This window comes from Chelmon rostratus, chromosome 4 (assembly GCF_017976325.1).
Source record: "Chelmon rostratus isolate fCheRos1 chromosome 4, fCheRos1.pri, whole genome shotgun sequence".
In the NCBI taxonomy this organism is placed as follows: domain Eukaryota; kingdom Metazoa; phylum Chordata; class Actinopteri; order Chaetodontiformes; family Chaetodontidae; genus Chelmon; species Chelmon rostratus.
The window spans coordinates 2,110,944-2,255,122 of NC_055661.1; the positions used below are offsets into that span (position 1 = coordinate 2,110,944).

At 41.4% G+C, this 144,179-nt stretch overlaps 1 protein-coding gene across 1 annotated transcript; it reads right to left on the bottom strand.

Moving 5' to 3' along the window:
• Positions 1 to 9,905: 9,905 nt before the first annotated feature.
• On the bottom strand, positions 9,906 to 96,050 carry LOC121605055 (cadherin-2-like). The gene is made up of 16 exons (XM_041934797.1): positions 95,928 to 96,050; positions 90,941 to 91,079; positions 54,041 to 54,249; positions 48,676 to 48,849; positions 45,455 to 45,610; positions 42,631 to 42,775; positions 42,365 to 42,537; positions 41,077 to 41,214; positions 40,513 to 40,698; positions 37,730 to 37,983; positions 34,773 to 34,915; positions 30,702 to 30,935; positions 28,996 to 29,229; positions 25,862 to 26,001; positions 17,584 to 17,745; positions 9,906 to 13,610 (listed from the first exon to the last, which is right to left on the bottom strand). Exons 1-16 carry the CDS (start codon positions 95,967 to 95,969, stop codon positions 13,404 to 13,406), a joined length of 2,736 nt encoding a protein of 911 aa, XP_041790731.1. The 5' UTR covers positions 95,970 to 96,050; the 3' UTR covers positions 9,906 to 13,403.
• Between the last annotated feature and the right edge of the window lie 48,129 nt (positions 96,051 to 144,179).

Below are 144,179 nucleotides of genomic sequence, written 5' to 3' on the forward strand. Positions count from 1 at the left end.
CCAATCCCTACTTTCATCTTTTGACTCTACCTCTTTATTTTCTATCCCCTACCCGAACCAGGGTTTGTATTCCCACCCCGCTTTTTCTTGGTGCAGTTGGTGAGAGGCAGGGGTAGATGATGGTAGTGTGGCAATCGGCAGCTACATGTGGCATTGTCTGCTGAATGGCTGTGTAAGTGTGTTTCTGCCAGCATATTGGCAACTGTGTCAAAAATTCTACTGTGAATGGATGGATTGCAAAAAAACAAACAAACAAACAACAAAAAAAAACAGTTTCACTTGAAGGAGGTACAGATAAACACAACACCACCATGGGGGAAGGTTGGTGGGGTTAAGTGTTGTGTGATGTGCTCTCAAACAGTAATGAAAGCTTTACACCTTTGTTTCCATTCAGTCCTCAGTCTACCCTTCAGTGCAGAGCATGTTGATGCTCATGCTTGGTACAATTAGGTCTTTAGTTAACATAAGCTGTAATTTTTAGTGGCTAATATTAATGTTTTGTAGCTAATATTAATGCCAACACCAGCTGGTGCCCTGCTGTAACGTGGTGATATGGCATATGTTGATTGTTTCTGATATGTAGGTGAGCATAGCGATATCAGTGTAAATATGAAGTTGTTTGTCACTGCGCTTTATTTCCTGTGACTAGTGTACACATAATATGCAAAACCGTTGCTACCATCTCCAATTCCTCATCTTCCTCCACATCCAACTCTGGTTCTGCTTCTGGCTCAGACCCATCCTCCTCTTCCTCTTCTGAAAATTTTGTCTTGAAAATAACATGCAAGTTGCATGTCTCTAAGAACTTTGCTTTTGCAGTGAAATTATTAAATCACTTTTTGCTTATTCCTTTCAAATAAAACTGTTCCATTTTCTGAATAAAATAATTACATTTTCTTGTGATACGTACCATAAAGTCATCTTTTTAAATTTGGTATGAACTGTGTTGACAACAGATCATTGTCATGATGAATTTGAGTCCAGATGGAAATGTTTCACTCATGTTTCATAGCTGTGTCATTGTATTAAACTTGCAAGGGTTGAATCCACCTTGCCTACAATTCTAACTGGTGTCTTCAGTATATATAATGAATCTTTATGTGTTGTCCCACACCTCCACAACTAAAACACAGTAAAAGTGTGAGAAAAGAGTGCAGCATTTGAGGTGCTCCAATGTTTACTTCAGTTATGGATATTGTGACTTTATCATCCTTTTTTTCAATTCCAAAAATCATATATATCAGGGCCACAGCCATTTCCTAGTTTTTTCCCTGGCCTTTTCTTATGTTTCCCTCTTCCCTGACTCTCCTGTGCTCCTGTCTGTCTGTCTGTCTGTCTGTTGTGTGTCTATGCCGGATGAGACACACCTTCTGAACCTGCCCACATGCTGTCTATCAGCTCATCAGCCTGGCAACGTTTTACCTTCAGCTTTACTCCCACTTGTTGCCAGATCATTGTAGCGACCACAGCGGATCACGTCTCGTCTGCCTCCCTGCCTGCCTGCTATCCCTGCACCTCTCCAGCCAGCCACGCTCCACTTCACCCACAATCCCCAGCACTGGATAATTAACAACTGTACTTCACCATACCTCTGTTTCTGTGTCCGGCATTTGGGTCTACCCTGCAACCACTCTGTAACAGTACATTTGGAATACATACATTTGGCCAAAATGTAACATCTTTAACAAATGAAGCAATTCAACAATTATTGAGTATAAAATGTTTTTACTGGTTACATACTGTACGTATCACACAGATATACATGGAATATATGTGTGTACATGCATGCACATTAACATACTCTTTTATTTACTCTTGCACCTACATGTCATAAGCAGTGCATACAAAACACAGAGACACACAAGAAAAAGGAGGGACAAACTGCAGATCTCCACACTTTCCCTCTCTAAACCCAACCGTTGGAGGCAGATGTCCAGCCAGTGCCAGTTCTGTTAGAAGTTTCCATCTACTAAAAGGACGTGTTTCCTCGCTACTGTTGCCAAGCACTTGCTCATGGGGCAATTGTTGGGTCTCTCTACATTAAAGAGAATGGTCTAGAGCTGCTCTAGAAGGAATGTGTTGTGAGATAATTTTGTTGTGATATTTGGCGCAATAAAAAAAAATGAATTGGACAAATGTGTAATGCTCACAGCTGGATTTGTCTGGTCTGTTTCTGAATCTGTTCTTTTTGTTTGTTGAGGGGTTTTTTTTTTTAAACTAATTTAAAAGCCTAACCAGAGACAGTGGCTGCCAATGGCTTCAGTTTGATGCCCTAAAGGCATTTTGTCTGTTGAGATTGTACCATACCATACCATACCAGCTTCTTCCGCTTCCCGGTCGCGGGGTCAGCAGTCTAAGCAGGGTTGCCCAGACTTCCCTCTCCCCAGACACTTCCTCCAGCTCTTCCGGGGGGGCCCCGGGCGTTCCCATCCTGTGGTCCCCAAACCAGACTCCCTCCGGCCCTTGGCTGCGCCTAGAAATTCTGTCCATAAAAAGAACCGGTGACAAAGGGCAGCCCTGCCAGAGTCCAACATGCACTGGGAACAGGTCTGACTTACTGTTGGCAATGCGAACCAAGCTCCTGCTCCAGTAATACAGAGACCGGACAGCCCGTAGGAGAGGGCCCTGGACTCCATACATCCAAAGCACCTCCCACAGAATGCACGAGGGACACGGTCAAATGCCTTCTCCAAGTCCACAAAACACATGTGGACTGGTTGGGCAAACTCCCATGAGCGCCCTGCGGAGGGTGTAGAGCTGGTCCAGTGTTCCACGACCAGGACGAAAACTGCGTTGTTCCTTTTGAATCTGAGGTTCGACTATTGGCCGAATTCTCCTCTCCAGTACCTTGGAACAGACTTTACCAAGAAGGCTGAGGAGTGTGATCCATGTATAGTTGGAGCACACCCTCTAGTCCCCCTTCTTAAATAGAGGGGCCACCACCCCGGTCTGCCAGTCCAGGGGCACTGTCCCCAACTGCCACGCGATGTTACAGAGGCATGTCAGCCAAGACAGCCCAACAACATCCAGAGACTTGAGGTACTCATGGCGGATCTCATCCACCCCCAGTGCCTTGCCACTAAGGAGCTTCCGAACCACCTTGGTGACTTCAGCCTCAGTAATGGATGAGCCAACCTCTGGGTCCCAAGCCCCTGCTTCCTCTACGGAAGGCGTGACAATGGGAAGTATTCTTTCCACCGCCGACAATATCCCCAGTCAAAGTGAACAGCTCCCCATCTCCACAGTGAACAGTATTGGCAGGGCACTGCCTCCCCCTTCTGAGGCTCAGGACGGTTTGCCAGAATCTCTTTGAGGCCGACCACTGAGCCTCCTCCATGGCCTCTTCGAACCTTTCCCATACCTGAGTTTTTGCCTCCACTTTCTGCAGCACTGTCAGCTGCCTCAGGAGTCCCATGAACCAGCCAAGCTCGATAGGACTCCTTCTTCAGCTTGACGGCATCCCTTATTTCCGGTGTACACCACCGTGTTCCGGGATTGCTGCCACGACAGGCACCAGAGACCTTACGGCCACAGCTCCGAACAACTGCATCAACAATGGAGGTGGAGAACATGGTCCATTCGGACTCAATGTCTCCAACCTCCCTCGGGATCTGGTCAGAGGGGTCCACCAGACGTTCCCAACAGACCCTTGCTATACGTTTGTAAGTCTGTCCAGCTTTCTCCTCCGCCAGTGGATCAAGCTCAGCACCAGGTGGTGATCAGTTGACAGCTCAGCCCCTCTCTTCACCTGCGTGTCCAAGAGATCCAAGATTGTAGTATGACCCGTCATCTAGGACTTGTTTGCCTTGGGAGACCCTAGCAGGGGCAATAAGCCCTGGAAAACATAGCTCCTAGGATCATTCGAGTACTCAAACCCCTTTCAAGGAGTTGTTGAGATTGTATAATAATGTTTATCTGTATTGTCCATGTCAAATTAACTAAGTAATAAACAAAGTAATTCAAGGAGCCAAGCCCAGCTCCTGAAAAACAACCCCACACCATAATCCCCCTATACCAAACTTTACACTTGGTACCGTTGTCCTGGCAACCACCAAACCCAGACTCGTCAATCGATTTGCCAGATCGTGAAGTGCGATTTGTCACTCCAGAGGAAGTGTCTCCACTGCTCTAGAGTCCAGTGGCAACGTGCTTTACACCACTGCAACCGACACTTTGCATTGCACTAGAAGATGTATGGCTTGGATGCAGCTGCTCAGCCATGGAAACCCATTCCATGAAGGTCTCTACTCACTGTTCTGGAGCTAATCTGAAGACCACATGAAGTTTGGAGATTTGTAGCGATTGATTCTGCAAGTTGGCGACCTCTGCGCACTATGTGCACGCTTCCACTTTTGTCATAATACCACTGACAGTTGACTGTGGAATATTTAGGAGCAAGGAAATTTCACGACTGGACTTGTTGCACAGGTGGTATCCTATCACAGTACCACACTGGAATTCACTGAGCTACTGAGAGCAAACCATTCTTTTACAAATGTTTGTAGAAACAGTCTGCATCCCTTTATGCTTGATTTTATACACCTGTGGCCATGGAAGTGACTAGAACACCTGATTTCAAATATTTGGATGGGTGAGTGAATACTTTTGTATTTCGTCTCGCCTGGCAAGACAGTCTTAAAACATAAAGGAAAGCCCTCCGAAGTGCCAGAGCAGCCTATTACTCTTCACTAATTGAGGAAAATAAGAACAATCCCAGGTTTCCCAGGTAAAACACACTTTGTTGTCACTAGGACTGACCTCATGTTGCAAATATACAAACCATGCAAATTAGCATATGCTAATTTCTAAGTGTAGTGGGCAATTTTATTATTATTTGAGCGTTAGTATTGTTTACCAGAATAGATCACTTTGTCGCACTAACCTCAATTTGGAAGTCAATCTAACTGATCACACCATTTCCTTTTCCACAAACTTTACCGTCAATTGATTCATTTAGCTGCACTCAGCTCCCCAGCTGTGGACCCATGCATCTGCAAAAGCCCTATGCACAGGCAGACATGCACAGTGTGCTCTGATGGTTGCACATACACTGGGAAAGCAGTGCAGAAGACAGAATGTGTTTGTCTAATTGTGTGTGATCTCAGGAGAGGAACGAGTTTTTTCCTGTTTTCTCTGCCTTCATCACTGTTGTTGTGCCTGTATGGATGGCTGGCTGCTGGGGCAAGATACTGCTGACGTGCCCTTGGGCCGGGAAACTAGAGACGGTCTGTGTGCTTCATATCGGATTGGGGATAAAAGGCTAGAGGAGAATGAACAGGATTTAAAGCTGCCACAGAGAAGCAAGATGCTTCTGAGGACTAGAGTGGAAAAACAATGCTGGGATCTGTGTCAGTCTTTAGTTTGTTCCACTGTAATCATAAGACCTGCTATTAACCCATTCATAACTTCCAGCACCGATTAGAGTGACTCTGCACTTTGAGAGATGACAGTGGAAGGGGCACTCCACTGATTTTATAAACCAACATCAATTTACTGTTGTGTATTAATGTTGCTAATTTGCAACTGTGACAACAATTCCAACACTCATGTTACACACAATTTTGGTTTTCAAGCTGAATTCATCAGTATTTTATATTAACAATGGACCAAATGTGGCCAGGCCAGGGGTCCCGAACCTTTTCCTGAGGGGACCCCTTTTTATTATCACGTAATCTGTTGACTCCTAACTAAATGACATACTTCAGGTGTATTTCATATTATGTTCAATTAATCGAGAACAACTATTAAACAGTTGAATGAACCCAACTAGTGAAAAGAAGAACTGCAAGTTTGTGTCAGACAAGCAATTTGGATGAATTTTGAGCAGATTATTTCCTGTCAATATTGCATCAGAGATGAGTTTTCCTGCTGTTTTTACGAACTTTTTTATGCAATTATCTGGATGTATGATTTTTTTCTGATTAACAAGATTCAAGATTCAAGATGAAGATTTCTCTCTTGTCATTGAGCATGACATGTCAATGAAATTTGCATTGCAACCCCAATTTTAGAAACAAGATAATAAGAAAGATAAGAAAGATTATAAAATAAAACTAAGATACTAGAATAAAATAAACCAACATGCAGTAAAAATATTCGTGAATGTAATAAAAATATAACAGAAGTGAAAATATAAGACAATAAGAATATACTAAACAATAAACAATAAAATCATACATACTTAATAGGTATCTGTTTCTTCTTCTCCCTGTTGCTTGGCCATTGTTCTATTTGGTCTTCGGTTGTTTCAACTGGATAGTTTTCTAATGTAGGACAAGGCTGTTCAGTAGAGAGTGAAGGCTCTGTGAATATAGCTTGTGTTCAGGTCTTCACTGTTAAGTTTAGCTCTTAAGCAATAATCTAAACTTTAAAAATAACAATTTCATTTAAGTGTCCTTGCAGAAATGAATGCAGCATTGAGATATAGACCTACCGAATATTTTTAGTAAGGGTTGGTCACGCTACATATTAGGGTATGCATATTCATCATTAACTAGTTATTGATTAGCATGCATATTGGTAGCAAATTGGCTTTTTATTAGTTATTATATGGCACTTTTTAATGCCTTATTTTGGGTGTTAAGGGTTAAGAATTAGGTTTTTAGTTTCTAGTTGTAGTTGTAGAATATGGTCACGTGGAATAAGGCATTAATAAGTGCTTTACAATGACTAATAATATGCACGCAACATACATGCTTATGAGCAACAAATTAATAGTGAATATGTGTACCTTAATATAAAGTGTTCAAAAAGGTTTCCTTATACTCCTTGAAATCAAGACAGCTTTACACAGCACATTTGTGTGAGATGTGCTGTGTGAATAATATGACTTAACGTGATGAGTTGGGGCCACCATGCCCAGGTTAGAATCCAATGAATGAGGCAACTGTTTTTAATTCAGTCCCATGTCTTTAATTCAGTGCCATGTCTCACTACAACAGGGAACTGCTGTGATAAGTTTAGTACTTCCCAAATTGATCATCTGATTGATAGCGCTACAGGTTCATTGCGTATGACCCTTGACTCTACTTTCCCCCTAAAAAAGACAACACAACAGAAGAGGTTAGCTCCTTGATATATCCCCCAAACCCGCAAATTGAAGCAAACGTCATGACAACTTGAAAGGAAATGGAGGTCCACCTATCTGAAAGTATTTTGTCTCGCCTGGCAAGACAGTCTTAAAACATACAGGAAAGCCCTCAGAACTGCCAGAGCAGCCTATTACTCTTCACTAAGAGTGTAATGTCTCAGCAAATCTGCTGGTCTGTTTTGTTCACTGGTGTCTGGTCTTGTCACTCACTTCCTGTTTTATTGTGAAACCCTAACTCTCCTCTCGTTTCAGACCCTGACTTCCTGATGTGTTTCCCGCCGGTCCGATTGTCCGCCCCGCCCTGATTGTTTCCACCTGTTCATTGTTACTTCATGTATATATAGTCTGTGTCTCCCCTTTGTCCTGTGCCAGATTGTCTTGTGTACCTTGTCTAGTCCAAGTCAAGTCTAGCTCTGAGAGAAAGCCCTGTCTACCTGTGAGTGTTTGTCTAATCAAGGTTCAAGTTTGTACATTTTTGGAATCCTTGCGCCTTTAGTTTCTCGCCTATTTTAGTCAAGTCTTTTGTTTGTACTTTGAATTACCGAGCGCCTTTTGTTTGTTACTTTGTGAACTACAGTCCTGTTTTTGCCAGATCCTTGTTATCTGTGTTTTTTGTTAATAAATATTGCCTCATGTTTCGAGCCTTTCCTGGGTGATCTGTGTTACTGCATTTGAGTCCTGAAAACCCACGAGCCCAATGGGCCCTGATAAATAGAGGAAAATAAAAACAATCCCAGGTTTCTCTTCAGCACTGTAGCCTGGCTGACAGACAGTCATAATTCCATTGAACCACGTATTCCCTTAAGCCTCAGTAATAACAACTTCATGAGCTTCCTCAATGAAAAAAATCTCACTATTACAGACAGAATTCAGCAACTACAAACTTCAGTGGGTAATGATTTATCTTCAAATACAGAAACCATAGCAGTAGTTGTTAAACCCGTCATATTTTTAGACAGCTTTTCTCCTGTCGAGCTTCAAGAACTAATCTCAACAGTTTCCTCATCAAAATCATCAACCTGTATCTTAGATCCCATCCCAACCAAGCTGTTTAGAGATGTTTTACTCTCAGTTGGCTCTTCTTTATTAGACATGATCAGCCTGTCTCTGTCAACAGGCTATGTACCACAGTTCTTTAAAGTAGCTCTAATAAAACCTCTCCTCAAAAATCCTACTCTTGATCCAGGGGTTTTAGCCAACTACAGACCTATATCTAACCTACCCTTTCTCTCTAAAATTCTTGAAAAAAGCAGTTGCTAGTCAGCTGTGCGACGTTCTACATAAAAATAGTCTATTTGAGGATTTCCAGTCAGCATTTAGAGTGCACCATAGCACAGACACAGCATTGGTCAAAGTCACAAATGACCTTCTAATTGCACCAGACAAAGGACTTGTCTCCGTACTAGTCTTACTATATCTTAGTGCTGCATTTGACACCACTGACCATGGTATCCCATTACAGAGATTGGAGCACTCCATTGGCCTTGAGGGAACTGCATTAAGATGGTTTAAATCCTAATTTTCAGAACGATTTCAGTTTAAATTAATGATGAATCGTTTGTGCACACTAAAGCCAGTCATGGAGTTCCACGGGGTCCTGTGCTTGGACTGATCCTATTCACTGTATATATGCTTCCTTTAGGCAACATTATCAGAAAACGTTTCATGCATTGTCATTGTTATGCAGATGATACCCAGCTATACTTAGCAATGAAGCCAGAAGAAACCATCAGTTGAATAAACTCCAAGCGTGTCTTAAGGAAATAAAGACCTGGATGACTAGAAACTCACTATCTGTTGATATAGCAACTATGGATGGCATTGCACTGGCCTCCACCACCACAGTAAGGAATTTGGGAGTCATCTTTGATCAGGATATGTCATTTAACTCCCATGTAAAACAAATTTCAAGTACTGCCATTTTCCGCCTACGCAACATTGTAAAAATCAGGCACTTCCTGTCTCAAAATAATGCAGAAAAGCTAGTCCATGCATTTGTTACTTCCAAGCTGGATTATTGCAATTTCTTACTATCAGGCTGCCCCAATTTGCTGCTAAATGCTCTCCAGGTAATCCAAAATGCTGACAAAAATAAGGAAAAGAGATCATATTTCTCTGATATTAGCTGCTCTGCACTGGCTCCCTGTAAAATCCAGAAAAAATCCTTCTACTAACCTACAAAGTATTAAATGGTCAGGCACCATCTTATCTTAAAGAGCACATAGCACCCAATTACCCCAGTAGAACAATGCGATCCCAGAATGCAGGCCTACTGGTGGTTCCTAAAGTCTCTAAAACCAGAATGGGAGCCAGGGTCTTAAGTTATCAAGCTCTCTCCTGTGGAACCATCTGTATGCGTTCCTGTCGTTCCTGTCCTGTCTGGTTCTGCTCGAGGTTTTTGCCTCCCTTTCGTCACCACTGTCTCCAAGTGCTTGCTCATGAGGGAATTGTTGGGTCTCTGTAGATAAGGAGTTTGGTCAGTACCTGCTCTATATGTAAAGTGTCCTGAGACAACTTCAGTTATGAATTGAAAATTGGAAATTAATGGAATTGTTTTGGTAATGTGTTAGCCATAACAACTTTATAATGTATAATATTAATATGTCAGTGTTGAGTTTGAAGCTTGTTCTGCCACCCTCAAGTTGCCAAAAATCAATTGCTTTAAAATTTCTGCTTCTACTGAGCCTGCTGAGTGTTTGTGTGTGTGTGATTGGTGTTGAAAGTATTTGCGAAAGATTCGAAAAATACTTTTGTTCCATAATGAAAAGATAAAAACATGCAAAAACGTTTTAATTTGTAATCCAAATTACACATATACAAGGATTCAAGATATTAGCATGTCATTTTCAGAGACCACAGCCAAAAGAACAACAAGAGAAAAAAATACAATCTGTACATATTTCAGTTTACAGTGAGTAGCCAGTTGGAGAGTACCAGAGAACACTAAGGCAAATCATCAGCAGACAGAAGAAACATTGCCTTTTTTGTATTTAATCCACCACAGCAGAGTATCAAGAAGTACTTTTGCTACAAAACAAGGACTGATGTCTCCCTTTATTAGCAATCAGCTGCATAAGTTACATTGTGATAAAAGCAAAACAAAAAACAGAAGGTATCTATCTAGAGTCTAGCATTACTGTACATGTCTTCTCACTAGCTTTGGAACACCACACTGGCAAAAATATGCAGCTCTTTTGTACAGCTCTGGGTTTGACCAGCATCTGCCTCCCACCAACAGAAACTCTGCACAGCAACACTGTGAAAGGCTGTGACTCAACAGGAGAAAGTGCTATTCATACAGTCTAACCACCCGGCCCTGAAAATGATGCAGGGATTTTTAACTCAAAAGGTCAAAAGACCCTTGAAGAACATGAAGCTGCTCTAAAACTTCACTGCAATTTGCCCATTTGATTTTAAAGGTACAGGAAACTCAAACCCGTGAATCAGTCACTCTGCCAAGGATAAGCACTGTCACAGAGCTCAAAGACTGTCTGCAGCATGTTTACTGTCAAGGAAAATCATTGTGCCTGCCAGCAGAAGTATTAACTGCACGTGAAAACATACTTCAACACAGGGGGTTTTGATTTCACTATTAACTCTTACAAAGGACAGAACAAGACGAAAGGGTGAACTTTCCTGACAGTTTGATAAAGTGTTTCTTCTAAAGAGTTTTTCCAAAAACAGTTGTTCTCGTTTAATTAATTGCCCCTCTCCCAAATACAAACTGGAATACAGAGCTTGTATTGGCGACATTTTTTGGTGTATATGACACATTAGCTGGTTTATTGCTCAGGAATATTGACTCTATCAGAGTTCAACACAAACTTTCCATCTGTTTCTGTTTTGTTGGGTTGAGCGTGGTTCAGCTGCTCTGTAGTATTTTCAGTTCTAAACTCACCTGGCTCAAACATAGTTTATGGCTGTGAGATTCCTGTTACCTTAAACTGTGCCATGTTTAGAATTTGTCATGGCAACCTACAATTAGTTTCTTGTCTTGATTTCATTTTCGTGTAGAAACAGTGATGCAGCTGGAGTCTAGACTTGGAAGAAGAGTCAGGATAAACAATAATAGATTGAATTAACAGATTTTTAGCTGATGTTTGACATTTTGTAGATGAATAGTACATGCATACCCAGATATATATAAGAGATGTTATTCTATATTTGCTGTAGATTTAATATTTGTTTTGTGCAAGTGGAACCTTTCATCTTCACATTTGACTTTGGGCGACCGTGGATATCCATGTAAAATGTGATGAAAATCTGTCCAGAATTTGTCAGAGTAACATAACCCTACACCAAACTATTTCCTGCTAACACATCAAAATATCTCCAGATGGCTCAAAAGAAGCAACACCACTGTTCCAGTGCAATAAGCAAAATTAGCGAAGTGACATCAACTTCATTCCTGAAATTCATGTTTGTCACGCCTAATTGTCAGAAATATGTATTTGCAGACGCAGAGATAGCAGTTTGTTTAATGGCTTTTCTGCCTCTTTTTCACATTCTGCTCTTCTACCTTCGCACCATTCTGCTGCAGATCCACACATTACACTGGAAAGGTGTTGGATTGGTCATTTTAAGCTGCAGACCTGTATATTAGTCATACAGCAATCACTTTATATTCTGTTCACAACCTGTTCATCAAACATACTATACATATTCATCTGTAAATATAAACTCCTACCAGACTGTGACTGCTGGACCTACACACACACATTCACTCCTGCTCTCGATGTCATATTCATTGCATATTTCATTACTCAATGAATTTCCTTCATGATGGGAATTTTAATATATGTGTTATTTCATAGATCTCACTGTTGCTCTGCAACCAAACGTGCTTCAAATGTTTTCAGATTCACTTTCTTTGCTCCTGGCCTTGATTCTTTGTTGTTGTTTATGCTTTCTTTTTTCATTCATCTGCACAAACACATAAATGGAAGTTATATTTTATCACTGTGTTTTTCACCACTTTGCTTCTGTATTTTTGTCATCCTGCAAATAAGCTAAACTACATCCCATTTAAAGTTTCCATTTGTGAAGGCGCAGCAAGGACATAACCACACCATTTAAACTGCACTGCAAATAACATTCTCTACTTGTAAAAACCTCCTGGATTCAGAAAGGAAGTTCTTTTAATTCATTGTGGTACTAAATGTCCTCGACTATCTAACAGCGTTGTCAGGAGAGGCAGACATTCTTTTAGAGCAATTCAATCAAAGCTTTGACACAATGTGATGTTGAATGATCAGAGTTAACAGAGGAAAATCATTGAAGGAGAGCAGAAAGGAAATTGAAACTTCTGATCTCAGCTTGCATCGTCAGCACGGGCATCAGTCACATTAATACCAGAGCAATGTCGTGAAATGAGCCTGCCGTTTATGAACACAGATATGCGCCTCAAAAAGCCATGGAGACATGTAAGAAATGTAACAAATATATGTGCTGTATCACAAAGAAAGTTGTTGTAATGACAACAGTTGTGAATGAGCTTCTGGTCAGAGGAGAAAGCCACTTCAGAGATTCTGCTAACTGATTGATTGAGATCTACACATTGTGCTATATGCAAGTGAAACTGTAATTTTCTGACTGAATCAGATAAAAAAAAATCCTTCAATACCCAGAGCCGTACAGTAAAGCCATGTTTTTGCTGGTAGGATCATCCAAGGTGTCTCATAGTAGGCTCTGCCCTTTAGAGTGTCCATCCAGTGTGTCTCTGTGTAAATGACTCACACGCACTCTCACACACACACATACAGGTAATGACGTATAACCTGAACACACACACACACTCATTATCATGGCGAAGTGCTCCTCCAGTTGCTGCTGCAAAACACCGGGAGCTTTAAAGCAACATACAGAATTGAGACCGAACACAATCAAAAGAATGTACAAAAAGGCACATTTGACCCCAGTGCTCCTGTACTGTGAGATTCAAGTGTAAATGAGCGTCTGTAACATGGCTGTCGAAGCTCTTAACCATCACAGAGACAACATCTCTTCTGAGTGCATTGTTCTGGCTGCTCACATTTGTTTGCACAGGGGCTAACGCTCAGATGATAATGTCCATTAGCCTGAATGCTAGCCGGTGCCAGGCCTTGCTTGGCCAGGAGTCAGAATGGTCCCTAGTGTCATCAACCGTCGTCAAGGGGCTGCAAGTCTCTTTACAAGCTGTCCTGTGGTAATACAGAAGTGTCAATCCATACCCCATGTTTACCCCATATCCTCTTTCATCAATCCCACCCACCACCTGAGCCTTGGAGCAAGGGTGGGGTGGAGAGGTGGTTGCTGTTGGTGGGGGTTTAGGGTGCTAATCATCCCCTCCGCCGTACAGGTCAGCCAGCTTGCGGAAGCGCGGCCCCCAGTCGCCGAGGTAGTCGTAGTCCTGGTCTCCGCAGCTTGAGGAGGAGTGCAGGGAGCTGAGGGAGCCAGCGGTGGAGCCACTGCCCTCATAGTCAAACACCAGCAGGGAGTCATAGGGGGGGGCGGTGGGGTCGTTGTCTGCTGCCTTCAGGCCCTGGAACGAAAAATAAACGAGAGAGGAAGCTGAGCAAAGGGAATGGTAATGCAAAATCATAGTAGTAGAGAGTGCATGCTTGTCTAGCACCACAGCGAGAAAAAAAGACAACTTCTCGAGTAACAGAGTGTGGAGGACAGGCACTAAATACTGAATATGGATGAAGATTCTAGATTAAATAAACACTGAGGAGATACGAAGGTAAGTAAAGAGAGGGTTGGAAAATATGGACATGGAAAAGATCCTGCATGAATTTCATACATTATAACTGATTTGACTGTGAGATGCCCAGAAACACAGTCAACTGTCGGTTACTGCTGGTGGCTGCACATCAGCAGTGGATCAGCTGGGGATTCAGTTGCTTCATGTCGCGTTATCGCTGGTTGCTGAGGCAGGGGAGTAATATTACTGATAACACCTCCACACGCAAAGCCTGTGTTTGATGAAGGATAAACATTATGCATATTCATATCAGGCTCATGGCACAGGTTAATCCTTGGAGTTCCATACGCATCGCTTCTAAATCAGAGAATGTTGTATGAAGTATCTGCTAAGCAGAGCTGTCAACTGTCAGTTCATTAAAAATGAACAGTGCCATGTTTGCACCAGAGATTTTCCACATGGCAGTGCAATAACCCACACTCCACAGTATCACTCAGACTGAGCAAAGCAGAATTTATGGTTGAGAGAGCTACAAGACTCTGAGGATATCTAGCGCAGGATTATAGTAATCCTATAATATTTCTATAGTAACTGTACAGTAAACCTAAAAGGGTATTATAGAAACCTGTGTTCATGCTTTCATACCAAAGCAGAGCAGTGTTAGACCCAAAACCACGTCTGATGACCCTTGTTGACCTATGTGCACCATCTGAAAGTTCACTTTCCCAAAGAACTGGGAGTCAAGATGGCAACCTTCCAATCACAAGCCAGCCTCTCTAACCTCTGCCGTACCTCCTCAGCTCAGCCCCTACACAGGCGCGGGACATGGAGGAGATCCCAGTGAGGGAGAACATGAGGGATGGAGTGTTGTACAAAGGCTGTGTTTATTTCTGTATGTGTGTGTGTGTGCGTGCATGTAGAGGGGTTGTGACGGACAGTAGGCAGTGCTGGGGGAGAAGGAGGGAAGGAGGGATTAAGGAGAAGCGCAGAAGAGAGGAGGATTTGGGTCAGGCAGGACAGATGCTGCCTCTATCTCCAAGAGGAGATTCAGCAGATTACCCAGCGTCGTCTGAACTTAAAACCACACACACACACACACACACACACACACACGTTTTAGACACGTACACAATTTTCATCAATTCATTCAAAGCACATTTGGAGAATAAAAGTACCATCTAAAATTAACATTTAAATACATTTGCCCAACCTAACAGTCGGACAATGGATGTTTTTTGCTTCTCACCGCTGTTCAGAATGGTTGAAATGAAAGCAGTAAATCTGATAAGCTGTGGAAATGTTTTGTGGGCCACATCTGTCATCTGACTCAAGACACTCCTGTCACTCTGAAACTCAATGGGAGGAGAGAATTAACGCAGAGGGAGAGAGAGGGAGTGGCAGGGCGAGAAGCATCAGCTTGTCATGTCTGCCAGATTAAGCTGTCTAGATCAGCTTGCCTTGTCTGACAGCTCCCGCTCATTATTCATAGCTCCGCTTGGCAGATGTCTTTATGCAGCCCGACCAAAAGACACGCACACACTTACACAAACAATATGGAAGCAGCTAGCGCACAAAGAGCAACATGCGTCAGGCAATGATGACTCCTCACGCCCAGGATGCCAAACTGTCTGGCCATGCACTCGAGAAGTGATGACAGTTATCAGCCCTATTAAAGGAAGAGTTCAGTCTCCTCAGGAGGCCTATCTAATTAACTCTGAGGCTCATGTTAATCCAATCCTGAGAGAGTGTAACACTTTTAGGAAGGTTTAAAGGTAGAGCACACACAGATGAAAAGCAGTGACAGATATTCCACTACAGCGTGCTCATCTTCTCACTGGGACTGAATCCATATATAGGGCAGTACTGGACTGAAGGGAGAGGCAAGGTGAAGCAGGCTTTTAACTTTTTTCACACCTTTCCCGTGTAGAATTTTGAGCAACACCATGAATTCCTTTGAGGAGAAACTGTTTGCTGTTCTACAAATATTCACTGCATCAAAACCACAAGGACAAACACAATGATTCTTCAGAGGAGATCAGGGAGGCAGTGGGACAGAGCAGGATGCCTGTGGACATCTTAAAGAGTGGTGCGACCACTCGTCTTACGAATTAGTTCGCTTGAAGCATGGTAAGGCCTGAATGCTCCTTTGAGAAGCAAACTGAGGCTGTGTTTGCTTATAAAGCCAAGCAAATGGTGATGAATCCTTTTTTTCACCTCAAGAATCAATCAAACAGTTGAAAGGTCTTCATAATAATGAACCACATTCTGAACAACTCAGTCTCACAGAGCATTTCTGCAACGTTCAGGTAGTTTTTTCTTCACCTGTTATTTATTCAGGGGAGTTTCATTGAGGGCACATTCACACCTGGAAGCTGCTCAGTACAACCACAGTCTGATCTGCCAGCCCCAGAGCAGAGAGCTCCACTGGAGCAGCTGGGGTTAAGGGCCTTGCTCAAGTGTAATGGTGATGAGAGGTGCTTTTCACTTTCCCCACCCAGATTTTATCTTGCTGGCCCGGGGGTTTGAATCAACGTCCTTCTGGCCACAAGCTCACCTCTCTAACCTCTAGGGCACAACTGCCCAAAATGATGATCCAGCAGCAGCAGGCAGCTGCTTTCAGTGAAAAATAAATCCTCTGCACACTACCTGTATCAGTCCAGCACCGACACTATCTGTTGCTGATATGTCTGCTGGATGTGTAAATCTGTTGGTCCAAGCTTTGTATCATTTCCTGTTGGTACAAAATGGAACGCTGTAATTTCCTCTATGCTACTCTATGTGCATCTACAAGAACAGGAAGTACAAAATACTGTATATAGTATGGTAAATATAGCAGAAAATAGAGCACAGTGGCAGAGTTCCCCAATCTCCAAACTGTCCTTTTAAGGAGCTGAGGATGGCCGCAAGCCAGTCTGTGGGATTAACTAAACTCAGTGGATTTACCTCCAATTAGGTAGCCAGGCTGTGGCCACGTCTGAGGCCAGATAATCCTGACCATTAGCAAAGATAATTAAGAATCACAGACACAGTGCTCTGTGTTTCCCTGCCTCTCACTCTCCTGCTACACTATGCTTCTTCAAAAAGCCAGTGTTGGCTGCATCCTCCTGCCAACCACACACCATCACTTATCAGTGATACATCACGGATACTTGTGTATGTATTGTGTATATACCAGAGAAACAGATTGAACTACTGAACCTATAACTAAATGCGTTTAAATCTGCATCATTTGTGTTATAATTTCTGCTTGTACCTCCCTGTTTGACAAAAGGCATTGCGTTTTGTTTTAATTAGCAGTTATCAAAGTCTCTGGATGTTACAGTGGGTTAGTTCCCATACTGGCAGCACTGAATAGCATCTGTTTGAAAAAACTGTTTGAACCTCAATATCCCTAAATCCTGTAAGGTGATGAGGTACACTGCACATACCCCGGCCAGTCTTTGATGCTTTATACCAAAGGATAGAAAAGGGATGAGAGAAGCAAAAATCTAACGTTGGCAAATCCAGCTTTTGCTGGACACAGTGTTTGCTTACTGCTGTCGAATAGACAGCTTGTATTTCACTCAAGTTGTGATTCATCACTTCCTGTGTGCTGAAAAGTGCATGTGACAGACACCAGAATTTAATCTGGGCATACAGACTGAATGTCAGTTAGGGAGGAGGGGACATCCTCCTCTGCTGTGATGTGCTGGTTTAGACTGACAGGAACACTTATATTTTACACAAAGAGGTTACCACAGAGGTTTAAACACCATGAGATTTACACCAGGTGTATGCATCGAGCACAAACAAACCCTGAGTGTTGTCCTACCTCATGGATGAAGTCTCCTATATCACCTGGGTGGGGGGCAGCAGAGCGGAGAGGGTACTGGTGGTCGTGATGGAGGGGCCTCTCATCCAAACGTCGGATCCCCACTTTGACACACTCTGACTCCAGGGCATCAGGCTGCTGCAGCTGACTCAGATCGTAGTCCTAAACACATACAAAACAACACATATGCATGTTGACTTCATGGTAACTCAAGTCAAATTCATTTATAAAGCTCAGTATCACAAATCACAAATCTGCCTCAAGAGGCTTTACGATCTGTACAGCACGCCCTCAATCCTTGGACCCCCAATTAACTGTAAGGACATTCCACTGACTACACATCCACAACACTGTCTTTAACTCCCAGGTTCCCACATCTCAGATTCCATGATGTTTTCTGGAGGGAATAGTCAGCAGGCTTTCATGTATTAAACCTTCCGTCCTTCCTGTTGGTGTTGTTTGTTTGTTTGGTTTCCAGTGCAGCTAAACTGAAAGCACCAACAGTCATGACTGTGGAAAAATAAATGATTTCTGCTTAATATCTGTTAGGTGAAGCGTACTAACAAGATTAAGATTCTGCAGCCACATTAGCAGCTCTGTGAGGCTGCACCACAGTAAAATGTGCTAAATGTCAATGGCAGCACTAACATGCTCACAATAAAAATGTTAGCAAGCTGATGTTACATCATATTGACCATGTTAAAGATATGATAAGATAAGATCAGATGAGATAAGATAAGAAAAGCTAAAACTTTATATTTCCCCAGCCGTGGAAATTTGGGCATTACAGTAGCATGTGATAGCAGTGGGAAGAAAAATAGCAGCAGAGGTGGAGAACATTCTAAAAAAATAAAATAAAATAAAAATAAATCAATAAAAAATAAAAATTACTATCTGTGAGCTAATTTAAAGTATTGGACAAATTAAAATAATGACCTGAGAATGGTGCAAGATGAAAAGTCTGAGACAGTGTCAAAAAGTCTGAACCAAAGTTTCAGGGCATCTGTCCTTAGTTTTTGAGAGATTTTAGTCTGGACCAAAGTGACGGACCAGCCTAACAATGAAGTCATATATGACTACAGTGTGACTAAACATGAATTTTCCTGACTTCATATAGAATCTACAAACTGATTTGCCTTTTAGTGTGTAATACAACCCCTATCACCATCCATCTGCCCTGTGTCAAGTGACAAGCAATAAGAGACAAATGCAGAACTTTTCAGATAAATTTCTCTTAAGATGGTGAACCAAACCATCAAGTGAACCAGTGAACCAGAAGAACCCCTAAAACCTCCTACATTTGACATCTTGAAATGAAGGTATGAATGACTGTCCTCATACCTCTCCGAAGCCTGTTCTATGTGGGTGTGTGCTAGTGAAGCAGTGTTTTACGAAGCTAAGATTGACTGTTCTAGTTTATACTGCTGTGGTATTTTGCTGGTGCAGGGGAATGTCCACGCCATACCATATGCATTGCATAAAAAATTGCAATAGAGCCTGTTGCTGCAATGAACATGTTTTGGTGAAATGCAGATTGCTGCGATTGTTTAAAATGCATAATGGTGTTAAGCAAGATGAGAATAAGAATCCACTTTTATTTCTGAATTGTCTAAATCATTACAAGACTTGTAATTAACCCTCTATAGGGCACTCATTGAAATGCTTTGAAATTCAAAAGAATCAACCTTAGAGTGTTATTGGAGGCCATAACAAAAGTTTATTTCTGTGAATGAAGTTACCATATTTAGTTCCTTGCCCTAAAGTGGTAAAAAAAAATCCAATGAGTGTATGTAAATTATACAACAAAAACACCTTTATGGTCAAAAGGAACATGTATGTTTCACATTAGAACATCACTTTTAGAACATTAGAACATAGGTGCTGATATAGACACCTTTAACACACACAGTATAACATGCACAGTACAACTCTATGTTGCAGCAATAGATGTATGTTAGATATATATTTTTACATACTTTTTTTGTACATATACATATATACAGTCAGCTTTAATTTTGTATTTTGTATTTCTCTCATTCTGTTGTTATTTTTTTTCCCAACTGTCATTACCTGCTGCTTGTAATACCCGAATTTCCCCAGCTGGGGATTAGTAAAGTCTTATCTTTTATATAGAAAGGGTAAAGGACAGTAAGGCATGACGTGAAGGCTGTAATAGACTATTTCACAGTGTGTGTGTGTGTGTGTGTGTGTGTGTGTGTGTATATACATATATATATCTATATTCCACCAATTTCCAGCAAATTATTTGCATTTTCCATTATTCCTAACCATTTTTCACAGCATGTTGTTAAGTTTTGATTATTATGAGTCGGCAATAATGAATGATAATGATGGTAGGAAAATCCATTCAGAAATTTAAACACTATTTCAATTTCCACAGTTGTACTAAAACATGCAAAGCACTACTGTAGCTCAATGACATAAATATATATATATGTATGTATATATGTATATATGTATATATATATGTGTGTGTGTGTGTGTCAAAATATAACAGGATTCAACTTTAACTGCAAACATTACTGTGATTTCACATAAAATTGCATGTTTATGCATGGAGATGTGACCTCTGTATTGTCCTAAAACATAAGTTTAACTTCAAACACTTCTCCTGAAAGAGACATGTGTCCTTGGTAGAATATTTGGGCTGCTGTAAATTCACACTTCAACCTAACTGAGAAAAATGAGTTCTTGGATTTGACTTCATTTCAAACCCCAACAAATCTACCTATAAAATGTATAATAGTACATTCTTCTCAATGCCAGGTGCACTGCATGGCTCTGCAAAAACAACCCTGGTGCTAATAACAAACTTGACTGATTCATGAAAGTAGCAGTGTTCGTCAGGACCTTTAGGTTCTCGCTGCATGAAATAGTTGATGTAGTGAGAATTTCAATGACTCAAACAGGCAGCACAGTTGCTCTGATGCAACGTCTACCATTTCTCCTACATCATCTGTCCTAAGGGAGTGAGTGAACCCGACCATCTAATTAGCATCCACTTAGAGAAACACAGTCTCTCTTTCACCTTCTCTTACAAAACATCGGCACAGTCGGCGGGCAGAAGGGAAATGTGTGTTACAGCCTCTGATCTGTTTATGTTGAATAGTATTGTCTGAGTCACTTCAGCAAGCATCCAGAAACCATTTCGTGCTCTCTTGTCTCCAGGGAAATTGACTAAAGCAGCCTTTTCAGGACAATAACAGCATGCTGTGGACTGACCTTGGGCTTTTTTCACTATAATGGCCGACCGGCAGAATACTTTTCAGTGAAGAGCAGCTGAGAGCCCTCAAATAACCTGGCAGGGAGAGAGGAAATGTGTGCTTCTTCTTGTGTTTCTATACTTACAAGGACCAGATAGTCATCTCAGAAAGGGCATTTTCAGTTCTTCAAGGACTTTATTTAAAGAACTATACCAGTATTTTTCCACCGATTTCCAGCAAATGATGTGTATTTTCCATTATTCCTAACCATTTTTCACAGCATGTTGTTAAGTTTTGATTATTATGAGTCGACAATAATGAATGATAATGATGGTAGGAAAATCCATTCGGAAATGTAAACACTATTTCCATTTTCACAGTTGTACTAAAACATGCAAAGCACTACTGTAGCTCAATGTAAAAGGTTAGTGCTTGTATTTGGAGTTAAAGCACACACATACATTTTTGGCTTTCAAAACTCACATTTTGATCAGCTATAGAGTAAACCTGCTCCTACTGGACTTTCACAACATTCCCACAACTGCAGCACAATTGGTGGCTGTTTGAAAAATGGAAAACAATGCTATGAAAAAGACACAAGATGTGCGTTTATGATCTTGTTCACACATGCAGATTTAGAAACAGCAGGCTGTCGGGCATGTTTAGCATTGAGAATATAGTTTATGTACTGAGCTCCATGTGAGCAGCTGTTTTTTGACATCACCTCAATACTAGCTTCAGATGACACAGTTCACTTTAACATACAGATGAACTCATATCTTTGAAGTAGACTATATTTTCTGTGTAATATATGCTATTGAAACTGTGCACATACATTAGAACAATGGCACAAAGCAGCCAAGATTGAGCTGCTCTCTGTGGCAGCATCAGATATCTAAACTTCCTGTCGACTCCTCCATATCATGCCACTGGACACCTTTGAGCCTCAATTCACGATGACTGCCATCCTATCTCTAGCACACTCGAGTCTGTATGTGAAATATGTGGTTTGGTCCGGTGTAAAACTCATCTGATCATCTGCGATGTGAGCTCACCTGACATAGTGTGACATGATGTAACATGGTCCTGCAAGATCCCTGTTATCACATAATGTATTGTGGCCTTTGGGTAGGATGACCTTTGGACAACCAAAGCACAACCTCTGCCTGCTACTGTGCTTTGAAATGCAGCATTCATTGGTGGCAGGTCCCCAGGAGTATTTAACTATGTTTACCTCTCCACCAATCAGACACTTCTGCTGGTATTTACCAGCCATATTCTGCTCCAGGACAGACATTTATACTCCACTGCATAATGTAACCTTTAATAAGCCTTTAAGGTTCAAAAAGTATTAGTTATAGGAGGAACAGAACTGCTATGAATGAAGGGCTAATAATCTGGGCTAATGATGTGTACTTTGTGTGTGTGTGTGTGTGTGTGTGTGTGTGTGACATACATCTCTTTACACAGAGACCTTCCTTATGGGGACAAAACATAACATAAATCATTAAATTGTAGGGTATTGGGTTAAGGTTAGGGTAAAGGTAGGTTAGGTGATGAAAACATGGTTGTTTGTGTGTGTGTGTGTGTGTGTGTGTGTGTGTGTGTGTGTGTGTGTGTGTGTGTGTGTGTGTGTGTGTGTGTGTGTATTTCTCATGCTTAAAGCCAGAATGTGTTCCTTAGAACTGAGTCTGTTTTTATCCAAATCCTAAATCCAGACAAATAAAGACCCAGGCTCTCTGCAGTAAAAAAACTTAATAAATATCTAATCAAACACTCTCCAAAACCTGCGCAATGTGTTAGTGTAGCAGCAAAAACAGTAGAAGCAAACCTTGATTTCTTTCAGCAACTTTGTGTTTAGTTTATACTGCAGTTGAGAAACGACATGGATGTTAGTTTCTTCAATGTACTGACTCATGGAGAGGAAACTGACACAACCAAAGCCAAACAGCACAACCACTAAGTGAAGCTCTCATTTTATGTATATCGCTTTATTGAAGGTGGTGTGTGTAATGTTTGACTTTTGCCAACAAGTCATTTGTTTCATTTGGGAAAATCTTCACTGCTCATAGAAAATAACAGAATTTAAGGGGAAATGAATGTCTTCTTTTTGAATCCCACATTTTATTTGTTTTAGGAGAAACTACAAAAACTTTGTGGGCTTTTGGGGCCCTTTTTAGTTCCAACTTCTTTGTAAATTCCGGGTTCAGTAAGACTCTTAGCCCCTAACGTAATAATCCCCGTATCACTGGAACATGCTCAGTCGCCAACAACAGAAGCTTAAGTCTGGCACCATCATGGAGGTACAGTGAAGAACTGGCTGTCCTCTAAAAAACGCCTAAATACAAAAAGAGCCAGAGTAGAAAAAGGAAGGTACATGAAAGAGTGTGTTGGTGTGGGTCAGAAACAATATCTGATATTCTGATATGATTAGTCAGATTTAAGGCCATATAGAAAATGTCAGATTGAGTGTGATTATTGTTATTATACATGTCACCTGAGTCATACATGAAGTATAAGAAGACGTCTCAAGCTCTGTGAGGATGTACTGCACAGCAGAGCTTGCAAGCTTGCAACATGCTCACAATGACAGTGCTAACATGCTGATGCTCAGTTGGTGTAGGGATGCACGATAACTGTTTTTTAAAACCGATACCGATAATCGATAACTTTCAGCTCCTAAAGGCCGATATTGATAACCGATAACACACACATATACCTAACATCATGACATCAATACCACAAACAAAACCAAAAACAGCGGCCCACAGTGAGGGGCGGTTGCTAGGCAACGTACGTGTTTATTTTCAGAGCCGCTGCGCAGTGAGAGATGTGACAGGCGAGAGTAGACTCATTTTAAATCAATAAAATGTGTTTTAATCACTATTTTATGTCACATTATTGAATGCTTTAGTAGTAAGCCGTGTTCTAAGCTGGATAACGTATAGTGAGCAGGTTCCTACGGAGAAATAAACCCCACCGCTTCATGTAGGGCTTCTATGTCATTCTGAAGAAAGATACATGATCCCTTACTTAGACTCATCTATGTAAACAAACTGAATAAAGGACAGTCCATAGTAAGGCAAGCGCCATCATGTCCATGATTAAATCTTCAATAACCTTAGCCTGTGGGTCATCTTTGGCAAATTTCTTGGATTTTTCGAAAGCCTCGCCGACGTGTGTCAGTCCCGGTGGCTTCTTTGCGGCTGGCTTGCTAACGTTAGCGTCTTTAGCAGGCTGGCCATCCTCATATGCTTTCCAAACTCTCGTGCAATTTCTCCCTCCTCGGGGAACTCGCTTGGAATATTTGTTACAAATAAACAGCGAACTGTCTCCTTCAGAAACTTTGAAGAAGTCTGAACTCTGTTTTCATAAGCACGCTGTGCTGCATGCTGCATTCAAGGTGTAACGTACATTCCCCTGTTCCCTCCTTTGGTAGTCATTCTTTCGGCCCTTTTAAGTTCATGTTTCTATTCCTAATGTGTAACATGTGTAAAAATGCTGCGAATATTAATTCAAGTCAGCAACTACCAAAATTATGACCGAGTTATCGAGTTGTTTTCTGGCATGAGGAGGTATTCTTGATTTTTCCCAGTGACACCGAGTTTTTCATAATATCCTGTTATCGGGCCGATAACTATCCATAACATATCCATAACTATCGTGCACCCCTACTAACAGGCACTAAAAGTAGTCTCAACCTGACTACAGCTGTGGGTCTTGCCAACCTCTGCAGGCAGCAGGAAAAGTATCCACAGTCTAACTAGCTCTGAGTCTATTGTCTGACTCTGGTACATGAGTGAAGCTGGTTAGCCCCGAAGCCCTCAAGTGGTCTTTTTGGTATTCTTCAGCAAACGGGCTGCCGCTCAGCGTGTACAGGAAGCGTCGGTTGAGTGAATTATTGGGGTTTGTGGGACTGAACAGCTTCAGCAGTGAAGCGTATACAGTGATGGTAAGGCCTGAGGGTAAAACTTGTTATCAGTCAGTCATCACCCGCGTTGCTTAAAGCAAGCTAAACTTTGTCACAGTGACTGAGTTTGTAATACTGCTGAGGTTGTCATGCTTCCATTTTGACCGCGGGCAGTCAGAGTGAAAATGTAATAAAAGCCAGGTGGGCAGGTGAAGGTGTGAGCCTTTGTCAGTGCAAGGCTGGGGCTATATCCTGGAAGCAGCATGTGCCAATGCAGACCTGGCACACACTCGGAAGAACAATCGGTAGAAAACATTTGTTTTCCATTTTATTCCAGCAGGAGTCTGGAAACAGCGAGCAAACAGAAAAATAGTGTGGTGCATTACAGCAGATGAATCTCCCACCTGTACCTGTACAAGACAAACATGTGTGTACAGTATGTTTGTACATACAGTCTGCTGTGTAACCCTCTTCCTTCTACAGCCTCTCTAATGAGCCTCTGCTGCATTAAGTCCTCCATCGAGTCGGCTGGGTAAATTAGGGTTAAACATTTTTCCCAGCAGAAGTGCCGAGCAGCTTACGTACTTGGCACCGGCAGACGAGTTGTGGGGAGGGACACAGGAAATTGTTCTCCAACAGAAAGCAATTAATCCTGTTTCGAGGTCCTCTTTTGTAGTACACTTAATCTTAGCTGGAGGACAGATGATTGAAAACTGTAGAGAAGCAGTGTGTGTCTGTGTGGCAACATTATGTGTCTTTTATGGTTCATTTCTGAGACTATGAGTGTGTGACTGTGTGTTGGTGTGGGTGTGAGTGTGGGTGTGTGAAAGAAATGGGAAACGATGTGTATACCGTATATTTAGTGCCGATAAACCTAAGTATAGCTTGAAGCAAATTCTGTCACAATTATCAGTGGTAAACCCAGAATCAAAACCACCAATCACAGGTAATGTAACAGTATCCTATAGTCAGCTCAGCCAATCAGAAATAACAGGCAAACACAGTAACAATGAAGAGAAAAACCTGAGCTGCATTGGTGCAGACCGCTTCTTGGTGATTTTCACAGACAATGAGAATTATATATATTTTTAAAAGTAATTGTGTGTGTGTGTGCATGTGTGTGTGTGTGTGTGTGTGCGTGTACCTGGTCCTCTTCTCCACCTCCCTCCTCATCATATTTCAGGATGTTGTCTCGGACGTCGTCCTCTGGGTCAATGAGGAGTTGCTTGGCCTGCCGCTCCTTATCCCTCCTCTTCATCCACATCACAAACAGCAGCACCAGCACTGCAAACAGTAAGGACACTACTTAGTATGAGGGACAATTCAGGTTCATGAGAGGATTCCAGAGGAGTCTGTGAACGAACAAAACCAATACTCAACATCTACTCCTCCAAAAAAAGCCCAGAACATTCAGTACACCTCACCAACGTTAAAACAGAGCACCGGACTGACAGTGTTTCTGTTCCTACAGCCTGGTGACTGAAGGAGAAAATACAAAGTATGGCCTCAGGATGGCGCTACAGACCATCCCATGAAACTGTCTTGATTCAAAACAGTTCTTCCTATTGGGAGTCTGAATGTGCTTATCTTGGATATCTTAAACATCTTAAACATCCCAGGATTCAGTCTTTCTTTGGTGCAATACTTGTGTGCTCGTTTGTTGTGAAAGTGACACGAATGAAGCATGGAATCAAAATAAATAGTGCCAGTCCTCTGGGGACCACGACATTTACAAGCTAATTTCATGACAGTCTAGCTATCATTAATCCTATCAGTGGTACTAGAGGCCAAACTATACAGTAATCTGACAATTAGATTTTCAGACAATATAAATGTGGAAGTAGAAAGAAGAAAAATCATCATGAAGTCATGAAGAAAAATCTGAATCATTGCCTGGGTTTGATTACCAACAGCAAATTTCATGGCAACGTGGCCAGTACTCACGAAACACCATCCAATGAGCAGAGAACAATATCCTCAGAGCACAAAGACTTTATCAACATGTATGCCAAAATGATTGAGATATCTATCTATCTACACCCATGCATCGCTTTTTATATATCTAGTTCATTTCTGAGCGGTATTCTTACTTTCAAATCAGAAATCGCACCTGGCCATGATTGTCTTGTAGAAACCACATCTGGTTTGCATTAGCAGTTATTCAATTAATTAATTTATTCATTGCTGATGTACAGTTTCTCAGTAATGGTACTTAGTTACATGGTAAAATTGACTAGTTGCTTTTGTAATGGAGCCTTCTGACTAGTTGGATACTATTTATTTGTTTATTTTACAATTCAGTTAAGTTAACCATAACCAAGCTAAGTCTAAAGACCTTTGCAAGGTCCACTCTTATGCATAACCTCTGTAATTATGTATTTGCAGCTGGCAATGCGACTCAGCGTGCCAGTATGTCCACATTATTGAGTGCCTGGCAAGTCCCAGGACTGATAAGATGGATGGGCAGCTGATTAAAGTGAGAAGAAAGAATAAATAAGCTTTGTTCTCTAACTTTTTCTCTTTTGCTGTTACTGGTTAGTTTTTCCCACTCTCTGCCCTAAAAAGCAAAAATCTGTAAAGGGAAAATCACACATTGATGGAACTGCTCCAAACTCCAGCCTACAATAAATCCATAAACTGACAAGGGATTGTGAGGAGACATTTCTTCATTTTAAGAGGTGACAAGCCAAAAGAGATGGGAAGCGTTGCTCTAAAATACCACTGGACTTAGCAGTTTAGTGTGTGGTGGAAAACACATCTCTGCATTCCTAAACTTCTTAACTTTTGGAAACACATCCACCTCAAAGCCTCTGTTATATCCTCAGCCTACCTTTAGAAAGTCTTAGTTCAATACCAAACTACAACTGAAATCCCCCCACATGGGAACACGTATTCTAAGGATGGCAGAAACACAAAACTCTTATTTTGAGACAGCTGGTAAGTTTTAAAACAAGATGTGAATCATTCTTCTTTTGATCGTATGAATCTGGGTGGATTTATGAGACAGAGGAGCTCAGGGTGTGCATGTGCATGTGTTTGTAAACTTGCACTGCTGTACCTGAAGGGGCCAAAATACATTAGGACACTGAGTGAAATTCTAAGTGAGGACAATTTAAACCCTAGAGGGGCGATTTGAAAAATGGCCTGTCACCATTAGTAACATTTCTCTGTGAAAGCAACAGGGAAGCCTGGCTGCTTGCAGCCTCACAGCCTTTCAACGAGACAACAGACAACAGACAACACATCTAGTCTATTTAAAATAACAAGACCGCTGCTTGTACCTGACTCCAGAATTGGCCTCATTCCATAACGTGGTCACTGGCTAAATACTGAGCTTTAAATGAAATCTTTTGTCTTTAGTTGACCAGGCCCAAGGGCCAGCAGCCTATTACTTCTGCTGTCTCTTTTCTTTCTGCTTGCTCTCCTCTTTACAAATTGCTTTTTCGTAAACTAAAATGCCTAAAATTTTGCACAGCTCCTTGTGGTGGTGCCACAGCAACTGTCAAGATTTAAACCGGAAATTCACAAAGGATCACTCATTGAGGAAATATGTTGCCTTTAAATGCAAATAACACACGGAGAAGAGTAATACATAAAGCAGTCAGCCTGGGAAAAAAAAAATCCTGCTGCCTACTGTGAACCCCGACGCCAAACCCCACTTCCGCAAAATGCACAGAGCACACAAAGACCATGGCTGCTTCACTACAAACCCAGAGACCCAGAAATCTGTCAGTTTGTGTTAATTTGATTGAACAAATTATTATTTAGGAATACGTGAAATATGTAAGAACAATATTAAATAAAATAAGAAAGGTATTTAAAGGGTTATTCCAACTTTAGCTGTAGTTTTATAGCTCGGGTCTTTAGTTCAACCTGCCATGATAACTCACCAAAGTAATCGCTGAGTCTACAGCGATGTACAGCAATGTCGCTAAAAATAGGTCCAATGGGTGTGTGTGTGCATGTGTGTGTGACTAATGTGGTGGTACTTTTTGAATTCATGGTTTGTTGTGTTCTTTATCAGTAGTTTGTACTGTAAACGTAGATGTTATGGCAATTAATGATGGATTTTTGGAAGTTTGTGTCCGAGGGAGAAATTTCTCTTTTGTTTTTTTTTGCTGCAAAAGTTAGGAAATCTTGTCTGAGAGCAATGCCCTGGCATGGCTAGAAAATGTGCTCACACAACTCTGGTAAGTGCAGGCGCTCAAAATTGGAAGAGGGAGGTCTGTAAAGTGTGATTGAATGGGTGAAAAGAGCGGGAAAAAAATGTAGGCTCACCTAATAGTATGATGATACAGATGAGGATTGCGATGATGGCTCCCGTGCCCAGTCCAGCAGCAATGATTCGCTCCATGTCCACACAGTCTCCATGGTGATCACACTGACAGACCTTGACCCTCAGGTAGGACGTGTTGGACATGGGCAAGTTGCCAGAGTCCGTGATCATGATGGGAACCTCGTAGATCCCACTGGCCAGGGAGCCGATCCGCAGTCGAAGCTGGGCATACTCGCCTTGAGAATGACAAGATGAAGATGGAACGACAGAATCACAGAGAAAATGAAAGATGGGCACCACTGGTAATTCCTCACTTACAGACTCCATCCTGTTCCATATTTATGTCAAGTCCACCGGGCTGCCCAGTACTGCTAGAGTCTGGTAATGGTGGCCACTTCCCAAAAAACATTTCAACAATATGGAGTGAACATGTTCCACAACAAACATTTTCCAAAATACCAACAAATATAGAAGTGAAGATCTTACCCAAACCTTACTCCAGGCCTGAACCCACAGAAATCCCACAGTTACTGGGGGATAACTTCCAGAACTACTTAAGTGAAATGGCAAATAATACTTCTACTTCTAAATAGCTCCTGCCACAAAATGCAAGTGAGTCCAACAGGCCCAGATTTACCGTATAATGCAGCCTTAACCTAAGAGGAGAAAGTGGATAATTTCTCTTTCTTGTATTGGAATGGAAACAAATACGCAGGACTGAGAAAAAGAAAGATAGAGAAAACAGTTTGCCGTGTACATTTGGAAGCATACTAGGAACTAAATCAGACTTGGCACGTTCAATAAGGCAAAAAAATTTGCTTTGCAACCAAATTGTGTCACAGAGGCTTCAGTCACAGCAGGCCAGTTGGGGTTCTTGAAGCATCACCTGCAGCTGGTCACCACTGGTCCACAGGCCTCTGGTTGATCATTCCTCTCACCTCTTATTATTTGAAAGGTGAATCAGTATGAGGTTAGTCTAGTCTTAGACCACAGGTCCTCTGTGATTTACAAGTTTCTTGATCTGATTAGTGCCAAACTTAGCTCAGTCAGTGTAGAGCAGCACAACAGACATTTGAATTTGGCAAGCTTTGTTTTCATTATATCATCACTTATCACCTGAGCTATGAAGGCTCACTGATGGCTCTTTTGGCACACTTAAAAGTGAAGTCTCATGCTGCTGAGTATAGAAATTCATTCACTGCTAAATCAACAGGCTGTCACAACACCTAGCATTTGAACATTTTGGTTTCAAAACTGTCTTAAAAAACTGACTTCTTACAGCTACAGACCTGAGCTGAGACCATCTCCTTTCAATGCATAGACCGATTTAATACGTAAGGCATGCTTTATTCCTTCTGTTTTAGTTACTGTTTTTTTCTGGATAAAAATATGACACTTGAATGTTTTTGTTCTCAGGTCTCATGTCAAGTCTTCAGAGAGTCTCAAAAAACTCCAGTCTCCTTGCAGTCACGTTAAAATCAAATTTCAAATGGCTCTTTTTTGTAGTTTAAGTTTGACTCAGCCTAAGCCTGAAGTCTACCTTGTTGGAAGGCTAGGATTGGTGTTGTGTGATCTTCCACTGACATGGAGTGACTGTATACTGTAAACAACTTGATTTTTATCTCTGGGTTTCTTCAATTTGAGCAGGCACAGAAAGTAAGAGAGTGAATAAATGAAGACACATATCAAAATTAACGCTCAGACTGACCATTAAGGCGACTCAGCGTCCAGTTACGTCGGACGTCTGATGGACGACTGGCCAGCTCGAAGGCGAAGGGTCCAGCGTTAGGGGTCAGGTCGGGGTCACTGGCTGTGATGTTGATGGCGTTGGGATCTGGTTTCTCACACATTTCCACCTCAGGGGGGAACACATGAGGTGCATTGTCATTTATGTCCAGCAGGTACATCTGAAGGGTGCCTGTCCCGCTGGCAAGAGGGATACCTGTACACACAGAACGAAAACAGCTTCAGTATTTGAATATCACATTTCACTTTATTCTTTATTTAGCAGCTACAATGCATAATACATTTACTGCACCCAATATAGCTAAAAGCTAACTATAATCTGTGGTCGCTGGGTGGGGGGCAAGAGAAGAACCCAGGGAAAAGCTGCACATTGCACCCAGTAATAAAATCTGTCCTGATGACTGTGGTGGAAAAAGGGGTCTTAGGGCCATTATAACCATTAATAACCACTAGTCACTTGGGTTGATTAATGTAATGGAACAAGCAATTGTCACATGAAGACATAATATGTGCGTGAAATACGTTCATATTTTGGCCTGGGAGGGGCACAATAGCTCTTGCAGTGTCTAAAATGAAAAGGGTTCAACCTTTATTGTTGTTTAAGCTTTCCTGTTTTGTCCTGTTGCCCGTCGTTACGTATGTCCTGAGATACCGCAGTCATTGTGCTTGCTAGCATGTTACACTGATTGTGTGTCGTGCACTGACAGGCTTTGTTTTGTGTTACTTTGCTGCCTCTGTGAAAGCTGCACTTTATCAGTATCAGACCAGCACCGAGGCTGGCAAACCTGAGTTTGCACGCCGGGTTTCTGAGTGATAAAAGAGACTGTGTCTTTCTGCGGTGGTTGAGATCTCTTTTGCTTCCACTGAATGCCTTTCTCTCTCGCTTCCTCTCTCCTTCACTAACAACCCCCCCCCACACACACACGCCTTTACCCACATTCACACACCTTGAGCGCACTGATAGCTCGGTAGCACACTCAGCTTTCTTTGCCACCATCTTGTTGTCAGAGACATGTAAACATGTCCTCCATTGTGCTTCTCATATCTCCTTGTCAGGCTTTGTGGTCTTGATGTCGATTGTCGTTGCATTTGGACAATAGATGTTTACTGATTGAAGGACAACCAATTATTGATCAGTATTGCTGGAGTTAAATAAACACTACTGTTTATTTAAAGAGCAGATGTCTGTGGTTATTTGTGCAAATGTCTTGTGGGAGCAGCTGGTTGTGAGGGTCAGTGCTCGGATTCAACCCTGTTGTGAGACTGTGTCCATTGTTTGGTTATTGGTCCCTGACCTCAGGCTGCTGCCCCATTATTATCAATTCTTATTCCCAATTTTATTTAAATTAATAGAGTTATTGTTATCAATAACTACCCTTAATATAAACCCTTCACTGCCAGAACACACACACACTGTAGTTTATCTTTAACTCAAGCCCACATACATTGTCCTGCTAGGGACAGCCCTGGTGTCAAATGGGGATTAATCCACAACTTTTTGGAAATAAAACAATTTATTTCTGAGCTACTTTTATGAGCTTACAGGTGAGAGGGAGTTGTAACAACTAGAGTGTTGCTTTTAGTCTTTTCATGGGTTTTGTTGACAATAAGAAAAATCTAGAATGTCACCAACCTTATCCTTCAAATGGATGTCTTGTTTCACAATGCCAGAATGTGCAACCCTTTCCAGCAAAACCCTTCCCAGTAGATTTTTGAATGCAGCTTGGATGCAGGATTTCAGCGATCCATACTATTAGTGACAGGGCCACTACAGCAGTTATTTGGATGAACTACAGTATGTAGTTGTGGTACAGTTTGTCCGTGTGTCTGAGTATGGGTTTTAATCAGTGTGCTCCTTGCATTGTGTGTGTGCTCGACAGAGGGGGAGAATGTGCTAAGACAGTCAGTTAGCAGGAAGCTCGGAGCACAGCAGGGTCTCTGTACGAGGAGAGTGCAGGGTAGAGGGGATGGATGGAGCTGCTGCTGAACGACATTCCTCTTGAACAATTTTCATCTTTGAACAGAGAATCCTCTTTTCTGTGGCTATAAAGAACAGTTGTGATCAGAACAAGAGCAAGACTTTAGGAATCAGGCACTAAATAGGCAGACTAACGTCTCCATCAGAAATCAATGGGAGTACTGTGTCCAAAAGACTGTCTATGTAATCCTATAAGCCTCCCTGATCAGGACATGTGATTACAGGAATAAAGAATTGAAATGTAATTAACGGTGGACAGTGCTGTCTGTCTTCTGCAGGGACAGGTCTTCCTCTTCCCAATGTGGGAGCTTAAGTTCAGGCTGGAGTCAGCACATGTAGGTAGCCAAACTGAGCCTAAATTGGCTGTATACTGTAAACTGTGAAGTGCCTCAGCCACAAGACAGGAAAGACCAAAATCTATTCCTCCCGTCAGAGGGTTTGTGAATGACACAGAGCTGTTAGGTAGTTGTGTAGCTGTAGTGTTTGTGTGACATGCCACTGTTCACTGGAGCTAAACTCTGAAGGTTTTGGAAGGCAACACTTCTTGTATTTAAATACAATTTTATTAAATAATCTTAATGACATCATATTTAAGACCAATTCAGAAATCCCATGAAAGAAAGAGAACCAAAAAGTTTCACACTGAACAATGCTGATCTATGAAAAATGGACTTTAAAAACTTTACTGCAATATTGGCATCGGGTGAAAAATAAGACCTCCATTTATTGGATTAAAGTTATTCCTTTTAACAGTCAAAAGTCATGGCAAAGTAATTTTCAAACTTGTACCTTTTTCTTTTTTATTATTAAAGGGACAAGAAAAAAGGTCTTTGGAGATATCAGGAATGCCTCTTCAGTCTCCAAGCTTCCTTGTGGGCGGGCTGGCGTATATTTTTGATTGACAGCTAAGCTGTCAGGGGCACTGCCACACTATCAACAAACTTGCTCTACTAACTGTATCTCACAAACCACAGACATTCTGTTTGAAGTGGTCCTGAAGAGTGAGAACAACATCATACAGTGCAGCATCCAAACTGACTGAGGCTGAGATTAGCAGGAAGGTTTTGAATGTGCTGCTGCTGACCAACTAATCTGCGATCTCACCTCCAACCTGACATTACAGCTCACTTTTCTTTCGTAGACGTTGTTTGTTCAGCAAGAGAAGACAAAGAACAAGATGCGTCTTTGTGGAAATGAAAGCGAGATATTTCCTGTACAGTTCTGTGGACTGTGATCCTAAGTCTAAGCCTCTTTTGGACTGGTGTCTCACGCTGCTGTCTGGCTGTTGGCACTGTCGGCGTCAGATAATCACAGAGTGATGATGGTTACTGCTTGTCATAGTCAGAGAAGCACCAGCATTCTGACTAGTCCATGCAGACGGTGAAATATAACAAATATCATTTTGGATTTTTCTTGATTTGTTTTCTCAAAAGAGATTACAGGATAAGTCATTGACAGAGTGGGTCTGTGAGGTGAAATAGAAAAAAATAAAACAAAAAAACAAATGCACTATTTAATTCCAGATGGATTTTAAAACTTTATAGGATTACGCTGAAATCAACTGTTTCTAGACTTTCAGCATAGCCAGTATTGAAGAATCCTGCAATCAGACTTTAGTTCGAGTAGTTATCTTCAAAATCATGTAATCTTTTTAGCAGTGAGCTATTTTAGCAGATAGCATGACAGAAAACTAAATTATTATATTCTATTTTTTCTTGAAGAACAAGAGGCTAAGAAATCATTTTACAGTATATTTTTCTTGATGTGAAATAACCTCAATGTGTTAAGCTACTTTTTCTGAATTACTTTCAATAACAGTGTGGTGATGCTGCAGCTGAACTACTTTCAGCTTACAGCTTCAGTAGCTACTGTTTCCAAGTAGCTTCCCCAACACTGCAGATACTCTGCAGAAGCTGGACGATGACACTGACTGCACATTAAAACCAGCACCACTGCAATTACCGAAAGAGCACTGAGGCTCAGTGAATGCAGTCCACCTCTGTATGTGGGGGGATGGGGTTACTGCAGGACACCACCGCCGCCCTCTTGTCTCACCGTTATCAGAAGCCATGAAGGTAACGTTGTAGAGGTTGTTCTTGACGTAGGGGGACTCTCGGTCAAGAATGGCGATGGTGGAAATCCGACCGTTAACCGGGTCAATCTCCAGCCAGTTGGCAGGGTCGTACATCTTGGAGTACCTGGATTCAGTCAGAGAGAGACAGCATGAGAAACCACCACAGAGAGGCTTCTTTATCTGCCTCCCTGGCTACCAGCCAAGCAGCTACTGCGGAGCTGATAATATGGAGGCTGCAGCACTCTCATGAAGCAACCACAACTCGTTCATTTCTTCTCACTGCAATTGATTCTACCTTTAACAGACTTGAGAATTATATATATAAAAAAAAATTCATCAGTGGCAATTTGTTTTATGTTACATGTTTTCTAGACTTGGAAAGAACCAATACAAAGAGTGAAGCTTGGCAAATCCCTGTGACCTACTGATGAAATGGATTCATCAAACAGAATTTACTCATATGCTTGCACTGCTGTAACAGCAGCGGTCATGTTTCGAATGGGGCAGGCAGCTGAGAAATAATGGGAACAAACAGGAAAACAGCGCAGCTTTAAACAAAGGAGTGCAGAGCTGCCAAAAAGCCACCATAAACCACCCATGAATAGGGAATATTGTCCATTTGGTATATTTTTAATTGGTCAGAAAACACAGTTATGAATAAATGTAGCAGCACCAACTACAGAACACAGAGCAACAAAAAAGAAAAATCTGAAACCAAAATGCTCTCCCTGGCCTGCTCTATAGTGCACAATACACTCGCTTTATGTGTGTGAGGACGTGTGTGTGTGAGTGCACGCGCATGTTTTTGTGAGCACAGTGTGCGTCCACCATTGGCTGTTGCTAGGCTACAAAGACTTCAGCACTACATTTAGAAACAAATAGTGGGATGTAAAAGAAAGAAGGACGGGGACAAGAGGCAGCAGTCCTGCAGGCTCTCACTGATCTGCTCTGGTTGCTGGCAGTGCTGCAGGTTCTGGAACACACTTTCTCCAAACAAGATGCTTTTAGAAAAAAAAAAATCAATAAAATCCAGCCATGTTATCAGATTTTATCTCAAAATGGGGCTGCAACAGAGAACAGCATGCCACCACCACTAATTGAGGAGTAACGTTCATCCTACTGAGCAAATGAAATTGTGTTGTTGAACATGGTTGATGAGCTGGAATCTCAAATAACAAATAAAAAGACAAATGAAAACTCTTTCTCATTGGCAGAGTGGGAAACTTTAACAGTTTATGTTCATTTTTCCTCCAAAGGAATTGTTATGTTTATCACATAACCATATAATCTACTTATAATCTCATTTTATTCATATGTATCATCAGAAATATATCTACTCATACAGTACAGGGCGGTAATGTGTCTTTCACTATGTTGGCTCTAGCACATCGTAATGAAACAATAACTACGAGGAATAAGTGCTGACTTTCAGCTTTAAAGGTCTTTAAGTAGGCAACATGCTGGATGGACTCAAGGGTCCAGGATTCTCATCACAGCTGCACACTGGGTGGTCGAGCAGCTTCACGCTGGATTTGAGGGTGCTGTATCTGACCATTTCATGTAACTCTCCAAACCTGACAGTCCAACATCCCGCTCGCTTCACCAGCGTCTGGTCAGCTGTGCAGAGGTAAGAAAGTCTGAAAGCAGGGTCTAAGCCTCTCTCTCAGGACTCGTTTTCTACACGGCTAGAAAATTAAACTTGTCATGTGAATAATTGTCGACAGCACGGATGTCCAGGAGTGACGGTGGGAACAGAAAAAAAATGTAACTGGGCAACACGTGAATGTGGGTGTGCCCTCCTCCAGTCCAGTAGGAGGTGGCAGTGCACCTGGTCTCTAACATAAACGTCAGAAGAAGAAGAATAACCTCTGCACTTTAGCAGCTTGGGTACAACAATAACTGCTTAGCTAGCGTTAGCTAGCACCTGGATGATCGATGAATCTTATTTAATTAACTACACATGTCGGAGGTGTATTTTTCTCATTGTATCTCATTATATTATGCAGCTTTAGAGGGTTATTATGGTGTAAAAACATTGTCTTTATCATTGCTGATATTTTATAGAACGACAGATGAGCATGGAGAGGCAATTACTTCAGTCAGCTAACAGTTAGCTCAGACTATCTTTAAGTTCATGATATTTTTTCTGATGTGGAACCTTCTTAAACTATTCACTTAGAAAGAAGTTTCTGTGTTACCTTTAAAAAAATCTAATCTAGTCCCTTTTTTTTGTACAATGCTACTTTGAAACAAGTTAAGAAATTGAGAACATGTTTTAAGTTAATTTAGAGGTTTGTTGTTAGCGGCACTAACTGCTCCTGTAGACCTCAAAGCTAATGTTCCCAGAAGTCCTTTTTCCTCGCGACGTGCTACTTTGAAACATTCTAAAAAATGTTAATGATAACCGGAGATATTCTGTTGGTGGCACCACTAATTGTTCCGTGTTCCCAAACTAGGAAGTCAAGAATTGGCTACGACAAGTCCTGCAGCCACAGAGAGAGGCTTTATGCTAATTATGCCTTTAATCTAATCACAGCATTCCAGCTACAGGAAGATGTGCATTGTATGAACAGATAAAAACATTACTGTGACTGAGTCCAAGGCTGCATTAAGTAATAAATAATACATTTTCTTTCAGTCACACCTCACCTCCAAAGGTTCTTATCAGGTCACAGTAAAAAACACATTCAGCTCTCCACTTAAATCTGCTCAACATTTAAAATGACACGTTTTAATTACACATACGCTTTCATTATTTTAGCACAATATTTCACTGCTGGCTTCCGACTAAAACTCTTTGAACTGTTTATATATACCGGTAATATAAAATGTATATCAAATATATATATATATATATATATATATATATATATATATATATATATATATATATATATATATATATATATATATATATATATTCCAGGGGGTGTCTTACCGGACAGTTTGTCTCATGAAGCGGTCTGGGTCCTGGGCAGTGAAAGTGGTGAGCAGAGACCCGGCAGGTAGCCCCTCCTCCAGTTTGATGGACTTGGGGTTGGGGCTGAACTCTGGACTCTCGTTCATGTCTAGGATTCGCACAGAGACAGTTGCCGTGGACTGACGAGGCAGGTGGATGCCACGGGCCAGTGCCACCTCGTTCTCTGCCTCCACCGTCAGCATGAAGGAACGAGTCAGCTCAAAATCGATAGGCTGGACAGGAGGAGGGAGGGATAACATAGTAGTCACATGATACACTGGATGGCCACAAGATTCAACATGAACAACCTTAAGAGCAATACAAACCATTGTTTTCTTTTTATAAGTTATGAACTTATTCACTATAGCTATAAAATTCCATTCTGAGCTTTCAGAAGCCACTGGGACCCTGGGGAGGTCTGGGGACTATTCATAGCTCTATAAGAGCATATGGAGCTGTGATGAGTGAGAAAAATAAAACAACAAAGCTGGTTCCTTATCTCTCTACTCCATTCTCTTCAATAAAGGCATAAAGTGCTCCAAAATTGTAAGTGCACCACCTCAGTGTCCTTTGTACTGACTTCATGAAATGCTGTTCCTGCAAAGTCATCATAGATTTAACTTTTTTTTCTCATATTAGTTGTGATGACATCGCCAATCGTAGCAATGGTTTCTTTAGTAGCCCTTATGCACTGCTGATGACTCAAATGTTGTTTGAATTGAGGTCAGTCTGTGTGGGGGTCCCATAAGGTTGTCCTTCCAGCCAAAAAATACAGCTCCTGATTGTACAGGACATCCAGCTTTACTTTTGGATTTTCTGGTCAAAGATGTATTCTTGTCAATATTCAAACTGGGCTGTAGCCATTACACATTGCAAAAACGTTCTGCTGGATTACATTTGAATGGAAAAACTTTCTGCTTCCGTTAAAAACATTTCAATATGTATTGATTCCATGTGCCAGCCATTTCTGAACCTGCAGACCTAATTCCATTATATTTAACATTACTGCACTTTCTTGTCTCTTTTGCCTAACCACCAATCATAGTAAACACTCATATATCCCCACGTATAAACACGACTGAACACGCACACATTTATTCATAATAATAATAATTCTCAAAAATGATTAATTTCATTATATTTGCTATTGTCAGGGATTATTGTTGCTCTATATAGTATTTTATATCTATGGATCTGTGTGGGTTTTTGTTTTTTTCTCACAACCTGTCCATTACAGCGCTTTATGATGATGATGATGATTATTATTATTATCATATGGCAAGGCATTTACTTTTTGGTAATGATTAAATAAATACAACACCACAATGACTGACACACAATGGACTAGCTCCCTCGCAAGAGGGTCTGCAGACAGCCCAAAGTGAGAAATGACCTGCGATAGAGCAGCTCTCCTGAAGGTCTGGAGGAGGTCCAAGACAGGGAAACCCATAAGATATCGAGAAGAAATTGAATTACAAGGCAGAGAAAGAGGAAGGGGAAAAAATAGAAAAAAAAGGCTGGACCTCACCAGCCTGCCCAAGTTGCCATTATCATTATTAGTACTGTTATATATGCATGCATGTATAGGCAACGTCTTTTTCATCACTTCTATTGTTATTATTATCATTGTTTTTTTATTTACTCAGCTATTTTTCCTCCCCATCGCACATGTCTGCACTCTTCTACTTACGCAGACACAAACACACAACATACCTAAAAAAACACACTTTCATACTTGCAGTGCTCCCTGTAACCAAACAACTAAAAATCTAATCCAAATGATGAACCCCATGTTGTCTTACTGTTTTGTGTTATTATCTGATATTACATCTGTCCGTCTGTCTAATCAGTCACCTTTTCAACTGTGTCGCACAAACAAAAAAATGAATAAGTCATCACAAAATACATATTCAATCCAAAAAAGCTCTAAACTATTTTTCTATACTATTAGAGTTGGAATGTTTGTTGCACAATATCATTCAATGTTTTTCCATTCAGTAATCACCACTCCATATAGTAGTAGTGTTCACTGTTAGTGGTGGAGTCTGCCACCCACACGTTGGATTCAAATTACCTGCACAAGCAGAGGCGATTCATAGGAAATGATACAGGCAACTATCAATGCTGCAGCTGTGTAATTCACCTCACTGACATCAGTCCCTGTTTACTGTTCACCCTTCAACAGCATCTTACTGCGCTGTGTTGCTGCCGATGTAAACCCAATATTTCCGATTGCCTACTTCAATGTAAACACAACGGCAAGAAGAGAGGGTGGCTGCTACCCTCATGAAGGTGCACAGGTCTTTTCTGCTGCATTGGGAGTTTATGATGGTTCAGCTTTCATGACCTGACCATGGCAACCACAGAAGCAGCAAGGGAGACAATACAGGAGGTGATTTTATTGATCTGAGTTCCCTGAATTTTACACCTTCACCAGTAGAGAACAGACAGCGACAGCTTGCTGTCTGATAGCATGTTAGGGATTAGAACTGTAAGTACAAGAAGTCTGATGATTGACACTTTAGTATATTAAGTAGAAAAATCTATACATTACATAGATGAAATTGTATGGATTGCAGCATGTATAGGATGTGCACATGAAAGAAAGAAAACAGTAAAACCCACAGAATTGAAAGAGAGTAGACTATTAGAAAATGATTTATATCCCAAAGTGGCTTTGCTTTAGGCCTTTACATTTTTCATTTGTGTGTGTGTGTGTGTGTGTGTGTGTGTGTGTGTGTGTGTGTGTGGCCAAATCTCACCTTGACCACAGTGAGCAGGCCCTCGTTGGTGGTGGGGTCAGTGGGGATGGAGAAGCGGCCGGTGGGGTCTCCAGCGATGATGCGGTACACAGCGCTCCAGGCTTGAGTGTGAGGCTGGTCTTTATCCGTCACAGTCAGGTTAGCAACAATCACATTCACCCTGTTCTCATGAACCTCCCCGAAGAACTGACAGAGACGGAGAAAAGACAGGCGTGTTAAGCTCCGCAGAATTTTTAACACCATTTTGTCACTGCAAAAATTAAACAGCAACATTAATATCTTGAATGAGAACAAAGTGGAGATGATGTCTTCTGTCTCACAGCAGAGCAAAGAGCACTTCTCCTACTAACACTGCTCCTTCCTGTCCAACCTGCTCAGCTTTACAGAGGACGATAAACATACTGGAAGTTTCATTGGCTTTTCAATCTTCCACCATCTGCCACAACCAATAAACAGTCAGAGAGCTTCAGTGCCGTTTAGAAGAACAGTGACTCGCCCCCGTCTGCAGTTTCAGAGCCAACAGATTTCCTCTGTGCATGCGTGAGAGAGCGTGTGTGGACCTACTGTGTCTGTGGTGAATTCAGGGGGATTGTCGTTGACATCAGTAATCCTGATGACAGTGGTGGCTGTGTTGGACAGGCCGTAGGTGGGGTTGCCCTCCATGTCCGTAGCCTGGATGATCAGAGTGTACTGGGTGACTTTCTGCAGAGAGACAGAGAACAAAGAGGGTCAACAACAGGAGAGACAAGCCACAGTTCACATATTGCTGCACAGATCATAGATATAAATCTAATTAAAGGCAAAAAGTGGAATGTCTGTCTGTTAAAGCACCATTAGAGCTGATGACTCAATTAGTTCTGCTCAACAAAAGTGTTCAGAGAGCTAATAACTGCTAGATTTAACAAGGTTTCACACACCTCTTGTACAAATCGAATTAGCTTTTTAATAACTCACACAGGAAAACAATATAAGTTTCCAAACAAAAAAAACAAACAAACAAAAGAACAATCTGGATTCCACTCCACCTTTAAAAAGGAGACTGTGAAACTCATTTGGAGTGTCCCAGATCAAGTTTAATGTTTCCTAACAGACTTTGAATCTATTTTTCAGACCTTCATTACAAACAACATATTTTAAACAATCCAGCAGATTACAACAAGCTGACAGTTCGGTCTTGACTTTGGAAAGCTGTTAACAAAAATAAACCACATCCACTCAATTGCTAGTTCTAGAGCTTTTGAGTGTATCACATGGTCTTCATCAGCAGATTGAGTTTGCTCAGTAGTCATGGAATGTTAGATGTTCATACTTTACAGTTATTCTCGTCCTCAAGACTTCTCGTCTATGTGCACTTAAAATGATAAAAAAAAGAACTGCCAAGATCAATGTTTAAACCAACATGGAACAGGAATCCTGAAAACGTCTATGGCTGCATGATGGTTGAGAAAACAGGTGAGTAACTGGACCTGGAGTGGAGATTGTTTTGCCAGTAGCTTCACTTACTTTCATAGTATTTCTTAGTATAATTGTAGTCACCAACCATACGTGCACAAGAAGGAATGACTGGTGGTATTCAGGTGCGTTCACTTTCAGGTGTTTTAGATAATCTGAATGAACTGTTCTCTGATTGTTTGAAGACCTCGGCACATTCTGCAGAATCTACTGACGTAAGAGTATGACGAGACCAGCTACAAGCTGTCTTTACACTGCAGGAAACACTGCAGGCTGGACCGGCATTCACAGGCTGAGAAGCAGCTGCTCCATATGGGTTTTGGGACAAGCCTTACAAAATGCCCAACCAAAGACACACACACACACACACACACACACACAAACACACACACACACACACCTCCCGATCGAGGCCTGCTGCCACAGTGATGATGTCACCAGTCTTGTTGTTAATGGTGAACATGTTGGAGGAGGGGCTCTGGGGATTCTGAGAGAGGATCTTATATCGCAGCATCCCATTGGCAGTTTTTGGATCATCCTTGTCCACTGCTGTCACTGTCATCACAAATGATCCTGCAGAGAAACAAGTAGACAGAGACATGTCAGTGAAGAAGGATAAGGATAATGTATCTGTGTGTGTGTGTGCGTGTGTGTGTGTGTTGGTACCAGGCTTGGATCCCTCCGGTACAGAGCCGTTGAAGATGGTGTGTGTGAACTCTGGTCTGTTGTCGTTCTGGTCAATGACGTTAATGACAATATCGATGGGGTTCTCCACCTGATTCCCATTCAGGTCCACAGCGTGGGCTCGCAACTGTACACACACACACACACACACACACACACACACACACACACACTCACCATCAGGTTAAGGCTATTTTTGGCACGAATGTAGATTACTGAGTATTCCTCCATCACCTGTTCACCTCCAGGTGCTTTAAACTGTTTGGTTAAACAGTATTAGTTCACATAGAAGAGATTTCTTGAACTAAAACAACCACGAGTTCACTCAGGGCTTTCAGATCTCAGGAGATAAAAAACCAGTCAGACTGTTAAGAACAAAGTCGATTAGACGCATGTCTAGAGCCACTGTAGCAGCTCTGTGAGGCTCAGCGGTGCTTTGAGCTGAATGCTAAAAACACCATGTTCACAATGACAATGTCGACCTGTGAATGTTCAGCAGATAATAATTTACTTTTAGCTTGCTAGCATTTGCTAATTAGCATTAAACAGAAAGTACAGCTGAGGCTGATGGGAAAGTCATTGTAGTACTGTAGGGATGGTTCATGGTCATAAACCAAAATATTTTGACCTGCTGGTGGTGCTGGATGAAAAGTCAACTTTTTACTAAAGTTATTCAAATTCATCCTGCAGGAAACATGAACGTTTATAACAAAGTTTGTTCCAATCCATCTAGAGATGTTTCAGTAAGTCAGCAGATCACCAATGTAGGATAATCCATAGGATTCACCCTCTGTAGACAAACAACAAATATTTGTGGATCATGGAAATAGTTTCTATTTTTACAGGTAGCAGGAGCACTTTAAAATGACAGATTTGCAGCGCAGACTTTTTAAAATTAATTTCATTTATCAACATGTCTCCTTCAGAGCATACACACCAGTCTTACATGCTCCTGATTGTTTGAGCAATCTGCGTGTTGTTTGACTGATTGTTATACTTGTTGGCAGCCTGATGCTCATCAGGATGTGTTGTGTAGTAGAGCATGTCCCTGCAGGTTTGAGAACCAAGAGCCTTTTAGAGCCTTAGCTTTTAATGCCAGCTCAGACGTGGAATGTAAAATTGTGAAAAGAACTGAAAGTTCAAAATACACATTTTTGCACAGTAATGAAAACATGTCCAAGAACAAAACATTTCCAGTTTTTATATAACTTCAATGAATATAAAGTCACTTTGAAAATCAAGAAACTATTTTTTTCAAAGCATCTTTGATGTTCTCAATTAAACAGCAGGCCTAAGCGATTTATGTACTTAGAATAAAATGGTCAAAGATGCTGACTATAACTATTGATTGGCCTTGGACCCTCAATAAGCCTTTCCTTTACAGCGTATGAAGCATCTGTATGAGGCTCTCAAAGAGCCAAAGCCTCCCTCATGAATAAACATGCTGGCCAATCCCAGCTCCTAGCTCTGACAACTACATCCAATCACATGAATATTCATCAGACAGCTTAAATGCAAATCACCCTGCTGCGACTCCAGATTTCCTCTCCCCTGTGTGAGCTGTGTGTGTGTGTGTGCATTCCTACAGATCAAAAGGTTAGGCTCTGCTCTCGGAGGTGTGTGTGACTGTATTAGATATACTGTAGCGAGCAAACACCCAGAGTCTTTTTGTAAAGAACTTCTTCATCTCTGTGCATGAGAGAGAATATATCTGGCAGAGAGTGATGGCAAAGATGAAAATAAAAACGGGGGGGTGACATGCAACTACGGTGGCGAGGCAGACAGGGAGCAGATTCACCCATCAAGCCAAGCATGAGCTAGCCTAAATCATTTGAAGTAGTCAGTAAAAAGACTGTATGAGCGCTGGGGTTGGTGCTAAATTGCATCTTATGTGATTTGAACCAAGTTTAGAATTTGCTATCAGACCCATTAAGGTTCAACTTTCAACATTTCAAGTAACTCAACCTGAACATTACTTATATGTAAAGATTCAGCTGAGATCTGCATTCACTTTCTTTTGGCCAAGAAGGCAGAGACACTAAAGCCTGGACTGACGCTAATAAATATTAACAACATGTAGCTTCAGCCTGAAAATGAGACTAGCAGCACAAGACAGAGCAGATGCAGTCTACAGGCTTTTGCACACCATATTTTCCACGAGATACATAACATGACAAACCAAAGAAAAAAAAAGGGAGTGAGAGTCCAGCCACTCACTAATGTCATCTGATCGGCTCAGTGATTTCAGCAGAGGAGACTCACCACTTTGTTGCTGCTGTTACAACTTCAAAAGCACATAGTCCACTCACAGTCAAGATCTTTTGCCAAGTCCAGCAGCCTGCTCGCGGCCTTTTGACTACCAAATTACATTTGTTATCTGTCAACAGTGAAATTTAGCATTTCAACCCCCAGAAGCAATAGTCAGCACTGGTTAAAATAAGAGACATCTGCTGAGTGAATATTTCATTATTTGCTCTTTAGCAATGTAAATAGAAAACCAAGAGATACAAAAGATTGGATATAAGACTGAACCAGGACTGGATTTCATGATTAGACAGAAAATCTTGCAATATGACTTTTTTTTACTACTTTTTTCATGTGTTTGCTACAGTTCGGACTTTCAGCATGTATATTGTCTTGTCCTCTTAACCATAAGACTGTGAGTGTCTTGCTAACATAGCATTTTGGAGTTAAGGTTCAGTAAAAGCAAGAGATGTAATAGGAAGAACATGATGTTGACCTTGACTGAAACATTAAATGTTTGCTTTGCTGTGGACCTTAGCTGTCACAGTGTGGACAGTCTTACATGGAAGTTGGAGATGTGCTCCCTGTCCAGAGGCTTGGTGACGGAGAGCTGGCCTGAGATCGGGTTGATGATGAAGATACCGGTCGGAGGCTGGTCAGCCCCGGGGCCCGTCACACTGTAGCGCAGCATCCGGTTCTTATCCCGGTCCGAGCGGATCTGAAGCACGGACAGACAGGGCGAGAGAAGGAAAGGCAATGACAGAAAAGTTCATTTACAGTTATTGACAGTTAATGATGATATACAGCATCTGAAAAGATTCAGCTGGAAAAACAAGGATAAAAAAAACACATCCTTTGTACAAGTACATGCACATTTTTTTTTCCACTCAATCTACTGCATCTGCTGCTGTCAGTGTATTTTGGGAGATATTTCTCCCCAGTAAGTCTGTTTAAAGGTAAAAATCTAATAATATACAAGTGAAGCTAAACTTTTTGAGTTTGACCTGGATGTGTCTCATATGTCGCGATGACTTTAGGCTTGCACAGGCAAATGCTCAGCAAATGCTTGAGGCTGCTGCTACATAACTAGAGGAAATCTGATTTGATCTGAAGTCAAAATAAACTGTGACGCATGGTGCACCATTAATATCCTGTGCGTTGTCAATATGACCAGAACATAGGAGGAGAAAGGCAGCACTGTAAAGACCCTGTTTACAAAGCAAAAATGAAAGGATGAATATGGACATTAAGCTACAAATTCCAAACAAGCACTATTAACTACAACTAGGTATATGACTGAGTCAAACATTTTATCCACTTACATAAAAAGCAGTGTTATCTGCAGGATAATGGTCAGCGCTGGGTGGGAGAGAATCCTCATCGTATTTCTTTACTCAGAAACACTTAACATTTACAAATGAACTAGAAACCAGAATTACCACCTCGCGAGTCAAGCTGCAGTTTCCATCCATGTCTGTCCAGATTCACGTAATACAGGCAGTAAAGGAATGTAATAAAAGGTATTAAGTGTCTTTTTTAGCGAAATATATAACTCAGAAGTTCAACCCGCAATTTAGAGGTTCAGACGTGGGATGAGGGACCTCTGTTACATCTGTCATAAAGGCTTAAAAGTGTTTGCTCACTAGCTGTAGCATCTCAAGGTTCCATACTTAGATCAGGTGATGACACCTGAGCCAGCTCCATCTGCTGAATGAACTGTACAGCTGAAAGTCAAACGCTAGCTGGTGAAATGATTCAGCTCAGATTATTTTTGCTACATAAACTGCTCACCAAGGTCAAGAATGAAATGTCATTATCAAGTATCACACATGTATGTCTTCTGTAATCTAGCAGTCACAGCTACACAGCCAGCTGTATGCAGAATTATACGCAGAAAGACAAGGCCATGACACCACTCATTAGTTGAAAAGCCTGAGAAGCGGATAGGCCTGTATGGGTCAGTGTACATACTCCTACATCTCTTAAGAACCACATGTCTAAATAGTTAGACAGTATATGTGATGGCCTCCAAAACTAAATTCTTGGTCTGATGCTGTCCAATTTATTAGTATTTCACTTCATCCAAAAACATTAAGTATATATATATACTCTATATAATTATTCAGCTAAGCATTCCTGTCCCATGGAAGCCTGAGCTACATTGTATCATTAGTTCAGTTCATTAAAGACATTGGTTGTTCTGCAATTTAACACTGACAAAACAAAAATTCCTGTTGGTCCCAAGCCTAAGTTACATGATAACATGTTTCCATTGGTCTTCAAGTACTAGGAGGTCAGCAACCTAGGTGTAGTCGCTAATGGTGATCTCACTTTCCAGGCAATGTCAGCAAGTCACAGGCATCTTGCTACAGGAGAATGCAATGTAGGTCATGCTTTTATCTTCACTTGCATTTTTCAATGCTCACAGTTCAATCTACAAAGTCTGGCTACAGTTCATTTTGAATGCTGTCTCCAGAGTTTTGAGAAGCGGAAATTTCATCATGTTACACCAGGTCTCAGATGTCTGCATCATCCTAGAATTCATACTTACATTTTACTTCTCGTTTGAAAAGCCCTGCATGGTCTTGCTCCACAGTACATGTCTAACAAGCATGTCAGATCTCTGAGGTCATCTGGTATGGGCCTTTTGGCTGTTTCGAGGTTTAACCGCAAAGTTGGTGAAGATGCTTTTAGTTTTTTATGCTCCCAGTTGCTGTCAGATTGCATTAGGTCTGCTTCAGTGTTAAGATTTGAAAGCAGACTAAGAACATTCTCTTGTTTCCTGTGCATTTGATTACTGTTATTTTGCTGTAATTGCCTTTTTAAATTGCATTTGATTACAATTGCAGTTGGGGTAATTGGGGTTGGGGCAAGTGTATATGCCTTTAATGTTCTTTATTATTTTTTTAACACACTGTATTTTCCTTGAAATGAATATGCTGGATATCTTTCATTTTGTTTGTCCCCCTCAACTCAAAAATATATATATTTTTTCCTCTTCTTACAGTTGAATGTTTAGCTTCACTGTGAAGAATTATGTGTGTGCAGAGTTTGACACTAGAAGGCTTTTTTCATTCTCACATCTGTTGAAAGCGGAACATTTGTTTGTGCTCAGTGAAAATCCCATTTTAAAGAGATGGGCCTACAAGCATGATTTGTGACACCACAACTAGTTTGGCAGGCAATTCAGGCCCGCTATTCAAAGTGCTATTTGGAAACTTGAAGCACAAATGCTGAGAATGGACTTTTCAGTAAAGTAGGATACACCTCCTCTGAAGTAGTTAACCTTTTGAAATGACACATATTTGCATAATCATTGATTCAGGATTTTTTGGAGAGAAGAGGTAGATGTAGGATTTTAACAAGATAAAACTGTTTTTGAGGAAATAACATATCAGAAACACATTACTAGTCAAAGCACAGTGTTTTATTTGCATCTTAAAACATGTCTGGAGGGGAACATTTGAAAAGCAGACTAAAGACATTCCCTTGTTTCCTGTCATCTGATTAGCTATATTTTGCTATGGTTGTTTTGTTTTTTTTTAATTGTATTTGATTGTTTTGCGCACAGTTCTATGTGTATGTACCTTTAATGTTATCTGTTTTTTGTGAAGCACATTAGAATTCCCATGGAATGAATGTGCTATATAACTGCTATTTAGCTTGTTTCCTTGCTTTAGGGCTAGTAAGAAAAAAAGGTCCTCAGAGCAACAGTAAGGCAGGCTTGCATTTGTGTGTGTGTGTGTGTGTGTGTGTGTGTGTGTGTGTGTGTGTGTTTCTTACTCTGACTAGGTCCTCAGGGAACTGTCCTCGTGAGTTCTCAGGGACGTTGATAGGTGGAATGACCCAGTCCCTCTTCACCCTCCTCAGACTGCCATCACCCCTGACAACCACGCTGCGCCATGGAAACAAGATCTCTGGTACCCGCTGAGTCAGTGTTGCATCACTGGGCTTTACCTGCAGAGACAGCAAACAAGCGTTGTATACTGGACTAGACACACGCACGCGCATGCACACACACACACACAACCGCTGAGTTGCAGAGCCTGCCTGCTGGGAAGGCTTGGTGACTCAGGGTATTTCTGACCTCATTCCAGAGGCTTGGATTAATGCTCTCATTATAGTCTGTCTGATGAATGACCACCACCTGTCACCATTTGTGTGTGTCTGTGTGTGTGTGTGCGTGTGTGTGTGTGTGTGCATGGGTATCCTATACAACCACAGATCTGCATGACTGGTCAGTGAGCAGCCACACTGCAGGATTCACAGAGGATGATGAGGAAAAGGAAACTCTTCTCATGTACTCTGCCCTCCAACAATTCACCTGCTGCTCAAGCCGAGTTCAGCCCCTGACATTGGAAATAGGGATGGGTATTTTTACCAGGCTTTTAAAGTCTTGCATTCATTTAAAATGTAATTCATTTAATACAATAAATTGCATATTGCCCATGATTAATGGGTAGTATAGTATAAATAATTTATAGAATACTTTATATACACGCATACATAAGGAGGGTAATTAAGAGATCTGAGACATTACATATGAGGTAATGAAGTAAATTTCTACAACAAACAAACAAACAAAAAAAATAAGATAAAGCAATCATTTATTAGTCCCATATCAGGGAAATTTACAATGTTAGCAAACGGCAAAGGGGATAGTGTAATATTAAGAAGCATCAGCAAGAAAAAAGCAAGATAAGATACATTAGTAGACGATATGGTACGCACAATAAACAATATATTTTGCACATGTTAATTTGTCAGTGTCGGTGTGTAGATAACTGGGAGCAGTGCTGATTGTGTTGAAATCTGACAGCAGCAGGAAGGGAGGACCTGCAGTATCTCTCCTTCACACACTGTGGGTGAAGCAGCCTGTCACTGAAGGAGCAGCGCTGTCAGAGTAGTGTCATGCTTGGGGTGGAACATGTTCTCCATCAAGGATGATTAGCTTAGCCATCATCATCCTCCTCGATAACTCACTTGGTACAGAGGGCGCCCCATGTACTAAGGCTTTGTCCTCACTGCAGCAGCCCAGGTTTGATTCCAACCCGGAGCCCTCTTCCACCTTTCCTGTCTCTCTCCAACTGCATTTTCAAAAAAAGGCCAAAAAGGCCAAACGCATAGTGCATTTGTATTGTCAGTCCAGTCCAGTTTATTATTCAGCTTACACCCAGGTACTTGTAAGATTGCACCACAACAATTTACACTCCCAGAATGTTCACTGGTGTAGAGGAGGAGAGTGTTAGAACCTGCTGCATGATTTGGATTTCTCAGTTCTCTGTACTCCCTGTTATCCCCCATCAGACAGTGGCAGTTAGCTGAATTATGTGTGATGTCTGCAGTGTACAGGGTGAGGAAGGAAACCAGGACCGTTCCCTGTGCTGCAGACAACATGTCAGACTCACAGTCCTCTATCCTAACATACTGTGTTCGGTTGGCGAGGTAGTCCATGACCTACGCTGTGAGGTGGTGGTCCACCCCTGTCCATCAGAGGCGTGAGCTGTATGGTATTGAAGGGAGGGGAGAAATAAAAAGTCATGATTCTCACAGTGCTCCCAGCCTTTTCCAGGCGAGAGAGCAATCTATGCAGGAGGTCGATGACATCATCATCCATTCCAATGCCATGTTGATAGGTCAACTGAAACGGTCCGTTGATGGGCTCATCATATGGTGGATATAGACAAGGACCAGCCTGTCCAGGGTCTTCTTTAGATGTGATGTCAGTGTCACCACACTCTGGTTGAACATGTGCTCAACTACCCTGCACAACTAGTTTGCACAAGACTTGAGACAATTTGAGCTGATGCCACCTGACTTGCAGCCTTTCTCACTCTAATCTTCCTAAATTAATTGCCCCCTGGTCTGTTGTGAGGGATAGGACTGGGGTGGTGGTGTTGTGCGCTGGAGGTTGTGGGAATTAGGGTATAAGAGGGGGTGAGCCAGTGCACAGGGGCTGCGGATGACAGGGTTTGCAGCAAGGAAGACTGAACAAGGGGAAGGGGAGGGAAAGATGAATGATCAAATTTACTGAAGAAAAGGTTCAGATCATTCACTCACTTTCAGAACTCATGTGGCGGCAGCTGGGTTCTGCGGAGCCAGAGAGGGTTTTAAGGCCCCTCCAGACACCACTGATATTGTTCTGTGGCAACTGCTCCTCTATCTTCCTCCTGTAGCTATTTTTCCCTCTCTGATCCTCCTCCTCACTCACATTACACTCCTCTTTATTTTCTGACCAACAGTCTTTTTCCCTGAGGAGAGCATTTATTTCATGAGTGATGAAGGGTAGATGGATGAAAACACACTGGTCCTGGTTGGTATGGCTTTCTCCACAATGACGTTGATATAGTCCACACGCAATGTGTAAGACTGTCAGTGTCCTCCCCATGAGCATCACACAGTACTTCCCACTCAGTTATATCAAAAGCCTCGGCCTTGTTGGACCACCTTCTCACTGTGGCAACTGGCTGTCTCTATATGAGAAGTTTGTACAGAGGCAGGAGGTGCACCAGGTTGTGATCAGATCTTCCCCGGGATGGGACAGGTGATGAGTTAAATGCCTCCTTGGTGTTGGAATGAAATAAATCCATTTTCAGGTGCGGCATGTAATAATAATATGTGAATCTGAATGTGAGTGGAGGGATGGCAAATGGTCTGCATTTATATAGTTACACAAACATTAATACACTTGTGGCAGAGGCTACAGAAACCCACAAACTGATGCCACAGCATCAGGAGTAAATTGGGATTCAGTATCTTGTCCAGGGAAACTTGTACACGTAGACTGTAGGAGCCAGGGATCAAAATACCAACCTTTTGATTGGTGGGCAACTGCTCTACCTCCTGAGTCACAGCCACCCAGGGAGGTGTGATTACACCACCAGAAGCAATAAGAAGAAGGGTATGCAGGTGTCGTGTCTGCAGTCTGCAATTGAGTGCATGACATCACAGGCCGCATCAGTGTTTGCAGAGGGGGGAAGGTACACCTCTATTGTGAAAACATTGTGTGAATTCCCACTGTAGGTAGTATGGCCTTATGCTAATGGATAACAGCCCAGTGTCCTTACTGCAGAACTGTTCTTTAATCCTGATTTGCCCAGAGTTATATCATCTATCATTAACAAATATTGCTAGCTCTCTTCATTCGTCTTACCATTGCCCTCTGTCCTGTTCATCTCATCTGGAAAGTGTCCAGTGCAGTGAATATCCGCATATTGTTCTGTCATTGATAAGATGATTCTTTCTTCTATTTCTCTGCTATGTCAGTTTGATCCTCAAAAATCCATTCCTATTTTACAAAAATATCTTGTCTAAAAATGACAAACCGGCAGCCAGAAACCTGGATGTAATTTTGACAGTGACCTTTTATGTGAGAAACAAATGAAATTAGCTGACGAGTATCTGAAAAATCCGGTCCTCTCTCTTGCTCATTCATGGGTCATTCATGCTTTTATTTCTTCTTGATGAGTTTACTGTGAATCATTGTACTCAGGGTTAAGCTGAAAAAATATATATACTCAGCTTTTAATAAATACTAGAGGACAAGATCATATCAGTATTAAGTTTTAGAATTGATTTTAAGATTTTACTAATACCTTTAAAACACTTCTTGGTTTAGCTCCCAAGTTGTATTGCTGAATTGCTGCTCCCCTATGGGCCAGAGCTCAGCCTCAGATCTTTTGCAGTCAGTTAAATGTAAAGGCTAGTCTGCAATACACTCCTCTTTTACATAAAGGCCTGGTTCTCTCTTCAGTTGAGGTTCATACATTGGAGAATTAAGTTTAAGAAAAATTAGATAATGAAGGTACATTTTGCATTTTAAAGAATTCGATGACCAGCATCGAGGACAAAGACTCACATACTTCATTGACTGCATATAAGTAAGGTGTTGTTATAAGGTGACCCTGTCTGATCTGTCAACCAAAGACAGATTTTACTGACATTTGGAGCTTGGTGGGCTGTAAATGTGATGCCCATTTGTCTCACTCTTCAGTTTCATTTGATAACATCCCTGGTCCTGCCTCTCAGTTGAAGGGCACAGTGCTGACACTGCTCTCCTGCCAAATGAGTGGCTGTTAACTGCCATGGCTGCTCCTCGTGAGATTTCGTAATGAAGGATTGTTGACAGCTTCTTTCACTCTCTGTGATTCTCCTCCTCACCGACTGCAGCAATCGACGCTGAGAGCAGCTAAAGCATATGGCAGCCAGTTATTTCTAGGCTGTGTTTAGAAGAACAGCCAATCAAGGCCAGTGTCTTGTCTAAATACATGCAGAGGGCCTTATTATCGCTGTTGTACATCAAACAAACTAACAGATGGCTGTTTGACTCGCTTTGTCTCTGCAATCAGCACTTGGCCAACCTCAGACGCCTGCTGGGCTGGAAAAGCTGATTTTATATCTGTACATAGTTCATCCAACATTACTGAAGCCTTGGGGGGAAATAACAGCCCATTATGCTCAGACTGTTTAATGATTCTGCTTGTCAAAAATTACAGCTCTCTCTCAGAAAGGCCTCACACATACTGGCATCCTAAGACTGAGATCTAGGTATGTGTTAATTCTGTCAGGTTCTGTATGTGTTAACGAGCTCATAGTTATTCAACTGCATAATGACTCATCGAAAGTAGATGTCTATGCACCGTATATTCACTTTAAGACAGCGAGGGTGGTGTTCTTACAGTGGATGAGTAACACTAACATTCCCGGTGTCCTTCCTGGAATATGTTACTGTGCATTGTTGACCAGTCATGCCTTTTAACCAACATCTGTTAACCATTTAATCTGCAAAATGTCCAAAAAGTGAAAAATGTCCATCTCAAGCTTCCTGAGCCCAAGGTTACATCTTTAAATTATGTTTAGATTGAAAGTTCAAGGTATTCAATAAAAGTTAACACTGATAAGAATGAACAACTTCTCACATTCATGTTGCATCAATTGATTTAATAACCAAAAGATTCACCCAAAAGGCTACTATTTATGTACCTACATACTATCTTGATAGAACAAACCTGGGCGTGCACATAGTGGTAAAGTTGGGCACAGTAATGATGGAAGACCAACTTTCTGGTTATTCACAGTAAAGAAGCTGGAAAGCTGGAAACTAGAGAGGGTCTACAGGAAAACAGCTCTCTACTTCTGCAAAAGTTACCTGTTGCGATCGTGTGTGGAGGTGGACTCTGGTCTTCCAGACCTGCTTGGACTGTGAGTCTCGAGCGTAGACCACCACCATGGCTTTTCCCTTCCCAGCTAGGCTGAGGTGCCGCAGGGCGTAGACCACACCGTCCTCACTCACTCTGAAATCAGAAGGATCTCCAACCTCGAACCACAGCCTCCCTCCACCGCAGTCCATGAAGCTCACTAAGAGAGGAAGACAGAGACAGACATCAGACTGAGAGAAAAAACCCATCAATCACCTGCATGATGATGGGTCATCATGCTGCTGCATGCACCCAGAGGATTCATGTTCACATACTGTCATTTATTCTATCTAAAGATGTTGTCAACATTTAACACAGACACACACGCATGTCAGGATGGAAAACATTCCAACACCTTCACATAACAGCCAGGTGGACTATCAACCCACAGGTGACCTCAACAAAAGGCCCTGCAGAGGTCAAAGGTGCCCTGTAGAGTTCTCTTGTAAATAAACACAAGTTATATTTACCTTCAATGTTACTCAGCAAAACTTGTTGTATGTATTGAACACAATTCCTTCCTCACAAAACATTTGCAAAGCAGACGTGCAGACAGTGTGAATCCTGAATTATTTACATCTGTGTTTACTAGCTTAAAGCCGTGTTCTTCCCTGCCTTTGTTGGCACATTGCTGTGTATTTACTGCCATGTGTGGATCAATGGAGTAGTGTGAAATCATTGGACTGGACTAAACTAAAAGCTTAACTAAACAAAAGGAACCTGAGATTCCTCACCAGTCAGAGCTAAAGAAGCCTTTTGAATGAGACCTGAAATGTTACAGGAATCTAAAGCAAGTCCAGTTGCACTTGCAGATGTCTTGAGATTTTCACTTGAGCCACACCCACACCATGGGTCTGTCCCTCACTATTTCTCTCTGGGGATCCCAAAGTGTTCCGTGGCCAGATGGGTTGTGTAATCTCCCAGCCTGTTCTGGGTCTTCTCCATGGTCTCCTTCTAGCTGGACGTGCCCGGCATACTGCAACAGCCAGGAGTCAACCAATCATGACCCCTTCCATTCCATTAAAAAAATAAAATAAAAAGTTCACTAAATGATGCTCAAGATACTGACTTTGAATTATTTAACCTTCAAGAAACAAGCAGGTACAAAATATGTATGTATAGCTGTCAAATAGTGCAGAAAAAAAATGTTTTTCTTCCTTTCTTCCTTTCCAAGGGATAAGAAGGCTTTTAAGAGGTTAAAGGGAAAAAAATGAATGGCTGACTAACAGAGTGAAGAAAAAGTCATGTAAAACCTGACTTGCTTTCAGATGAGCATTAGCGCAAAGATCGATGGATCTGGCCAGAGAGAGTTTAGCCTGCCTGTAAATCCCAAAGCTGAAGTGGGATTTGCAGAAGTAAAACCTTAAATGGGCAGAAATGGGACCAGTTTTCAGCAGGAACAGCAGGCTTTTCTCTCGCTGCAACTCTGTCTTCTTTATCTCTTTGCCAAGTATAGCCTACCTTCAGAGAGGAAATAGCTTTTGTGATGCCCTGGGGGGGAGTACGCAGCACTGTGACTGCATTTCTCCGGAAATCATGGCAAGTTTGTCCGCAGTGTGATTTGAGGAGACACAGCACACTCATGCAAAACAAAGCTGTCAAAGGCAAATGTCAGCTCATCACAGTCGGCACATTACCAACAAGTCAGTGCATCCAGAGTGGCTTCTTCCACCTCAGCTGGAGGAGAGAGAGATGAAGGCTGCAGCTTTGATTTCTGTCCAACTACTTCTTTTGACAGGTGATGGAATATCATAATAGAGAAGGAGGCTGGAAATGAGGAATTTGATAAGATTTCCACAGACAGTTTGGTTTAATATTGTCCAACACAGCCTCAGATTAAGTCTTCATTATGACTTCAAGGACTAATTTTAGCATAGAATAATCTATAGAATACAATTTAGCAAGTAATCTATAAAATAAAAGAATATAATGACAAATGCTCTTCACAAGTTTCCAGAGTCCAAGGTGACATCTTTAAATTACTTGATGTTCCAGTATATTCAATTTACAGTATTATAGAATAGCGAAAGTCAGCAAATAATGAAATCTGAGAAGGTGGAACCTGAAGAATATTTGCCACATTTTCTTGATAAATAACACATCAATTATAAATTTATGGCAATTGACAAATTAACTGACTGGTCGTCTCAGCACTACAGTTGGAGTTCAATATCTTAACAAAACAGAATCCTTTCGAATCTCATCCCATTAAGTCTGGGCTTCCCTGCTTAGATTGCTGCCCCCGCAACCCGGCCCCGGATAAGCGGAAGAGAATGGATGGATGGATGGAAGTTCAGCTTTCAACAATTAAAAGTACCTTAAATTCTAAAGCATTGAAGCTCAAAAATGCAGTTTATATCTGTAATATCTGCTTTTGACTAAGAAAGCAGTGATCCTGTACTAATTCACTGTAGTCTATATGAGGTGTAGAAACAGCCTTCGAGCACTGTGACAGTGGTGTTTCTTTTCCTCACAAATGATCTTGAGTACTGACACCAGCTTGCAGAGAGCACATTGGCATCAGAGAAGACTTTCATGTTGACGTGTTACCAAGTTACAACATTAGGGTTAATTAAATACAGCTGATATAATCTGTCAATCATTACATTTCCCATCTCCACTGGTGAAAAAGACAGAGACACTGAAACCTGCTAACATTACCTGTGTGTTCTGTAGGCTACATTCTTAGCTAATAAACAGGACTGTACCTATGCATTGTCTGCAAACCATTCATTCCTGTACAAAACTTCAAGGCAATCCAGTTGTCGTGATGCTTCATCCTCAACAGTAAGTGGTGGACTGACCAAGCAGCAGACACACAGACACATTGCCATCTTAGAAAATCCTGACATTTTTGCAAACCAGCAACCAGATCTCAAATAAAACTGGCTCTCATAAACAAACACTACTCAGCTCGAGTTGTGCTAATTTATTCACTTTTCTTCAGCTGATGGAAACACACCTCATTCACAGTTTATTTTTAGTTGTGTTATAAAAGTTGATTTGAAATGTGCTTGATGGCTGGATGGAAATAGCACGTATGAGACAGAGAAAAGAGGGACAGGAAGAGAGACTGACAGAAAGGAAAAAAGAAAAATGCAAAGTTGAAAGTCAAATGACTGCACTCGTTTTCTGCGTTTCTTAGATATAAGTGCATATTCCTTATTTTTAATGCATCAGACTACCATGTATTCAGCGTGAAATTTCAGTTTAATCACAATAATGTATGTGGAGCTTGTGATCACATGGTTGATCATATGACTATGTGACTTGTGCCCCTAATTGAACCTGATGAGACATATGCAAAAAGCTTTAGTCTCTCTTCCAATTGCAGAAAATGGCTAAATAAATAACAGCTTTGAACTTGGTTCAGATGAACTGAGTATTCTAGTGTGCAGCAAGCCCCCTATTTATGATTCTTTCTTTGACTGTGTTTTAACACTGACAAAATTATATTGTTGTGCAAGGAAAAATCTGATTTTCTTATTTCTTTATCATATTTTCTAGATTTTTTGAGTCACAATTATGTGAAGTTTCAAAAGGAAACCTCAAGTCCCCGTCTTGTTTCTGCAAGATTTTAACTCAGACATGAACAAGGTTCATACTGTAGTGGGTTTAATTCAGTTTCACAGGAACTTTTCAATACCTTTACACTGACCACTATTGAGACAAAGAAATAAGTTGCTCCACAGAAGACACAACACAATATAGATAATAGGAAAGTGAAGGTCTCCACTGAAACCAGCTCTCTTCAGTCTAAGCCCTGAGCCCTCTGTGAAATAATGTAATGAGATAGAAAAACTTATGTCTACTCTATAAATTCACATAATGTCATTTTTTTTCTTGTGAAATATTAAAGAGTTTTCAGCCTCCAGGCCTTTTGTGATGATGAATCAAATCAAACAAGCTGAAAAAAGGCTGAATCATTTCCTGGTTGAGCTGTTCACCATATGCATGCCTTGACAGGGTGGAAGTCACTGTGTTTTAGGGCATCGCAAACCAGAAAAGTTTCAGAACCCCTGACATTCAACAACACAGAGTTGAACAACCAAATGCAAGTTGTAGTCTCTTGATGCTACACAAGAAAAACTATTTTTAAGGTGGAGTGCAGAGGATGAGGTAGAGTGGAGGAGTCTCACAGCCTGAAGATAGAAGCTGCTCTGTAATCTAGTGGTACAGCAGTGGATACTTCTGTATCGCTTGCCAGACAAACTCAGGGTGAACAGGGTGATGCTACTGGAAAGGGAATGGGGTTATTAAAACCAAAAGGGGTTTATTACTTGCATAAATGTGATCAGCACGTTGCATTCTTATCCTCATCCTGATTACATTTTATATATAGAGTAGACAAGTTGATGGTGTTAGCAGGAGAGATTCTAAAATGGAAAGGGAACATGAACGTGCTCAGTAAGTTTTATGATTAACAGTTGGTTGGAAACATTCTTCATGTAGATACAATTAAGACAAGTTGAGGGACATGAAAGAGAATGGTCGAAATCAAAGTGTCTATCTGAGATTTTTTATATCCTGATTTTCTTCTCTCTACTTTGGCTGAATCTCCAAATCACTGAATCCTACATTTCTCTTCAACGCATCTGGAGTATTTCATTAGACCACTACTGCCCAGTAAACATCCCCTTGTTTTAATCTCTCTGCCCCCAGTTTGTAACAAAGGCTTTCTGTTCTCAGAGACAGCTTAGGGCCAAGCTGAGTTAATGACATCCCAATTACATCATCAATGCTACCTGGAAACCATGCTCCAGAGCCACAGAAGAAGAATAAGAAGACACTGTTTTCACTGGCTCAGTATTACTCCACATAAAAAGTAAACTGATCTTCATGTGCAATATATGTGGACTCCCCTCTGAAGGACAAAATCTTTCAAACTTATACCAATAGGACTTTCACACCCTGTCTGCCAATCGATTCGGTTTGGGTTCTGAGCCGATGTTTGAAACACTGGTCTCACCACTGAACACACTGATGGATTGCCATAAAGAAGGAAAAACTTCCTCCAGTGCCCACCCCTCCCTCCAGCTGCAACATCTTCCACTCTCTCTGATGCTCTCTACCAGCTCAGTGTAAATGCTCATATATAATCCATGGTCATGTTCAAAAACACTCATGCTGCTACATGATGTTAGAACTGTCTGGTTTAACACCCCCCCACTGGCGATATAGAGGGAACTGGGGCAGAACTAAGCGCAGGGCTTTCAGATGTTGCTGGGCAGCAGCAGGTGGTTACAAATTCAGCCTCTCATATTCAGACAGCACAACACAAAAACATGCAAGATGAAAAAAACATCCAGGGTTACATGACACGCAACAACATCAACAGCTCAGGGAGCTACAACCTGAAGGGGCTGCAGTGGCAGAACAGTCAGATCACAAAGTTTGACTTTGTCCTATCCGATTGTGCTGCTTAAGCAACACATTCTTTATATCATGATAAGTTTTTTTAAAAATAAATAATAAAAAATATTTTGTTTATACACAAACAATACAAATCGGTTAGTATTTCTTCTCTTTTTACTGTGTTTTCGTTCTGTTTACAGGAAACTCATTCAAAGGCTACACAACAGCTGCTAAGTGGACTTCATGGTGAGATTGTTTTGCAAACTGGAAATTTTGTCTTGATTCTAGAAACAGCAATCTCAACCTTAGAAGTTCTTAAAGTGCTCAAAAAAAAAGGACACAATTGCATGATAACTCATCATGTCAAATATCAAAGCTGCAGAACAGCCACTGAATGGACCTTGTGCTGAGATTGTGTTGTCCACTAGTTTATATTTCTATTATTGGGTCGTTCGATTGCTTTCTACACTTGTATCAAATCAGAACTGAAAGGTAATTTATATGATGTCTTTTCAGCACATGGGCTCAGTTATTGGAAGAGGTATGCTGCAGTTACATTATGAAGGTAGAAACTGTTACAAGATCAGAAATACAAACTGAAAAATAAAATGATATTTGGTCTTTGTAATATTTCATTTATTACCCTTGACAAATGATTGTAGCCCAAAGCCCCAGGTAGTCAGCAATAAATAAACAGCTTCCAGAAATATTTAATGATTTACACTTTTCAGCCATGTTAGAGCCATGGCTCTACGGATGGCAATGTCTGTCTCTCTGTTTGTCTGTCCACCACTTTGGTCCATAGTGAAACATCTCGACAACTATTCTATGGCTTAAAATTTGGTATAGGTTTCATGGTCTCCCGAGGATGAATGCTAATGGCCTGAAGTTTTCACTTATCTACTGGATGGATTGGCACAAACCTTTGCACATACATTTAGTGTTCCTACAGGACGTTTAGTTTACAAAAACATCAACATGCTGGATGTCAATCTGTAACTTTGGAAAGCTACTGACCAATCAGGCTTCACAAAGACACATAAAAATGATTTTCTTTCCGAGATTTTTTGGAGCTGTCTCACCACACTGATGGATTCCCATAAAGAAGGAAAAACTTCCTCCAGTGCCCACCCCTCCCTCCAGCTACAACACCTTCCACTCTCTCTGATGGTCTCTACCAGCTCAGTGTAAATGCTTATATATAATCCATGGTCATGTTCAAAAACACTCATGCTGCTACATGATGTTAGAACTGTCTGGTTTAACACCCCCCACTGGCAATATAGAGGGAACTGGGGCACACACCCCTGATTAATTTTAAGTTTCATTTTAATTCTAATTTCCAGCTGTGAGCAGCTACTCTACTTCCTTAATGTGGACTGGGGACTGGGACATAAGTTAGTCTTGTCTACATGTTTCCATGCGTATTTCCAATGTCTGCAACTTGGTGCCATGTTATAAATTACTCTGATAAACATTTTTCATCATAATTTCATTTCTGGAGGTTGCTTGTGTGTTTTTGTATTTCTAAATGCTGTGTGTCAAATATGATGTGTGTGGCTCATAGATGTCTGTCTCAAATAAAAACCTGATTCTTCCAGCAGCTGAGGCACATAAAGGAAGCTGTACAAATTCTGCTAACACATACACCGATAACAATATGTCTGTGATAACTCGATTACGGTCGATAAACTGACATGCAAAAGCATTGATGAGGCTTCGGTGCTTCATTGTACATTCAGAATGGTTAGTGGTTAATGGTTAGAATTTATAGAGCTATTATCACAAGTTACATTTTGAGACAAAGTACTGGCAGAAAAAGAGCAAGAAGATAAATGAATACATTGAATCCGTAATGAGGAGTGGGGGGGTCTTTCCAAAAAACCCTTCCCAGTCCTGAACGTGCCACACAAGCACAGCTTGAGCAATGCACTACCGGGATCTGATCAATATCTTTGCTGGGAAAAAAGGCTCATAACGGTGGACACACACACACACACACACACACACACACACACACACACACACCTCCATGCTATAAGCCTTACATCATGATAAGGAAGATGGAGACTAAAGGGTTTGGAGAAAAGATGCCGGGACAGAGAACAGGACAGAGCAATAGATAAAATGACCGTTACAAGTGTTTAGGATTTATTTGGACTGAAGCTACCAATATTCCTAAATAATAACCTTTTCAAGCCTCAGAACTGAGAAGAGCACAGTGTCTTCCTCAGATCGTGAGTCATATCAGAATAAAGGCCTTGAAAATGACATTTAGGCCACAGTGGGCCAAAACTCTCCACTGACATGCAGCCTAATGAAACAGTCTGAATGGTTCGCAGAGCCTCAGGGCAGGTGAAGACTCAATCATTACATGTTTAACTCTGGGATGATTTCACTAGTCAAGACATTTGATGGGAAAAACCAGCTGACCAAAAAATCCTGATAAACTCAGAGGTAATAAGCAAAACAAAGCTTCTGGCAAATTCCTCAAAACAAATTTGATTTAGTATTTACAGCTGATTTTATTTGTGCTTGATCTCTCTTGCTGTAAACAAACATGGGAACAATGACTCCGGATGTCTGGCAGCTTGTAGTTTTCTATAAACTCTCAAAAAGCTTGCCAGAGTTTCCTGCTCAACAACAAGACACTGAGAGGACGCTAAACACTTAAAGGTTGATTCTATTTGCCGTCTGTGACAGTTTTCCAAGGGCCCTGTCTCAAGAGTTCCACTTAGTGAAACATAACAGCAAACAGAACATCCAAGTGCTTACCCACTCTGTTAGCTCTGCATTTACTGATCCGAGGTTGTGCACAGATCTTTACACTACAAATCTTTTCCAATCAAAGAGAATTTTGAGCTCAAAATTCGAAGTCAAATATGCTGCATGAAGCCCATGAAACTTTTTTTTACCTCACCCCAAATCAAAATGACGTACAGTACATTTCATTAAAGGCTATGCTACAATCAGTTTACTGGCAGCTGTTTAAGGCTGTAGTTAGGCACAGCGGTGCTCTGTGCTAAATGCTAATATCAACGCTAACATGCTCACAATGACAATGCTTAGATGTTTAGCAGGTATCATGTTTGACATGTTCACCACCTGAGTTTACTGTGTCAGCATGCTAACATTTGCTAATTGGTAGCAAACACAAAACACAGCTGAGGCTGACGGGAATGTCGTTTGTTTTGCAGGTATCTGCTCATAAACTAAAGGACTGGACACATTCAAGTGTTGACCTGATGATGGCGCTAGGGGGCACCGTCCACACCTGAACGTTTCCAGAAGATCCTTACCACCAAAGAGTCAAGGTGCATAACTAACGTAGCCGACTGCATGTTAATGATTAACATCAGTGACCGTGATGTTGTTGGACTGTCCACACAAAGACTGGCAAACATCAACCGAGGTCATGACAGTGAAGCAGTGTGTCCATGATGTGTCTGCAGGGCGCTGTGAGGCCAACATGATGTGATCGAAGTGGGACGGATGCAGACTTTGACCTGAGGGGTTTTATCCCGTCTACTCTGACGAGCGCTGGATCTTTATTTGTACGCATTTTAAACTCAACATTCAGGTATGAAGGTAAAATGTTAAACAGACGGGAGGCTAACAGGCAAAGCCACAATCCTGTGACATGGTGTGGAGCCCCAGCTGGAGATGAGCTGTGATATGCTTAACACACTTGCGGATAAAAGGACACACACATTTACATAAATGAACACACACAAATGAAGGCACATGTGGAACTGCACACACGCACACACCCACGCACACACACACACACGCACACACACACAGACTTGAGAAAGATTAAAAGACAACAAAGAGAACTAAAAAGGATTAAAGCCTCACTAGTGAATCTTCATAAACAATTTTCTGTCTGCTAAATACTCACAAACACTGCTGAACTTTGATGCTCACGGCATTCTCAATGCGTGCGTGTGTGTGTGTGTGTGTGTGTGTGTGTGTGTGTGTGTGTCTCTTAGTGACAGCTGGGTGTTGCTAGATAAACTCTGTCTAGGAGCGAAGCCAGAGGCCAACTTCCTTCTTCTCTCTGTCAACCCAACCCATGCAGACGGAGAATATAGAGAGAATAATATTTCCTGAATTTAAATTAAATGAAGATGCTCCTGCCAGGTCCTGCCGTGTCATTTACAACGACAGCTTATCTAAGACACTAGAAACTGACATTTTGTACATCATGTGCTAGTTTTCTCAGCAGTAGAGCTGGGTGGTTCTTTTAGATCTGACTATGTATCATGACACAAATGTAATTTTAACAAATGTGTTGGCCCTCATCCTGCTTATTATACTTCAGTATTTCTGTTTTACTCCATTGATTTATATTAACTAGCAATGTTTTCCTTCAGGACATCTAATACTGTGCTTAAATCATATGGAAAGGATGTTAGTGATGGGACATATTCTCAAGACTTGAAAGCATCTTTGGGTTTTGGACTGTAAGTCAGAGAGACAATGACAGTGTTCATAATTTTAGTTTATACAATAAACAGTTAATTGAGTCATTCTAAAACAATGGACAGATTGTTTGAGAATATACAAAATGCTAACTGCTCTGACCTACCATTTCTATAAAACACCTCAATAAGACAGCTGAAAGGAAGATTTTCTGTTCACATTTGATGGAGATGGGATGGAGGTAGGAGATGTTTCCCCTTGCTCCATGTCTTTGTGTTACTGTACAGCTCAAACACACATGTCATTGATAACTGAGCTTCAGAATGGAATTGGGAGGCTTTAGAAGAACCTGTGGATACTTTTTTCTTAATTTTTTATTCTGCACCAGTTGTTTTTGTCTTGCTTTTCTTTCCTGGCTCTGGTATTCGAACATCACGATGCAGTTCTTCAGAGAAATGACCTAAAATATGAACTATGTGGTGTTCCCCCACCCTGAATTTAAAACCTCTCTGTGAAAAAAAACAATACTCACTAGTGGAATGCACATGGTTTCTTAGCGCCACCCTGATTTCCCTTGGCTATTGCCCTGCTTTGTCCCAGCAACTGCCCCTGCTCATAAAGCCAGTGTTTTCCTCTGTCCTCAGTGGGCGGAGCTGCACCACTCACCCCCGCCCCTCCTGAGAGAGATAACACTGGGAAGCATGCAAAATCAATCAGCTACAGCCCTGAAAGGCCAATATGCTGTTCAAAAACCCACACAGGCAGAGTGAATGCTGAGTTGGTAGTCAGACTGAAAGAGTCAGAGCTCTGCAGTCCTATACCTGCATTACACACTCTGTCAGGGTATTACCATGTGAAGACAGCACAGGGCTGATGGATGGATCACAGGCAATAGAGCTGAAGAGGCCACGGCTCAACCACTATCATCACCTGTTGTTCACAGCTCCTTCCATTTACTGACCCACCATGCCTTCCTGCTCCACAGCTGGCAGCCTTAATGCTCTTGGATATGTGTCGAAGGGAACGATCTCTCCTTAAACACTCCTGGCTGCTGTCCAGCACACAGGCAGATTTTCAAAGAAACTGGGTTGTTTTCCACATGCTGCTATTCATACATGTTTAATCATCTTAGAGACAGTACAACTGCAATATGACTATGGGGTTTTTTTCTTGTAGCACACATATTCATATTTCCAGCTTTTAGTCACATTTCCCCTGTGATTTTAATAGGTGGAAATCTATATTAAAGTGAAAAGTTTATTAATGTCACAATTCTGAAGAAGGCCATCTACTACTGATATCACCACCCAACCCCTGAAATGTCTGTATCATACAGACTGGTTCCTGTTTGAGGAGCATGCTGGTGTTTCTGGGTGTCTCTTGTACATTCATGCTCACTATTTCATGCATAATGTCTTTTGTGTGGTTTTGTCCGAAAATGCAAAAGACGCCTGTTGCAGTGGTTACTGTAGACTGGCACTAGAGCCAACTGATGGTGTAATAAAGTGACAGCACATATAATTTACCAACTCAAATAAGTGGATTAGCTATTCTTTCCACAAATATTGTTTAGTCTTGTGTCACTTATCATCAGGTTGTATTGCAACATATTTCAGTGCACGGTAATGCCTGTGTTATGCTGCGCCATTACACTGAATTGTGTATCAAATCATAAACCCAAACACACTGTCATTTATGATATCATATATCTAACACACTGAAAAGTTCTGAGTTTTGTACTGGGTAAATCGGTTGTTTTGAGCCAGTGTTATTTGTTAGGTGTATTACTGTTGGGTTACCAGACCAAAAAAAGCCCCTTGTCTTTGGCTTCGGGCCAATTTTGTGTCATTGCTATATTCACCATGCAAGGGCGATTTTCAACCTACTGATTTGCGTGTATGGTTTTATCCTGTATCATGGTAGGATTACAAATGGGCCAAAGCTGGTAACTGCCCTGGCAGTTACTTGAATTAAATAACTTTGGCGCACAGTTATTGGGTCATTTGCACCGTGAAGGGCCCTGAATTATTGACCCCATTCCGCAGCCCTATTTGTAGAGCAGCACAGCGTCTCGAAAAATGATGTTCATATTGGACAATTCTATACCTCGCAGTTTACATCCAATGCCAGTGTCCACGATGCAGGAAGAGGTGCTTCTTTCATGTAGGCTCTACTGAGACTTTCTTGCACTAGATCATTCACATTACAGACTCACAATTAATGTTCACTTTCTGATCTTTCATCTTTCCCCAACCTTAACCAAGTGTTTATTTTCCCGAAGTCGCCGCCCGGCCCCCACAGAGATGGGGAGTCCTGCCATGTGCATTATGTTATGCCTATGATGTCTTTGTTAAATGTTATATCACAGTGCATTGTATCGCATCCTGTTGTTTTGCATCGTACAGTGATTCGTATCATAGCGTATTGTATCTGACTGCATCGTGTTGTGGTGCATCAGCATAAATTAACACAATCACACCGAAGCGCTGACTTGCTCAGAGATATAAATCTGCTTTATGAATGCGATATAAATCTGCTTTACGGTGGATTTTCTATTTAATGCACGCACACGCACACACACACACACACACACACACACACAGTCGTATTTCCATCACTTTAAAGGACATTACATGGACTTACATTCATTTCCTGGAGACTTACTCCAAACATAACCACAGCATGCCTAACCATAACCCGGCTTCACCCTAACATTTAATGAGTTACTGTAAGTCATGGGGACTTGCATTTAGTCCCCACAAGACAATGTGACTGTGTAAATAGATTTATGTCCCTACAACATGAGTAATACACACACACACACACAGACACACAGAGTGAGCTCAGGCAGGCAGAGTGCATATTGAAGTGGTTTAAGGAAAGCCTCATCTTAACCAGAGCTCCCATCTGTTATTCCTACAGTGTTGGACAGACAATCGATATCTGTAGCGCAGATCTGCGACAACTGCTGATTGTCTTGGTGGACTCTCACAGCTAAATGAGATTTACTTCATTATACTGCTTTATCTAATTGTAGCAGCGCCAGTGTGGAACCACAAAATAGCCCCTGGAGAAATCAGGCTGGCCACTGGGCCTGTGGTCACAAAGTATGTTTCCAATTTCATTTTTAATAGAGAGATTCCAGAAACTGTCCATTTATAACAGCACAACAGAAGCTGGATAATTACTCTGAAGGTGAATAACAGCCATAATCTCCTGCCAGTACATTAAATAATTAATACTAATAATAATTTTACTGGCCTAATTGAGTTTCAGGCTTGTTTCAGACGGATATTTGGGCCTTGAGAGCTTTTTCATTTCAAACAAAGACAACAGCTCTTTAGTTAAAGGGTCCTGAACACCTCAGCGATGTTCCTCATTGTGAATCAGAGGGAATGGAAGGCCTTCAGTTTAAACTGCCTGGCTCCTTTCCACTGTATGCAGTCTTAAGACTGAGCTGTCTGAGCAAATAATCCACAACAATCAGCATTCACATCCACACATTATCAATTCTTAATGTTATGTTTGTTAAGGCTCTGATCAATCCCTGCATTGATCTGTCTCTAATCACGCTACACACACACATTAGACATGCAAACAGACTGTCAGATTAGTCGAGTGGCTTAGAGGAGCACACAGCAGCCATGTTGAGGCTGATCCACCCCGCCAGCCTCCCGTCACTGATAAGCTGGAGTGTGGTTGAGGAGGTGACTGGGAACAAACACTGAGGAGTGTCCGGAGATGGCAAAGACATGAAGCTCACACTCAGAAATACTTACCACACTTACTTGAATTAGGTAATATGATGCAATAAACATCATGTAGGGCTGGGTATCACACCACAACAGTGTTTAAGTACTGACAGAAATGTGACTGTAGCAAGAGTTGGTGTCCAACATCAGGTCAGTCTACTTATCTTTTTCATGTACCAAAAGATGACTTTGGTCAGATTCATGGTGTAATTTTGCCATTATTGTGCGGACCGTGTTAAATCAGTGCACTTTCAACTGTACTGCAATGCAACTGGAGTGCAACTAACATTTTCATTCTTAAATTTAATCAGTCTATTAATTTGCCTTAAAAAATCCAAAAAAAACAACAACAACAAAATGTTTCCAGAGTCCAAATCAAATATCTTGTTTTCGGTTTACTGTGATCCAAAACACAGAAAGGAGAAAATCCATACATTTGTGAAGCTGAAAACAGCGACTGTGTGGCAAAAGCACAGTTTTGTCCACATACACACATGCTGTACATACAGTACATACATACACATACATACACAATAAAAAAATGCAAATTGTTAACTGAATCATAAACTAATCATCACATTATTTTAGAGCACATTTTTTGCAGAGAAGCCAGAGAAGTTTTGTGAACTGCCGCATACTGTACACCAGCAAGTGTTCCTCCATTTGTGCATGACCGCGCTTCAAGCCAAATACCAGTTAAAATTCGGCACACAAGTCTGTCTAGTCCCCATTAGAGAGAAAGGGAGGGTTGGACGCAGAACAGCCAAAGAGAGACGGAGAGAAAAACGGCAGAAAAAAGAGAGAAGAGACAAAGACACACACAGACAGCCACGGGGGAATCTTGAGTCTCAAAGCCAATGAGACAGTGAAGATCTCCACTTTTAGATCTGTGCCTGAGCAAACATGAGACTACTACCAATTATCACCTCCTGCACCTGCCAACACACACACACGCGCACACACACACACACACACACGTAGCATGCCTTGTTCCTCCCTAGTCTACCAGTGGGGCTCTCCTTTTAAGAAGGGCTGCTGGGTGTTAATGAACCCATCTCCTCCGTGTTAATGAAGCCATTCACAGGGCTGCTCCCTCCTCCTGCTCCTTTGCTCCCCCTCAAAATCCTCCATTACCACCTCCTGAATTCCTACATGGCCCTGGATAAAGAGCGCCAATCTGCGGACTAAAGGAGTTTCATGTGAAATAAACCTTTTATCCTGCTCAAAGGCATTTAGAGTTGTCACGAGCACACACACACACATCTCCTCTTCCTCTCCATTTTCCTCTGGGCTGGAGCCACACCGCAGCACGCACCAAAGGATCCCTCTGGAAAACGCTTCGGGGAAATCTTTGAGGTGGAAACCTGAGATGTTTAGGCAGTCTGGTATCAGGTTATATGATGCTGAAAGTATAACGGGTGTGTGTTCATGCACTGAGTATGACCCTGGAGGAGTAAATGACATAAGTCTAGTTTCTGGAGGAAATCGATCGCAATGCTGGAAGGGGCTGAGACCCCAGGATTCATCACAGTGATAAACAGAGTGTGGCAGTATCCGAGGCCCTCAGTTCCTTTCGGCAGTCGCTGTTAAAAATGGCCGACAGTAACCTGGGATCCATTTCACGATTAATTGTCACAGTTACCTCAGGAGTAATAGATAAGCAACATCTATTAAATATACTTGTTCACGAGACGCTATGTCCTGACAGTGGATTTCTGAATGTAATTGTACTGAATGATAAACTGAGTTATGGATTATGGCTCTGAGTCACATTTATCTAACATTTTCAGTAGTTCAAGCTGCGATTGATTTTTTCACCACTTGGGGAACAAGCTCCTGAACGCAACACTGACATATAGCAACCTCATAAAAGTGTTAATGGGAATGTTGTGGCACAATATCAGCATTCAAAAAAACCTTTGACTATTCTGCATGTTATGGGCTTTTTTAATTATTCACTTTCAACATCTGTGCTTGGTGCCTACAATGTGCTTAAGGTTGTGGAAAGATCACAGTAATGGCAAACAAACTATGACTGAGGTATGATCAGGTTAAGGCAACTTCAACATTCGGCTAAGGTTAAGGAAAGATGATGGTTATAGTCAATTAAAAAGCACCCATTCTTTCCAGCTCGCTACACGACGGCCACACCAGCTCACGCACTGACACGGCGCGTTAGCTTTGGCCATAAACCTTAAGGTGCAAAATGTCTAACACAGATGCATTTCCAAGAGATACTGGGCTGTTCATTTGGAGTGCTGTCCAGCTGGTGAATGTCTGTCTCACAGTCCGTCAGTCTCTTTCAGAGAGAGCTGTTTGGTGCTGGGCAGGTGGTGTACAGTGGGTGTATCAGAGCTTTTACACTGAAAGCAGCTGCCTGCTGTTGTTGGAAACAAGGTTTATGAGACCAGAATTTGCAGGCTGACAAACCAAAACAATGAGGTCCAAGACATAAAAAGTTGAGTCGAGCTGAGGGGAACAGCAGGGTTGGGGCTAATTGTCTGTGAGTTTGTTACTACAAGGGACGACTCCTTTTCACAACTGCATTAAAATAAGGGGCATTATGCGTCTATTTAGAAACATAATTACAGCATCTGCACTCATCATGTTGTATGATGTGACTGTGTTATAGGTGATGGAACAAATTCCTCAGGTTGTTTTATTTTTATTGCATGTAGTGTAATTGTTCCATTTCTGCACAATCTGCACCCACAGTCCCGACTGGAATTTCCCAACATTTGAGTCATTTCATCTAGACTTACACTACACTCATGGTTAATTAGATGCATTAAAGAGTGTAGATGGAGGACTGCCGACTGGCTTTATCATGAATAGAAAAGGTTGGTTGGTGCTTTGGGTTAGATGTGATTCCTAGTTGTGCCATCAGGTGTGTTGTTGGGGTGGGCTACAAATCACCAAACATACCGACAAAAAAAAAAAAAAGTAGGTGAAAGAGAAACTCTTTTTAGTATATTTTGGCTTATTGGTTTTTGATTTAAATGAAATAAATACTTTATGTGTGCACTCATGTCAAGAATGTTCTATTTGCCATTACTGACTGACTGTAGAGTTGATTGTTAATTAATGGCTGGCAGAGACACAGCTGACAGAACCTGCATGTTGAAGAATTTATCAAAGCCATTTTTACACCACTTCTATTGCTGATATGTCTGATTTGAGACATGATATATCAAAGAACCAGCCCAGCCTTGTCTTCATGTACTGTCAATTATCAGCAGTCTGACACCCAGTGACTGCAAACTGTAACACTGCTGTGGCTGTGGTTTGTCCCAGTCATCAGGATTTCTTTGTCTTCTTGTTTTTTTATATATTACGCAAACCCTTAATTCCCATTTCTGTCCAGTTGTGTCTTGTCCAGGCTTTCAATCACTTGCTTTCTTCATTAATCACCATAAAAACAAGTAGCTGCTGGTGTTATCACACTTATATAGAATGCACTCCAACACTGACCTTGGTCAGGGATGTGATAATCCATCATAATACAAGCTTCAGTTTGGATCCATAATAAATGAAATACATTAATAAATATAAAATAATAAATCAAATGAAATGATTTGCTCCTGCTGTTCACTGTGTACGTATGCGCTTTTAGTACGTTTGTAGTACAGAATACTACAGCAATCTCTTTACTTTTTCATGTAGTTACTGCTCATCTTTGTACAGACTTTTCATCTGATCTGATTTATGGTGTGTAGCTTCTGATGACACGGCTGAAGTCAAAGCGAATAGTCTGGTAAAGCAGATTAATTTCTAAATGTAGGTTACTGTGACACAGTGTCTCCAGTTCACTAATATTTACTCCAAAACTCTTGAGTTGGAGCTCAGTCATCCTCAACAAACTGTTAATGAGCTAACAAGCCAATAATTCATTTAGCAATCAGACAGTACTGCTGCAGGGTTCTAGCGGCTGTGGCTCAGGAGGTAGAGCGGTCATCCACTAATCAGGTCAGCAGTTTCACTCTACAAGTGTCCTTGGGCAAGACTCTGAAACCCAAATTAGTCCTAATGCTGTGCCATCAAGTGTGTGAGTATGTGTGTGTGTGTGTGGCTGGGTACCACTCCGTGTGAGCAGGTGGCACCTTGCATGGTGGCCCCTGCCACCAGGGTATGAATGAGTGAATGTAGAGAGCTTTGAGACTGGAAAAACAGAAAATAAATTTTGGCCTCTGTCATGTTTTTGGTGTGAGACACATGCTTCCAGTCACTGTCTCATGCACTCACACTACCCAAACAACAAAAATCAATATTTATGTGCAGCTATTTATATATTTATATCATACAGAAAATATGAAAATTCAATGTGGGAGGCTTTTATGGATGAACTATTGTGTCATGTTTAATTAGAACTGAGAAACTCTTTTTTTGTACATTGTTGTGATTCACAACCAGGGAGTCATCTCTGAGGGAGGGGGGTCACAAGATAAACATCAGAGGTTGTGAGATGCTACATGCAGGACAGGAAGCTGAAAAAATCTACTTCTGCTCCATAAAACGCTGATGATTCTGCAGAGACTGGGCGGTGACGAGGAGCTGGAGGGGTGCACATAACAGCAGCATGAACGCACAAAGGCAGGGAGAATCATATTGACAAAGACAGCAGCGAGATGATAGATACATGATAGATCGATAGATCTCAATGACAGGCCCAGACAACGACAGCATGGAACTCATGAGTGAGCAGGCGTGAGAGGAGCGAATGCAGGATGGGATGAGAAATACATTTCAGGCCTAAGCATGCAAAAGAGGAGTTTCATTTCCCAAGGGCTCCTCGGTGGAAGAAGCCCAAAAGCGTTCATAACAACAGCGAGTGGGAAGGCTCAGCCCACAAACTTTGGCAATGTTTTGCAAAAAAGTATGGCGTGAACATAGCCTCAGACATAACAGACTCAGCCTCATCTCTAAAGCCATCTAACATCACTAAAACATGCATTTAAGAGCTCTCCACCTCACTGTACTGCTATAGAAACACCCTGTCTTCATGCTTTTACTGGAGGCTGTTTCTATGTTTAGAGCTATAGTTTTGCTTTAATGACAGGTTATGAGTCTCACTTCATGGCTAGACTTGAGACTGTAAGACTGAAGGTTTAGGGTAAACATTTGAATGAGAGCATGTAAGTAATTATGACTGAAATCTGGAAGGCAAGATTAGAGAGTCGGCCTGTTGCTGTGTTTGTCTGCATACGAGGAGCAGACTAAACTCAGAACGGCAGGACATGCACACTATAGACACACACAGCTAATCCTCATAGGACAGCTGTCCCCCCGTCCTGATTGATCTGATACACACACACACACACACACACAAACACACACACAGATACATACACAGACTTCACACAAAATGTGGGTGACGGGCTGTTTCCAGCCATATACCACAGGGCTGGATTATGGATGTAATGAATGCTGGCTTTGAAATTGCATCATCTTAAAATCAACGCGCCGCCGCCACCACCACACACACTCACACACACAATCCCATAATCCTCCCTGAGCCAGACCTTCCCCCAGAGATGCGACCACACCCCTCTACTCTGGACACTGGGACACAATATTTGGGTATTTGATACTTTGCGTAGCACTAAATCCTCCACCAGCAGGAATCACATGCCAAAGCAATGCAGCACATCAAATCATAGCAGTGCGTCAGCTTTGGCTTTTAGGGTGGATTAGATATCTCCATTGTTCTTTTCGGGGTTGGTAGGAGCAGTGGATCTGACACATCTAACTACAGTATGACACTGACAAATGTCGGGTTGCAGCAGGTATTGATTTTACAACATCTAGGGCAGATGCCATGTCGGCCAATATGATGGAGGAGAGAGCTGGATTTTACACTGAGGTGTAGAAGCGAAGCCTGTCTCACTTGTGTTATCGTAGCCAATATTTGTTATTATCTTGTCAATTTGGCCCCATTAAAAGCATGCTGAATGATCTATTTGCAATTGCTGTTTACAGCATACCCAGGAATGTATAGACAACTACCACTGTGCAGTTGTAAAGATCATCTTTTTCATTAGAGAGATTTTGATATCCTCAGAAGGTGTAAGCCACACTGAATCTAAAATGTGTATCATGTCTGCGTGTTTACATTTTTAGAACACCTGCATGCACCCTCCTCTTTCACCTCACTCAGTATCTTCGCCTCACAGTGACCTCCATCCTACATCAAGAGGAAAGTAGGCCAAAGCCAGCAGAGGCCCAGCAGCCAGACAGCTGCTATCACCAGGAGAGCATTGTGTCAATACAAAGTCTAGTCCCGCAGCTACAGGTGAGTTAACCCCCTGGCCGGGGAGACAGAACACACTCATGAGGGACAGACAGGAACATCCTCACATCAAACTTTCAACACACAGGTCCAGGCTCACGGGCTGCAGCCCACTTAGACTGAAGGCAGGTCATATTTTCAGAGCATTCAAAGTCCAAAGTTTCATTCTACTTTCATGTTCATGAAACAAAAAACAGGTGCTTTAACAAACATTTTCTGGAGACCTGCCATGCCTGCGCCTCCAGCAACTGGCATGTTCACTTCCTGCCAACTCTGCAAAAGTCTGCGGCGGATCTGGACACAGATACTGGCTCAAAGCATCAACCACTGGTATCTTTAATTACACGACTGGATCCTTCTGCTCTGTCGTCTTCTGTTTGTCAGGTGGGTCCACTGGGAAAAGGTCTTTCCTCTAATAGTGACCTCCGCGCTGAAAATGCAGAATACTCCCTTGTTTGAGTCAGATTTGTTCATTTGATTGTTAGTAACAAATTAAGTTCGCACACACAGATATTTCTGTCTATCAGACTATGCACCGCTCAAAGTGTAACAGCACGAACCTCTCACGAAAGTTCAGGGAAGGGTTCAAGGAGAACAAGCGTGTGAAACATAATGAGGGGAAAGCCACATGATTGTGTAGTGTGAATCAAACACACAGCCACCCACATACTGACCTGCTCACCCACCCACACACACACACACACACACACAGAAACAGCCTGTCCCTGCTTGGGAGTGTGTTCTGGTGGAGAGCCGGGGGAGGCTGTCGTCCCAGATTAAAGAAAAACCTTGATGAGCCTCAGTTGCAGTTCTGAACTCTGACCCCCCCCACCCCCCAACCCACCCACTCCACCAAAACTGCATGTGTTATGTGAAAATATTGTTAAGCTTCTTGTAACGGTCCAAGTATGACATGGCAATTCCACAGACACATGGCCCATGGCCAAGCAATAACATGGTGAAGTTCGAAGTTCACGCAAAGTTAGGGAGTTAGTTTGGATTCTGGAGAAATGAGGACTTATCAGAAGCCGCCCACAGGATAACTGGAGGTAAACAGAGGATTGCAGAGTATCACAGATGGTTTTGGTAAATATCAAGAACTGCCAAAGATACGGTACGTTGGAAGTCATGTAGAAGCAGCATGTCCATTACACAGTTTGACCACCAGAGAGCACTGCGGAGTTCGCTTACAAAATATTCCTTTCAGCACATTTGGGTATTTAGATCACAAATTGTTCTATATCGTATGTGAAACTACGAATATCAGCTGATCTATCGTTATCAGAACTGGCCTCAAAAATCGAGTGTCAGTCGAACTCAATCGTTTTGCTCAAAGTTTAACGTGACTTCAAGAGATAGAAAATCAAGTAGCAAAAAGCAGAATGATATACAGTATTTTTTTTTTACAGACATGCCTTCACACAGCATGTATTTGTGGAACTGTGGTGTGGACCTTGAGTTTGAGTGACAGAAGGTCAACAATGATCGGCGTCTCAGTGCACTGTGACATTTCTTTGTCTGTGTTTGTCGTCTTTGACATGTATGACAGGAAGTGTCAGTTCTTTAACATTTAGAATAAATGTCCATGTCAACTAATCAAACCACCTTACAGTGTTTGTCCAGCTCACACTCGCTCAAGTTTGATAGATTTAAGTACGATGTGCTATAAAACCATATCCACTGCACAGAGTCTGTGTGTGTGTGTGTGTGTGCACGCGTTTGTTGATGCTCACGTGAAGGCGGGACAATGACTAGGATGACAGCAGCGGAGCCCTAATAGACCGTGACAGGCCCTACTGATTATATTACCCCACTATTAGACAGAAACACACTCGCTTCCACACAGGAGCATGAAGTCAGCAACACACACACAGACAGAGCTCTCTTGGGTTTATGAGGCAGCACACAATGCATACACATACATGGGTGGCAGGCTCTGACGGTCACAGCACAGGAACAGATCTGTCTGACTGGGAACACATCTCGACCTGAATGAAGACGTCAGAGAGGACTGATGGAGTTTGTCTCTTTCTGTTCCCTCTCTGCCTCTAACACCCCACACCACTTAAACTCATACCACTAACTCATCATGATGGTGAGGTGAGTCCACCACTGCCGCCACCTTTACCATGAGCTGCTGAAGTGTGACCTTGCATCTTTGGGGTTGAGACTGTTGGTCTGAGAACAAAAGGAAACTGGGAAACTGTGTCAGACATTTTATTACTAATCTCTGATAGTTTATTGGCTAAGGAAATAACAGATCATCAGATGAATTAAAATACACACCGCTGCTAAACCACATAGCAAATGAACAAATAAACACACAGCAGTAGGCAGTTTTAGTTAACAGGGTGTTGCATTTTAACTCAGTAGTTTGTTCATTCTGGCTGAATGAAGGCAGTCGAAAGGCAGTAGAGCTGCATCTAGAAACTATTTTCATTACTCACTAATCTGTTGCTAAGGTTTTTCAAATACTCTATTAATCAATTCACAGATATATGGAACAGAGAAAAGCAGATAATGCTCATGTTTAAGAAGCTGGAACCAAGTGTTTGGCGTTTTTGTTTGAAACAAACAATCTGTCAATCAGGTTGGTAAATTTCCGTCAATCACCTGATAGATTAATCGAGTAATGGTTTAGCTCTAAAAGCTAGACACAATTAAAATATGGATATCACCTGCTGCCAATAAAGCAAAATAAATAAAAAGATTGGGATTGGGGGCAAAAAAAATAAAAAGTGACATATAGCTAGAAGGCTGAGTATTCATCTTTCCTGGCAGGAGGGTGAGTGATGCACTCAATGTGATGAAACTCTGTGAAGTTTGCTGTCAGAGCAGCGACTGTCTGGAGGGAGAGTGATTCTGACTAACTACCATTTGTTTTGTTCGCTGCAGCCGATTACACATTTCTAAATGTGGCGAAGATCTTTCTCTAGCCAACCTGTTTATAATGTGATGACTGCTGCTGGGCATCACCTGAAATTTCAGGTGTCGAGATGCGACGTTGCAGAACTGCACAACAGTGGGTTGTGACGGGGAGTGTTGGCAGAGGCACTGAGGCATTGAGGACTGTGTGTTTCCTCAATGCCAACGTATTCGACACAGAAGGTTAGTTTCACAAGGAACAACCATGACGTTCCTCACAAACGGACAATAAATACGATCAACAAGGCAGCAAAACACACCAGCTCCTGGCCACGCAGTTGACACAGAGGCACCACACAATCAGCTGTTTCCACTGCACTTCAGTGGTGTTCATGCTATCACTGGTAATCCCCTGCCTGGCAGGTCAGGACACCAGGTACATTAAACTGTAGGTAGCAGTAGAAACATTAGAGATGATCTGTTTGACGCCTTTAGCTGCATTTCACAGGGTGCAGTGAATGATTTTATTTATGCACTTTTAGGAACTCATTTCCAGAGTCAAGAATGAAGTTTGCTTCTTCTATGATTTTCTTTGCTAAGCAGCCATTGTTTGAGTATGATCCTGCAGCCTGAGGTGTCCTGACACAGAAAGTACTGCACTCTGCAGAGTTATGTCACAGTGCAGGTGACTGCAGTAACATTAACATGAAGGTCCGTGAAAGCAACACTTTCCAGAGTTTACCTGCAGACCACAGACTCACCTCTCAGTTTACTGTGGTTAATTTTGGGGGGTGTTTATACTTTTGTGACATAAACTGTTGATTAGATTCTGCAGAAAACTGATCACTGGCTTATCACACTTACCACTAACTTGTTGTGCTTTTGGGCACGATCCAAAAACCTCCTGTACTCCTGCTTGTATAAACAGGTTGATCTGTTTCTCCCTCATTAAGATAAGACGGACTTGACTTCTGTGCATGTTTTTACTCTCACTGCACTGTTCCAGACTGTGTGATCTGTACTGTACCTGATTCCAGCTTCACCCTGCAACGATGCATGTGCATTTTACGATGAACAAGTTGCTACACCGGAAGAGTTTTATCAGGGGATATATTTGAGATCTTTTATGTATGTGAATGGCCATCTCTGTAGGAGGCGAAGAATAAAAGACTCAGAGGGAAACCACAGTAGTCAAAGCTAGGCCTCTGATGGATGGACTCATGGTGGGTATGATCCCTTAATGTGCAACACTGGGTTTCTCATCTATCATCCAGGGAAGCTTCAGTCACCTGAAATGTTTGGTGCTGAGAGATAAAAGGTGAAACGTGTAGTCCTTCGCAGTGTTTAAACAAAAGAAGAAAAAAAAAGAAGAAGAAGAAAAGGGAGGTTTGGGCTGTCCATGATACAATCCTGAGGCAATATAAATATTAACGTCAGCCATCAGAAATGTTGCTACACTCTTTATGCAATGGCTGCTGTCTCTCTAACGTGTCTGGGTGTATTAGACCATTGTTGCAATGTTGCAAACATGAGCATGACTGTTCATTGTGATAATGGACTTTACATGATCAGTGTGATAAAGTAGTTGGTGCTGAATTAAAAGTCATGTGATCACCAAAGTCATTAGGATTCACACTCTGTAGACGTTTCATGATAATATTCTACACCAAAGTGATGGGCTCGATCAATCAGTGGAAACAGCTGATTGTGTGATGATACTATCACCTGTTACCAATCAACCTGTTTACCTGTGGAATGTTCCAAAAAGGGGTGTTTTTGGAGCGTTCCACATCTTTCCTAGTCTTTGTTGCTCCTGTCTCAACCTGTTTGAAACATGTTGCTCCATCAGATTCAGAATAAACAGATATTTACAAAAATCAATGAAGCTGATGAGGTCAAACATTAGATCTATTGTCTTTGTACTGTTTTCAACTGAGTATGTGTCCAAAAGCAAATGATCAGATTCTCACATTCTGTTTTATTTATGTTTTTAACAGTATCCCAACTTTTTGGACTTGGGGTTGTATATTCATTGATGTGTTCATATTAATAACATGTTACATAATTCAGTCATCAGTCAGTAAGACTGTTCTGAAGTTAGAATCACATAATTCCATTTAACATGTGTTTAAGCTGTAGAAAAGTAAATCTATTCTGCAAATATAGAACATCAAATAGCAGATAAACAGACTTTTTCCTTCATACTAAGACAACCCTGAGCTCCAGCACTCATAAATGCAGGCTCTGCACACACACTCATACAGACACACACACACACATTCATTAGTCAGATGTGAGGTCAGGCATGCAGCCATCATTCATTTAACAGAAAATGGCTGAGAGACAGAGATGGAGGGGGAGAAGGGAGGGAAGCAGAGAAAGACAAATGGGAGGACAGGATTTAGTGGAACATGAACAACCACAACTGGAAGAGCACCCGTGGGAGTACACACACACACACACACACACACATTCCAGCCATATCTGTGGAGCTGAGAGTGGCACTGCCTGGGTTTTGTCAGTTCAATATTCAGACGTTATAATGAGAACCAGACCCACGGTTTCCTCCACACACACACAGATACTGTACATAAACACACACAAAGCAAGTTTTGGGGAAAGTGGGTCTCTTTCTGTCTATACTCTGTGGTCAGCCTGTGGTCCGTAACTGTCTCTAGCTGGCTTCTGAGTATTTTTATGTACGTTATGATGAATAGAATTAGAAAAACAGAGCAGGAAGAACTGATCTGGTTTCCTCAACATCAGCAATTAATGAGAGAAACAAGAGAAAAATGCTTTTTATCACTGAGGAAATCTCTTAATGCAGGTCATTTGTCAAGCAGACTATGACATTGCCATGGTTGAGACTCATGGGAAAAACAAGCAGAATGGACTGTGATGTGTCTGGAAAAGATTTGACCAAATGTGCAGGACTCAATGTCTCCACATGTCTCCATGGTGGTTTATAACTAACTGCTGGCATTTTACATTAGCACAGGGTTATTTCTAAGCTTTTATGATGCAGGTATTTATTATGGCCAATACTGACTTACATTAAAGCTGCTTTCTTTGATTTTTTTTAATATGTGCTCATTTACACATTCAGCAGACACAGAGCAACATTAGCATTTATTCTGTAGTCTTTGTTTCCACCTGATGAATGTAAATCCAATATTCTTTCTCCTTTTAGCTCTGGTTTGGTCGACAACATTTCCGAGAAATATCAGGCTTTAAAGCTGCTACATGCTCCACTGTTCGCCAGCTAAGGGCTCATTTTGTCTGGTGATGGGCAGGCAGTGGACAGAGACACAAACACTGAACTTGCAGGAGGCTAAAAAGCAGCGTAGAGCTGATTGGAACAAGTCGCGTGTTAATATATTGGTGCAGTTTTAAATTATGGTCAGAACTTTTGTTTTTGTAGTCCGTGTTCATTCGCCAGTACCACTCGTACAAATGTTAGCTAATAGGAGTAAAGTAGCTAATGATGTATGTACAGACTGAGTGTGTGTGTGTGTGTGTGTGTGTGTGTTTGTGTGTGTGTGTGGAGCACAGCAGGCTAGCCTCAGCCTCAGACTGCTCTCAGGTTATTCCTCTTCCTTAACTTGTCTCCTCGCTTTCATGGAGGTGAACCTCGGGTTGAGTGCAGATTTTTAACTCAACTTACAACGTCTTCAGCTCTCCCCTCACTTTACGCTGCCGTGTGCAGATTTACATCCACTCCTGTTTCTGTGTTAAATTTGTCTTGAATTCCCCCCAATCAGTCTGAACAGACTTTTCCATCACCAGCCGAGCTTTCACAGCTTTTTGTTAAAGGATAACTTTCGTTTTTTACAACCTGGACCTTATTTGTAGCATTAAATACGACCATTTACTCCCCCAGACAACTTTGGTGGCATTTGGAGTCGTTGTGAAGAAATTAGCCCCAGAGGAGCGGCGTGTATATCCGTATAATGCGAGTACTTGGGGCATCCATGCGCAGCCTCTATAAACGCATAATCTGCTGCGAAACTAGTTCATATTCCAATATTTTGTTATGATATGCTGGTGCTATTCCCCTCTGAGCCTCTGAGTTTGGCGGCGTTCGGTAATGACATCATCCACGTCAGAGGTAGTTGTCTAGAGACGCTGGATGTTGATAACATGCCACCACGGGCTCAGAGGGGAATAGCACCAGCATATCACAACAAAATATTGGAATATGAACGAGTTTCGCAGCAGATTATGCGTTTATAGAGGCTGCGCATGGATGCCCCGAGTACTCGCATTATACGGATATACGCACCGCTCCTCTCCAAATGCCACCAAAGTTGTCTGGGTGAGTAAATGGGCGTATTTAATGCTACAAATAAGGTCCAGGTTGTAAAACACGAAAGTTATCCTTTAAGGCAGAAGGTAGGACTAAAAGACGGATGGCAGACTTACATTCAACAGGGTTGTCCTTCTCGAGTGGGCAGAAGGATTGTGGTTCATGAGAAAGGTCAATTTAGACATCTCCACTGTGATCTCATTTGTTTATAGTAACCTCATCATCATTCATTTGACTGTGGTATACTGATGTATGGATATTATACACAGAACAACGACTTTAGAGTTATCTCCATTGCATGGAAACACTGCACACACAAATACACACACACACACACACACACTTATGCACACATACACATCCTGCCTCACTAACCTTGACTGACCTCTCATTCACTCCTCACACTGTAGTTTTTAACGGCCAAGTTCGGCCAGGGAAATCAGCAGGGAGACATTTCACTAGCTTAGACCTGGACTCTGTAGTGTCACCATGCTTTGGCAGCAGTCACAGTGTCCTCTTAAATCTTCACATTTTAGCTGTGATATCAATCTCTCACCGCCGTCACATGCAAATAAATTGAGAAACAGCGAGGAGCATAAACCAACAGAAAAACTGCTTGTGTTTCAGATTGGGATGTCAGTAATTCCTGGCTGCTAGGCTGTAATTACAACCACTGCATTCCGGTGGTCCAGCTCAGATACCACAGGGAAGACACAATCACTTAGGAGAATATTCTAGTCCCCAAGAAAAATACTCTTCCTCATTTACAAGCTTTGATAATGATGTTCGAAGCATTCAGATTTGTGTCACTTCATTTAAATAAGAACAGCTATGCAATGTTATCTTGCAGTTTCAATTTTGTATGATTAGCTAATTAGAACAGGATTTCTGGTACCTGTTATCTCCATTCATATACAGCAAATCTGATTTGTTAAATATATGTTTATTTTTAATTAACAGACTGGTGTGAAGGATCTCAATGGTGAGCTGTGGCACAGATACAGGTAAAGTGAAAGGATCCCTGTGGAGGATTTGACCTCTAGTAGCAGTATGGAGCAGCGTTTTTATGAGTGAGTCCCGTTTTTGTTCATCTAGGACGCACATGCACACACACAGGTGACACTGTACACATTCCTGTCAATGGCTTCACATTATTCTGATGATCAACAGGTGGTGGTAATGCACAAAGCTATGCAGCATAGGTAAACACAGGCCTGCAGGCTGGAAAAAATGAAAATATTCAGAAAATTGGCTTTGCAAATGTTTTGAGGAAAGAAATGCACCCAGCATGTGTGTTACACCTGAAGGATACCCACAATGCCTTCTGCTGCAACCATCAGCTAAAACCTTCTAGCTAGCATCGACTATGCACAGGGTCTTTCTGCCAACCAATAGTAATGTACCACACCAATGTGTGCAGAACTGTACATTATCAAGTAGACCTGACGGCCTGCCAGCTCCAGTCGGTTATGAGAGCAGCAGCAAGAAACAGGAAAAGGCCTTTAAGCCTGAGACCAGTTAGAGATAACAGAAAGGACATGTTGAGAGCTTGAGACCAAGACCAGACTCTTGTACCACAGCTGGTTTCTATTGAAAAAGTCTCCAAACTGTTCAGTGTCAAGTGTCAAAATGTTGAAACTGAATATATGTACAACATATTGTAATAATATTCTCCTGGCAACTAAATGCATGATCAAACTTTTTCATGATTATGTTTAGGCAACTCAAAGCAGTAAGGTAAGATCATTGTTATGCTTTTGTTGAAAAAGTCTACATTTACTCGTTCAATATTGAACCCTAACCACCATCCTTCCACTATGTTATCTAAGTGTTTTAATAGATCAGTGTGTTAGTGTCAAACCCTGTGGACGGCAACATTACTTGAAGAAAATACGATTTGTCCATGACCTTATGTTCAGGCTGTTCCCAGCTACACTACTGTCCTGCTGTTCTTTACTCATCCTCCAGGCACCCATGACATCACACTCACATGCAAATCAGGTGTGGACATGAAGCCGTTGTTTCTTGCTGTTTATTGTTCATATATTACTGGCCACAGACTGAAGATGTTTTGCTTTTTTTTTATTGATGATGATGATGAAGATGGGAGAGGACAGATTGGTTTTAGCCATTGAGGACATGAGCGAGCCCCTGATTGGCTGTGACAGAAGGCGCCCTCTTGCCTCCTCGCTGACCACTGGCGCTGCAATAAATGGCAACTGCTCCTGATTGGTCTTGACAGAAGCCTCCCACTTCCCTGACAGCAGTCCCCTTTATTATGATCACTAATTTCACTGACTCTCTGATGCAAACGCATTTTCAGTGAGAGCACCAGCAGAATAAGCTTTCATCCAAGATCACCTGATATAGAAAAGAATTCCTTGCATAACTTTAAGCAAAGGGTTGGTTAGAACTTCAACAAATAAAGGAATATGGTTTACATTTTACCTGAAAGAAAACATTTCACAGACAGCTCCATAATATAACATAAATCATAAGGACATGTACTGCACTGACTGCTTAGCAATATAGTGAACATCCATAGCAATACAGTGAATGTTCAAAATGTTTAAAATAAGAGCTTTAGACATACATCCAAAGCTCTTTTTCTAACTCAAGCATGCTCTATTTTTAGCCTCATAAATTTGCCTCACGGAGCTATAAATGTGCATGTGCAATAAAGATACAATGAAGGTTTTGATATATATATATATATATATATATATATATATATATATATGAGAGACTGTAAACTATGCATAGCTTGAGTTGCAGAAAAGCCAAATTTATACAACAGTGTGTTATCTGCATAGAAAATGTATAAAATTTACTTACAGGATTACACACACTGGTTTTTGCAAGAAAGGCTGATCTGAGACCATCAGTCATCTGATCTGGTGGCGCTAAAGGAAAGGGTCATTAAAGTCGAATGAGGCTATCATCTGCCAAATAAACTGCCTGTTATCTTTTGAACAAAGTTGACACTTTGTCCTACGCATGATGTTAATAAAAAACTAGAACTGAGAACCAATTCTGCAAACCAGAAATATCTAGATCAGTTTCAAAATCAAGCAGATATCAATTCACTTTATCAGCCAAAAACATCCAGTAAATTTTCTGGTGTATATATATATATATATATATATATGGGCTATACCAACTGAATACAAACTGAATAGCTTCTACAAGAAAATTCAAGTGCCAAACACTACATAACATTCAGAAGTGAAAGCGTATAAGAGCAGTGAACATCCCACTGCTAAGATGTTAACAAGCCCCTAAGAGACAAAACAAGGGCAAAAGCAGGAATCAATTGAAAGGGAAAAAAGAAGACCGGTCCTTCAGGTAGAGAGAGAGGGAAAGAGGGAGAGAGCTCTTGTTCTATTTCTCGGCCACCCTTCCCAAATCGGGCTGCGAGGGGAGACAGTGATATATGAGGCAAGAATAAAGTAGGGCAATCCCCTGCATGACAAGAAAAGAGAAAGAAACAGGAAAAGAAAGGGAGAGATACGGGAAAGGGGAGGGGGGGGGGGGGGGGTGGAGGGACGTATGGGGAAGATGAATGTGCTCAGTGTCTGCTGGCTCACGGGATGGGGGTCTCCACAGCTCTGTATGGCAGCACCGACCAACAGCCGGCTGTACGAGGCCCTATCGCTGACTAACACTCACTGCCTTAATAGGAAGGATGGATGGGAAAATGGGAAGGTCAGAGCAGTCAGCCCTGCCGCACTCCACAGGAAGTACAGGATAGCCACTGACCTCAGCCTGACTCCCACTCACACACACACACACACACACACACACACACACACAGAGAGAGAGAAATGGTACACACAGGCACATCACATAAGCAAGCACTGGAGCTCAAACTTACACACACACACACACACACACACACACACACACACACACACACACACACAGACAAGTAAGCATACTGAGAGACACATACACATATTTGGCACACACACACATTTGTTTTAATATTTTGGATTTAGAATAGATCTGTCTATCTAGCTATAGAAAAAACTAGTACATAGTCCTAGGCTGATGTTAACACATAATGGGAATTGCCATTAACACACTAACATAAATTAGCACAGCGGTCGTGATACTATTATCTTATATCTATTATATTATCTATGACAAACAGGATGTGGACACATACTAACACCTGCATCATGGCTATAGCACAGTAAAACTACCACATCTACATTTCACAGGCAGATTCATTCATTCTAAATACAAACACACAAGAGCACAGAGGGACTGTCCACTGACTAAAACACTGGTCTGAGAGCAGCTGAATCAACTTTCCATTCCCCTTTTTATTTTTGTTTCCTTCCCACAGAAACTTGACTCAGCAATGACTGTTTAATGCTAATCTTAAATCATTCAGTCCAACCAGAACATATTCATTAGAACATTTTTGGAAAGAAAAATATATATCAATGATATATAATATAAATAATAATAATTTTCAAGTTAAGCTTCTCCAATTCTAAATCTCTGTACAAAAACAGGATTTTAAAATGCTGTTTAAAATTGTCATATTTTTCTAAACAGGTCGAGGTTCCATACCCAGCCCTAATTCCTTGATTTTATGTGAATCATCCAAAGTCCCAAGCTGATCCCCAGTATTTGGTCTGGACCAGATCCAGACATGTTTTGATGGATCACAATAGGTCACATATGTAACCTGACCTGTTTCTGTTTGCAGTTGTTTGTTAAGACTGTGATGGATAAAAGGAGGACTTTAATTTTGGATTAACTCCGACAAAACAATCAAAAAGGCTAGAGGCTATTCAAAACAATAGACTGTATCATATAACCTTCACTGCTATTTCCTGTTTCCTCCTACTGTCTGTCTATATCAGCCTCTGCTGCTGCTGCTCTCCACCTCTAACCGCCTTCCCTTCACAACCCATCCCCCAGACACTGTCTGTCTGTCTGTTTATAATTATGTCTCTCCCCTCCATCCTCTCATTAATAATTCAGTCTTCCTCTGCTCCAATTAAATAATTAACAGCGCCCAGAGCCATCAGATTGCAACCCAGCAAAGACACCCTGCACTGGTCCTCAAATGATCTTCAGATGGCCCAGCGAGGCCGTAACATCCTGCTCCAAACAAAGCAAAATGAGATAATTAACAATAATTATGGAGAGAAAAAAAATCCCATTTAATGTTTTGAACACATATCGCCGAAAAAACAAACAAATAAAAGGAAGAAAAAGCTAGTTTTGTGAACTTTGTCGAATAATTAGCTTTATGCTGCAACAGCTGCAGACAGCCATTTCAATAGCCCGACATTTTTCCATCACTTTACACCTAATATCTAACACTAAACCAATGTCCCTGACATATTTCACTCCATGTAGTTCACACAAAACATAATCAAAACTAAAATTAGCTGACTATGCCCACACAATCCCCCATCAGGATGTTTTCTCTTGTGCTACTGGCATTGGCATATGCAGTACAGTGTTATTTTCTGCCACACTAATGTGACAACTAAAGGTCTAACAGGACTACAGAAATAACTATAATGAGGTTAAAGCAAGAACAAAAAGGCTAATGTGTTAAATGTTAAATGTGACTACAACCTACAGACTAACAGAACACTAGAGAGAAAATAAATGTGCCTGTGACTAAACAACTGCTGTGAAAGGTAAATGTGCTTCATAGTGCAGGAGGATGCTTTGGCTCTGCCTCATTCACTCTTATTATATCTGGCTTTATATGGCTGAAGTATTCTTTTCAAAGAGCTCTGGAAGTTTTGATGATGAACAGTATGACATGCAGGAAGTCAGATTGTTGGAGAGACAATGACGGACGACACGCAAATGATGGAGCAATTAGTATTTGTTGCACTGTATAACCAACAGGACCTTGTGATTTGCTTCCTAACCCCTTCGCCCACACACGCTGGCACACACACACACGTCACGAGCATCGCCGCAGACAGACACACTACAACACTCTCTCGCCTTGTTTCTCTAGCCGCTCTGTCAGCTTCAGTCACTGTTGCCTCGTTACACTTCACAGAGCCCATAGAAGCCCACTGAAGCACGCAAACATGTGATCAAACACACACACACATTCTCAGAGTTATTGTTGGGTTTCTGCCTGGTGCTTCGATGTGGTTAGACAAAGCCTGTTTGGCTGGTCAGCTCCGTTTCATACTTTGCCTCAGAATACAGTCACAACCACACAACAAACACGGATTTAATTCCAGCGGGGGGAGTCACTTCCTGACCGTTACTTCTCCAGGGGAAGATCGTCGGAAAAACCCAAGTCATATCAAGGAAGTTTCACATGTTCACATGTGAGAGCTGCCCTGTACAACCACAGGCTTCTCCTGAGGAACATCTCAAGCTGCGTTTCCATCGCCCCTAGAAATGCGCAAATCCTAAATATCGCAATTAAAAAACGGTAATGGAAACACCTAAATTTTGAAAATCCTCAAGCTCTCATGAGGTGGTTTTTCAGACGTGTCGATATTTAGGTGTATCGCAAAAGTGTAATGGAAACACTTTTTTCGCATTTACACGTCTCCGAGGTCAGCGGACATTGTACATTAGAGTATGCGCAATCCTACAAGGCCAGGAGCATGCATGTGCTTTTTAATTATAGGGCTTTGTGCTAAGTTTTACCGACGCACAGCACGCACACACATCTCCATCTCCGTCCGAGAACTTACGAGAATTTCGGCTGGTTCGCAAAACACTGTTCAATGGAAACACCTGCAAGTCGCATTCGAACTTTGCCGAAATTTCAGAAATATCGCTTTTAGTTTGCGAACAACTGTAGTGGAAACGCAGCTTCAGACACACTCTTCCAGTCCAGGGGTTCAAACTCGCAACCCTGCAGGCAAAGCCCTCATCAGAGCCGAATGGAGCTAAACTATCTGTGCTCGGTGATGCAGGGAGTCACTATCACACAACTCCCAGTCACTGATATCAGAAGGCAGAACGCTCACACAGTGACATGCTGATTGAAAGACATCTGACATCAGGGTCTGAGCACTTCCTGTATGGAGAGAATCAGCAGAGGCAAAGATATTTGTGTGGAGATATTGACTATCAACACACATCTCTGCCATTACTGACACGCGACTGCTGTTAAATCAGCGCAGGGAGGTTTCTGAAGCCTGGGAAACTACAAACAACCGATCATTTAAAAAGAAAAAAGTGACAGGGACATTGAAATCCAGAAGTTTGCTTCAAAACAAGCACAGAGGGATCCAAACCAACATCGTCACCAATGAGAAAGACCCCTGTCCCAGCCGTACACTCAGCAGAGCTCTACAACTGTGCACTGCTTATTGATCAGCCTGCTGCTGATATCCTGAGGCCCAGTCAATGAAACCGATCACTCCAAGCTCTCTGACACACACAGCAGAGAAGATCATGCTGACTGAGCCTGGTGCGCTGGCTAAACGACAGCAGGCCTCCTAACCCATATCCACAGACTGCGCTTTGACCTGTGTGGGCTTTGAAGACCTGCACTCATATTTTGGAATTGAAGACTGGATGGGCAGAAGGCTGGATTTTGCAATTCCCTCATTAGCATGATACATTTAACATGTTATTAATAATGTGCTTTACTGTGGCTGTAACGTAGAGGGTCTACTTTATGGATATGCCCTGAAGCACAATGACCGTTGTAGTTTTATAACATACTTTGGATTTTCTGCCAAATAAATGCTGAATCCTGCTGTTTGCCTAACTGAGAATGAATCACATTTTATTTAGAAATGAATCTACATTATGGGGCAGGTCACTCCTTCCAGGTGGATGTAGGCCTATACCTCTTTTTCATTCCTATCTGGAGCCAATAAACACATTCTTTTTTTCATCACTTTTTCTCTATTATGATGTTTCTTTACATTGTTGATAGAGTGAGAACAGGTAGAATCATGTTTTGAGTGAAGTGTCCCGTTTATTTTTGTCATACCATGATATAGATTTTAGGCCACATCACCCACCCCTACGACGATGTAACCTTTAAAAAACAAATAATACACACTTTGATAAGTACATGATTCACAGGCAATAAACACATCAGCTCAATCACCCACTCAATACACACACAGGTTTCGTATGACCAGTGACTAGCTTGCTGACTCTTGAATACATTCAGAGCTTTCTATAAGCGCCAAACAGCCGCTTGATTCAATTCATTTTGATTCTAATAAAACAGTTTTGATTAACAAGCTGTGATTTTTGCGTGGTGTACATTTTATGACCACTGGCCTCCGCTTCAAAACAACGTGAGCAAAACGAGCATGATGCCCATCTGTCTGCATCAGTCCCGCCCCCACATGCTCGATATGAATGTGTGCGAGCGCTCGGCTGAGAGGCTGTGTCTGCCGTCTTCACTGTTTGACAAATGTTAGCAAAAATAATTGATGACAAAACACATGAAGAACTGCATTGATTGCACAGAAGGCGACTTCCTGATTGGACAGGCTGCTTTGGAAAATTTCGGAAAATGTTGGAAAACACCAGTGCAGCACGATAAGCATTACAAAGTCCACTGACAATGTGCACATGAACAGACATTTATATGATGAAATGAATTATCTTCATTTACACTGCACTCTTTAAAATGTCCTAGAACACCTTTGTATTTGTTACATTTGTTAATGTTATGTGTGTTTATGTGTGTGTGTGTGAGAGAGAGTGTGTGTTTTACATCATGTTTCATAGGTTAATTTTTCACCCCCCAACCCTCTGAGCTGGCTATTTTTCCCACTTGTGTAAAACCCATTACAACTTGAGTTTATAGCATTTGGACAGCCTGACCTACAGAAGCCACAGTTCAGCCAGGTGACTTAACTTTAGCTAAACTGGTGGTTTGTTTAAAGTTCCTCTCCTGGCATTTATTAAACCACTAAAAACTCATCTCTCTTTATCAAAATTACGTATTAAGAAGTTTTTCCATGGCTTAGATGTAACTCTACACAGTTGCCTTCATTTAGTATGCAAAGAACTATGAATATGCAAATATTGTGCTCGTCACACACACAAATGTCGCCTCCTTGCAGAAAGCCCTGCAGGAGAGCTTCTCCCACATGCCATATGCACTTAAATTGCCAACCCTTACCTTAAGACGAGCAGCTTGAGGACGACCTTCATATGACACGTTTTCTTTGAACAGCCTCAACGTCGGGGGACATTTTCTGTCATAATTATTCGAAGGCATATAGTCATCATCTACTGCTTTGAGTAGCGTTTAGTGTAACTTTCTTTGTCAACACCCCCAAGCCATGTAAAATATCCTGTCAGCATTTGACATGAATCCTCCTGGAACTCAGCAGGCTAACATTAACATTATCTAACATAATCTAGCACACTGCAGATTTGCTGGACACAGTCAATAAAGAATTTTAAAAAAGAACTACTTGGTAACACATGGGGTCTCACCAATTCTCCGTTCGCATCTTTGCGACTGATAACAGTGCTTGTCTGCCATCTCTTTATTCCCAAAGCAGGAACGATGATGCTTAAACCAGTATCTAATAACCTCGTCTTTTCTTGTGGCGTCTCAACTTCTGTGCACCGCTGACAGGACAAAAAGCTGCGAAGCAGCGCGGAGACCACCAAAACAATCAAAACAAGTTCAATTCTCCATTCAACATTTAAACTGCAGTAATGAGGACAATACACACTGGACCACATTCCTCTCCACACTCAGTCATCACAAAGGTCAGTCCTCTTGAAGCTCCATTATGGTTCAAATATCAGCAGGACTCTTAAACAACCCCCACCCAACAGCAGGGGATTATTACTGGAGCTGTCCCCGCTCCAGGTCTGTGTGTGTGTGTGTGTGTGTGTGTGTGTGTGTGTGCGTACTGACCGTTGAAGACAGCCTGTCCCTTTGCCAACTCTTGGTCCATTTCGATGATGTATTCCTTCTGAGTAAAGCCCCTCGTGCATGGCAACAACCCCTGCTTGCTTGACAACGAAGGCTCGGCCTCTCCGCACAGAACAACAACCTGGCGAGGGAAAGCGCAGAAAGATGAAATGGAATAAAAAAATACTCAGATATTTGACGAGTCTTAGATTCCATCTTGATGCCCTCGCAATCTCTCTTTTTCAAACTGAAGGTTGCCTCTTTCTCCCGTGTGCCTTGAAAATGTTTCATCAGCATCCATAACCTCTTTCAAAGCTCCACTGGTAAGTTGGAAAAATATAAAGCCAATAATAACTTTGCAATTCTTCTTTTTCTAAAGCTGAGGCCTCTGGCTGAAGCCGCATGAACTGACTGACACTGATTTGGTTCTCTGTCATTGTAAAGGCTGAATGTAAACATGGGAAACAGAACAAGGACTGACACAATTAACCACTGATTTAGTTTTCCACTTTTTCTGAATGGGGTTTGGTGTGCAAACTTGCAACAGTGAAGAAAAATGTTGTGCATCAAAGGGAAAACAAAACAGTTCAGCACCAGTCCAAACCAGGAGACCATTATTAATCAGCATGAGGGTCAGCGGACAACCGGGTCAATTAATTTTGATGATAATTAGCGTCTAGACTTTTGTCTCTCCTGTTGTTTGAGCCGCGGCCCGACATGAACCCCCCCTCCCCCAACTCCTGTCCCACATATACACACATGCACAAACACCCGCTCCTCCACTCTGCAGAGCACCATGAAAGCATCTGTTGCACGTTGTTAGTGTGTGTATTAGTGTGTGTGTGTTAGTGTATGGGGGGTGTTCTGTGATTCAAGTAATGTCGCCAAGCGGGGGGCTGCGATTTGCTTCCACTTAACCCAAAAACTTTGAACCCTCACGTCCTCGCTGCCCATCCTGACATGTCTGGAAGAGGTGGGGGAGGGGGGGCTTAGCAGAGCTGGCTTTCATCTCTGCCCCTATTAGCATAAGGAGGAAGGAAGTAAACACACAGCTAGAGCCCGACGAAATCCTTTCCAATTTCTTCCAGATTCCATTTTCTTTTCTTTTCCATTAATTATTTTCTGAATTCTGTTTAACATTTTGAGCACACTTTGTCTTCAGAAGCAGTGTCTGATCATGTGGTGGAGGGAAATTTCAGCGACGAAATGTAACGAATATCGGTGAATTTGATGTCACACAACATTATTCTTAATCAATCGTATGCTTGCTCTCATGCAACACTGCTCCTTGTTTACAAAGCTTGACTGGAAACGCACCAAACTTTTTCATTTCTTCACACAGACATCTGACTCCGCGCATGCAGCCGCAAAGTCTTCCATGAACTTGATTCTTGTATCTGCCGATATGGTTGCACTTCTGAGAGCAAACTGCCTCTCTCTTTATCATTTGCATCTACATTTTGGCAATTCTCACAACATTTTGCATTTTCCAGTTGAGGCTCTGATGCGATGCTGTTTCTGTATAATGCTCCACAGCCTTCAAGGGTAACATTTAGACAGCTGCCAAAGTCCAATCACAGCAGTTAGATAACATAAAATCAACTTTAAAAGGTGAAAGTTCATTGTTGAGCTTGACAGTGGTAGTTAAAAACTCCCAACAAAACGTCCAATTAGCTGCTACTAAGATCTATTTTAAAAGAAATCAGCAACCAGATGTTTTAGCGTACTGATAACAGAGCTTTAACACGCATGTGGGGGACAAACTTGTCTTAAATGGCTTCATGTTTTAATGCACATTGATTTCCTATAATAAAACCCAAATGTTGATCAGAGGTCAAATTAGACTATTTGATTTCTATGATTATCAGAAGCCAGTGAATTACTAATCATTGCTTTTATTTATCTTAGTCACACGCTACCTTTGATAGACATCTGTCCGCTCTTGTTGCCTATATGACACATATTCCAGGAAGAAAACAGCAGCCACAGCAGTGATAACACTAACACAGACCACACACAGGTAGCTCCACAGGTAGTGAGAAATGACCTGTGTGTGTCCGTAAACCATCGGCAGGCAGCACAGGTTAAAAGCACACCCCCCCTTAACACGGGCAACCACAGCTTATATTAAACCCCTGCAGGTTCTGTTTGTAACATTAGCATGTATACAAATCCTTTTCTTGTTGGCCGAAAATATCTATAACATCCACATGCACTAGATATATCTATGTCAGATGTATCATTGCAGTGATTCACATTACATGACTGCAGTGACCTGGCAGCTTCACTCACAGGAAACAGTGTCAGTTCAGGATTTAAATCAGTATTATTGCTCAGCAACACAGGGTCATGAAAACAGACTTGTGTTTGATTTTCTTGCAGAAAAATTATCCAAAACCATCCGTTTGCACAGTCGCACACTGAAGCACACTTTCAAAATGATCAGCATTTGACAAATGTTCACGATGAATTTTCCAGTCTTAAACACGTGTGGGTACTTTGCATCGTGTAAAATCCAGAGCTCTGACTACTTTTCTGTCCGAAGTGCTCAGTCATTGTGGTTTGTTTTCTGCTTTCATGCATGTGTATGCATCTCACTGATGACATCGTCCAGGAACCTGTCAATGCATCTATTGCTTAAAATGTAATCAGACTCCTTTGCCTTAACCACATTTACAGATCCTGCACTCAGAGGAGACGCCGCTCTGAAATAGAATTATTAATCTAGCAACCCCAGCACACTGGCTAATGGAATTAAAAAGTATTGATAAGAGAGTTATCCACGATGCACACAGTAAGTTTAAGACACCTGGGAATCTGTTCCAGCAACTTTTCCAACACCTGAACTCATCTGTGTGTGTGTCTTATCTCTTCTTGCATACATGCAGTATGGTGTATAATGTAATTAATCAGTAGTATGAGTGGTAAGCATAACTTCCTTGGAAAAAGGTCAGCAGTGGGTCATGGTCTGATGGGGGGTAGTACTTAGAGTCACTTTACACTTTGTGGCACAGCAGGTAAAATCAAACTTCAAGTTCCAATATTGAGTTCTTCCTCTTGATGTAACTGCAGGCTCCAGGAAACAAAGGGATTATCATCGCTACGAACTTAAACAACGTTGTGGCCATTGCTCTTCACTGCTTTATCTCCAGGCCTGTAAACCATTCCATGGCGATGTGTAACTAAATCATTAACCATATCATCACACCTGGTGTTCATACAGCCATGTTCATGATGAAGGTATAAAGATAAACGATGATCAAAGCCTTTAGAAAATGCTCAAAACTGTAGCTAAATGTAACAAAAGCGAATGTATGAAAGGTGTTTTCCTGGGTTTAAGGTAAGCCCATCAGAGTGCTGACCCTGCGGTTTTGGAGCGAAGGCTTTGGTGACGGCTTTATTTTAGGACATGACTTCTGACCTGCAGTGTCCCCTCTATTGATTTGTCCACATGCTGTGGATCACCTCTTTTCCTGCCATCATTAAATCCTCATTTAGATGAATTTAGAAGCTCATACGTGAAAATATGCACTAACAGCAGAGTGCAAAAGGTGCTGTTGGTTGTGTTCGCTGGCTTAATACAAACAACACACCCTCCAATGTATCTACTGACCACCTTCCACAGGTTACTATAGTTTGTAAGAGTGTTCTGGAAAGAGAAAAGACAAAACACGAACAGGCAACAAAATAATGAACACAAAACAATTCAGAGAATGATGCGATGTAGCTGTAGTTTGTAAGATTTCTAAATGTTTTATCCTCAGTCTGCGAGTGACTTCCTTTTATTGTACTAAATAGGCTAAATGTTAATGGAATCACAGCTGACATCATTCATAAACCCTCTAAAAAGTAAAAAGTGAAACAAATGGTCACTTTAAAGCTTTTAGTTTCATTTCTGGGGAAGAGCTGAACAGCAGGTGGCCCAAACACCATCATGTATGGACTTGAAGTCCCCTGTGTGTCCTGTTGTCGCTCCTATATACAACCTCGCCAAACTCTATTCAAAAAGGTGCCAATTTGTTTTAGCTTGATGTCAAACAACAGGGAGAGATGATCTGAGGCGTTCTGACAATAGTTTTGTGCTGCAGCGCTTCATCAATCGCACAATGCCCATTTTGACAATAGGTGGATATTCTCAGGGGGCGAGAGAGAAACATCCTGTGGCTGAACGTCAGCCTGGAGCAGCAGAATGATGGACACCGAGGGGCAGGTTTGTTAGAGGGGGGGGTGACGAAATGTGCACATTTAATGTAGAATTGTTGCAGGGCAGTGAGTGAGGAGGCTCAAGACTCCCCTGTCTGACAGGCAGAATGCAAACGCGAGGAAGACACGACTCACACCGTCTTAAACCGTGCTCCACCGCGGTTACAGCAGGACGCATCAAACTGCCATCTTTTAATGAAGACCAGCGTATGCTCACCGCAGGAAAAACCGCTCCGCATCGGGGGCTTGATTCCTGCAGGCTCAACTGGATTACAGCCCAACAGAAGTCAGGCATCTGATGTTCGCAGAGAGCGACATGAATCGTGTCGCGGATGTGATGCTGGAACAGGCGACAGCAGCAGCCTGTCATCCGAGGATGGATGGGCGCTTTCCTTTCCTCCGTGCACACGCATTTCATCTGAAACTCGTGTTTTATGCCACGGAGGAACCGTCGGGCTACTGCTGCGTTGCTGTTGTTTGTTTGATAAATTACTCAGTGTGCAGGACCCGGAGCAGGTCTGGGATCGGCAGCATTTACTGCCAGTGTGTGAATCTGCTTGTGTCGGCCCTCACTTTGTCGAGGATGGCAGAGAATTTAGAATAAATACAGAAAATCAAGCAATCTCAAGCAGATGCGGAGTGGATTTGAGCTGCATTGTCCTCCCTGCCATGCAAAGCGCTCCTCCGTCTATCTTCTCTAAACGAGCATCCGTCTGTTTGCTCTGCTGTGCATCTACAGCTCGAGCCAATCGGAGCTGACTCGATGGAAAATTGGAAAGATTTTTACCTGCAGAGTCGCCATCAGCATCAAAATCCCCCAAAAATGCATTTTGTTGAGTTTTAACTCCTCCTTCCAGAACCGACAGAGTCCGTCGCGCAGCGCTGGACGTCAGATTTTTAATTCCCGGTAAACCCCGGCGGCATGAAGCAGCCTTCCTCCCTCCACCAGCCCTCCTCTGAGTCTGTCTGCCCGGCTCAGCGGCACTCCAGCCTGCCAGCGAATAACTCAACGCCCCCCCTCCGGCCTCGCTGCCGCCCTCTAGCGGACACCAAGAGCACTGCGTCCGGCTACACATAGATAATGCTTCCACTCTGCGGTTAGATGGACACTGATGTTTGTTGAGCCTGAATGACATCAAACACATGAGCAACACTCAGTAAGGTTAAGAGTGGATAATACATATATGTGTCTGTAGTGACCATCCAAGAAGTTCCTCATGTCAAATAGATTTATCCTTATCCACCTTATCCTTCAAAGCACAAGTAAAAAAACAAAGGCTAATGTCCACATGAGCAGAGCTTGATAGCTGAAGGCTCTTGCTCCCATTCTAGTTCTGGAGACTTGAGGAACCACAAACAAGCCTGCACTCTGGGATTCTGCTCTGGGAGCAGTGTTCTAGTGGGGTAATAGGGACTATGAGCTCTGTAAGATATGGTGGTTCCAGGCCATTAAAGAAACATTAAGCACGATTTGGTATTTCTAGTTACTCAGCCCTACCATTTCAGAGGGCAATTCCATTACACCACTGTTGTACCAAGGTGATTTAGAGTGGCTCCAACCAGAGTCCTGATCTGGATCATATTTTATTGAGAAAATATTTTCAGATTTTCCATACGATGTCCTCTGACTGCTCTGCCTCAGCTCTCTGTGATTTACAGAGTTTTTTGATGGACAGATAGCTTTAGGGGCTGTTCAGGTGTTGCATCTTGCTTGACTCATACTGAGGACTACAACTCATAATTTTAATCATTCTTTTTTCTGCCTCTTGCAAGTCCCCTGACTTTGTGGAAGTGCAAAAATAAATGGGTGCAAACCCCCTTTAATACAGCACTCAGATACCCATATTTACATTGAAAGAGTTATGGGTTTGTTAATCATTCGTCCTCTCCATGCTGTCTCCACTGTCGTACATGCATGGCATATCGTTCCTGCAGCACACACACAGCACAGCTCACTGAGCAGATCTCTTTTTTACTGCCGCTGCCACTCCCCATCTCACTCACGAGCTCCACCCAGCAGCCTAGCTCTGGTTTACAGGTGTGTACATGTAAACGTTCCTCACCCTGACAGGCAATCCTTTAGATTTCAAGAAGTTTCACTCATGTAAAAATTTAGAGTATTATTCGACATTCTATCAGTTGACAATATTGGTAACACAAATGGATCCTGACATTGTGGTATGATATAAAACTTGGTTAAGATGCACTGTGAGTGATTCTGAGGGAGCCTTGGATGATTGTACCTTTTTATAATGCATAATCATTCAATAGTAGGAGGTGTGGCTATTTCTACAATTGTTCTTAATGCAGTCACAGTAGAAACATGTTTTTGGTTTGAGTTTTTGGCTCTAAAGTGTGTAAAATGATTCTGCTATTGTGGCTGGAGTGTACCAATCTCCTCCTGCTTCCTCCTCAGCTGTTGATGAGATAGCTGATCTTTTAGCTCCATATAAAGATTCAGTTAAGTCACTTAAAAGAACCCTCTAAGTCATGTACAGTAAAGAAAAGTCTTGAGTATTTGAGTTCAGTTGTTGTGATCATTGTCCATTAGCATTTGTTGGCAGTACCAGGATGAAAAACCTCTATGTTTAAATGGAATTTCAAAAATTTTGATGAGCAGGACTCCTTGAGTGATCTTCTCTCAAGCTGCATTCACATTATGAATAAGATCCCTGATATTGAGTTAGCTATCTTTTAACTCAATAGTTGATTTGCACCCACCTTTTAAAAAAATATGGAGTACAGAGTAGATGAAGTCCCTCAGCAAAAATTTCATCCTAACTTATAGAAAGAAATAAAGCCTGGACTATTGCCAGACATGTTGGGGATCCCGGTCACTGACTTGCTTTTAGGCAAGTTAGAAACACATCTGCAAAAAGAAGGCTAAATTAAATTTTTGTGTTTTTACCACTACTTATGCACAGATAAAGCCAAGCCTTGTTTTACATTCTTGCTGTCTCCGTGGCCAGTGCATCACTAGCTATAGATGTAAAGAATCCAGTTGGCAAGGATGAACCTCCTTTATAGCTTGCTGCAGCAATTACAGTCAGCTGCATAACATATTTTTATGTTTCAGTTTTAAGCGGTACAGTAAGGTCTGGAAGACTGCTTATGTAACTCCTTTATATAAAGAATGTGGAACAGCCAAAGTTAACAACTACAGGCCTATTTTTAAAGGATCATGTCTCACAAAAATACTTTGTTTGCTTAGAAATGGTTTCAGAGTTACCCCATGGACAGAAATCAGTGTGTGGCTAAATCTAAAGTTGGTGTTCCACAGGGCTCAATCATGGGGCCTGTTCTGATCACTCTTTATATTATTCATACTGCTTCTTCTGTAAATGGGTGTTATTTACATCTTGCCATTTTGAACAGGATTGTGGATAACATACATTGTGTTAAGTCTCCTGAACACTGCTTTGCTGATTTACAAGTTGCACTCAATAATCATAAACTTAGTTGTACAAAGGAGGGGAGAACACACATGGGTTGTAAATAAAATCTGTTTATGTTACACAGCTAATATGAAGACCAGGGGAGAGAGAAAGTCTGGCGGACTGCCACCAGCTGGTGTAGTCTTACAGTCAGACCAGGTGAGCTGAATCTTCCTGATGACCCAACTTTGCTGAACATGCTCCAAGTGGGAAAGGTCGGCTCAGACAGTCCGCCGACTGTGATGTTCAGCACTTTGAGCCAGCATGCTCCTTGATCTTATTTAACTTCAGTAACCACTGTGAGAAGAGTGCTACACACTCAGACAAACATATTTATTGTCTCGACTGGAAACGGCCTCAATTGCAGTGAAGGAAGCTAATGTTAAGAATAATAACTGAGTGCTCAGTTTTTATTGTTATACAGTTATACCACACCTGCTCAAGGCTGTCATGCACTTAGATGAATGTGTTTCAAACAGTGGACCCTAATCACATACATCATATAGCTCCTGTTTGTAGCTTGATCACTATACGGGTCAGTGGTTTAAAAACACCTTTACAGGATTGTCCTATTTGAAAAGGAAATCAGGGTCTCAAGCTGATTCTCCAGCCACTCCACTGAACTTTACTCTATGGAGGAGAAGGGAAAAGAGAGCTGTATATGAGCCATAATGTAAAATATGGATGCTGTGTCATGCACATATATTTCACCAACACCACTAACCTAAGAGGTCTCGGTACAACCTTCCACCTGTAGTTGTAGGATAAACTCAGAAAACCATGGAGCAAATATCAAAGCAGTGTTATTTCTTTCTCTTGTTGAATATTTACAATGGTGGAAAATGTGTGTGTATAACCTCAGCCATCTAATATCATCAACTAGCTCAAGCTTCAGACTAAACAGATTATTATTTTTTGTTTGTTTCATTGTATATTTGTACCATGCCAAGTTATGTACATCATCCAGTTTCGTTTCCTTCTCTTTTCTGTCTTGTCTGTCCTTTTGGTATATCTGTAAATCTGCATCGTAATGTTTCATAAAGTTGATTTTACCATTTGGATGAGAAACAGCTTTCATCAGTGATTCTGTAGTATGGAATAACCCAATTTGGCTGACGGGTTAGTGAATTTACCAGCAGGAGTTTATATATATACACACATATCACATGCATATGTCGAATTTGATTACTCTAAAAACGACAATACGCATGACCCACTGTGGCATGAAGAAGATGCCAGTATGAGGTGTAACACCAGGTATTGAGGTGATAATGTTTTTTTTTCCATGTGAATGGTGACATATGCCAAGTGCCACTCAAGGTGGAGTGACCATGGCTTCTGTAATGTTATTGCCTCTATATTAAAGGATGATGTTCTGTATTCTCCTATTGTCAACAATAAAAAAAAAAGTGAACTGAAGTGTGTTTCCTACTAACAAGTACTCTGTGTGTGAATCACTGCCTGTGTTCTTCTGGGTGATAGAGCTCCAAAAAACTATAAGAAGCACATCAGTGAGCCACACTGTTGCACTGAATGACATGTTCCTTTATTACCCTGGACACACACTGTATTTCATTTTGACTCAATCCCTCATACACTGCCCTGCTGGCCCAAATACTCACTATAGCACCCAAAGTGGATTAAGCCACCACTGAAAATAGTTCCCAAAAAATGCACTTCCTCCTTTATGAGTAATGCTTCAGTACATTTCCAGTGACAAAGTGTTTGAGGAAATGACACCTTTTTTTTATTTATATCTTCAGTAGGAACCAATGGTCTTGGAGCTGAGAGCCACAGACAGAGTAGTGATGTCAGACACTACTGAGAGATGGACAAACACTGTGTTGTCTTTCATTGTTAACAATTAGAAAAATACAGATTGTTAGATAGACTGAATGCACTAACTACACTACATCTCCATGGGTATCCAGGGAGGATACAGTGAAGACCATCAGATTTGACAGATTTGAATGATGTACCAGACAGAGTGTGGTACATCAGAAATGTGATGAGATCAGAAATTGACTTTCCACTTAATATGTATGCAACATATCCTAAGCATTGTAGTGGTTTTCCATGTGTTTGAATTCACAGTGGCAGGTACTGACCTCTGTGTGTTTGCCACTCATGAAAGCCACCTTCCACATTCAGTGATGTGTATACCCTCTGTGGTAGAAAATCAGCAAAATGTGTAAAATGACTGAATCCCTGTTAAATATTCTGCTGAATGACTCAAAGTGAGAACTGCAGCCTCTGACGTGAGGGAAGGCTCAGATTGTCCTGTTGTTAAGATTAGAAGAACTTAGAGTATTTCTGGAGGTATACTTTTGCAAAGCTGGTTTTGACCAGATTTGTGTTTAGAGAAGAAGACAGGATAATTGAGAAGAGCAAAAAATGCCGATGGCCTCGTTCTCATGGCAGCTTGGGTCTGACTCTGTTTCTGTGTCTGTTTAGTCTGTTTCCTGGTACCAGCACCGTCCTAAAATACATTCATTTAAGATGACAGAGACTGACCAGAGAGTGTTTCTTTATTCATCACCCTCCATATTAAAGCTTAAAGGGGTACTCCACCAATCTTACATGTCAAAGTTAAATTATGAGGATTAACACTCAGCCTGTGAAAAGAGATGCATGATGTCTTACATGGCTCTGAGGGGGCTTTGTCAAGTCTTGGAAAATTACTCAAGAAACGACACCTGTCATACAGGGTTTCCTGATCCCTTCAGTTTCCAGGTTTTTTCCTTCCACTGATGAAATTAGCCTTTGAATTGATGAAACTCTTCACAATACTGTCTAATAAAAGTTCCTTTCCACTGTACTCTGTTATCACTGAGGTCAACATTGCTTCGCTGTTAACCCAGTTGTTCCTCCTTCCTCAAAAATCATGACATTAGGTCAGTTCTGAGACATTCTGTAGATATAAACATATTTTTCTGGCAGCTTCAGTTTCCTGCTGTTTTTCCTTCATGGTGAAAGGTCATACTTAACTTCTTGAAGTATTTGGATTCCTATTATTTGCAGTCTGTGGCACAGTTATGATCAGTGCTTTTGCTCTATCCTGTGTCTTGTTATGGGTCTATGTGAAGAGAAATTCATTCATAACTCATTCCACAGCAAATTCCTATCTAAGATTGCTTCATGGAAAAGATATATTGATGATATTGTGGTCATATGGAGAAGTGACAGAGGAGAGCTGTTTCATTTTCTGAAATATGTATAGTACTACAAACTAGTTTTCTTTCACAGCATGGGAAACAACAATATTATTGAGACTAAAATCGTAAAGCCTTCAGCAGAAACACATCGTCACAATCGTCGTTGGCCATACAAAAGATATTATACAATATTCATATTGGCCAGTTCTTGAAATTGCCCAGAGACAGCAGTGGTGGTTGTCATGATCTGGTTGATTTGGTTTTGTCATTTCCTGTTCACCTCATGTGTCATCTTTTGCTTTACTTCCTGTGTTTTTCCACCCTAGTGATTGTTTGATTTGTTTCACCCGTGTCTCATTAGTTGGGTGTGACTGAGTACATTCTGTTCAGCCCTGACCCAGGCCGCAGCTCTCCTGATTTTGGTTTGTCTACACCTAAATTTGGTCCTGCTGTGAGGAATCTAGGTTTCATTTTGACAAGGGACTTAACTTTGAGAAGCAGATCAGCTCAGTTGTGAGGGTGAGCTTCTTCCAACTAATGCTCCTGAGTAGGGTGAAACCATTCCTGTCCCGGGCAGATTTAAAAAAGGCGTCCACGCTTTCATCAGCTCGAGGATTGATTACTGCAATGCCCTCCACGCTGGACTTAATCACTCACTCCTCCATAAATTGCAACTGGTTCAGAACGCAGCAGCACGTCTCATCTCCAACTCCTCAAAGCACGCACACATCATCCCGGTCCTCCAAGCGCTCCACTGGCTGCCGGTGCGTTTCAGAGTCCAGTACAAGGTCCTGCTGTTGGTCTTCAAGGCCATAAATGGACAGGCCCCTGCCTACATCAAAGAACTGTTGGCAATTTATCAACCTGCCAGGATTCTCTGCTCATCGAACCACATCTCCTTGGTTGTCCCCAGGGCAAGATATAAAAAGTATGGAGACTGCTCTTTTGCCGGCCCTTACCACGGCCCTAAGCTCTGGAACTCTCTTCCACCACTGTTGCAGACTGTCTCTGATCTTGCTGCTTTTAAATGTCATCTTAAAATGCACTTGTACCGTCTGGCTTTTAATGCTTAGTCTCCTTTTGACTGTGTGTTTTTTAAATTCTTTCACTTATTTTAATTTATTTGTGTCACACCCTCCACCTCTGCCCTCTCCTAGTGGCAATCCCTCTCCCCTTTCCCCTCCTATCTCTGCCTCTTCCTCTCACACTCTTTCCTCAGGTGGGCGTGTGCAGGCTGGTGTGTGAGGCACAGACAGGTGCGGTGAATCTGCCCATTAGTAACTCAACACCTGTGGCGGGGTGTGGTCTACCTCTGCTCCATTGTTCTCCCTCTGCCATAAATACTGGCCTCAATCCATGGCTCGACGCCAGACCGTAAACTACACTCCGTCAGTTTATTACCAGCTCCTCGAAAATAGTAAGTTTGCTCTTTGCTTGATTGTGCTTGAAAGTAATTCTGCTTTCTTTTGCTCTGCCTTTGTTTGGATCACGTCCGCTGCCTTCTGCCTGCTTCACATCTGATTCCTGACAACTCGGCTTCCCCAACTCTCCAGCCCATTCCCCAGTCGACCCACTTCCTCTGCTTCACCTACCCGCTGCCATCAGCCTCACCTCCAGCCGCTCCGTCCAAGCCTATCCCTCGGCCCCCTTCAGTAAACCCTTTCTCTCGTTGGTCCTGTTTTGTTAGTTGTTGGTAGCCTTAGTAGTTACTAGTTATTTAATAGTGTGCCCTAGTTCCTTTGTTGGGTTCCAGTGTTCAGCATTTTATGTTCCTTTGCTAGTCTTGTTTCTCCTGAGTTGTATGTTCCTTGCCAGTGTTATCGCCATTTGGGCTTGTAATTGAAATTATGAAAATATTTTGCAAGGACTAGTTTGGTAGTTGGTTCCACTTCACTGTTTATTGTATATAGCCCTCTGGGGTTTTGTGTTCACTTATTGTAAATAAATTCTTGTATAAACTTGTGTACTGAGTTCTTCATCTGAGCCTCTGACCTCCGAGCCGTGACAATTTGTTTCCATTCTTCTTAAGCGCCTTGTGCTCCTTTTTGGATGTTGGAAGGCGCTATAGAAATAAAGTGTTTTTCCCCTCAGTCTCTGCCAGTTTGTCGTCAAGCCTACCTGTCAGTGTGTCCGTCCCAGTGTTTCCTGGTTTTAGGATTTCTGCTTCCTTTTGTGGATATGTTTTCCTGTTTGGATTTGCCCTTTGCCTGCTTGACCATAAGCCCTTGGCTATTTGCTTTTTCTTTTAATAAATTTAACTGCACCAGCCCTACTGTGTCTGCATTTGGGCTCTATCCCTGTCTGTCTGTGACACTGGTATAGATTTCAAGTCTAAAGCCGCATAGGAGTTTACCCATCAATTATCTCTTTGGCCTATCAGGGGGCCCTACATGCAGAGGGGGAATCCTTGTTAATCCCACTACTTGCTCAAATCACTTTCCCTACTGAGAACTCTCCTCAGGCAGACGGGGTCAAAACTATCATCCTTCAACGCTGGAATGTCCTCAAAAATGAGCCATCTTTCAATATCAGCACTGTGCCTCCCCTAATCATGTTTGAATGTTGCCTCAATCTGAGAGACTGGTTCATTCTGATGTTAGAAAACCACCTAATACTGTCTCCTGGCTGTGGCCACAATGTTCTAACTCATCAGACAGCAATACTTCACACATCCACATACTGGTAAAAAATACTGTATGAAGTAGTCCTTCAATAACTGCAGCAGGGCACATCTTGCCTGTATGCTGAAATGTCCCTGTGGTCTGCATGTCTGGCAAACAAAAGCAGGTTTAAAGATTTGCATAGCTGAACATAAAACTGAAATACAACCACACAACATGGTTTATACCATTGCTTGACATTACGCACAGGCTAACCACATCAGCTCTGCAGCATCACCTCTGACATCAACTCACTGCTCTGCACAGAAGCATATTGGAGTCACATACACTTTGAACACAGTGGAGCCCTTTGGCATAAATGAACTCAATTTGTCATCTTTCCTCTATTTTTTCACACTTGATGTTTGTGCTTGTACTTTTCATGCTTTTATGTTTGTACGTTTAAGAGAGATCCGTGTTCTTTTGGCTTTGGTTTCTGCCGTGGTGTTTGCCCTTCGGCATAGATGAATTGCTTAATTTGTTGTCTTTCTTTTAGTTTGCCACTGTTACGCCCGGCCTAGGGGTACCTGAACGCAACATGAAGGTGCCATCCTTCACTGGTCTCACACAGTCACACCAAGCGCGTTTTCACGGTATAATTAATATTTTATTTATAACAATAGTTGTTTTTTTTCTGGGACACAGAGATGAACAAAACAAATCTGAAATACTGTGTAAATTAATTTAGGAGTGAGACCTACGCCAAAAAAACAAACAAAACCATGCTATACTTTTAGGGAGTTTTTACCACTTTCCTATGCAAATAAAAAGATCGAAATGAAACACAAAGTCGTGGCTCACTCCAATTTGCCCAATACACTGTATAACTTAGACAAAGGAAAACGCCGGTTCGATCGGTGTGTGCGCGTTGACTCACCGAAGAATCTCTCCACCCATCTGACCCACTCTGCCCCCTGGGTGACGTCCTCCTCCGCTTTATGAAAGATGTTCCTCCCATGTCCGCTTCGGGGTATGGCGCAGCATCGTTTGCATATCAACTAGGCACTTAAAAGGAAGCACACACAGAGCGAACAGGGAAAACACACAGCTACATAGAACTATTTACAACCACACTTGTAACAGCCACACTTGACAAATGTTTGTTCTCAAAATTTCTGTGCTTTTATCCCTGTAACACTAAGAGAGGTGTATGTATCAGATGAGGCATTTGGACTATGGCAATATCAGTCAGTTATTCATGACAACTGTACACCTGGTCTAGGTTGATTATATATGTGTGTTTTCTTCATGTCTTTGTCCATTCCACTCTGTACTCCAGTCACTTACTACTTACAAACATGAGAAATTATTGTATGGTATTTTGAGTTTGTCGATGTTGTCGGTGTTGGTCTCCCACTTCCAGTCTTGGGAGACGGTGGAATGCAAAAACCTGAGGAATCTGTATCTGTCTGTCACAAACTCATCAATGTCTTCGATGAGGTCATCAAGAAGACAAAAGTCATTACTAGTAGGTTTGTAAAGTTTTCAAAGTAATATGAGATTATACAAACACTGTAAAGTTAAACAAAACTATAAAAAATGTCCATCCATAAGTCCCAATATTGCATTCAATATTTAGATTCAACATATACAAAAACTGCAGTAAAAAAATTGTGTCCGAGTTTAAACTACTACTTTTAAAACTTGGGAAAAAACAAAGTACATTATTAACATTACAAGCTTCATTTTATTGTAATATTTTGTGGAGATGGACCATTCAGTTTTTCCGATGACAGGACAGCACCTAGTTGGCAGAATGAGCTCTTTAATTTGCACAGTAATGACCCTCTGCCATCATCTAACAGAAGCACAGATGGTAGTCTAACATTATTTAACCAAACCCAGCAAAGCCACCTCTGATACATGATTAAACATGTTAAGAACATTGCTCCAGCCAAATGTTAATCACATTGTGAAATAATTTTTGAGTTCCACTGTAATCCACTTAATGAGTTGGCACCAATTTAAAACATCCATTATGCCTACCTAGTCCTGCTGCTTTATAATCCCATGATTATAAAACATTCTGAGTAGAGCGAGAAGGTTAAATGCAGGGGGTAATGCACAGGTGACATCTATCATCCTGATGACTGATGGCACTGGTTTGATGCTTCACTGACAACAGGAACCCCAGAGACAACAGGTGTTCTACAAACAGAGTAAAAGCAGCAAATTATTCAACCAGGTGATTTCTGATTTATATTAAAATCTGTGACCCGGAAGGCAGCATCAGATCACTGTCATCACAATAAATGCAATGTATTGAGGCTATACTAAATCCAGCCTAATGTACTTGTAGCATGGTGCTACTATTGTACAATCAAAACATCCAATAATTTGAGTATTTGAAGCCTCAACTGACAGTGTGATGTCCCGGGTGTTAACAGTATTAACCAACTTTGCTTTCCAGGCTGTGGTTGGAAAGCACAGAGAAAACTTTGTTGTCTACTGAAGGAAAGTTTCATATTGATGAAGTTGCTGCTAACTTCGGGGCTAACCCCATTCACTTAACTCAGCAGTTGGCAAGCAAGACACAGGAACTTGGCTTTGGATTTGAGCAGCTGTAAGATTTATTTACTGGCAAACTGCAGCATTAATGAATCCTGCTCATTGAAAGAATAACGGCGGGAGAAGATGCCATTCCACAGGTTGAGCAGACTGGGCCACAAATGCTCTACAGGCTGGCATTTCTCATCTGAAACAATGGTATCATGCAAATTACCAACTGACCGATTTAAGCAAAACCAACAGCCAAGAAACAAAGGAATGGCCTTGAGGGATAATCTGCATAGTGAAACTGAGATGGTTTGAAAGGAAGCTTATGTTTGGTTAAAGAGGAGCCTGAGGAAAAAGAGAATCACTCTGATGTGGGACTATTTGTCAGGAGGCATGGATGTTTGCTTCAAAATACTGTGGTATTCTAAGCAAGTGCTGAGGCCTGTGATTCCCGAAGGCTGAGGCTCTATGCCTACAGGGGAAAACATAAAATATATCTTAAGAGCTGTAATGCAAGGAGCCATGGGGTAATGATGAAAAGAAAAAATCCATGACAAGGAAAATCACCTAGAAGATAAAAGACAAAGAACAGTTTAGCTCTTGGACAATCCAGCTTAAAGACGTTCGTTGCATATTTGAATCAAATTTGTAAGGGCGGCAGCCACATGTTATCCATACTAAAACCTGGAAATGCCATTTAACACCACCACCAAGATGCCACGGACAAGGACGAGTCAGCATGCATTTGAAATACATTCCATGCTCACGGGTGTTTACCTTCAAATATCTCTAAAACAATGGCAATTGCTCTCCTTGTGGCTGATCTCCAGGTTGGGTGGTGGAGTGCAGAGCCAGCAGGAGTCAACCCACAATCCTCGACGCTGAAATGAGTGAAAGACAATAACACAAAACATGGGAGATCAAAAAACAAACACATCACACATCATCTGTACAAGATAGTATTACCTCAATAAAAATGAACAACAACAGAACTTCTAATATTCTTGCGTGGGGGCCCCCTGGTGGCTGCAGCTATAACAATGTTAATGTACACAGATACAGATGGACGTATCAGAAGTCATCAGAAATCGTCCTTGGCCTGAAACCTTCAGTTGTATGTCCTTGGTTTGATTTACCATGTTAAGTGTTATAGTACAGGTAATTCCTGTAAACCTTTTTTTTAACTGGACTTTATTGCCAACCTCTATTTGTTCATGCTGGCTATTATTTGGAACTGCCGTGCTTTTATTAGATATTCTACACCCCATCAATTCAGTGGAGAATATCAATGGGAGACATGGGTAAAGGATTGAAATCTGGCAGTTTAAAACATACAGTTTTCCCAAGGTTTTACTGGCTCACACACAAAAACAACTCTCATAAAACAGCATGGGTAATCTTGACTATGAACTTTCTTTGCATAACAAATTGTTTGGATTGCTCACAAATTAAAAAGTAGTTCTTGGAAGAGATTGCACTGTTGTTTACACCATAGCTTCAAGCTAAACAAACAATGTAACTTACAGCTGGATGACTGTTACGAAGTGAAAGGATAAAGAGTAGATCACAGAAAAATCAAAGATTTAGATTTTCTCACAGACTCTTCCTCTATGGAACTGCATCCAGCCTTTGTTTGTGTAGCGAGGAAAAGTTATGAAAGAGCATAATACAACTTTTTCCATTCAAGATTCAGCTTCACTGCAACCTTGAACATCTTATTTATTATATGTCTACAGTATTAATGAATATACATATATATTCATCTATGGATGTGTTTTCCTGGAGTCTCCCCTGGTTGCCTATAAACTGGACCCATCTGCTAATTGCAGAGAAATAGTCACAACACACGACTGAAATACCACAACGTGTCCTTTTTACACTTTGTCTTTTGTAATAAAATAAATACACTGTGTTAATTGTTGAGCTTTAATTATGTTGTCAGGCAGACTTTTGACAGAACCTAGGCTCAGTTTCATGCATGACCACAGACATGAGTGTTGTATCTTCTCCTAAATAAGCAGAATGAACTAATGGGTCCTGTATTGCATAAACTAAGTATAGGGTGTTGTAATACAATGCTATTCAGGAGAGCCCAGAATCGGAGCTGTCTGACAGTAATGTGTCTTAGCTATTGTATATCATTTTTGGGCTTGTGCCTCTTTACGTAATAAAAGATAGGAATTTTAAAATGTATTAACCGAGTCATTAAACATCTATCATGTCACAATGCAAAGACAAGTTTGTTTGAGCTGTTTAGCTCAGAGGACATGGCATGTGTGTGTGAGAGTGTATTTGTGTGTGTATGCATGCTTAAATTTGATTATAGTAGTGATCCCTTCCATTCCTTCATGGCATTTTACGACTGCTGTCACACAAAGATTTGCAAAAGGACTAGTTTTTAATTTGGTTTTGAATTCCAAGTAGCTTTTAAGATGTCATAAAAATGAGGCCCTTAAAAGCAGCGAGGACATGACAGGCCTGACTGGGAAGCTAACACAGGCTGACCTGACCATCTTTATTGCACAGCCCCAAAGTGAAGACTGAGCAGCTGTCAGAGGGATTTTCCTGTTTGCCGTCTACAGATGAGAGCTTCCAGGAGAGGAGGCTGTGGATGTGAGTTTAACGTTGCAGCAATACCCCAAACCCCATTAGAAGCTATTCAGCGTCAGATCAAGTTTAAGTGCTCTGGCCACTTACAGAAGAGCCAGACCATACAGTACATTAAGTAAAGCTTTCTATGGCTGCGCTCCTTAGCCAGCTGTGATGCAAACTGCTGGAGTCCAGAGCATTACATCTTCCACTGAAGCAAAGGCTGGGCTCACTAAAAATAAGTCCAGAAGAAACAGCTAGTCGATCTGAACCCAGCCCAGAACTCGGTGACTGTCAAACGGCAGCCTATGAGCCACATCTGGCCTTCAGAATATGACTGAATTCACTGGCCGGACTACAGGAGGTAGCTCTGGAGCTGGTGGAGAATCACTAAGCTTGTCTGTTGAATGCAAGAGGCATCATTTGGGTTTATTTTTATTGGCCAGCTGATGACCTGAGGTAATGGAGGATTTTTGTTTGTTTCCTGACTTCTTGATGGAGGTCTGAGAGAATTTCTAGTGATGCAGCTAGTTGTCATTATGGATTTTCAGTGTTTTTAAGAGTTTTTAGGAGGAATATTGGCTCATAAATAAAAGAAATTTTGTATAAAAGTGAAAATAATAAATAACATAATTAGGCCTTTTTTTATTTTTATTTGAAAGTCCAGCCGCCACAGTGTCTGCTTCGAAAAATTGCAGACACAGAACATGGTCTCCTTCTCTATAGACCCAATAACTGGTGTAAATGTAGTTCTAAGAATATGTCTGAGTCAGACATAAATCTGGACAAACCGACTGAACCTCATCTGCCTCAGTTTAGTGCTGGTCCAATCGCAAGAGATGTGATGTCAAGTCATTGATTAAATGATACTGTGTTGTCGTCAATCGTTCCGGACCTCTGACCTAGATTAAAATTAAGATGTGGACCCTCGAGTGATGTTTGAGAATCCCAAGTTTAGACTGAGCTCAGACACTTTGTCAAAATGTGATGCTCAGCTGCTTGGTGAGCACACACACACTAGCCTGTTGGAATGATTTCCATGCTGCTCTTGACAGATAAATGCTCCTTGCCTGGAGGCACGATTAGTCATGGCCTTCTCATCTCTTAAGGCTGGTTAACCATTTTAGTGCTGTAACCCCATTGGGCCCCACTGATAAACTAGGCCAACTTGTAAAGACATCAAAAATCCCCCAGTAACCTGTGTAATGGCATTATGGAGCTCCAGTGGTCAACTGATGGTACACAAATGTGTAACAACCATTGGAAAAAGAGACACCTGAGAAAGATTTTGACATAAATCAAAATGTTTTTGACAAAACATTGACTCTTTCATTAAATGTAAATATAATTCACAATTGGAAACGCAGGAGGGGCTCCGCCTTTAAAGGACCAAGACAACAATGTTGGGACTGGTTTAATCTTTAACAATGTGTTGGATTTTAGAAAGTTAGCGTATGTTTAACCTGTACGTAAAAACCTAATCTAAAAAGTAACCAGTTACTACGGCTCTAAGGTGTATGTCTGATGGCTGAAATATCATTCAGCACACATTACAATGGTATCTGCATGTTTCTGGGTCTATTAAAAATATAGACTTTGAGCCTTGTCCTTGTGGTGTGTGTTTTAGAAATACAATCAGCCTTTTGTAGCTGGTACTGTCTGCTGCCTATTGCTAAGCTGCAGGCAGCAGTGGTGTGTTTCAGTTGAACAGCTGCTTTTTATTTGTACATCTATAATAATAGTGTTTTTACGAAATGCCTATTTAGCTTTTATCACACTGACACTGGAAAAAAAAAGAATATTCCAATTAATCTTCGGCCATAGACCAATTAACCCGGACTGCTCTACACTTTCATTCTCATTTTTGCTCAGATAAGAGGGATGGCAGTAGAGTAATGAGCATCTTCAGATAAAAAGGGAGTCAACTATGAGCTCTTTTCCCTCACACAACTGCTGCCATCATGTTGCCTTTACTGGTAAATAGATAAAAAAAATTAAATAATGTAATAAAAAAGTGTAGAGAAACAAGCTATTTCCAGGACAAAAAAATACAAAGTCACTGGACTTTGAGGGTCCAGCTTCTTCCAGATGGAACCGAGAGGGAATGAACAAATCACTGACCTCAGGACCATTTCTGTGGCACACAGTGTAATCCACCCTGCAATCTCTAGAGGGCGTCGTTTTGTTCTTATCTTATTGTATTTTATTTCTGGCACTGGAAATTAATGTGGGGAAAAAAATGTTTATCTAGATTGGAGTCAGCACAGTGCTTCCACAAGGAATCCCACCTTTAGTTGTTCAATGGTGGTGGAAAACACATGCTCGTTTGGAATGAGATGTGATTCATCAAGGGTACGTGGTTTACTTCATGGTCATGGCCATCCGTTCACTGAATGAGTCCAAACTCACAAAGTACTTTGTAGTATATGTTTTTTGTGGTTTTCATTCACCTTTAAAAATAAGCATTTAAGTTGTGGTTGGCATTAATTATCACCATAGTTACCTTACTTATTGGTGTAGTTAAAAATACAGATTCAGTTGAGCTGCATGGTCCATTCACATTTTAGAAAGAAGTGCTAAAAAGATTACAGATTTAGGGGACCAAAACATTTTTTTCACACACTGTGGGATACTGCATTAGTCATTACCAATACAGTATAGATTGGTCCTGCATCTTATGTTGATGTCTACTCTCAGCATCTGTTGTTAGCCACGATACCATTTTGATCCGGACTGAAACATCTCAGCTGTGGGATGGATTTCCATTAAAATAGGCTCAGACATTCATGTTCTCCTCAGGCTGTACTGTAACATCTTTGGTGCAAAGCGGATTCTGATGATGGGTCAAATGATACATTTCACACTTCACTTGTTCACATATGAGTGCTACACTGAGGGTACTTCATTAGTGCCTGCAAGTAGAGGCAAGGTGTTGAGCTTCTGTTTGAGTGTTTGCTTACAAGTGGCCTTTTTACATATATATTTTCTCATAAAAGACGGAAAACAGTAAGTGATGGAACTCTTCCCAGCCTCAAACATCCTCTATGCCATGTGTCATTGCCACACATACACAGGCACACTCCATCAGGGTGTACAAACTTAGCCCATCAGCTGAGATTGTGGTCTAATTCAAGTTGGCAGATAGGAGTCAGGATGAGAGCAACGAGTAATCAAGAAGACAGACGAGAGAGGGGGGGGGGGGGCAAACTATCAAATATGAAAGTAGAGAAACGAAGATACTCAACTTAACAGCAGAGTCTGACATGAGACACGTAAGACAGGCTCTCCATTTGCTAAAAAATGGAAAACCACACTGCGGTTTGCAGTTTGTGTGGATTGTGACACAGGTTTACAGAAGCAGCAACAACTTACTGTCAGAGCACACAACGAGTTCAAGCCTTCACATACAGTAAACCATGTTAGGCTGTCAGTAATTTTAATGACATGAATTTACAGTACATACTGTGTTATAATAGCCAATGTCAAGGTGACATGAACTGTAGAAAATGTTCATAAATGTTTCATCTGTGATTTCAATTTTGATTCTTTTGGCACAGTTCAACACATAATATCTTATTCTGACAATGATTCAATGATCAGTTTGTCATGCAGCTACAATTCTGTTTTTATATTTTTATGCAATATGAACTATCCGTAAAGGTAGAAAAGGGTATACATATATATACTGTAAAATGAAAAACAACATAACAAGAAAAAACAGAATGACATATAAAATGAACATCAAACATCTACAATAAGAAACAAAACAGATAGCATTACATGTCTGGAAAGGAGTAAAAAGAAGTCAAATACTTTAATACATGTAATATTTATCATGAATGTTCCATCTATCTGCCCCAGTGTAGACGACTTTAATAATTACCTCCATGATTAAAAGAAACACACAATTTTGTGTTACAGAATTCTGTTTCTTTCTTGTCGTGTTATAACCCCCCAACACCTACATTCATCAGCCAACCACCAGGTCTGGAACCACTGTCCTAGACCACTTAACCACCTAGATGTCCACCATTACAGGTTTTTGGACAACAACAGAGCTCTATAGCACAGAGGGATAAGATAAATCAGGCTTACAATATACTTGTTAGTAAGACACATTCAGTATTGGGGTGGCTGTGCACATGAGATAATAATACCAGTGCTGTCAGTCAAATAACTGGGTATATTCATATTTTCTATTGCCACCATACCATGTAACCTATACACACTGTTTATACATCTAGCTATTTTAATTGCATGCACGCAGTGCAGCATACACTGTGTTTGCAGCTGAAGGGATGCATACAGGAGAATAAGAGACACATTGGAGAGTGAGTGGAGAAGAGAGGAAAAAACAGAAGCAGAGCAATGGAGAGAAAATAGATGTGGTGAGATGAAGAGAAAGAGATGCCTGAGGGGAAATGGAACGATGGGGAAGAAAAAGGCTTTAAGAGTGAAGGCTGAAGAAATGGAAAGGACAGGAGAGATGGGAGAGAGGATGTTTGAGATAAAGAGAAAACAAAGCTAGGGGAGAGATGGACAGATAGACAATATAAAACAGCAGCAGAGAGAAGAGGGGGAGTGTGAGCTAGGTCACAGAGAGAAAGGAGAGAGATAGTAAAGAGGGAGAGAGAGATGAGAGGAGCGAGTGAAGTGGAGGATGGAGGAGTGCAGTGATCAGTACTGGGCTGCAACCCCACTTAGTGACCAGGCTGAAAGCTTTCCACTTCAGCAGCCTGCTGGCTGCATGCCTGATACAACATACACTCACACAACATGCACACACACTCTATGCCTACTTCAATACAGTCACGCACACGCGCACACACACACACACACCTTTTCACAGCACAGCACAGTTTAAAGCTGTAATCAGAAAGATTGTTGGATAAAATCCCAGCTTCCTTATCAGTCCAAATCACAACATCAGTATCTGTCCTATTCCCACTCATCCCATACACCACACATTCCTCCTACACCCAAATGAAATCCTGCTATTGTACTATGTTCCCAAAGCTGATGAGTCAATAAAGAGAAGTGCCAGAACTGTGTTAGTTTTCTGATGTTACCTTCCAGGAATTGTGGTGGTTGTGTCTGCTGTTTGCCAGCCAGCATATGCGAAGTGTGGTTTAAGTATAAGGAATAAGGATCAGCTGGGATTGGAAAAGTGCATTACATTTCCCTGTTCAGTTCAAATCAAAATAATCCCTACTAATGTGTGTGGAAGCAGTATCTTTAAAATCACATCAGACGGCACTGATGAGCAGTATTCTCCCTATAACGTCGTGACAAACATGTAATAATTTGTAGCTGTGGACATCACAGAAATTCTGTGAGAAATATGGTTGAAGAATGTATACTTTGATGCACAAGTTTGCTTTCAAAGGAGAATTCTTGTGATATTCAATAATTTTGTTTTTGTCTACAAATCTCAGGTGCACAACAAAAGCAACAATAAATGTATTCTGCTTGCAAGTATTATGTGTTTATCCAAAGCCTGACATATCTCCATTGGTGGAGTTAGAAAATTAAAAATGCGTCAGAGAGCCACACTGTGGTGCTGAGTGACATTCCTTCATCACCATGAACACAAACTGTTGTTTATTTTAAATCAATCCCACATATACACCATCCTGCTGCCGAAAAATACTCCTTATAACACCAAATGTGGATTAATACACCGTGGAATTCCCAACAAATGCAATATTTCCTTCTGTTTGAGTGATGATTGATAGAAGCTACGGTGACCAGCTGTTTTTGGACAATAGTGGGCCTTTTTCAAAATGCAAACAATATATTTGTGAGCTGTTTTATAGATTGAGGTATTTAGCAGGAGCCAATCGGCTTTGAGGTGAGAGCCACAGACAGATTACAGATGTCAGAGCGTTGAAAGATGGACTGACACATGGTTGGTTGTAGTCTTTTCGTGGGATTTGTTGACAATGAAAAAATAAAAACGTATCGCCAGTCTTGCATTTAAAACTGAATTTGATTTCATGATGACACTGATGTTTTGATAAAGAACAGTCTTGACAAACTTTTTCATTGCTGTCCATCGGCCAGTGTTAAACATAACCAGGTCTTCAATGCACCAGCTAAATCCCCTGCACCAATACCTCCGATTTTGGCTGTTCAGTCATGTAAAGCTCAGGTCTGGGTCAAGTTCAACATTTTTAAAATGTAAATTATTATGAAATTTGCCTGTCTCTATTTTCTATTTCACCTGCATCCATGTGTGCCTTAAGTAGGTTTGTAATGTCCACTGGACAGGAAGAGAAAAGGCACAGCCAGTGTGTTGCATTAGCTTTGCAACATGATAAAGTAAATAGCTAAATGGAAGTGCTTTTTTTAACATTATTTTTTGGAGCATTCTATGCCTTTGTTAGATGGCAATCGTAGATAAACCGGGGACATTGTGGTTCATGGTTGCCATCTCAAGTCACTTTTTTTATACTTTACCTTGTTTTGACAACAGACAATGCTATATTGTCAAGTTCACATACAAAGGACATTCTGAGATTATTAGGCATTTTCATAAGGCAAAAATTGGGAAAGGTGAAGCTGATTTTGGTATTGAAAACAGATAAGGCAAATAATTCAATTTTATGAGATGCTATCGTGCCATGTGCTAGTGTTGTCTGCAAATTGAGTTTGTCTGTGTGCTGTGCCATATTTGGTTGGCCTAATAAACGTTATTGCTGTTGTTATTACTATTGTTACGATGGCCCCGCACGAGTGACAGCTAGTTATTGAAGCACCAACTGTTATTCTTTGTTTTAGTGTTTTCATGTATATTGAATGTGTTTTTCTCATGTTTTTTCCGTCACTAATCTTGGTCGATCGTGCATACTTACGGACAAACAACTGTTGAGACTCGTAATTTACTCGCAGTGGAAAGACTGGAGATCCCTTCGGAGATACTGAGACGGAGAAGAGACAAGAGAAGATGGTATAAACCATTCATACTGTCTCTTATTATGGGGAACCTAAGATCTCTCCCTAAAGAGGGAAGAGGCTAACCAGGCTGCAGCGGGAGTACCGGGAGTGTAGCGTCATGTGCTTCACAGAGACATGGTTGAACAAACTAACGCAGGACTGCTGAGCGCGGACATGGGCGAGCGATGGAGAGCAGTAAGAAGAAGGGTGGAGGCATAGCGATGTTTGTGAACGGGACACATCAGTATAAGGGAGCAGCGCTGCGCAACATTGTGCTGCTAGCTGTTAGCATTCGGCCATATTGCCTCCCAAGGGAGTTCTTGCATGTCATCCCAATAACTGTGTACATCCCCCCTCGGCTGATGATGCAGCAGCATGTGAGCTCCTACACCAACATCCACCAGAGCCCAGACCAGATGGTGTTACTTCTCTGCATCCCCTCCCTCCCCCCCGGAGCAGCTCTGTCCTCACACCACTTTACCCCCCTCCACTCCACATCACAGACTACTGATCCCTCCCCAAACAGGAGCCACCACCCAGGCTCTGTGCATCCCAGGAAGCCCAACCACTTCAGGTCAGTAGCCTTAACTTCCAACCTGATGAGCCCTGGAGAGTATTATTCTCAACCACCTCCATCACCTGGTGAGCAGCAAGCTGGACCCCCTACAGTTCGCACACTGACTGGGCATTGGTTTGGAAGACGCCATCATCTACCTGCTGCACAGATCTCTTTCCCACCTGGAGAGCACTGGGAACACAGTGAGGATTGTGTTTTTTGACTTCTCCAGTGCTTTCAACACCATCCAGCCATCACTGCTGAGGGGCAAGCTTGAAGGAGCAGAGTAGACTGTCCCTGACTAACTGACCCTTTTCTGTCGCCACTGGTACTGACTTTATGCATTTCAGATTTAATTTTGTAGAGAGTGTTTTATTGGTAAAGCAATGAGGCATTGTTCAGGTTATACTGCTCCTTTAGATTATTATGAAACTTTTCTTATCACTGATTGCATCACTTCATGTTAGAACTCTGCCAACTGGGACTGACTGGTTTTCCTCCTGCTGAAAATAAAGGATTACGCCAAAAAGTGCAAGATGAGAGAGAGAGGGAGAATCCCGTAATTTTGAGCCTCTGGACTAATTTAACTATATTGTTAGAGAAATTAATAATTGGATTATCAAGTTCAGCAGGAGGATTTGGATAAAACCACAGAGAAGTCAAATGTACTTTAGCATTTTATTTAGCAATAATTTGTCCCTTTAGCCATTCCCTACTGCCCGTTAAAATTTGGTTACCATAACCCCATGAGATAGGATATCTGCCATATTAAGATGAATAATATTGGTAAAGGTCCAACAGCCAGACCACCCTAATGTCTTGGCATTAAAAGTTTCTTTTGCCATATTTAAGGTTTCTCATTACAACACAAAAAGGATGAGAAAGATTTTAACTTCTTCAACCAGCTTGATGGAAACTGCTTGGCGAAGGCTGACACGATGAATGGCAATCTTGGGAGGATATTCATCTTCAGAACCTCAGCCCTCCCCTGTATTGATTAGCCTCAGCACTGATGACTTAAAGTTGTAATCCAGTGCCCTCACTTTTTTGGTTGCTACGTATGGCACATGCCAGAGGTTCCATGGCTAACAGAAAAAGCAATGGTGAGACCAGACAACCCTGGTGGGTAGAGCAAATTAAACAAAAGGGTTAAGACAGAGTACCATTAGATTTCACAGAAGACATGGCACCATCATATAATGAGTTGACTCATTTTAAAGTGTTTGCAGCAAAGCCGGGTTTAGACAGCGCAAAGGACAAGTAAGACCGTTCTATCCGGTCACAAGCTTCTCTGCATCTAGTGACACAGAGACAGATGAGCCACAGAGAGAGCAGAGAGACAATGTGGTACAGTCATCTTATGCTCTTCGCCCCAGAGCACCTCCACTCAGCCATCCCCCAAGGTTCAATGTTTGTCAAAGAGACAGGGCTGGTCATGGTGGTGCAATGAGCAGCTCAAGCTGCATTTTCCTGGCCTTGAAAATTCTCTTTGTCCATCTGTGTGTATTTTGGTGTCAGTGCAGAGTGTACGGTGCACAGGTGGGGGAGAGGAACAAACTGGTGGGATGTTCGTTCAAATGATGGAGTGCAAAGAGAGTTGGTGGTAATTTAGTGGAAAATGGATTTTAGACGTCTCAGAACCACATCTGTTCTGTCATTCAGCTGCCACTTCATGTCACGTCCCTGTCACAGTTCCATCAGGTTTTGTCGTATAAAACCTTGGTTCTAGGTTTGGCTTTTTCCAAGGTTTAACTAATCAGACTCAAGGTACAAATGTTTAGAGGAAATTTCTCGAAGCTGTTTTGAAAAATGGTCATCAACCTTGATTGTAAATTGGTAAAAGAAACATGGAAATTTTACTATTTCCTTGTCTATTTACTCATTGATAGCCCATAAAGATGATACTCTACAGGTGAATATGGCTCTGAACAAGACTTCATTCAAGTAATTTACTGCATTATAAAAAATGGAATGAATGGCAAGTATGTTGCATATTACACCACATATGTACTTTCTGAGGTCAAGGCTGAACTAATGCATCAATTCAGATTTGGTGTATCAAATTGGGCCTGCTTGACAGCAAATTCTTGGACTTTTTTTTCTGATCCACATTATCATTACAAAGCTCACACTAAAAGTCATTCTGCAACAGCAGTAAAAACAAACCAGGGGCAATTCGAGGCACCACACCAATCAATAGGTTGGCATTTGTACAGCAAAGCATCATTATCACACATAACAATACTTTCTCCAGACTTCCTTCACTGACCACACAAGATGAAATTAACATGCAGTTCGAGACAGATTTATTCTGTTGTAGCTGTTCAAATTTTTGTTCATTCGGTATAAGAGCCAGATGTCAGCTCTACTGCTCTACTCACCAAAACCCATTGTTTGTATCCTTGAGATCTAACAAATATCTTGAGTGCAAATCCTTCCTCAGAAAATATTTGCAAAAGCAAAGTTATTAGCATTTTAAATACTGCATTGTTTAAATACTCCATGTTTACTAGTTAGCAGACTCTTCCACTGTCGCTGCAGGCACATTGCTACATATCTTTGTGTGTTAATGTCACCTGTTGATCCGTGGAATAGTGTAATACCATGGACAGGACTGTGTATCAATTCACCCAGGTGCAACAGTTATTCTGTTTAGTCTGATTTACGTATTATGTTGATGAAAAATCTGTTTGATTAAGGTGATGGATGTTGTCCTTTCTGTTGACTCTGAGTCAGTGTTAATGAGTGACAGCTGGGGGTCTTTGTCAGGCCACAGTAGTACTGAGGTGATGGCTTTATTCATATGGGCTAAAACTGTGGACTGTTTTATTTCTAGTTCATTTCTTAAGAATGTTTGAAGAATTAAGCAATTAAGCAGAGAAGACATCCTCCTGAGAGTGATGTTGGACATCTGAGTGAGTGCCTTGTAGATCCATGTTGATGGTTTTCCAGTATATCTACACTTTTGTCATACTGTAGTTGTGGTAAGTTTATTTAACTCAAGAAATAACTTATTTCTGTTGATGTGGGTTGTAAGTTTGTACTACTACCATATAATGTTTGGATTGTATTATTAATGTCTTCTGGTGTTAGCAAGGTCAGCCTTGCTGAGTCCTGAATGACTGAAAAAAGAGAAAGCTTTTTTTCCTTTGAAAGGAATTTCTTGTGTATAAGCATACATTACACCCCTTCTACGTTAAGTCCAGGTCACCCCAGATTGTGTTGATTGGCAGCATCACAAAGGGCATTTTGCCACCTTGTAGAAGAAGCCTAATCTATTCCTTACAACTGGGATGCATATTGCGTTAAAAGATGAACAGATCAAGAGTCAAGTGTAACGAAGAGTCTTTGAGAACATCAGTGCTTGGTTGTGACTAACCTTACTGCTTTTCTTCACTGTGAAAGCAATCCCACTGCACAAATAAGCAACAAAGGTCTTCATACCAGAAAGTGAACACTGGTAGACCTTTTGAAAGGAATGTCAGGCTTTAATTTTAACATGTGAATGACAAGGCCTGTGCTATTGAGGTGGCAGTACATGAGAGAAACAATGTGCAAGGACACACACTCTTCTTCTGTTGCATTCAGGGCTCTGCAGACTGCACTGAGGGAGAGGGCTCCTGCAGTTCATTATATACAGCTCTTTTTTATCCACTACATGCTTGGAACTATATGGCATGGTTAAACAGAAAAACAGCTCGGTCTGAGGGAAAAAAAAAAAAAAAAAATCAAATTTTACACTTTACACTACAGAATTATTAAAAACTGAAGTTGGATGTTTCCAAAGCTTCTAGTGCACACATACCTGTTTACAGTCCAGCCCACACAGACCTGATCAAAGCCCTCACAGCTGATCAATAAACCTGTGAAAAATCGTTTGCTCGTGGGCTTATTATCACCCTTAAATATAGTCAATTGCACAGGCTGAACATTAATCAACATTGTTCATACACATGTTCAGTTCTATGGAATTTGTCCATTATCAGTGCAACAATCTTGAACAAAGCAACAAAGACTGAATTTGCAAATAATGTACTCTACAGCTACATTACATTTGTTTCATGTGCTGTATGGTGTTACTCTCTTATGTACTCATTGAAGCATTTAGCAATCCAAATGCCAGATTGGCTGGCCCCACTAGTGATCGGCAAAGACACCACCAGCTATGTGGAACAAAAAAAAAAATATTAAACACAAGGAAAACTCAAGACAACCAAAATTAAGGGGCCTGATGACTAATGATACACAAGGGTAACAGAATTCACACACCAATGACGCAACATGGGGAGAGACAACACATTAACACAAGACACATGAGAGCAAGGGACGAGACTATGAATAGCTAACAACGAATAAAATAACAGAAAATGCTCCCGAAGGAGGAAAACACAAAGGGCTATGGAACAGAACTGACCAACCGAAAGAACTAGATAAGAAAAACTGACAACTCAAAATACACTCCTATATACGGAGGAACAAGATTCTAAACAATAGTAATCAAACGGAAAATCACTCTTACATGAGGAGAACAATTCGGCAAGGCTATAAACTAAGAAAAAAAGAAACTAAGTTATTAATGTTACGAACAAATAACACGCACAACAGAACTATGGCCTGGGAAACTCAAAACAGCTAGGAAATGGCAGACAACACTAAGGGCGGGTACACCACACGAAACAAGACATGAACGAAGACAAGAACAAGACGATAAACTAACTAGAAATATGGCAAAATAAAGACAAGGGCAAACCAAGGAACAACTCAAACCTGAACAGAAACATGGACATGAACAAAGGTGAGGCAACAAGAAACACTTACATGAAACACAACTCGGACATGACAAAGGAATCACAATGACAAACACTCACTTACTGGCTGTGGCTAAAGCTAGGACAATGACAAGGGATCATGGGCAACAAGGATTCACAGACAACGACCCAACAAAGACTGGGGGAAAGACACAGACTTAAATACACAAGGGAGGAACACTAATGACACACAGGTGGAAACAATCAGACAATCACACGGGAGGGAAAACACAGGAAGTAAAGCAACACAAAGACACATGACATGAACCTTCAAAATAAAACAGGAAGTAACAAAACCCAGGCAAAGACAAGACACAATGGGAAGCTTGACAAAAATACAAACAAGACAGGGCAAGGATAGAGACTAAGACAATACAAAAACATGGCATGACTGAGACAACACTAACTAAATGAGGCAATGACGAGGATCGAACAAAAGGAACACTAAACAGACCGGTGTGCCTGGCACGGGTCATGACATAGATAAAGGACCAAAAAAAGCAAACGGTGGTGTAGAAAATGTCAAAGAGAAAAAAAAGCTCCACTCAGCTGCTGCAGAAACTCAAGTCAAGTCAACTTTATCTGTATAGCCAATATCACAAATTGCAAGTTTGCATTCTGTATAGCATACAACATCCTGTTTTCACTGACCCTTGAGTTGGATAATGACGGACTCCTCCAAAACTCCCTTTAACAAGAAAAAAAATGGAAGAAAAAGGAAACCAGCAACAGAACTTCCAGGACAAGCAATCAGGAAATAGATGTTGAAGGTACAGGATAGAGCAAAAACATGGAGAAAAACAAACAAACACACACACACACATATATATATATATACATATATACTGTATATATAAAATAACCAAAATGAATCCCCCTTGCTAACCTTACACCCACCATCTCCACCCCCTAGTAAGAGGGTCAGAGGGGTTGTTTTGTTGAATATGTTAGTCTGCCTGACTCATTGATCCTTTATTTGACTGTGGTTTGTACAAGAAATATCAGTTGACTAACTGTGCTGCATATTAAAAAAACCAGGGCGCTGTCCGTGGTGCTGAAGGAACAGACGGATGTCTGATTGCTGCCTGTAGTATTCTTATGATGTACCTATAACCTATGGTCCTTCAGTATAACCTGTGCTGCTGAAAATAAAGCCACCTTTGGAGCAAAATACTTTGGGGCAGACATGACTACAGATATAGTTTGTACTCTAGGGTTAGGGTTAAGTATTTTTGGGTTACAGTTTGGGCCCTTCCCCTTTAAAAATGAACAAATCACAGACTGATATTGAGCAACTTCAGGTGGCACAAACACAACTGAGTCACATGACTTTGTCTCCACAATTGAAACCGGGGGGTCTGCTGTAGAGCAGCTTCAACACAGCCAGACTTTCTTTGTGTGAGCTGACTTGACAAAACCTAAAACCCCAATCAGAGACAATGGATATCACTGTGGTGGTTATCAACTGTCTTTGTTAACCCTGCTCTTTTTCATCAGGCTCTGTGCCCCTTTTGACTGTGCTTTTGATGCTTCATTTGACTTTTCTTCTACTAAAAAATGGACCGATTGTCTGCCGCCTGCTTTAGTCAATAGGAACAGGTTGTTATAATGGGGAGCTATAAGAGATAATGAAGCTAACATTACAGCAAAAACACTGTCGCTGCAAATAAGGCAAGAAAAGAAGAAAACTGCTTATCATGTACGTCATCCTATAAAAACATGATCCAAAGTGGTCTGAAGTTGCTGTGCCTTAATCAGTATTTTAGTGTCTGGGTGATCTGCTGTGTATAATTAAAGTGTTTAATATTACCTGAAAACAGGGAAATAATCATCATCAGCAACTGACTGCAAACAGCCACAACATGATGAATACAGTTTGTAGTGATGGAATTACACAGCTTTGTTCAGTGACAAATATACAGCTCAGCAGTGTACAGTATATATACACACACACACACACACATATATATATATATATATATATATATATATATAGAATACATCTTCCCTCTGCTGAGAATCTATATCGCTCATATCATCAGGAAATGAATTAGTGAAATGGTGATGCTTTATAAAGGCGATTTAAATCCTAAACTCTTAACATTAACCTCTTCTGGACCAGGTTAGGTATGCAGCATAAGTTACCATGGTGATCTATCCAGGTTAAAAGAGATCCACTTTTAATCTCATTTCATAGTACAGGCATCTGGAAAGAGGACACACTACATAAAAAGAAGAAGAGAGAGACAAGTACTACATACAGAGAGAGAGAGAGAGAGAGGCTGAATGTGCTGGAGGATGAAGATCCACATCCAAAACATCTGGAATGAGGCACCAACAGCCAGGAGGGAGAGAGGTTCCAGGATGACTGATGGTCCTGCACAGAAGAACCTGGAGAAGAGAGAGCGAGGTAGGCACATAGCTTATGTGCTTCTGGGACAACAAACAAACAGAGGGTTAGAAAGATGCAGTGGTTCTCAGAAAAGTACAGTGTTTTTAGCACGTTCGCATTTCCAATACAAGAGACATACAGTAACTGACCAGTTTAATCAAAGGGAAGAGAAAGGGTTAATTATAATATCTGAAATGAAAAGACAAGAATGTCTTTATTTCAACCAAGCTTTGGCAGCATCCTGTAGATTTATCATCTGTGTTTATCTGAGGATTTACAACAAAATGCATTTTGGTGTATTTTTGTACACCTCTGTGTTTTTCTAGTACTCCAAGTGATTCTAAGCATTAGACACCTGCTGAAGTTAGAATGTGAGGAAAGCAGTCATCTTTATCAGGAATGAGTTTACACACTGACAGCAGCAAGCTGATAAAGTAATAAGAGCAGGGAGGATGTGGTCATCATGGTGAAGTTTAAGTGAGTGACGAACGCCATCACATCTGCAGTGTGGACACACCACAAAGTGTTTTGTGTAAGACATTAAGACAATATTTGGGCAGCATATGTCTAATGTGCTGCAAACAAAAGCAAATCACTGTTCCAGGAACAGGTCATTGGCATTCACTACAGACAGTGCAAAACTTTTCTTCATGATTACATTCCAAAATAAAGTCACAATGAGCTCTTAGATACTGTGTTCTAATCTGTTTACCTGGCTGACAACTTCTGCCATCTTAAAATATTCTATTAAAATGTCGACAGGTTAGATCTGAGATCTGAGTTACATCTTTAAATACAACAAACAAACCCTGAATTTAAATCTCTGTGAAACCTGACAGTTGGTGGAAATCATGGAACTAAAGTGCCCATCTGCTGTTGGATCATCTTTGGTTCCAGGTTGTGCCCAGACATCAAAGTGGGATTTGGCAGGTGGGGGAACCCTAAGATCTGGTCTAGTAGTGAAGCAGGGAAAATGTCTCACCTCAAAGTTGATTTGTACTGTGAGCTCCCATGGACTGCTTTTCTTTGCAGACAGGCCATGTAATCAGCAGATCTAAATTTAAAAATTCAACCAATTTTTTCTGAATCCCACATGGTCCAGTAGAGGCCCAACAAAAGAAATGAACATGAACAGTGCTGACAATGACAAAGTTGATTTGTAGTCGTGTCTGTTATTATATTGTGTATTCTATTATTATAGTCCCCTCTCACCGCCAGCACTTCTAGCAAGTGATTTTACTGTGTGTTGCACTTTCAGCAGCCCATCAGTCACAGGAATTGCTGGATGCTCTTTCAAACCGCCGTGCCTCTGTCTGACATCCAGAAAAGCTGATGTCAAAGAGGCCACAAAGCTGTCTTCTGTCCTCCGCATAAAACATTGGTAAAGGCCATGGCCATGCTTTTGGCATAAGAACATGATTTGGTCAAAAAGTGATGTTTCATTCTCATGCTGTCAGTGAGTGCTTCATAAAAACCTTGCAGACAAATCTTTGAGCTAGTCCAGAGCATCAAGCATTGGACCCATTTTCTCAGTGAAGGCACATGAAGTCAGCTTTGCAGCAGTCTCTCCAACATGCAGCTGTAATTTTTAGTTGTGTTCCGTATCTTCACCAGGCCTGACCAATGAGAATAAAGAGCACTAAAGTAAGATGGCCCATCTGAAATCTCACAACAAGTGATGTGAGAGGTTTTTGAGCACTTTCTGGTCTTTGGGTGACCAGTGACTTTATTTTCACTCTATTTTCCCCCACTGCCTAATTAATGTCCCCCCTCCCCTTTTGCCCCTCTCCCACAAATTTCCCATCTAACTTGGTGGATTAAGGAGAATAAGTTATTTTGTTTCAGTAAAGTTTGAATCAAGGGTGTTTTACGATGAGACAATTACTATTTCTGTAAATGGAGTTCCGTAATGTTGTCACACTGTGTGACAGGGTGTCAATGGCAAAAACACTTTTCGTAGATTTACATTACATTGTAGCAATGTACCGTACCAATTTCAAAAACTGTTGTCTCCATTAGTGATTAGGACAAAAGACATGGTAAAATAGTCCATAATAGTCCACAGATTGTATTTGACCTTTGTCATTTGAAATCTTTCAGGACATGTGGACTGGCTTCTTGGAACAGAAACGCTGACTTTGAAAACACCAAATCAGTTGCTGTTATGAATTTAATTTCTATTGGTCTATACAGTGAAGAATTGTCAAATATCTCTTCCATGAGGCTTTTACCAGCCAGATCATAAGAAGTGAACTTGGCATTTCATATTCCTCACAGCTATAGTGAACTCTAACTCTGCATGCAAAGTTTGTATTATTTTTGTTCTAATCTTGATTAACAATTTCATTTTTTCCTGTGAATTATCATCAATACCAGCAAAATAAAGCACTCAGGTTGGGAACCCAGAGGTTTATGCATATTTCTCCATGTTGCATTAAGGGCTGCTTAAAACATGATATATATATATATATATATATATATATATATATATATATATATATATATATATATATATATATAAATTTCCACCCCCCCACATCACTAAAGGTCCATCAGAGCAAAACCCAAGCAAACATTCACAAAGAAAGGCATCATTGAGGCCGTGGCTTATTAAACAGTTCACCAGTAATGTTGTGTTCTGCATTAGCAGATCCAAGTTCCACCAAGTCCAAAAAAAGAAGCTGTTACACTTCATCCTCAGTGCTGTAAGTGCCTGTTTGAGACACTGAAGACCTGTCGAGACTTGTGTTCATGTGATGCCATTTGTTTGACTTTTTTTTGTAAAAGGAATTTTTACAGTTTTGCCATTTGCTAGAAAAAGTACCTTCGTGATCCTTCCCTATAAACACCAAATGATCTTGAATACTGACAAATAAATTAATATGTTTGTTTGAAATATTCAGTGAGAAACTCAACAATTTGGCAAATTTTGCTGTGTGTGTGTGCTGCTAATCTGAGCCGTGCTGCTCAAGATTCTTTGAATTTGGGCTTGAACTAATACATTTCTTCCCTGGGACCCCCCTTTGGGGGAGAAAGAGAACATCAAAGAAGATGCTGTAACAAATGGCCAGGTCACTACAGGATGGAAGCTCATGCTTCAGTGTGAACTCAGAAAAGGCAAATAGGTTCACATTTATAGCTTATTGACCATTATAAAAACACCAGTCCTCTTTTTTTCGGGAGCTTTTACTCATTACATGTTCATCAGCAGATGGAATTTTCTGTTGTCATGGAGATGGACCTTTTGACATGCAAGTCAGTAGCTTTTTACTTTTTTGTCCAAGGAGGGTTGAATGAAAGGCTCCTGGTCTTGGTTGTAGAAACAGTATCCACAAGCTTAAAGTGTATCCCTCAGATGTTTGTGTTCCTTTTCTTGGGACTGGGCACTTGTTGATACATTAGCTCGGTGTCATCACTTTGGAAACATCTGGAAAAATCTAGTTTGTGGACCTTAAAGTGGGACTAACATCACAAAATAAACATAGATCTTAGAGAAGTCTTTAAACAAATCATCAACATTGCCATTTTCCTAGGAAGGACAGTCTTTCAACACTACTAGATGTTGGGAAATTTGTCAGGGATTGGGGTCACAGAGGAACAGGGATTGAACCCAAATGCAGACACAAGGGAGGGCTGGTGAAATTTAAACAAATTTATTAACCAAGATAATGAAAAACCAGGTTGGCAGGTATGAATCTAACAAAAGTCAAAAGTTCAAAGAAGTAGCAAAAAAATCCACAAAGGAGCCTGAGTCTATAAGTGAGAAATAACACAGAAGTCCAAAAAACACATTCACAAGAGGAAACAGAAATCCAAAAATCAGGGAAGGAGTAAAGGTCTGGGAAAGAAAAAACAAATATCCAAAAACACTGAAACACAAGAAACACTGGAAAACACTTGCATGACAGGCATGACACAGGAAACGCAGACAACAATCTGACAAAGACGGAGGGTAAAACACAGGCTTAAATACACAGGTGAGGACAACTCATGGGACGCAGGTGAAACAAATCAAACAATCACTAAGGAGGGAAAAACACAGGAAGTAAAGCAAAAGATGACACATAAGGTGAACCGTCAACATAAAACAGGAAGTGACAAAAATGGACCATGACACAATTAGAGTTTGAAATTTTGGTTGCTCATTTGATTACTACATTCACTGCAAGTTGCTTTGAAGTCACATATCTGTCTGATAACCATTATATAAAATGTAAAAAATGCTGATGCAGAAATGTAGAAAATGTAAGATCAGAATGTTCAGATACTGTACAGAAAAGGTTCAGGTTCATATTTCTTATTTCTGATATTATTTATTTATTATCAGCTGAAATTGGGTTTAACATTTGATCATTTCATAGTGAATGTCAATTAGCCTCTTGTTTGATGTGTCACATCTCTCTCTTGTTGGTTGTTGTCAGTGGCTCTAATAAAGATACTGCCAGTTGTATTGTGTTTAATACCCAATGAAGGTCTGTTCCCAAAACTCCCAGGACGCTTTGTTGATCCTGTATGTTGGAAAAGTAGTGAAAGCTGAACATAGGGAGACTTTAAAAATTGTTTCTGCGTGACTACACATGGTAATCCATCAGTTTAGCACAAAACCTTCTTTTTAACCTGCATTTGTGCAGGGAATTATCACTAAGCAGGAACACACCCATGATGAGCACACTGTCGACATTCACCACTTACATCTATCCTGCTGGTCTGGTTCAATCCCCATAGCAGCACAAGAGTCACGCTGTCTAACAGAACCCCCTGTCTGATGACAGAACTGGGAAGGGCTACATCTGACAATCCACTTTGTGCAAAAAGTGTGCAGAAGTGGGAAAGTGTGCAAGATTTATTTTTTTAATTCTTCAAGTGACTACTAGGCTATATAGAAAACTATTTTGCCATTCAATGGCTGTTTTGTCTTGTCCCTCTCAGGATGGCTTTTTGCCCTGCATTTGAGTGTGGCCGCTCAGAACCAACAAGTTAAATGACTATATATGTTGTTTGCCCATGCCCTCCAGAATGGCACATAGAGGCATTTTCAGATCTGACACCCCTATCAGGATGACCACATCATTTACCTGTGCCTTCAAGGCTGTTATGAATCACTATTGAAAAATAAATCAGTTGCTGGGAATGCAGATGGTTTGGGTTAAAATAAGAACTTGCTCAAGGTCAGGGAAACATTGTTGTTTAGATTAAAATTACTATTTCATTAACTAAGGGGACTCTTGTTGTGGTTAAAATAAAAGACACTACGTTAAGGTTAAGGAATGATGGTGATCATGATTGAAAGAATCAAACTTTGCAGAGAATGGGGAATGAAGGCAGCAGTGGCAGATGAGTAGATGACTTTTAGAGGAGCACTAAGGCCAAACAGAGGGTTAAATCTGTGCCCTGGTTGCACTGTCTCCACACTTTCACAACCAGCCATGCTCCTCACCTCAAATGAAAGATGCCCTCGGCACACTGCAAAATGGGAGGAGGGAAATTATTTATCACTCAGCTACATGAAACATGGTTTACACAGTGTTATTCACCCTGATGGGTTTGCCCTCCATGGTGAAGCAGACGTCTTTAATTTTCTCAGGCTGTCTCATCCATTACAGGGTGGTAAATGGAATCATGCAGGCGCTGATCTATTGTTATCCCCCACACCACCACCTTCATCTGTCACCTGCTTAAAAAAAGAAAAGCACAAATTGGTGTTGAAGACTGAAATTAGCCCTGAAGAGAAATTGCAGTTTACTTTGTCTTTATGCAGGAGAAAAACACATTACATGTGACTGCAAAGATAAACTCACACATATCTCTAATATAGATCTGCAGAAAAAAATGCTGCTGATGAGTGTTTTATGTGATGAGACAGGGTGTGTTTGTGACAGAAACGCTAACAATGTGTGGCGTCGCTCAGCAGACACCCACTCACATCCAGACTCTCCATCTCTGACACTGTGTGTATGTGATTAAAACCTCTTCCTGGTAGATGGCTGCCTCCCCCCGTCCCCTGCTTCCTTCAGCCAGCAGCCATGAATCTGAGTGGGTGTCTGGATGTGAGCATTTCCATACTATAGGCTGAGATTCAAACTGAACTACAATACACAACTTAGTGTCATTTTAAGCAGCTGATGTGCACGCTGTAGCTCATTATTAATCCTTAGCACACAAAGATAATTAATCAGAGAAAAACACTGGCTGCACTGTGTGTATCAGAATTTTTACACCTGACAAGTGCCAAATTATGTTTTTATGGATGATCAGTTGAAGTAACAGACAAAGAACACATGCTTGTTTCATGTCAATGTATGGGAAAGTTTTGATCTTGCCTTATATCCTTAAGGTAAATTCTATCATGGTGTAAAGATTTATCAATCAGTAAAAGATATGGCTACACTGATACACAATCAGTCCCACACAGACTCTTAACATGTACAATGCAGCTTGAAATCTTGAAATGTACAGTTTAGGGATTGTAAAATCTCCAGTGGTCTATGGTGGAAAGTAACTAAGTATAACAACGACGATCTCAGAATGTTTGTTGATTTCTGCTTAGCATGCATATATAATCTCTCCCATGAAATGGACTAGCAAACTTAGTGCCCTGGACATGAGCACCACATTCTGCAACTGGATATTGGACTTCTTCACAAACAGACCACAGACAGTTTGGATTGGCAGTCACATCTTCTGCACGCTGACCACACAAGCAGTGTGCTGTACACTCATGACAGCAACTCCCAACATAGTGAGAAGTTTGCTGACGGCACCAGCCTCATCCGCCAGATTGCAACATAATGTGAATGCTGTAGATTGCAGTTGATTCCTGGTTTTTCCTTAAGTGGCCAGCCAGGTAAACAGCAGGTAAATTGTGGTAGTATAGGGTACTGAATTATTGTGAATTACTGTTGTCAGTGAAAAGTGACTTCCTCCTCTGTACCACCCTCCTACTTTCACTTTCCCTGCAAATATACGACTCCGGAATGCCATCACACCCAAACACACAGCAAGAGGAAACACATAAAAATAAAACCCCTGTAAACAGTTTATACAGTAATTGGTAATAGAGGTATATAGTGTCAGTCCTTTGATTTAAGTAATTACTGCACAGCTATCCACAGTCAACCATCAGTGTGTCAACGACTCCCCGTCAGGCCAGCACCTTTCGTCAGTGGGATAACTGGGAAGTTTGGCTCAGCCAATCCTCCTATCAAAGCCAAGGAACAGATGCAGCTCGCACCGACAAGCTCATGGCAAATACCCTCATGCAGACTGATGGAAACAAAGGGTTGCCAAAGATCTTTGGCTGTCTCACCAATAACCTCCTAGCCCACATGAAACTAGGCAAAGAAAAACTAAACACACAAAAGACTCCAAAGCTCTGGCTGATCAAAAAGCACATACCAGCCTATTGTTAACTGGTGAGCAGCAAGAACTAACCAAGGCTGAAAGCTGCATCCAAGTGGTGCAAGAAATCAAGAAACATACAAAAGAAGAGGATCCATCTGGGGCAGAAGTGAAGAAACTCACGAGGGCCATGACAGAATGGCAAACCAAGTCTGACCACCATGAGAAGTTGACAAAGGCAGCCAAAAAGGATTTAGCAGAAAGACTCACAAGGACTGAAATGCTCCCACACAAAGCAAAGGATGGGTTCAAGACAAGAATAGTCATATCACAGCTTTAGTGACCCCCCTGCAGGAAGCTAGGAACAAAGTAAAAAAAAGCAACAAGGGTAAGTTGACTTGAGTAAAGAATGAACTGAAGTAATCTTATGACATAAACTGGGCAGTCCTCAGTACCAGGTGAAAGCAGACATCATCCCACAACCACAGATAATGGCTCAATAGCAATTGGATACCAGTCCAATGTGTTGTAAAGTTGGTACCAAGAGAGTCTGCCAATAACTCCCAAGAGGGATTAGGAAGTTAGGAGCAGACCCTGAGCCCTACGCTGAGCTACAATTTCAGGCTCAGATCCAACAGATCTTAAGGGGCACAGGTGCCCTGAACAATAACTCAGACCAAAAATTCTGTAAAGTACTCTATAAGTAGAAAGACTTCTTTGTCAAAAAGTTCAATCCCACATCCAGGAGCATTGCCAACCTATATGTGACGGTACAAAATCCCTATAGCATCGTATGAGACAGTCCCCATCTGGCTCTATCTTAAAGGAAATTGAAATTGAAATGTAAAAACTTAACCAACTGATTCCTTCCCTATGCCAAGGTCTTCTCCATACTTGATGTTGCTTTGAGATTCTGGATCATTCCAGTTCTCTTAGATGACCAACATAATTTGACATTCACCTTCAAAAACGATACACCTTCAGGTTCCCTCCAGTTGGGTTCAATATATTCTTGAGCAAGGCATGCCCTGATGCCAGAATGAGGCAACATTTACGTACTTGCTTGTCTGCATATTGCCATGGCTTGTGGTCCCTCAGAGCCAAATTGGGGGAATGTTAATGTATGCCCACAATGCACCATGAGCTGGCCACCATGGCGTCAAGGCCACATATGAAGCCCCCAGTCAGATAGCATAGTGGCCACGGTTCCCTCAGGATGTGGCTGAATCTGCTGGCAAGGTCTGTGTCCTTTCCCACAGCTGTAAATTTAGATGTGAGACCAATTGGCCAGCTCTGACTACACTAAATAAAATATTGGTATTTACCTTTGAAACATCAAAGTCAAATGTGTAAACAGGTAATTATGCAAATATATGGGCATGTTAATGTGCTCAGGGAGGTAGACTTGGGCCATCACTCATACTATTTTTTTATTTTTATTTTTTTCCTGTCTCTCATTGATAATTTATTCATTTAATTAGTATTTCAATTAAAGATTTTTATTTATTTATTATGATTGTTATTTTTTTATTTATTATCTTATCTTATCTTATTGATTTCTACTTTGACCCTTTCTCACCATTTAAATTCTGTTTCATTATTAAATTTTACTCTTTATCTAGTAATAAGGGGCATGTTGAAGGTGGAAGCACCCCTTTTAAGTTAAGACCTTGTTCTTGTACCTCCAATGCTACCTCGGTGTACGTCAGGGGTCATAGTTTGATTGTTTTATTTTATTTGAACTCTATTTTTATGTGAATTTTCTGTTACCTGGGATTGAGGAAATGGAAAAACAGAAAAAAAATGTTTACATGATGTGCTGTAGGATTTGTTATGATTTTGTTCTAAATAAAAATTTGAATGAAAAAATATTGGAATATGAACAAGTTTCGCCGCAGATTATGCGTTATATAGAGGCTGCGCATGGATGCCCCGAGTACTCGCATTATACGGATATACGCGCCGCTCCTCTGAGGCTAATTTCTTCACAACGACTCCAAATGCCACCAAAGTTGTCTGGGTGAGTAAATGGGCGCATTTAATGCTAGAAATAAGGTCCAGGTTGTAAAAAACGAAAGTTATCCTTTAAAGCAAATCATACGTTGATAACCATTTGCCTCATTGTAGTGTAATGCATGTAATGTAGTGTAGTGGTATCTGGACACCAGATCTTTATTCATTGCTGTTATTTAGGAAAAAGGTATGGTTCTTGAGATATTGCTCTAAAAGTAAAATCAAAGACATCTCTATAACATTCAGTGATGGTGTACCCAGATAGGGGGTGGAGCAGTGACACTGCTCCCAGAAACGAGCACATCTATGGAATGGAGATTTCTCTGAATTTCCTAAACAAGCTTTCCATATAAAAGGCCATCATTTGATTACAATGGTGGGTTTCCTTGTTACTGGTGCAAAGGTCCCATTCTGTCTTTGTGACCCATTCTATCAATCAGGTTCAACCACCAGAAATAAAGATTCCTTGAGCAAAAAGTTGCTCTTAGTGACAAAATTCAAAGGACATCCTTAGAATGATGATGTTTATCTAAGAATTTCTAGATCTTAGAAGATAAGGGCTCTCTTAAGGGCTAAGAATAACTTAAGCTGAAAAACTGCCAGGCATGAAAGTCTGTGATTCCTCGCTATGTCCTATATCTTGTAAGTGTTTTCCTGGTGTTGTCTTTGTTCTTGTCCATGTACGTGTTATCTAGTCTTGTCTTTGTCTGTGATTCCTTGCTATGCCCTATATCTTGTGCGTCTTGTGAACCTTGTGCAAATATTGTGCATGGTGTGAGGTTTCCTATTTTAGTACTCCAGTTATGTAAATGTCTTATGTCATGCCGGATCGATTTTTCATGAATAAAAAAGGTGGAATCACCCTCTCATCTTGTCTCTCCTGACTCAAAAATTCATTTTTTTCACCTAGCACTCCACCTAGAGGCCTGGAGCACGTGTTAGCTGGAAATACAGTGTTTTTCTCTTGCATTTATTTTCAGAGTTTGTGTGTTTTTTACACTGTTTTACACAGTTTTGTTGCTTTTAATGTATTTTTGTTTTGGCTTTCTGCACCACATTTTTTCATTTGCAGCACATCTCAGTAGTTGTATTTGTTTTGGATTTTCGGATGTGTTCTTGAATTGGCATTGTTTCTGAAGGTGCAGCATGTGTGTCCGAATGGAAGTGTTTTGGGTTTTTGCAGCACATTTGCCCATATCAGTGTCATGATCCGTGCTTGCCACGCCTGTTTTATGTTGAAGATTCTCCTTTTGTGTTATCATAGTCTGGTTTTGTCACATCCTGTTTTATTTTGAAGATTCATGTTATGTTTCTTTGTTTGCTTTACTTCCTGTGTTTTCCCGCCCTTGTGATTGTCTAATCTGTTTCACCTGTGTGTTATTAGTTGTCCTCCCTTGTGTATTTAAGTCTGTGTCTTCCCCCCCAGTCTTTGTCAGGTCGTTGTCTGAGAACCCTTGCCTTTGCCCATGCCTTCAGTGAGTGTTTTTCCATGTGTCCGCTTTGTTCATGTCCATCCCTCATTTCAAGTAAGTGGGCGTCCATTGTTTTTTAATGTCGTCTCTGCCACGTTTCATGTCAAGTGTTTGTCCGCCATGTTCTTGTGTTGACCATGTTCCCTAGCCTCGCCACAGTCCCTGTAAGTTTGTTCTAATCTTGTTCTTGTCTTTATCCATGCCACAGCCTAAGTGTGTTTCTAGTCTGGTCTTTGTCTTAGTCATGCCATGTTTTATGTAAGTGAGTTTCTAGTGTTGTCTTATTCTGCTCCATTGTGTTTGTTCAATGTTTCCTTGTGTGTAAGCCATTCACCCTAGTGTGTTTCTTCATAGTCCCCTGAGTTTTGGTTTTCTTTGTTAAATAAATTTGCTAATTTGAATCAAGCGCCCCCTTGTGTCTGCATCTGGGTTCAACCCATAGCTCCACTGAAACTCCTTCCCTGACAGTCAGCCACTGTACTGTACAAATGTTTATTATTATTTGTAACTAATACTGAAGGATTCACAAATATTTAGATTTTAAAAAATAAGGTTCATAAATGTATTTCTGATGCACGCACACACAAATATTTGAATGTTTGAAATGAAGCTACCACAAACTCATGATGATCAAACTAATTGCAATTTTCAGAAACATGCTGCATTTGGTTGTTACATTTATACTGAAGCTGTTGAACCTGCATTTACATTTTGCTTGTCATTTGTTTTTTGAACGTCCCCTGATGTGACTTAATTTGCAAATGCATTTTTGTCAACAGGGAATTATCTGTAGCCAATGAGACGGCTCCTTCAGTTTCACTTCGGGCATCATTTAACGTAATCATATGGTGACTCAGGGTCCTGCAGGTGTACAGGTTCTGGAGGGATGGTAGATTACAGCCAATCACCTTTTCAGCACAGTGAACGATGCACTGCAGTCTCTCCTTGGCAGTGGCAGCATCACACCAAATGGTGATAGAGGATGTGACGATGGACTCAGTTATTGGCAGTGTAGAAGTGTGCAATCATTTGCTTTGGCAGGTTGAATGTCTTTGCCTGCCAAGGCAGTTATCCTCTGTTGTGGTGAGGGAGCAGCTACCATTTCAGATCCTTCGTGACGATGGTGTTCAGGAAGTTAAAAGAATTGGTGACACAGTCTTGAATGGGTCACACAGGTCAGTGGGGGTGAGTGGAGCTGAGCTCCCTCGGAAATCCAGAGTCGAGTCCAAATAGGGTGGTGTCAACCATAAACATGGCTTTTATTGGAACTTACTGACTTATTATTTGCTTCTATTGTAAAACACTAACTGGTTTTGCAATAGAAATAAATATGGAACATGCTGGTGGCTCACCATTGTATAGGCACTCACATGACAGTGAGGAGCAGTCTACCTTAGAGTATTGTTTGCATCAGAAGCTGCACCAGTTTCAAAGCACACGGTCTCCTAATTCCTCCTGGTCAAAGTTACTACTGGCTGTTTCATTCAGAAGTGCACATATTATGAATGTCTAATCCAGGCATGTCCAAACTATTCCATAAAGGGCCGTGTGGCTGCAGGTTTTCGTTCCAACCAAGGAGGAGCACACCAGGCCAGCCAATCAACATCAAGGGATCACTGAGTTATCAGCTGAAGACTGAGCTCAGCTAATTAAGCTGGTGTGCTCCTCCTTGGTTGGAACGAAAACCTGCAGCCACACGGCCCTTTATGGAATAGTTTGGACATGCCTGGTCTAATCTATATGTACGACCCGGGAAGTGTGAATTTGAATTTATTCTTCTTGGGGAGAATTCCCCCCCCCCCCCCCCCCCCCCCCCCCCAAGAATGATAGCCAGGGCTGTCAACAGACTTGCTGGGGCCCGGGGACAAGAGACCATCATAGGGCCCCCCTTTTGGCTTGTCAAGACAACATACGCAGTACTTTTAATGCTTTGCAAGCAATGACAGTGTTGATTTTCCAATTATTTAATTGGAGATGTACAGTTAACAGACAGTAATGTGATGTGACACAATATAAACAAACCATTTCCATCTATTGTCCCATGTAGGCTACAATACAACTGAGAGTGCTATGCCTGCTAAGCAACAAAACAGTATAACTGAACATCCTATGCCTGCCCCCTCCACATCCCTGGGGTTATCAAGCCCTCAAACAGTGATGCACCTAGATTTTTTTGACAGCAAAGTCATTTAACATCAGTGAAATCCAGTTTTTTGAGCAAGCTCACACTCAATGGAGAGCATGGCTAGGTTGTTAAGCCTGCCCTGTGACATGGTGGAGCGTAGGTAGTTTTTTATTATTTTCATTTTGCTGAAGGCTCGCTCTCCTCCAGCTACAGTCACTGGCAAAGACAAGAAAATGCATAGCATTGTGCAGAGATCAACATAAATACTTTGTAGACCCATAGATGACATTAAGCAAGTCTAGTGGTCCCAGGTCCTCCTCAAATGTTGCAGCATATATTTTTTCAGGTGACAAACCTGGTCTTCAAGTGACTCTGAAAAGTCAGAGTATTTTTCTGACAGTTTTGTGCATGCTGATTTGATGCTTTCAGTGGTAAAAGATAGGCCTTCATTACTACTAATACAACATCAACAACTGCATTCATGATGAATGCAGACTCTGACTGACACATGCTCCCTGCTGATCTGCGGCTGCTGCACTGGGTGGGACCCAGGACACGCCCCCTCCTCAGCTCTGACTGTGGGCTGCCTGACAGCTCCCTGTCTCTCCCTGACAGGCTCCTCTGCTGTTCCACTGCTGCTAGTTTGTGCTGTTTCTGTGATGGGTTCGTATTAGCGTTTGCTATAATACACAGTGGGTTGGAAACCCAAGATAAATCCAGCCGCCGGACCCGAGTCTGTTCACCCTCGCGCACCTGCCCTCCACAGACTAACATTCCTCCCTGATCTCCCATCACCTTCTCTCTCCTCCGCTCATCGCGGGCAGCATGTCTTGTCATACCGCAGCTCATTAGGCTACAAGCGGCCGGTGACAGACTCGAATCGGGCTTTGGTCACGGTCATCGCGCAAATTTGCGTAAATTTAATGACAGATTTACGTAAATTTCCCGCTTCAGGGCACGTATGTAGCGTAGCCTTAAGTGCGCCAGAGCTGCGTCAAACCATTCTCTGGTAAGACGGGGGGTAGCAGTGTTATGCAAAAAAGGGAAAATATATATATTTGAAATATTTAATATGTAAAGTTTTAATTATATGTTGATTGGAAAATAATATTTAATTAATCAGGCAATGATTTAATTAAGAAGAAATATGTAAAGTAAAATAAATTAAGGGTCATTCAGGGCCCCCTATGGTCCTGAGGCCCGGGACAACATACCGGTTGCCCCCCCCCCCCCCTGTCGACGGGGTTGATGATAGCATAAGTTGTTTCAGCAAAACCCCAAGATAACATCTGTTTAGGTTCAAGTGGCCTCAGGAATTATGACAGGAACAGAGATGGTAATCAGATGATGTTGTTAGAGTCCTTTCTTTGTAGGCACCTTTTGGGCACTGTAGCCTCACTTCAAGGACCTCCAGCCCTTCAAGTAGGCAGCCTTTTCCAATCCCGGAAAACTGAAAGTGCCATGGTCCAGGTAACCCTGACCCTTCCACCAGAGTCCACAGGAAAGAGTTTTGTTCTACTTCGACAACTGAATCCTGATGGCCCCCTCCCAGAAGAAGAGTTGCACTCCATACAGTTGAACACTGGATTTGGCAAAAGAACTCTCCTTCCACTGTCCTGTGGAAATGAACTCCGCCACCATGAGTGCAAAGCTGTCCTCAGCCAGGCTGGATGCACTTGGGTTTCTGCTGTCACACACTGTGCCCACCAGAGACGTAATGATGTTGTCAGTGGTCTCAGGGCTCCTACACATGAGGAAAATGCAGAGGTGGTCAAGCTGCACCTCGATCCAGTTCAGGACAAGAGGTGAATGCTGACCATCCCTCTCTCACTGCAGTAAAACTCGGCATACTGGAAAACTCCACATGCTCTAGCAATGGGGGTTCCCCTCAGAAGAGCAATGTTACACATCTCTGTGTACATGGATGCATTTCTCTCCAGGTGGTGGGGATAAAATGGGAGAATCCTCCATCCCTCCACATAAACTGTCTGAAGTTGTGCATGGTGCTGAAAGTGTTAAAACACACATCATGGAGACTATGCCCATGTTTTATACAGTCTATGGTACTGATTCCTTTTTCGCAGGGCGTATTCAAAAGGAGAATCTAGCAGTCATTCTGGTGGCACCAAAATACATGAGCCTGTCTTGGTTCCCAGCCATGGTGCAGCTGCTGGCAGGGAAACCATGGCAGCTCCCACTGTCACAGCTGGACGGTGCAATCTTTCTCCTGCAGTCAAATGGCTGTGTGCCTGCCTGCTGAACGAGAGCACTTTTAAAGGTTAGGACTGCACTCTGCAGTGGTGCACACAGCAAAACAGTACCACTTCTAGCCCTGACATCGACTATGTGCACTGTCCATCTCACTGTCCTGGGTTTCTAGTAGAGAGGACAGGAGCCGAGCAACCTTAAACCTTAAAGTCCAAACAAACTCATTGCTGTTGAGAATTGTCTCCCTCAAGTGGTTCTTCTTTCCACCACACTGAAAGTCAGAAGAGGCATCTCATCAACACCCACTTTGTGCTTTGTCTTGGTATGTTTTGTGCACCGCAGACATCAGGCGGCATCAGTGTGTGTCAAAATAGCATCTGTCTCACTGGCTGTATGCTGCCATCAAACAAGCCTACAGTGCAGTCCATGGCCCTCCCTAAAGGGATGACAGTGGCAAATATCTGTGCAGTGGCATCATGGACTTCTCTGTGCCCGTTTATCCATTTGTATCTGCAAAATATGTCTGAGTCCTCCCTGACCTATTCACTTTTAAACATGCTAGAAAGGAGATGCTGCATTTACGCATGTGCCAAATGATGCACCTGTAATCCTACCATCACAGTCTATTGGGTTGCATGGGGGACCATTACAGCACATAATCAACTCCCCACTTTACAGCGGCAGGACTACTGTAGGGACAGACCATTATATCATATGCCCCCCCCTTTTCCACACAGATCAGTGTACACTATGGGAAAGAAAATATTCACAAATGCACATACATGTAGGGATAAAATGAAATTATTGGATTTATTATTGGGCACAATTAGGCCACACTTATTGTGCCCAAATTATTGGGTTTATAATTTAAAATGGAATGCATGAATAATTAAAACCAAATAATGCAAACTTGGGGAAATGAGAAACTGAGGCATAGATTAAAAAGTACTGTATTTGCTATGTTCACTCTAAATTTCACTGCAAATTTTAAAAGCTTTTTTTTATCTTAATCTTAACATTTTCTTCTATGATATATATGAATGGTAAATGATCTGCATTTATAGTCTAACCAACTACTCAAAGTGCTTTAAAACACAAGACAGCATTAACTCGTTCACATACTGGTGACACTGGTGCAAGAGGTCACCATGCTAATTGCCAGCTGCTCATTAGGAGCGATAACCATTCACGTGCACACTCATAAACCGATGGCACAGCCGTTGGAAGCAATTTGGGTTTTAGCATCTTGCCCAAGGATGGTTTAACATGTAGACTGCAGGGGCCAGGGATCGAATGATTGACCTTCTGATTAGTAGACAACCTTAGTATGATTTTGTTTTGCACAAAATAATTCAAACACTATCAAGACACAGACAGCACATTATACTGTGGTGACTGAAGGTGATGGTTGTTAAGATGGCTTCGTGTTCGTGGAATGTCACTCACAACTTCCATGGTGATACAATTTAGCTACAAACATGGACAATTTGCATGAATTTAAGGTAACACCGGCACGTTTCACAGCACTGCAAGACATTATCTGACTGTAGTATCTGATACTGGATATAGCAGAATACATCTCATGGCAGGGTTGTTGGTTATGAATTTGCTGTACGTGTGGGTCAGGAGGCAGCTGGGCTTTAATGCTGTCATTTGAAAGCAGAAACCAAACAGGAATCCCACAGGCTCACTTTGCGTCTCACTCGGTCATCATCTGCTCACAAAGTCTTAATGCACACTCTCACATACACATACACATAATAATAGTCAAATCCTCTGGTTACGAGATGGTTATGAGAATTTTGATATCAATTATTACATGAAAAACCATTCTATTGATACTATTTACTATACGGAATATTATTTGAAATCATGGAGATGTCAGGCTAATGACAATGTAACCCATATGAGGCATAGCGTTCTAAAGCCTTGTGTGTTTTACTATTGTTGTAAGGCAATAAAACTGTCAGATGTTCAGCTCAATACGAACTCCTATCATGAGTAATCCAAGGCTTACCACCCATTGAATCTTAATAGATGTTAGTGTCTATATTACTATAGTTGGTCACGAATAGAGGCGCATCGGTGTGGCGGCTGCAGTAATGCGGTCGTTGTACCGGTCCGTCCAGGTGAAGAAGGAGCTGAGCCGAAAGGCAAAGCTCTCGATTTACCAGTCAATCTACGTTCCTACCCTCACCTACGGTCATGAACTTTGGGTCATGACCGAATAAACATGATCTCAGATACAAGCAAGCTTCCTCCACAGGTAAAAATATTAGAATTTGGCTCCCTTAGAGATACGGTGAGAGTAGAGAGTAGCCAGCTGAGGTGGCCCTGGCATCTTTACTGGACGCCTTCCTGGGATGGTGTTCCGGGCATGCCCCATCAGGAAGAGGCCCCAGGGAAGACCCAGGACACGCTGGAGGGACTATGTCACTCGGCTGGCCTGGGAACGCCTCGGGGTCCTCCCGGAAGAGCTGGAGGAAGTGTCTGGGGAGAGGGAAGTCTGGGCATCCCTGCTTAGACTGCTCCCCCCACGACCCGGCCCCAGATAAGCGGAAGACAATGGATGGATGGATGGAGAGGTGCGACAATGATGTAATAACTTCCTCACAGAGATTGCAAATCTCTTTTGCAACATATACTATAACTGGCTGGCTAAGATTTGCATATGAAAAAGAGACCAAAAATCCTTGCCTGTGCAGAGAGTGTGTACTTTGTGGCTGTGTTAGTAAAAGTAATTGATTAAAATGTCATCTAATCAAGTTTGGAGTTTTTCAAATGGTAAGGGATTTTTTTAGGCTATGGCAAAGCATTGCCTCCCATCCTCTGTCCCTGATCTTTAACTCTAGGTTGGTCTAAAACCCAATGCCTCTCCATAGATGCCATGCCCAAGAAAACTTGGGCATGGCATCTTGGTCATTCTTCCAGCTATTACCCAAAGCTCATGACCACAAGTGAGGGTTGCAATATAAATCGACTGGTGAATTGAGTGCTTGGTCTTAAGGCTCCGCTCCATCTTCACTTGGACTAAATATGTCAATATATCTTTTAACAGTATGAATGATTGTCAGTGGGGTAAGCCCCTGCAGGAATACACATATTTTACCCTTTGACATGGTTTATTTATGCTTTTTCATTGTTTCCCTCTAAATAAACAATAATGTGAAATCATCACCTCTCAGAAGCTACAGACATGTCCCCGAAAGGCCATCACACCACCTTGTACCGTAAAGTGATGAAAGCATACTTTCGTATTCAAAGAATATGATATGATGATATTCACACCTAACCTGTTTGGTTCAAGCAAACTGCATTCAAACGTATTTGCTCACCTTGGGAGTCGTGGCTCTCAGTCCAGCTCCAGTCTGACTCTGGTGCAGTTTCTTTGTAGTTTGAAAGCATAGCAGACCAACCACAGGACTCTGAAATAGTAGATATGATTTTAGCCTTTATTCGCAAGTGAATATACTGATCTACAACTGATCCACTGCCAAGTGATCTATATAAGTGATGTACTGTATATGACAACCATTTGATAACCACAGAAATGCGGACAGTATGCATGCCAGAAGTTGAGTGCTAGGATTTCTTCAATCATCAAAGAGTGAAAAGGAGGGAAAACTGCGATTTGTTGTGTGTATGTTATACTTCAATGTATTCTGTCAGTTTCTTAAAAAAAATGACTGAAACATTAACTTTCTTCTCCTGTAATGCTACAACAGATCTCCTATTTCTACTCAACGATCAATGCTTCTGTCCCCAAACGAGTTACAAATGACCAGAACTAAAGGGTGTGAAAGAGACCTAAGAAAGGTATCCTCTAAAGAAATTTACCAAGAAAAGTAAATGTAATTGTGTACAAATGAATTCAGATTAAGACTGGCATTTTGCAGACAGTTTACCATTTGTATCACAGTATCGAGCTGATATTTGTTACTGTCATACATCCTAAGACCACTGGCTTTACATCTGTTTGGAGTCGAATTCCACTATTGTGTGCTGATGATACACAATTTTGAACCAGTAAGTTTCTGACCAGACCTCCCAAATTCTAATATTTTTACCGAGTATTGACTCAGTGGAAATTGTCTGGGCTGACTAACAGTGCCATATGGACTGGACAGATGTAGGTGCCATCACCAAAGGACATGATGAGCTATTTATATGTTACCCGCTCACTCTCTCATTCACTCTGAACTTCCTGGCTGTGGGCTGTGTAGTTTGAGCTTCAGCAAAGAGAACATGCAGGAAAAAATCCACTCAGGTAAATTATTCATCACAGGGCTCGCATCTAATAGAGGAAGCTGGAAATCTGCAGCACATGGCCAAACAACGGCTTAAAAACTGGGATAATATTTGTTAAGATCAAAGTGACACAAGCCAAATTATAATTGATGACACTAAAGGCGGTGACATTGCTCTGCTTAATGATCAAAGACAGACTAACAAGCAGCGTAATCAGTCAGGACCGGCTGCTATGCAAAGCTGTTCCAGCAGGCTGAGGCAATACAGGGCGGGAGCCAGCATTCAGGGGCCTGTACAGAGACACAGAAATCTAGGCTCTTAGTTTCAAACTGCACCAGCAGCAGATAAAAGGCCTGGCTCACAGGAGTGGTTTAAATGAAGCAGAAAAAGCCTCCATGGCCATGGTTATTTTCTGTTTCATTCGAAAAAAAAAAAGAGAAACTTAATAGATTTGTGTAAGTAGGATGGAATATATCTGAGGAAAATAATAATATGGCCATTGAGAAGAAAATACTGGTGAACATATACAGCCAGTAATTATAACATGGTAAATAGACTGTTTGAGTGGGAGATACAGGAAACTAGTATACAAAAATTAGGCATAAGAAG

Excerpts from the sequence above, each read along its gene's own strand:
- LOC121605055 (XM_041934797.1), bottom strand. The coding sequence starts at position 95,969 with ATGCATTTTTGGGGGATTTTGATGCTGATGGCGACTCTGCAG. Across the intron at positions 41,215-42,364 it reads CAGCAGGCCTCGATCGGGAG|AAAGTCACCCAGTACACTCT; the intron begins GTGTGTGTGTGT and ends GTCTCTCTGCAG. Across the intron at positions 30,936-34,772 it reads CTTCATGGCTTCTGATAACG|GTATCCCTCTTGCCAGCGGG; the intron begins GTGAGACAAGAG and ends CTGTGTGTACAG.